Source organism: Ceratotherium simum, chromosome 27, assembly GCF_057802395.1.
Source record: "Ceratotherium simum simum isolate JZ-2026a chromosome 27, ASM5780239v1, whole genome shotgun sequence".
Classification (NCBI taxonomy): domain Eukaryota; kingdom Metazoa; phylum Chordata; class Mammalia; order Perissodactyla; family Rhinocerotidae; genus Ceratotherium; species Ceratotherium simum.
The window spans coordinates 9,825,087-9,954,037 of record NC_141926.1 but is presented as its reverse complement, the minus strand read 5'-3'; the positions used below and the strand labels follow the sequence as shown (position 1 = coordinate 9,954,037).

Below are 128,951 nucleotides of genomic sequence, written 5' to 3'. Positions count from 1 at the left end.
CCAAAGTGAGCAGAAGAAAGGAAATATAGAACAGAAATATAATCAGAAAAAATATCAATGAAACCAAAAGCTGTTTCCTTGAGAAAAATCAATAAAATTCATAAGTTTCTAGCCAGATAGATCAGAAAAAAATATATGAAAGACACAAATTACCAATATTAGGAATGAGAGATGTGGCATCACTACCAACATTAAAAGGATTAATAAGGGCATATTATGAACAACTTCATGTCAATAAAGTCAATAGCTTAGATGAAATATACAATTTTGAAAAACAAGAATGAAGCTCACTCAAGAAGAAATAGAAAACTTGAATAGCCCTATATCTTTAAAATAGAGTTCCAAACAATCTTTAGGAGAGAAAAAGAAATATTGGCTGAGCCACAGTAGAGGACCACACACAGCAGGTCCCCACCTTCCTGATCTCACCTGTTGAGTTGATGGAGAAGGTGGAGTCAAGGTGACAGACGCACAGGAAGCTTTGCAAGCTCTGCTTGGGAAAAGCCGAGTCATAATGAGATCGAAGCTCTTCATAAATCTAAAAGTCACTAATCAAATACACTCGGATCAAAAACACTCAAATTACACTAAAGAAGGTAGGTAGGGGTGTTCTAATTGCCTGTCCACACCTAAACACACCTTTGGGGATTCGTTTTCAGCTGAACTTTGTAGGTAACACAGATTTCGCTGGGAGAAAAAAATTATATATATCCTCCTTGGACAAACCTAAAATGCAGGCACTTTAGCATCCATAAGAGTTATGTAAGGATTAAATTAAAAATACTCCAAGAAGACGCTTGGCGCACAGTTAAGAGCTTCATAAACATTCCCTCCCACTTCGGGGCGCACTGGGAATTATACAGAGCGACGTACCCCGCCCACACCTGTAAACTTACTCATAGGACCTTTTTTCTCTAATTCTCTCTCTTGAGTTTCTCTTAAGCAAGAAAGGGGATCTATGTCCTCAGAAGCAGTTACAGTGTCTAAATAGTTTCATTGCTTCTTAGAAAAAAGCGAACATTTTTATTTTGCAGTGGATGATGGGCGCATGCCCAAGAAAATTACTCAGCACTTGCTTTTCTTCTTTTGGGGTTCTCCTAAAAGTTTCTTCAATCCAACTGCTATGCATCTGTAGACCCCATCAGCCCATCACCGTCCGGTTTTGCTCTGGGAGAACCACAATATCTCCAACCCGTAGACTACCGCTTGGCTCAGAGGTGGGATCAAAAGAGGGCGCAGCGCGGGGAGGGGGCGGCCCCGGGAGTGGGGCGTTACGAAATCTTTGGGAACAGACGGCTCCTCCTCGGAGGGTGGGACGGAGGCCGGGGCCTCGTTTTCTAGAAGTCGCAGCACTGGATCCGAGAACTCAGTTCTGTGTGGCTTCTTTGTGCCCGGGCACCGCAGCGCGCGCCCCCCGTGGCCACAGACCCCCCGCTCTCCGCGCAAGTGCTCCGCGCGCCCCCGACCCGCCCATGTCGTCCTGCAGCCGCGTGGCGCTGGTGACCGGGGCCAACAAGGGCATTGGCTTCGCCATCGCGCGCGACCTGTGCCGGCAGTTCTCGGGGGACGTGGTGCTCACAGCGCGGGACACGGCGCGGGGCCGGGCGGCCGTGCAGCAGCTGCAGGCTGAGGGCCTGAGCCCGCGCTTCCGCCAGCTGGACATCGACGACCTGCAGAGCATCCGCGCTCTGCGCGACTTCCTGCGCAAGGAGTACGGGGGACTCAACGTGCTGGTCAACAACGCGGGCATCGCCTTCAAGTGTAGGTGTGGGGCTGGGAGGTCCTTGGGGTGCTCCGAGGGTGCGGGGCAGCGAGCCGCAGGCGTCCCCACCCATCCACTTGAGTGATCGGGGAGGGCAGCGCCTGCCCCTCGGGATGCGCTCAGCCCTCGCCTCCCGCGGCAGGTTGTCGCTTTCCGCGGAGTCGCCCGAGCGGTTCTCTTAGCGCAAGACGGACCCGGGCGCCGGGCACAGCGCGCCCCGCCCGCCGGCCTGTGCCGGCCTGTGCGCAGCCCAGGGCCCTCCCGGAACTGTCAGCTGCTGTGGTTTGCAGGAAAACCGGCCTCCTGGGAGGGGACCACGCCCTGCTAAGCTCATCAGCTTTCTGTCTAATGCAAGAAACATTTTCTCTGCGGAGGGTCTCCAAGCTCACTTTCGGCTTTCTCTTTCCCTGAAAGGGCGCATTCATAGATGCCAGGAGGCATCTGCTCGGGACAGGAAATGAGTCGCCGAGACACGATTAGCGCGCACTTGCACGTTAGTGGACTCGAGACTTTGTTTAATGGAGAGCTTTGATAGGCTCTGGCAAAGAGGAAGCGAGCCTGGTTCCCTCCCCCAGGGAATTTATATTTGTTATCAAACATAAAAGGGTGGTTTTAAGTAGCGTCTTCCTTTGGGGAAAAAAAGTCAAGGAGATTACTTACTCTAACTATCACTCGATTGAGAAAATTATTGAGCTGCCATGTGCTGCGGATAGAAAGAAACTCCAGCTCCACTTACAACCTAGTGGGAAAGAGAAACCTAAGAGGCGGAACGGAGTAGCATGAACTATCGTGGAGCGTTGAGTCTTCATCCCTTTAGCCTTAGGCACTGACCATCGCTGTGCACCCGCACCCGCAGCTCGGCCTGCGGATGGCTGACACCCCCCTGAGCGGCCCTAAGCCATAGAGGGGTTTGTGGATAAAGACGCCGCTTCCCGGACGACAGTAGGGGAACGCTGACGTGCGCTGGGAGCCCTTGCCCCTCAAAGTGCGGGCTGTGGACCAGCAGCACCCGCACCGCTGGGCGCGTGCTGGAATCGCAGAATCTCAGGCCTGGCCCCACACCTGCTGAATCAGAATGTGCATTTTCACAGAATCCGCAGGTGCCTCCTGTGCCCGTTCAAGTTTGAGCAGCAGCGGTCCAAGGCAGTTCTCAGTGTGGCTCACAGACCAGAAGCTGTGGCGTCACCTGGGAACTCGTTAGAAATGCAAATTCTGGAGTCCCATCCCAGACCTTCTCAGTGCCAAACTCTGGGGGTGGGGCCCAGAAAGCTGTGTTTTAACAGGCCCTTCAGATGATTCAGATACACGCCTGAAGTTTGAGAACCGCCGACGTAGTGGTTGAAAAATTGTTGTAAAATTAGCTTGTTTTTCCTTTAATGGGACATAAGATCCACTCTGTCATATGAATTTCAGGGGGAAATGTATGACTTTGTGTTTCCTTCTCTTTTTGAAAGCTGATGATCTAACGCCCTTTGACGTTCAAGCTGAGGTGACACTGAAAACAAACTTTTTTGGCACGAGAAATGTCTGCACTGAATTACTACCAATAATAAAACCTCATGGTAAGTCCAGCCACGTGGATTGTCAGGTTGTCAGCAAGGAGAGAGCCACGGGGCTGTCCCTCGGGAATCACCCAGGGGTGCTATTTCTCTGTAGGGGGAAGAAATAGAAAACTGCATTATTTTCTTATAATATCTGTCTCCTCACTCGAACATTTTAGCTTTAGCTTTAAAAGATATGTATGATATGTGGCAATGCTCTTGGGTCCCATGTCATGAGCTCAACCCTAGAATAATCGAGTGTTTCAAGTCCCAAAAGGCCTCTTGTCTTTGAATAACCTCAGCGAGTCCTTCTCCAGCTCCCCCAGGTGAGGGAGCCACACCAGCTCATCTGGGGGCCTTGGGGTTAGTGTCTGTTCTAGCATTTTTATGACTTTCCCTTTTTGTACCAAACTTTCTCAATCTGATTCAGAAAATCCAAAAGAAACTTTTCTTCATTAGGAAATATCTTGCCACACTCCCAAGTATTCAATAAATAACTTTTATTACTTTTCCACAAATATTTATTGAATGCTTACCATAACCCAGTCATTACGATGGGTGCTGGGGATGCAACGGTAAGCATTGTGGACAGAGACAATTCTGCCCACAGAGCACAGAGTCTAGTGGGGGAGACCGTCATTGACAAAGAATCTTAAGTGTAAATTACAACTGTGCTGGGAGGTGGGGAAAGAAGGCTTGCTTCCCTGAGGATTTTCTTTCCCAAGAAGTCAACTGTGATTCCTGTGGTTCTTATTAGAAATGTGCTTTTCTTATTTTAACATTTTGAATAAAAATGATCTCTAGTTCAAACATGTTAATCTAAAACGATGCATTGTGGGAGTTGCACCTGTACCCCCATTCCTGGCCCCACAGGTAATTCTCTTTATTAGTTTCTTAGTGGGATGGCATCATAGAAAGCCCACAGGTAGAGTTGCAGGCACTGGTTGAAGGAAGCCTTGGGTCTAGGTGCATGGAGTTGGTGAGTGCCCAGGGCCAAGGGGATGAAGTTTTTAAATGCAAATCTAAATGCATATTTTTTTGCTCCCTTTTTTACACAAAGAGCACATTAAGTATAATGTTTTCCACCTTGCTTTCTTCACTTACTATGTCTGGGACTCTTTCTGGATCAGGACAGAAAGATTTCTTATCCTTTTTTACAGCTACATAGTATTCCATTGTAGGGGTGTCTTTTACCAAGAACCAGGAAGTAGTCTCCCTATGGATTTTAGAATCATAGAATTTGAAAGCTGCAAGGTATTGAAGAAACCTTACATTCCTACACTTTCAGTTTACAGAGAGGGAAACTGAGGCCCAGAGAAGCGAACACAGCAGGGTAGTAATACAGCTGGAAACAGTATCCATGTTTTCCTGACTCCACCCGTCAGTCAAATTAGGATACGTAATTCTAATGAAGTAAGGATTATAGCGCCAAATGATTGCAAACCAAGCCATTTTGAGAGATAAAAGAAGGCTTTGGGGAGGGTAGGGCTCAGGGATCAACCCAGAGCAAGTGAATCACTGTCTTTAATCCATTTTCTGTTAACAGTATTTCCCAAAGTGGGAATCTCTGGTTTACAACACATTAAGAATATTTGTGACTTTTCCGTAAACTTCACGTTTACCTGGAGGGAAAAACACTGAGCATCATTGCCTCTTGATTTGTAGAGAATTGCTTTCTCCCCATACAAAACTGATTGAAAAGCCACTCTTTATTTAGCTTTATGATATCACTTGAAAGAAAGTTTTCCGGCTTGCTCCTTCCGGCAAGATTCTGAGTAAATAGGTTAATCAACTATTAAGCCACTAGGGGGAGCTACTTACCTAGCCTTGCTAGAATTGGGAGGTGGCTGTTTCTGGAGGGGTGAGGCCACCTGGACCTCAGCAGAGTGGAGGGTGGGGGACGAGTGTGGGCATTGCCCTTCTCTGGGCTAGTTGGACCCATCTGGCTGTTAAGACTGTCACCACTTGGCCTCTCTCACAGAGGTGTGCCCTCAGACCAAAAAGAATGCCTATTCCTTTTAGGAGGTTTTTTATTTCTATCGAAGTCATCAAGTAGCCCCTGTCATTTGTTTTTCTCTTCGTTCTTCCTCTCCATCTTAAATTTAATTCCTGGTAGCAGCTGAGTCATTGAGAACAAAGCTGTTTAGAAAGTAATGAAGAACACAATATCCCAGTGCTCACGTTCTAGGCCAGAGTGAGGGTATCTCTGTTCCTTGCCAAAATATTGAAGTGACTCTACTCATGAGAAAATCAGGCCAATCCAAATTGGGGGAAATGCTACAAAATAATGGCCTAGAGTCTTCAAAAGGTCATCATCAACTAAAGTGTTGAGAGGAAAGGTTTATGATGTTTGTCTACATCTTAGAGAGAGAGAAAGCAAATGTGGCAAAATGTTAACAATTGGTGAACTTAGGTAAGGGGTGTGTGGGTATTGATTGAACTATTCTTGCAACTTCTCTGTAGGTTTCAAATTTTTCAAAGTTAAAAGTTGAGAAAGAAATAGTATTACCAGGGAGACGGAGAAGGAAGGAAAGAAAAGAAGAGTCTTAGGTACTTGGGGGATAAGTGAGGGGCTCGTGTTCAAGGAGAGAGGATATCTCCATATGGGGTTGGGCCCACAAGGATATCCAGTAGAATGTGCAACCCCACCCCCACCCCAAATGTGTACCTGTGGTGAATACTGCTTAGAAAATAAATAAAATCCAGTTATCCTATTGGATGCAGAGGATGTGAATTCAGAATAATATGCAAGAAGTGTCCCCCAAAATTGTTTTTTTTTTTTTTTGATGTTGGATGAAATCCACAAGTTTACTGGCTTTTGGATTGCCACGAAATTTCCAATGCTTCAAATTGTTTTCTAGTTTTTGGCCTGCGTATATGGGGTTTTTTTTTGTTTTTTCTGTGTGAGGAAGATTGGCCTTGAGCTAACATCTGTGCCAGTCTTCCTCTATTTTGTATGTGGGACACCACCATAGCAAGGCCTGATGAGTGGTGTGTAGGTCCGCACCTGGGATCTGAACCCATGAACCCCGGGCCGCCAAAGTAGAGTGCACAAACTTAACCACTACGCCACTGGGCCGGCCCCTGCATATTTATTTTTATGGACAGAACTGTCTCTTTAGTAGCCGTGAGTTATTGTTAATGTGAATATTAACTCATATGAATTATATTTAATGAATTTTAATATATCATTATTAACTATTAAAAAAATAATGAAAATCAAAACTGGTATGGAGAATCAACCCACTCCATGTGTGAAAGTACCCATCATTAAGCATAGACAAGGATCATCCCCAAGGCATTGCTTGACCCCGATTTTGGCACTCAGGGATAAAGAGGTGGCTGACCACGGCCCTAGGAAAGTGTACAAACCGATAGAGAGCTTTAATCTCAGAGTGAGGGAGCTGTCCCTAGAAAAGCAGGTACATAGGCACTTGGAGTATGTGTGGGGAGAGTGTTTTATGAAACTACCTGGGATTCTACTACAGACCTACCTCCTGCTCACCTAATGGAGAATCACTGCCCTTTAACCCCTGTTACTGATAGAAGTGTGTTCTTCCCTTTAAGAGAACAGAAGACAAAAAAATGTGAAAACCTGGTGGTGCCTTCTAGCATCACTTTTTTTTTTTTTTTTTGGCAAGGAAGACCGGCCCTGAGCTGACATCTATGCCAATCTTCCTCTACTTTGTATGTGGGATACTGCCACAGCATGGCTTGATGATCAGTGTGCAGGTCCACACCCTGGATCCAAACCCACAAACCCCAGGCTGCCGAAGCAGAGTGTGCAAACCCAACCACTACGCCACTGGGCCAGCCCCTCTAGAGTAATTTTTTATGCCTTCTGGAGTTGTTTTTTTTTTTTTCTTATCACCAATTCAACCTGCACCATGACTCAATCATATGTTAGGTATACAGTCAACCAGTGATTGTTTATTTGTGACGTGCTTCTGTATTTTTTATTATTCCGTTTCAGGCAGAGTGGTGAATATCAGTAGTTTACAGGGTTCAAAAGCTCTTGAAAACTGCAGCGAAGATCTGCAGGAGAAGTTCCGATGTGAGACTCTCACAGAGGAGGACCTGGTGGACCTCATGAAAAAGTTTGTGGAAGATACAAAAAATGAAGTGCATGAGAGGGAAGGCTGGCCCAACTCCGCTTATGGGGTGTCCAAGTTGGGGGTCACAGTCTTATCAAGAATCCTGGCCCGGCATCTGGATGAGAAGAGAAAGGCCGACATGATTCTGCTGAACGCATGCTGCCCCGGGTGGGTGAAGACGGACATAGGTGGGGCTCATGGCTCCAGGACTGTGGAAGAGGGGGCCGAGACCCCTGTCTACCTGGCCCTGCTGCCTCCAGATGCCACCGAGCCTCAGGGCCAGCTAGTCCGTGACAAAGTCGTCCAAAACTGGTGAATGTCTGCTTTGGAGCTTAAGGCTTAATAAACGTTTGTGGAATGAATGAATGGACTTTGATGTTGTAGTCTGATTCTGTTTCTGTCCTTGAGGAATTATAATCTCCCTGTGAGAAGGTGTCTGGTTCTGGAATATAGCTGAGCGATTTTGCTATGCCCCAGCTCTTTAGCCTGAGAGGAAGAACATAGTCCACTGGTTCTCAAGAGTTAGAAGGCATCAGAATCACCTGGAGGGCGTGTTAAAACATTGCCCAGAGTTGAGGCTCAAGAATGTGCATTTCTTACAAGTTCCCAGGGGCTGCTGGTGCTGGGAAGGCACTTTGAGAACCGCTGGTCTAGCAAGAGGTCTCAGGGCTACGGAGCGGGACTCAGCCATTTTCCAGCTGTCCCTTGCTATTTCTAGGTTGTTGACTCTGTAAGGATGATGATTTATCCTCTGTTTCCTTAGCGCTGCAATCCTGCTTTGTATCTCCTTCTGTTTTATTATATTTGAGTACATTTTAATTGGTTCTTATATTTTTGAAGCAGTATAGCTTGAAGGACTCGGGAGGACTGTCCTTTCTTCGTTCGGATATGACTTCTTCCATAATGGGGTTTTCATCTGGGTTTTACATCTGTGTTCTTCCAAGAATGTTTGCAAGGTTTCCCTGCCACTTCTTTCATCTTGTTCATGCACGGTGTCAACTTACAAAGCAAATTTGCCTGTTATTTTATCTCAAAATGAGTTTATTCGGGAATAGCCAAAAGAATTGCAATTTGGGATATGTATGCTATGACAAACCATAGGTAAATCTGGAAAAAAAAAGGAGGGCTGCAGCTTTTATAAAGAAAAAGGACGAGTAGGGAGGGGCTGTTCTAAACAAAAATCCATTGGGAGAAAGTAACAGTTCAGGGCGGCAGTGGCTTCTCATTGGCTGGGCTGTAGTGTTTCTCATTGGCTGAGCTGTTGCCCCGTGGGGAGAGAAATCTTCCTTCGGTAGTCAAGTAGTTTTACTTCCTGTCCAGGATGCAAGCCTCCTCTCTTCCTGTTTGGTGTAATTGAGGATGGATGATTGGGCATGACAGCTCCCCCTACAGGCCTTCCCGACTCCAATTTAGGTAAGGTTTCTTTAAGTTCCACCATGGGCAACTTTGTCCAGACCATCTCTTTGCTCGGACATATGCAGATGTCTGCTCCTTAACCTGTTCTGGCTTCCCTCTCAGCAACAGCCCAGGGTGATTCTTCAGATGTCTCCCTGAGTCTCTTTTGTATATAGTCTCTCTGACAACAGGCACCCACCTTCACTGCTTTCAAATGGGATTGGTTTTGCAACCAGCCTCCTGGGTTCCCGTTATACCCTGTAGAAGGCTGACTTGAAGACCAAAGGATCTTATGAAAGAGGAGAAATATACTTGCAAAGAAAGTTTTCAAGGGAGTCAAGACTTAGGAAGGAATGGCTAGCCAGACAACAAAAATATAACAGGCACACAACAGACAAAATACAAAGAAAAGAAAGCACAAACTTACCAAGTTTATGATGGGCTCTGCACAGAAGAAAACAGCAATGTTGTCACTTGATCATGACCATGAAGGTCCCATCTTATCTCCTGACAACAGCATTGGGGAAATAAGGGATAAGGCTGTTTTCCATGTGGGAATCAGGATAGCATGAAAATGCTCAAGGTTTCATTTATTTGGGAGACCAGGACTACACAGGTGACCCTGTTATTTCTAGTCTATCACAGGGTGCAAGGTTATTTTTCTTGACTCTACAACTTGCAATGGCAGCATGTCAGCGTAGCTCTCTCAACCCTCCCCTCACTTTTTCATCCACTTTGGGGAGAGGGAAGTCTGAAATCTACCCAGATTGCATTTCACTTCCTTTGGCCATCTCTATATTGCCTGATTAAATCCAGCATGCTCTTATATTCATCTCAGACCAAAGCTCTTAAAACATTTTAATGACTTCTTGTCTGGCTCCAAACACATTTGAATGGCTTTTGATAAGTTTCCTAAATACCTTTCATACTCTGGCTCCCTTTGCAGCCAGCCTCCAGAGTCCTGCCAATGAGGGGCAATAGCATAGGGACCATGGAGAACTTTCAGGCTGTGCGTGATGGAGTCACAGACAGGAAATGCATGAGTAAACAGGCCAATCCCTTTTATTTCTTCTTCCTTTTTTATCTCTAGGAAATCCCACCTTGACATTTTTGAATCAGCCTGTAGCCCTTAGAAGACCCTTAATTGTGAACTGCTGATCATAACAGCATTTCTCATTTTTAGGGAAAGGTCATGGGGGCCCTTACAGGACGTTCTGCCCAGCACCCTCTTCCCAAGAATTATCTCCTGGCCCCCTCTCCCCTGCTTCTTCCTTGTGTTTGCAGCTGCAGCAGCCATGAGGTGACTTTGCCCTGCTAGCCTCTGCTGACTTCTCCAGCCGTAGGCCTTTCCTCTAAAGGGCAGGACCAGCTGGACTGGATCAGAGAAAGCTCAGAGCCTTTACTCTGAGGGGCTCCACCCATCTCATGTGGTCCAAGGAACAGAGGGAGCCAGGTACAGCCAGAGGAGGAAGAGAAGCAGTTACAAAGTGGACCAAAGAGAGACAGCCCCCCTCCCCACGGTGGCACCCCTTCCCTGGTCTCAGACCATTCCTGAGATCCTGGGTTCTGAGAGATGCTCCAAGATACCCTTATATCCTTAAAATAAAATAAATTTCCCTTTTCCTTAAGCTGGCTTGAATTGGGTTGTTGTTGCTTGCAACCAAAAGGAGCCTAACTAATAGAAGTGCATGAAAATGTTTCAAGGTATGCCGTAGTGAAAAAAAAATAATTAGGCTTGGAATCAGAAAGAAAAAAATCATGAATTGAGAACCCATGGCATACTGGGCCATATGTCATGCTTAATACTTTCCCAACATTGTTTTGCATAACTCCCACAATAGTCCTTTGAGGTAGCCGTTCATGTCCTTTTCAAATAAGGAAATAAAGGCTTGGAGAGGTTAACTTGCCCAAGATCACATAGCTACGAGCCAAGAGCTGGGATCACATCCAGGACTGTCCGACCACAAAGTTCCTTGGCTTTTCTTGGCACCTAGTTCTTAGCACGTCCAGCTTCACTATATGAGTCTAGAGCTCATGGGCAACTCCCCTGACGTAAAAATTAAGGGGGCTGATACATTGAATCTACATGACATGTAAGCCATGTAGTTATTAGATTCCCAAATTAGCCTCCGTGCGAACTTTTCCATAAGGTAGATAAATGAAATATGGCTTAAACGCAGCATATTTTAAATGGATTATCCCAGATGATGTGTTTTTTAGGCACCAGATGGATCCAGTGACCCCATCCACATCAGCTTCTCTGTGATATAAATTCTCTGTTGAGGCGTGAGTGGTAAACCTGCATACAGTATCAGCTTTAGACCTGGCCCTTGGACTCCACTCTCACCTACTAAACTGCAACAAGGATTGTGACAGACCAAGAATCTGAATAGTGACGTGGGTGTGGAGATGAAACAGGTGATGATGACGATCCTGACAAAGGTTTACTTGTTACTGCAAGTCAACCACAAAGTGGGCAGAGCATCAAATACAGAACTACACAGGACTTCTGTCTACATGGGTGGAGCAGAATCTAGCTTATAGAAGAGAGAGGCTCCGAGAGTTACCAATATCTGCATACAGAAACTCAGAATGCATTTACCTGGCTGATCTCTCTAATAGGTGGGCCAGCCTGAGCCAGAGAATGTAGGCATCTCTGATTTATAATGCCTTCTTTATTATCAGAAGGGGTAAGAATATTCTCACTTAAATTAAATCTGAAATGCCCTTAGTTTGAGTATTATTGTGCAAGGAATCTGTTCTATCTACATGTCTTAAACAGATGAATATAGTGAAGTAGACTTTTAAATGTGACAACTTGACCCAAGAAAACAGATGTCTTGTAGGAATAAACTTTCAAGTCTTAATGCTGTACATTTACTGTCAAGTCTGATGATAAATGGAGTTGTTCTTTTAAGGGTTTACAGTATTTGAATTTCTCAAAATTAATTTAAATTAACCTCCCACACACCTGGAGTTCTTTAGAGATAGATGACATAAATATAAGGCACATATTTTATATAAATGTATAAGGACAAAGTTGTACGTGGTGGTTTTGATACAAATAGACTGGTTCTCACTCTTTTTCGATGATGAGCAGTTCTTTCATCTCAGTTCTATGTAGTGTGGAGTGTGGCTAGGATTTGAGGAAACTACAAAAAAAAAAAACTCACTTCTTTGTCAACTCTGTTTTTGTAAAAACAGAGTACCAATCTTCATTAGGAAATCAATTGTCATGAAATTAATTTTTTTCTTGCTAAATGCTCAATCCTTTAGTTTTCCTCTGCTTCTACTTTAAGACCATCCCTAATATTGATCATTAGAGGACTTACATCTGGGGCATTTGGTATATGCCAAAGGAAGATGGAATCAGAATCAGAAGCCTGGCTAGGCCAGAGGTCCAGCATCCCAAACTATTAAAATACTCTTGGTGACTTGGGGGAGGTGATAGATCCCCTTGGGAATCTGATACAAACTATATATCCTTTCTCCACAAACATACATATACACAAAATGTTCTGTACAATTTCAAAGTGTTCATGGACCTTCTACCCCCACCCCCCAAACTCTTTCATGACTGCCTAGCCTTCAGGAGCTCCAGACTAGATCTAAAAATTCCTAAGGGACCGTCAGGAGTTAAATGGGTAGAAGCCTCGACAGAAATTACCACCTCAGTCAACAGGTGGCACTGCTTTGGTTGGCTAGGAGCCCCCGCTGGAGGTGCAATCAGGATGTTCAGGTGAACTTCGCCCGACTCCCATCCTTCAAGGTGCGTCTCGCTCTGCAGCTGTCAGGCCAGGGTGAGTGGGTCTGAGCTGTCCAGGTGAAGGCTCGTAAGGATGACACGCAATGGTTAGTTTATCTGGAAATATTAATGCTCTTTAGAGTTGACGTGAGGTCTCCTTTCTGAGCCAAGGCCCACATAACGAAGCTCATTGCAGGAATTAACTCCCTCACCTCGTCTGATGCCAAGCGACCGTCGGAAAGGTGCGGCCTGTGGCGAGGGCACCTTAACGAGGGTCCCCGAGCCTCCTGCGGCCCGAGCGTGTACGGAAGGGTTCATTCCCCCTCCTCCCCGAGGGTCTGGATGTGGCCCCGATGGAAAGGATGGGGTGAGCCAGGTGCCATGGGTCCCATGGTTCTCCATGTCTGTAACTCCAAGGCCCTTCCTTGGGCTGATTCACGGATTGATGCCCCCTTCCGTTTGGGCGAGTCGAGCGAGCCCCAGGTGACGGGCGGAGCCACCCCGCCCACCTGTGCGAGGCCTTCCCGGGAGCAGCCCCGCGGCGAGGGCGGGAGCTCGTTGTTGCTGCTGAGAGCGACGCCCACGGCGGGGAAGCTGTGGAAGACTTGGGGTGCGAGCCCCGTGCTCTGGAGTCGGAGCCCGGGACCCGCCTCCCGCCGCCGCCCGCCGAGGTACGGCCTCCTGGCCCTGCCCTGGTCAAGGGCCCGCCTCCCAGCCCGCCCCTCGCGTCGAGGATACGCCCTCGGCCCTGCCCCACGCACCGAGGGCTCTCTCTTGGGCCCGCCTCCCGGCCCCGCCCCGCCCACCAGGGACCCTCCCTCGGCCTCCCCACCCGCCGAGGGCCCGCCCTTGTCCCCGCCCCTCGCGCCGAGGGCCCGCCTCCCAGCCCCATTCTGCCCGCCCAGGACCGCTACCTTTGCTCCCGCCCTACGCGCTCAGGGCCCTCTTGCCGGCCCCTCCCGCCTGGGTCTCGCCCTCGGCTCCTCCCCACGCGCCGAGGGCCCGCCCTTGTCCCCGCCCCTCGCTCCGAGGGCCCGCCCCCCAGCCCGCCCCGCCCCCGAGGACTTCCTCGGCCCCGCCCCACGCACTGAGGCCTCTCTTCGGCCCCGCCCCTCGTGTCAAGGGCCCGCCTCCAGCCCCGCCCCCGCCGAGGACCCTCCCTCGCCCCGCCCCACACCAGGGCCCTCCATGGGCCCCGCCCCCGCGCGCCGAGGGCCCGTCTCGCGGCCCCGCCCTGCCCCCTGGAGCTGCGGCCGCTCGGGCTCGGGCGCGGCGCTTCCTCCGCGGTCCCCTCCCGGCCGCGCCGCGGCAGCCGCCCGCTCTACGTGCAGCCTGGCCGGCTTCTCCGCGCCTCACGTGGGCGCGCCCGCGAGAAGGGCCGCCGCCGCCGCCGGTAAGTCGGGCCGCACCCTCGGCCGCCAGGCGAAGCCGGGGCGTCTCCTCCCGCGGGCCCGCAGGCGGCGAGGGCGTTCTCCCGCGGGTGCCCGGGCTCGGGCGGCGCCGTGGGGGGGCCGGGGTGCAGGTGGCCCCCCGGGAGGCAGCCGGGCCCGCGGCGCGCAGTGCTGCAGTGCGGGGGCGGCCCCAGCGAGGCCGCGCGTGGGCGCGGGCTCCGGCCAGGGACCCCCGAGGGGCAGCCCGCGGGGCTGGCGGGGCACCCCCCCCCCAGCTCCGCCGGCGCGGGAGGAAGTGCGGCCACGCCCTCGCCGGTCCGGCGGGGCCTCTTGCCGGCAGGTGGAGGTCAGGTGGGTCACGGCCCGCCCGCCGCTCACGTTGGCCGGCAGACGGCGGACAAGCTGCGCCTTTGTTCGCTTCTGCGGTCCTGGTCGGGCGGGAGGGCTGGGGACCGAGACCTTTATAAAATGAGGGCTTTCCTGTTAAGGGAAGATCCCAGGTCCCGGGCTGTCCCCGGGAGAAGGGATCCGAGCCGCAGTGTGCGCGCTCTGCCCGCCGGGCCCCTGCGTCCTGCAGGATTGCCGGCTGCTGCCGGCGTGGATGGCCCTTTAGCAACTCATAGTGCGGCTGATTACAGAGACTGTCACCTGCAGGGGTTTCCCTAGCCTGAAGACAGCTGCCCTACGCTTGGGAAAACCTTGGTAGAATTTTTTTGGTAAGGCGATGGAGGCCCTCTCCCCTCGTCCCCCCAAAGCCTGCTCCCATTAGTGACTTAAATTTTTTCCACTACGATTTCATTATCACTCTGAAAGACCAAATTTAAAACAGTGTGCCCTAGAGTTGATTAAACCTAGTGCAGAAGAGTGTTACTGTGCTGTAGACCAAGGGTCATCATCTATTGATAAGTGTTCTTGTTCATGAAAGGGTGGCTGTTTGTCATTTTTCACTCCGTCTTCGTTTTCATCTAACCCAAAAATGTTCCTTCATCTAAACATCTTTACAATTAATTTCTTTTGGATCTGGCAGTTGATTTTTCGCTTAAACTTGTTTTCTAAGAAAATGAGAATGGAAAAGGTGAGAGACTTCCTGCTGACATTTTCGATTTTAAGGCGGATACATCTGGTGGGATACACTTGTTTATAAGACTACTCCTTTGTGTAGCTAATTGTTAGTAGGCGGTAGAACTCTGTGAGTTTTACCGAGCTATTGAGTCTCACAGAAAAGGTATTCCGGATAGATTGCAAGATCATTGTCAGAAAAGCTCTTTAAGGGCTGAACTATTCATTTTACCTGTAGCATAATGTAGCAAAGGCTTCGTGGCAGTGCACTGACCTGAGCTGGAATCCTAATTCTGCCAGTTGCTTGCTGTGTGACCCGGGCAGTTTTCTGCAGGGTCTGATTCCAGTATCCTCATCTTGAGGCTAATACCCTTACCATGAGACCTTTGTGTGTCGCATGAGATAAATGCATGCATAAATGATGGGTTGACCAAGCCCATCCAGAAGACTTGCTTAGGTGACATAGTATCGAATGCCCCATATTTTGAAATGAAGGACTTTGCTTGGATGACTATTTCCAAACTCCTCACCTGTGCTAAAAACTACGCGAAGAGTACTTTCTTCATGAAGCCAACCATAACATTGAACTCCTTTAGTTACCTGCTCTGACCTGGCCGACACCCTTCTTGCCATGAGCGGTGGTGCCTCTTTGCCACCCCGCCTCCTGAACACACATGTTATTGCTGACGAAGCTCTCTTCCTGCTATCTAGCCACGCACACCTGTGGACTTCAAGGACTCCACTGCTGATAGGTGGGCTTCCTCTGCCCTTTGCTCTTGCTGGTGTCACTCTGTTACTTCAGCCCACCTTCTGTCACTGTGTATGCCACAATAAATTGAAATTATGTACTTAGGTATTTCCTCTTTCATTAGGCAATGAACTATGAGAGTGGAACCCTGTCTTTTTCATGTTTCTTCCCCAGTGCTTAGACGCTTAATATAGTGAACAGACAGTGCATGGAGTATTGCAATGGTTCAGAGATGCCTGATTTCAGACCTGTAAATTTCCTGGAAAAAAAAAAATTACAGATTATTTGGATGTACTAACTTCTTGGCAAAATAAACTATCACCTCTCATTGCCATCCTTAATATTTTCAAAAAATGTGAATGCTATTATTTCAGAAAAAAAGGACAGGCCTTCCTGAAAATGAATAGGAACTCTTATTTGGTGGGTGTGTATGCATAGTACAGTATAATTTTGAAGAGAGATCCAGCATGTGCAAAGGCTCTGTGGTAAGATGAGTCAGTCTTAGGACAAGGAGAGTGCCTTGAAGAGAAAGGTAGGGGGAGCGTTGTAGGCCACGGGGTGAGGGGGGAAGTTTGGATTTATTATAAGCTTAATGGGAAGAGTTTAAACCTGGTGGGTGTGCTTTAATTCATGTTGTAAGAGGATTCTTGGAGCACTGTGTGAAAAACACATTGGAGAGGGGCAGGAGTGAAGGAGGACTGTTTGGAAGCCTCTGCAAGCTTTCAGGAAAGGCAGCTTGCACAGTGTTGCAGTGGAGATGGAGAGCAGTTGAGTACACAGGTGTTTTGGAAGAAGAGCCAGCAGGGCTTGGGTTGCTTGTGGCAAGTGAAGAGAAGGAAGAGTCCAGGAGGATGTCAGAGATCCTGTGGATGGTGGGGCCACTTTCTGAAGAAAAGAAGACTGGATGAGGAGCATGCTGAGCAGATGGAATTGAGAGATTAGGGTTTTTTTTATTTTTATTTATTTTTTTATTTTTTTGGTGAGGAAGATCAGCCCTGAGCTAACATCCATGCCAATCCTCCTCTTTTTGCTGAGGAAGACAGGCTCTGAGCTAACATCTATCGCCAATCCTCCTCCTTTTTTTTTTTCTCCCCAAAGCCCCAGTAGATAGCTGCATGTCATAGTTGCACATCCTTCTAGTTGCTGTATGTGGGACGCGGCCTCAGTGTGGCTGGAGAAGTGGTGCATCAGTGCACGCCTGGCATCTGAACCCAGGCCGCCAGTAGCGGAATGTGCGCACTTAACTGCTAAGCCACGGGGCCAGCCCCCTTTATTATTTATTTATTTATTTTTTTGCTGAGGAAGATTTGCCCTTAGCTAACATTTATTGCCAGCGTCCTCTTTTTGTATGTGAGCCGCTGCCACAGCATGGCCACTGACAGACAAGTGGTGTAGGTCTGCACCCAGGAACCAAACCTGGGCTGCCAAAGTGGAGCACAGCGAACCTAACCACAAGGCCACCAGGACTGGCCCTAGGTGTTTTTTTTCAAACAGCTGTATCGAGGTATAGTTTACAGATCATAACATTCATTCACCTAAGTGTCTGATTCATTGATTTTTAGTAAATTTACCGAGTTGTGCAACCATTGTCACAGTCCCATTTTAACACATTTCCATTACCCTAAAAAGATCCCTTGTGCCCATTTTCAGTTACTCCCTATTCCTCCTCCCCACCCTAGGCAACCACTAATCTACTTGCCATCTCTAAGGGTTCGCCTCTTCTGGGCATTTAATATAAATGGAGTCATACAATATGTGGCCGTTTGTGACTGGCTTCTACCAAGCATATATTTTCCTGGTTCATCTGTGCTGTAGCACGTATCTGTACTATGTTCCTTCATGTTGCTGAATAGTGTTCCATTGTATGGCTAGACCACATTTTGTTGATGGACACTCGGGGGTCTAGTGTGGGATGCACTAAGTCTGAGACATTTGTGCCACATCCACGTGGAGGAGTGGAGTAGACATTTGCATGAATCTGGGCCTCAGAGGGGGAGGTTTGGGTGGGCATTATAAATCCATGGGTCCTTAGCATGAAGATGGTATTTGTAAGTTAGAGGAATGGGGAGATCACTGAGGATAAAGAGAAAGAGGGCCCGAGCTTGGTGCCGGGGAATGCCAACATCTGGCAGTCGGGTAGAGGAGGATGAGCCTGCAAAGGAGAAGGAACAGCAGAGAGGTAGGTGGAAACCAGCACAGGGCCGGTGGGCCAGAGGAATGTGTGGGCTGGGAGAAGGCTGTTGTGAGAAGAGGGGAGGGGTCTGCTGCACAGGCCTGCTGAGAGGTGATGTGAGGAAACAAGAGTCCACTGATTGGCAACGTGACAGTTGTGGCCTTGAAGAGACTGGAGCAGACCCAGAGTGATCAGAAAGTGAAGTAGAAGGTATCACGGGATTCTTAGAACTTCACCATGGCTGATGAATGAGAGATTCAACCTTAAAGAACATATCGTACCTGCAGTTCAGTTTCTTTCATCTACCATATTTGCCTTTTTATGTGATTGACTACATGCAACTTGGTTAGCAAACCACAGCCTGCTCAATGTATTTAATCATATCACTTTTCTTCGTATTTCTCCTTTCAGACTGTGCACTAGTGAAATTTTACTTAGCCTTGTATATCAGTCTGGCTTGTGTTTGGCTGTAACAGAAAACTTGATTGAATGATGGCGTAAACAATTGAGCTGTTATGTGCAGAACGCATTAAGTCCAGAGGCAGTGTGTGCGGGGTTGGTATGGTGCCTTCTGAAAGCCATCCAGGGCCTCAACTTCTCTGTCTTTCCACTTATGCACAAAAGTCACACGCTAAGGATAGTGACATCCTCTTGGTTGCAGGATGTGGCTTCACTTCTGCCATCAAACCTTTGTTCCAGGCAAAAAGAAGGGGAGGAGTGAAGGACAAAAGGCCCATGCCAGAGGAGTCTGCCTCCTTTCAGACAGCTTTCCTGGAGTCCCCACCACCCGCCTCTACTGAAGTCTCATTGTGCAGAGCTGTCACATGACCACCTAGCTGCAAGGGAGGCTGGGAACTGTAGCACTGCCCTGAGCAAAATTAGGGTCCTCTTAGTATGGATAAAGGGGTACAAGGGATTTTGGGGTAGGTGCCTGCCACACTCTAAATATATCTTTATTAGATAAAGACTAAAGAAGGGAAGCAAATGAGAACCCTTTGGCATTACTTCTGAGAAAGTGCCAAAGCATGGAACTAGGTGACAGATAAGGGAACGATTCAACATTTCCTTATCTTGTGGAGTATTTTTCAGAGTTCTAATTTGTTTGAATAGACTGATGAGTTGACCTTCAGATTTTTTTTTAATGAAGGAATAAAAACAAAATTTGACATAAGCATGCATTTGTATTGTATACGTGGTAATGTATAAATGATGGATGTTTTCACAAGGTCAAATCAGTGCAGTATTCCATGTCGTTCTTTGTTTCCTTTTGTCACATTGCGGATAAAAATAAAAGAAAAGGAGATGGTTGCTGTTGGAGTTGGCATTAGACTGTCTACGTCTCAGGCTTTTTTGCAACAGCTGCAGTGGTTCATATATAATGAATGCATCTAGCCACAGGAAAAATAAAAGAATCCGTCAGAGAATATACAAGGGCAAGAAGAATAAAGTGGTGATTGCTTGGGCCCCGGTGTAACCAGCTTACGTGCAGACTCTACAATCTGGGGCACAAAGCCGTCAGGGCAGCACGTGGTCGGGGCCTGGTGGATAATTGGAGCTTAGTAACTGAACAGGCACATGGTGGGTTCCTGACAACGCTGCTGTCAGATACTGCACTCTTACATCCTGATGTTTTTTACCTTTTTTCCCCCACCAGATTTTCTTGTAGAATATTTCCAATCCTCTATCCTAGTCTAGTTGTAATGGATTAGATTGCTAAATAACAGGTTGTTCTGGTTAAGAGCATTGACCTGCTTTTCCTTAGATTTTATGAATGTCCTACAGTGGGAGGGGCCATCTGCATTCAGAATGACCAATTGACAACAATATATAGTTAGCTGCTCTGCGAGTTTCTCTCCTAGAATTAATTTTGTCAATTAAGTGGAACCCTAGCCTTTTTGCTTCTTTCTTCTCTGTCCGTTTGTCTCTCTTAGAATCCAGGAGGGCCGGAACTGTTTATCTTTGATCTACCGTAGTGCCTGGCCCAGAAGCCTTGCCAAATATTTGAACTGGATTGCCAAGTGCGTTTGTGCACAGTAGTGTTTGTGGACACGTTTCCTCCATATCTCTGGGCTGGGGACAATGTGCGTCCTTGAATAGCTGCCTCATTTGTTTATTTTTTGATTCATTTTTAGATACTTTCTCTGCTGCAAGAATGTAAGATGGATCCAGAAGAGCAGAAACTATTAAATGATTACCGATACAGAAGTTACTCTTCAGTGATTGAAAAGGCTTTAAGAAATTTTGAGTCCTCGAGTGAATGGGCGGATCTCATATCTTCACTGGGCAAGCTCAACAAGGTATGTGGGGCATAGAGTATTTGGATTGCTCAGAGGCGGGGATGCAGGTGTCTTTTTATTATTTCAAGGAATTATCTTTTTACTATTACGCTACATGCTGATTATAACAATTAGAAAATGCAGATAAGAAAAACCGCCCGTAATTCTGTCACCCAGAGTTACCCATTGTTAACCTCTCACTGTCCATACGTCCTTCCAGCTTTTTTTTTCCTGACCATAGAATTATAGTGTGGATATAGTCGATGGAATGGCTGAACAGTCTTTTTCTCAGCAATATTTAGGTCTAAACAAGATAAACTTTAGGGCCGGCCCGGTGGCGTAGCAGTTAAGTTCACGCGCTCTGCGTCGGCGGTCCGGGGTTCGCCGGTTCGGATCGTGCGTGTGGAGCTGTGCGCTGCTCATCAAGCCATGCTGCTGAGGCCGCGTCCCACATAGAGCAACTAGAAGGATGTACAACTATGACATACAACTTTCTTTTTTGTTGTTGTTTTGTGAGGAAGATCAGCCCTGAGCTAACATCCATGCCAATCCTCCTCTTTTTGCTGAGGAAGACCGGCCCTGAGCTAACATCTATTGCCAATCCTCCTCTTTTTGCTGAGGAAGACCGGCCCTGAGCTAACATCTATTGCCAATCCTCCTCCTTTTTTTTTTTTTTTCCCTTTTTCTCCACAAAGCCCCAGTAGATAGCTGTATGTCATAGTTGCACATCCTTCTAGTTGCTGTATGTGGGACGCCACCTCAGCATGGCCGGACAAGTGGTGGGTCGGTATGCACCCGGGATCCAAACCTGGGCCACCAGTAACGGAGCGAGAGCATTTAACCGCCAAGCCACGGGGCCAGCCCCCAGACATACAACTTTCTACTGGGGCTTTGGGGAGAAAAAAGGAAAAAAGGAGGAAGATTGGCGACAGATGTTAGCTCAGGGCCAATCTTCCTCAAAAAAAAAAAAATTAAACAAGATAAACTTTAAAATTGTCCAATCAGTTATTCAAAGATGAATTTTTCTTCATGTGCTGCTTAGGATTTTTATGGCTTTTTTTTTGGTCTACTTTTTTTTTACCATTTTATTGCTGATGGGTAACTCCTGGAAGAATAAAGGACGAAATAAGTATTGAAATCTGCCCAGAAATTGTATGTTTGAATGAGGAGAAAGGGGTCAGGTCTAGGAAGACCAAGACTGGTCACATGCAGGCTTGGCCTTGTATTTTCTCATCCTGCCCAGAAGGAGGATGACACAGTAATGCCCACGTACTCAGATGACCACTATGACCCGTAGGTAGAAGATATCTGGGCTCAAAGAGGCAGTGCCCAGCTCTGCACCCAGAGCTCCTGCCTGTGATACCTGACCCTGGAGCCCGAGTGCCATGTGGGAGTTGGGAGATGCCCAGCCCTACTCTGCAGATCTCCACTCCTGAGGTCACGCACACTGGGGGACTCTGACAGACCTCACTAAAGAGAAAGAATTTCTCCATTTAGCTCTTCAAGGGACGGGGGAGGGTGAAGAGTGATAGCCTCCTGACCTCGGGTGCAATGCCTGGGCAGCAGTCCAGCACCAACCGCCAGAAAGCAGCCATCAGCACTCACAGATGGCTGTCAGGCAGTGGAGGGAGGCCGTTATTACAGGTAGTGGCCAGGAAACTGCGTGGTCTCTTGCAAGGTATATTTACAACATGGGAACGTCGTGGCTGCGTGCTGGCTGGGATGGACCAACGTACTAAAGCAGCAAGTAAGAGCTTGAGAATTCTTTGGTTGTAGAGCCCTAACTCAGAAATTCTCAAGCTGAAGATTAGGGGGAAAGGAGAAGCACTGAAGGGGGATTTAGGCAGATTCAGCTTCTTCTAAATGTTTCACTGTTTTAGTACTTGACTCTCCTGGAATCTAAAAATAGCATACTTATTTTGGGAGGGGGTGTATTCGTTATTTTTTTGTTGAGGTAAAATTCACGTAACGTAAAATTTACCATTTAACCATTTTAGTGTGTGCAGTTAAGTGGCTTTTAGTACATTCACAGTGTTGTGCAACCATCACCACTATCTAATTCCAGAACATTGTCACCACCCCAAAAGGAAACCCTCCTCATCCCTCCCCCTCCCCAGCCTCTGGCAACCACTAATCTACTTTCTCTGTCTATGCTCATTTCATGTAAATGGAATCATGCAATCTATGGCCTGTTGTGTGTGTGGCGTCTTTCACTTAGCATGTTTTCAAGGTTCATCCATGTTGTAGCATGGATCAGTACTTCATTGCTTTTTATGGCTGAATAATATCCCATTGTATGGATACACCACATTTTGTTTATCCATTCATCAGTTGATCGGTATTTGAGTTTCTCCCTTTTGGCTATTGTGAATGGTACTGCTATGAACATTTCTGTGCAATTTTTTTTTGAACATCTATCTTCACTTCTTTTAGGTATATACCTAGGAGTGGAATTACTGAATCGTGGTAATTGTATGTTTAACTTATTGAGGAACCACCAAACTGTTTTCTCAGCGGCTACACCGTTTTCATTGTACGTGCCCACCAGCAACGTATGAGGGTTCCAATTTTTTCACATCCTTGTAGCTTAATTTTAGTCTTTTTTGATAATAGCCATCCTACTGGGTGTGAAGTGTTACCTCATTGTGGTTCTGATTTGCATTTCCCAAATGACTAATAATTTTAAGTATCTTTTTATATGCTTATTGGCCATTTGGATGTCTTCTTTGCAGAAATTTCTATTCAGATGCTTTGCCTATTTTTTAACTGAGTTGTTTGTCTTTTTATTGTTGATTTGTAAACATTCTTTATATATTCTGGGTATGAAGGCCTTTATTCAATATATGATTTACAAATTTTTTTCCCATTCTTTGGGTTGTCTTCTCACTTGTTTGATAATGCCCTTTGATGTGGAAGAGTTTTTAATTTTGATAAAGTCTAATTCACCTGTTTTTTCTTTTGTTGCTTGTGCTTTTGTTTTTGTTTTTTTTTTTTCTGTGAGGAAGATCAGCCCTGAGCTAACATCCATGCTAATCCTCCTCTTTTTGCTGAGGAAGACCGGCTCTGAGCTAACATCTATTGCCAATCCGCCTCCCGTTGCTTGTGCTTTTAATGTCATATCTAAGAAACCATTGCCAAATCCAAGATCATGAAGATTTGCCCCTGTGTTTTTTCCCTAAGAGTTTAATAGATTTAGCTTTTAGTTTTAGGTCTTTGATCCATTTTGAGTTAATTTTTGTACATGGTGTGAAGTAGGGCTCCAACTTCATTCTTTTGCATGTGGAAATCCACTTGTCTCAGCACCATCTGTTGAAGAGACTATTCTTGTCAAAGGTTTTGGAACCCTGTTGAAAATCAATTGACCGGAGATAGATGGGTTTATTTCTGAACTTTCATTTCTTTTCCGTTGATCTATATGTGTATCCTTATGTCAATATGATATATGTTTTGATTATTGTAGCTTTGTACTTAAGTGAGAGTCTTCCAACTTTGTTGTTGTTTTCAGAATTGTTCTGGCTGTTCTGGATCCCTTGAAATTTCCTATGAATTTTAGGATCAACTGGTCAATTTCTGCAAAAAAACCAAGTGGGACCTTGATAGGGATTGCGTTGAATCTGTAGGGGAGTATTGCCATGTTAACAATATTAAGTCTTACAATCCATGAACACAAGATATCTTTTCATTTATTTAGGAACACATACATTTTGAGCTAGGTAAGATAATAAACTTGGTAACTGCAATTCTCAAGCAACAAGATATTTATTAAACAGGCTTTGTTTCATTATATCTGAAAAACTTCCTAAAACATTTAATCTTTTTAACCCACCCTTTGAAAGACAGATTATCAAGTACAGTTGAACTCTTCTTTAAGAAGTTTTTGAAGCACTGGCCATTATTCATTCTGTAGCGATTTGAGCATCTGCAACATGCCAGTAGTTTTCTAGGTATCAGGGTACAGCAGAGAACAAAACCGACAAGGTGCTGCCCACATTCTGGTGGGGATCAGGGGGAGCCCGAGGATAAACAAAATACAGAGGATGTTAGATAGTGATGAGTGTTGTGGGAACAGTAAAGAAGGGAGGGGAGGGCCAGCCCTGGTGGCATAGTGGTTAAGTTCAGCGCACTCCATTTTGGTGGCCTGGGTTCAGTTCCCAGGTGTGGACCTACATCACTCGTGGCCATGCTGAGGCAGCGACCCACATACAAAATAGAGGAAGATTGGCAACAGATATTAACTCAGGGCGAATCTTCCTCAGCAAAAAAAAAAAAAAAAATGGGAGGGGACAGTGAGTGCTGGGGGGAGGACATTGCAAATTAAATGGGGTTGTCAAGGAAGGCCTCTCTGAGAAGGTGCCTTTGACCAATTGCAGAGGTTCTGGTGTGTCTGAGGCCAGTGAGGTTGTCACGACGCAAGTGAGAGAGGGAGAGAGTGTAGGAGACGAGGCCACAGAGGCAAGGGATGGGGAGGGCATCCGATCTTGTAGGTCCTTTAAAACTGGAGTCTGACAGTGACCACTCAGTTGGGAGTGAGCAGAGGGAGCTGAGCAGAGGGGCATGACCTGGCTTCCCTTTTAATATGCTAGAACTATTTCCAGCTGCTCTACTGGGGGTAGGAAACAGAGGTGGGGGTCAGGCAAGGCAGAAACAGGGAGACCATTTAGGAGTTGTTGCTGTAACATAGGTGGGACAGTGGGGAAGGGTTTGGATTCTGAACATACTTCGAAGGTATAGCTGACCGGATTTGCTCGTGGATTGGAGGTGGGATATAAGAGAAAAAGAGGAATCAAGTACGACTCGCAGGTTTTCTCCAACGTTTTCGGCTTGAGAAGCCTCAAGGATGTGATGGGGAGACTGGGGTGGGTAGGGGAGCCAACTCCGTTTGTGGGCAGGGAGACCAGGGGTTCACTTTAGGATGGCGTCTGGTAGGTGTCCCAGTGTGATGTCTGTAGGCACTCAGATATGAGTTATATTGGATAAAAGTTTAAAAAGACAATTTTTCGTTACAGTTGGTACCCAAAACCACATGATCCCACTGTGTCCTCTTTGCTCGAGTTTTCTATTCTCTGTTGCTATGATTAGGCAATGAGTGAGAGCAGCCCTCTTGAAAAATTTGTGAGATGGGTGGGATGAGGGTGACATCGTCCACCCCTACCTCAGCCCTGCCAGTGACAGCTGACGTTCATAGAGAGTGTACTGTGTGCTAAGGACTTGACGTGCTTTCTTGTGTAACATGTACAGCATATCTTGAGATTGGTCTCAGACTAAACAACTTGTGCAAGGTCAGAGCCAGCAGGTAGCAAAGGGAAGGCTCAGACCCCGGCTGCGTGGCTCCAGAGCCCCTGCTCTTGAGCTTTTCTCACGTCAGTGCCTGTCTGGCTCACACAAGGGGACAGGGATATACCTGTTTGCCATCAGGATCACTGTCTTCATTATCCAGGTGAGGTAGGTGCGGTGCAATTATTAGCCCCCTTTGGCTGATGAAGGTCCACTGACTTGCCCGATGTCGTATGGCTGCTAAGTGGTTGTTACAGGTTGAATTTTGTCCTCTGAAAAAGATATGTGGGTGTCCTAACCCCAAGCACCTCAGAATGTGGGAGATTGGGTCTCATTTGGAGATTGGTTCTTTACAGAGCTAATCAGGTTAAAATGTTATTAGCGTGAGCCCTGATCCACTGTGGCTGGTGTCCTTATAAGAAAGGGAAATTGGGACGCAGAGACAGACATGCGTAGAGGGAAGAACCACGTGAAGATGAAGGCAGAAATCGGGGTGATGCAGTTATAAGCCAAGGAATGCCCAAGATTGCCAGCAAACGGCCAGGAGCAAGACAAGCAGCCCGGAGCAGATTCTCCCTCACGGCCGCAGAGGGAACCAACCCTGTTGACACTTCGATCTCAGACTTCTGGCCTCCAGAACTGTGAGACAATCCATTTCTGTTGTTTAAGCCACCTGATGTTTGGTGCTTTGTTACGGCAGCCCTAGCACACTGATTCAGGGTAGAACCAAGATGTATCGAACACCAAGGTGCTGGGGACACGGCATTGAATGCCAAGTTCCTCCCCTCTTAGAATGTAAGGCTTTGTTGGTGGAAGACAGACAATGAATAAATATGTGATGTCGGGTGCTGAATGACAAGATGGAAAATAAACCGGGGAAGTGGGGTAGTGAGGAAGGAGGATGGGGTGCTGGTTCAGACAGAGATGGCTCGCTGATAACGTGACATTTGAGATTTGAGCAGAGGCCTGGATGCAGCGAGCGAGCTGGCAGGGAGGCCATCTGGGGCGTGGGCCTGTGTCCAAGGTACGGTAGGGGTGGGTGTGGCTGGGGTGGAGAGGTGATAGAGATGAGGGAGGAGAGGTAGCCAGGGCAGATCACCGGTTTTGTTCGGCGAGGTGGGGTGAGCCATTGAGCTTCCAGCAAGGTGACTGCTGCCTTCCACATTAGGAGAATCCCTCTGGCTGCCTCGCGGGGAGTGAGCCTGAGTTGGGTGTGTCCAGGGTGGCAGTGGGCAGCTTTAGCACCAAATCAGAGTTCCTGCACGTGGAGGGTTTGGGAACGCACTGGAGGGAGCAAACCTTGCTCAGCTTAGTGATTACTTACTTCTGGGAGACACAACTTCTGCATCCAGGGATGTCTGATAGGAGCTGATATGAATAAAGAATTTTTCTTATGGCTTTAGTGATGGTCAGATTTCTTGGACTCATGCATGTATGCAGAAATTCAGTAAGAAAAAAAGTGATGAATTAGTAAAAGCTCTTTATAATGCAAATAGAAACAATGTTGTAGTATACAAAGGTTAGGTTAAGATGCTTTCTAATTAAGATAGATGACTGCGGGTTATAAAACGTGAACCATAGATTCAGAATGGGCTCATGGAGCTCAACTCTTGACAAATGAGAAATCTGAGCCTTGAGAGATCTTGGTTTGTCCAACTACAGACAAGTTCTAACTATCATTTTTTAAACTTGCTAAACTTTCAGTGTCATTTTTGGAATTTTTCTGTATTAGAGAAAAGTTTATCCTTTATAGTTTTTAGGTATATCAACATGAATAGGGTAATTTTTGCTTAATTGTTTATCTGAGACTTCAAGCCATCATCTGACACTAACTATTTTTAGATAACTTTTTTGTGTGTGTGAGGAAGATCAGCCCTGAGCTAACATCCATGCTAATCCTCCTCTTTTTGCTGAGGAAGACCGGCTCTGAGCTAACATCTATTGCCAATCCTCCTCCTTTTTTTCCCCACAGACCCAGTAGATAGTTGTATGTCATAGTTGCACATCCTTCTAGTTGCTGTATGTGGGACGTGGCCTCAGCATGGCCGGAGAAGTGGTGCGTGGGTGCGCCCCCGGGATCCGAACCCGGGCCGCCGCCAGTAACGGAGCACGCGCACTTAACCGCTAAACTACGGGGCTGGCCCGTTTTTGTGTGTGTGAGGAGATCAGCCCTGTGCTAACATCTGCCAGTCCTCCTCCTTTTTTTTTTTTTTTTTTTTTGCTGAGGAATACTGGCCCTGGGCTAACATCTGTGCCCATCTTCCTCCACTTTATATGGGACACCGCCACAGCATGGCTTGCCAAGCAGTGCGTCGGTGTGCGCCCGGGATACAAACCGGCGCACCCCAGGCCGCCACAACGGAGCGCGTGCACTTAACCACTTGCGCCACCAGGCCGGCCCCATAGATAACTTTTAATCAACAAGTGTATTTTGAGCCCTTATGAACCCGACCACTGTACCAAGCCTGGATTACAACTTTGATTATGGAAATGAAGGATAGTAGAAATGACTAAACTCTGTACATTTAAAAACTTTATCACTATTGTTTCACAAAATGACCAGAAATAGCAAGGGAAGTAGGAGGTCTTGGGTGTTGTTACATGTTTCACCTTCGAAAGTCTTACCACTTAATTACAAACACCTCCTTTTTAAAGCAGAGACTCCTTATTGTGGCATTTCGGGCTTAGTGCTGTGGTATTGTGGGGAGAATGTGGGCTAGAGCTTGGAGACCAGGTGAACTGTTCTGGCCCTTTACAGATCAGCTCTAAGATTCCTGCTGCCTGAAAACTCGATGTGTCTGAACTGGATCCTGATTTTCACCCTAGTCCTAATCAACTGCTTTTCTCTATTAAACAGTGTTAGTTCAGATAAAGCCTCTTTGGTTTGAGGTCTGTACTAGTTTGCTGGGGCTGCCTTAACAGACTGGGCGGCTTAAACACGGAAGTTAATTTTCTCATAGTTTTGAAGACTAGAAGTCCAAGATCAAGGTGCGGGCAGGTTTGGTTTCTTCTGAGGCCTCTCTCCTTTGGCTTGTGGATGGCCGCCTTCTCGCTGTGTCCTTACCTGGTCTTCCCTCTGTGCGTGTCTGTGTCCTAATCTCCTCTTCTTCTAGGGACACCAGTCATATTGGACACCACCTATATGACCTCATTTTATCTTAGTTACCTCTTCAAGGGCCATATCTCCAAATACAGTCATATTATGAGCTTCTGGGGGTTAGGGCTTCAACATACGAAAGGGGGGGGCGGTGGACACAGTTTAGCCCATAACAGGATCTGATAGTGAAGTACAGATTGTCTCTCTGCGTATCTCTCCGCAAATTTTTTTTAAAAAGCTCATTTCTGATGGAAGCCCAGATGGTTTTCCATCACGTGCCTTATGGAACAATAGAGTATTATTTTTTTTAATCGTTTTTTACTGCCCAGGAGCATCATGAAGAACTTCCCTTCTCATGTGTGTCATGATACCTTATGTGCCTGGAACTTCCAAGTCACTTAGGGCAGCCTTCCAAATTGCCTTAATCTGTTCAAGCTGCTATAACAAAATACCACAGACTGGGATGGCTTATACACAACAGAAATTTATTTCTCGCAGTTCTGGAGGCTGGGAAGTCAAGATCAAGGTGCCAGCAGATTCCCTGTCTGGCGAGAGCCCTCTTCCTGGTCCACAGATGGCGGTCTTCCATTATGTCCTCACACGGCAGAAGGAGTGAGGGAGCTCTGTGGGGTCTCTTTCAGAAGGGCACGAGTCTTGTGGCGGAGCCCTCATGACCTAATCACCTTCCAAAGGCCCCACGTCTGAGTGCCATCACATCACAGGGGGACAAACCTTCAGACCATAGCGCCGTGATTCGTGGCCCCATCTGGCCCACCTCACATGCCCTGCAGCAGCTTCTTTCTGGGGGCTGTTGTGGGGTGTCTTTTAGGGGGCTAAAAGGGTCCTTCCAGGTTGGGCTTCCCCTGGGTCTCCTTGTGAGGGCCCTTTCAGCCCTCCTTCCCAACCTCTTCCCCCTTGACTGAGACACAGTTTAAATCACTGCTCCTGATCCCCTTTGGACCAGCTGACAAGCGAGTGACCTGGATGGAGCGGCGCTGTGATCCCCTCTCAGCCTCCTTGTTGATGAATTGCAGCTCTCAGCCTCCGTGATGCCTGGGTCCATCTTGTCACCTCACTTTTAGGACACCATCTGTTAAAGTATGGTACCTCGGTTTGGGGCAATTATTTTAGTCATTTCCCAGCAACCTTTCGCTGCCATCCGGGGCGGTGACCTTAAAGGTAGAAGTTGTAGAGTGTAGACAAGGAGAGTGTTAAGGTTATATTGGAAAGATGTGGGCCTTAATGCCTTCTGAGAAGAGACCAAATTGAAAGGATGTTGTTGACGATTATTGACTCTCTTCATTTTTAAATAAAGTAGATCCCGTTGCTTTGCAGGAGAGAGTGGTGGGCACAAGGTCCACTTGTCTCTGGCACTGTTCTGATTTTCTTGGCCCCAGAACTTAGATGATACAGCGAACGGAACGTCAGGTAGAACTCCCGTTCCTAACGTGTGGCAAAGGCTGCCAGATCCTTCGCTACTATTCTGTCATCCTTCTTTTGGTAGGTGACATATTGGGCCTCAGATGGCATTATTGCCTCATATCCTACCCCAGGTTACCCAGAAGGAGCTGAGAATTGGCAAGGGCCTTGCTGATTCAGGGTTCTTAGAGCTACCTCACTATGAGCCGCTCAAACACCATAGGCCGACATGGTCCTTTTGGAAAGAGCATTTCTCTTTGCTGCAAGGAGTCTGGTATACTTAAAATAATTGATAGCTAGGATAGTCTACTTATTTTGTGTGTAAGCAAAAGATATTTTTGTCATTCTTCCTTTCAGATCCGCTGGAGGGATGGAGACAGTCTGGATTTGGACAGATGAATTATCCCTCCAGTAATCTAATGACAAAAGCTTGTCCAGCAGAATTGAGTTTATGGATAAGGGAAGGGGCTTGTGGTCTACTTAACGTGTTAGAAATTCTGCCAAGAAAGCTGTGAAACTAGAAACGTCATGTTAGGCTGGAGTAAGGAAGGTGCTGTGGACTGAATTGAGTCTCCTCCCTGAATTCCTGTGTTGAAGCCCTCACTCCCAGTGTGACTGTATCTGGAGCCTGGGTCTTTGGGAGGCAAGTAAGGTTAAATGAGGTCATAAGGGTGAGGCCCTAATCCGATAGGACTGTGGCCTTATAAGAAGAGGGAGAGAGAGAGTGCTCTCTCCTCCATGTGAGGACACAGCAAGAAGGCAGCTGTCTACCAGCCAGGAGAAGAACCAGATCAACTGCCACCTTTATCTTGAACTTCCAGCCTCCAGAACTGTAAGAAATAAATTTCTGTTGTTTAAGCCACCCAGTCTGTAGTATTTTGTTACGGCTGCCCAAACAGACTAATATAGAAGGAAATAAGTTAAACGTGGCTATTTTTTAAAAAGCACAACTGATTGAATGTGAACACCAATATTTAAGCTTGTATTTGAGCCAAATATAGTCATTCCCATTTATCTTTTTAAAATGGTCTTTTCCTTTTTTTTTTTTTTAGAGCTTTATTGACATACAATAAACTCCACACATATTTAAAGTGTATAATTTGATGAGTTTGGACATGTATATCCCGTGAAACCATCACCATGTGAAAATAATGGACGTGTATACATCACCCCCAGAAGTTTCCTTGTGCCTTTCTGGAATCCTTCTTCCCTCCATCCCCTCTCAGCCCTCATCCCCAGGCAACCTCTGATCTGCTGTCTATCACTAGAGTTTGCATTTTCTAAAATTTTATATAAACAGAATCATGCAATATGTAATCATTTCTTTTTTCTCTCATCTGGCTTCTTTCACTCAGCAAAACTATTTTGAGAGTCATCCACGTTGTGTGTATTGACAGTTCATGCCTTTTTACTGCTGAGTAGGATTCCATGGACATACACTCTTTGTTTATCCATTTCTCTGTTAATGGACATTTGCGTTGCTTCCAGTAGGTATATATTTGACTTTCTGAAGAACTGCCAAACCTTTTTCCAAAGTGGTTGCATCATTTTACCCCCTTCCAGCAGTGCACGAGAACTCCAGTTCTTCCGTATCCTCGCCAACACTTGGTGTGGACAGTCTTCTTATTTCAGCCCGTGGGAGTGTAGTAGTAGCTCCTGTGGCTCTTGAATTTCCCAGATGACTAATGATTCGAGAGTTAGGAGGTGATTACTGTAAATTTGTTTTAACCCTATGGAAATACAACACAAAGATAACTGTAAGAATCTTCACTGTTTTGTTATATGTAATAGCAAAAAAATTGGAAGTGACCACCCTCAGTAGGGAAGTGGTGGAGGAGTAAGTCATGATACAACAGTATGGTGATGTACGCAGTCACCCAAATGAAGTAGACTTGTAGTTGCTAACATGCAAAAATGGTCATGGTAAAATAAGGGGGCAAAAAAGTGCACGTTGAACAGTTCCTAGCTCTTTCAGTTGTGTGTCTGTAAGAGCCAAAGGGGGGGTGGTGTATAGAAGTGGACAAGATCTAGAAGCCCTTTATTGTTGGACTAGTTTACTTCCAGTTTTTCATAATTCTAAATGAAGCTCTAATGGACATCTTTCAGCACTTGGCTATTTTTGTCAAGGTGTGTTGCCAGAGGTGGAGTTGCTGTGTCATTGGTCATAGAGTTACACCTTTGGACACGTGAGTCTGTGTGTGGACTTTATTTTGTTCCACTGATCTGTCTGCAGTGGTGCCAGCACCACAGCCTTTAAACTGCTGTAGAATCATGTGCAGCATGACGACGTTTCTGTCAAGGACGGACTGCATAGATGACAGTGGTCCCATAAGATTAGTACCATGTAGGGCCAGCCCCCGTGGCCTAGTAGTTAAGTTCGGCACTTTCTGCTTCGGCGGCCCAGGTTCAGTTCCCGGGCATGGACCTACACCACTTGTCTGTCAGTGGCCATGCTGTGGTGGCGCTCATATATAAAAAGAGGAAGATTAGCAGCGGATGTTAGCCCAAGGCGAATCTTCTACCTCAAAAACAAGATGAGTACCACATAGCCTAGGTATGTAGTAGGCTATACCATCTAGATTTGTGTAAGTGCACTCGACCATGTTCGCACAATGGTGAAATCACTTAATGTCGCATTTCTCAGAATGTAGCTCCGTCCTTAAGGGATGCATGACTGTACTTTATAATGTCTTTATCTGGCAGGACCAGGTTCTCTACCCTAACCTAACCACCCTTCTCTTTCAGAATTTTTCTACCATTCCCAGGTTGTTTTCTTCCAGGCAAGCCTTAGAATCATTTGTAAAGTTAAAAAAAATCTTTTGGGGGTTGATTGGTATTAGGAATTATAGAATATTTTGGGAGTGGTAGTTCTCTTCATTGATTAAAAAGTATTCACTTATGTCCCTAAGAATTTAATTGTTCTTCTAACATAAGTTCTTCCTATTTCTAAAATATATTAGATATTTTATACATGTATTTATGCTATTTTTAGTGGGATTATTTTCCACTATATGTTTTAACTAATTGTTGGCGGGTAGGAAACTATCAACTTACAGAACTTGGAAACTGACCATCTTAATGAATTTCTGAGTTTTTTCAGCTGATTGTTTTGAGTTCTTCACGTAGACAGGCATACCATCAATCAATCCTGAATTTGTGTTTTTTCCTAATATTTTGCTACATTTTCTGAAACAGTGTTAAATAATGATGATACTATCGTGTATCGGTTACCGTAAAGTTAGCTGCTGTGACAAAGTCCAAAATTCCAGCGCCACCGATAAGATTGAAGTTTCTCGCTTGTGTATCAGTTCAGCGTGGTGTTCCAGATTGCAAAGCTCTTTTCTATGTGGTCCTTCCAGGGACTCTGCCGTCTTTAACACTGGCTTTCCAAGTTGCTCTGTTCGCTGCCATTCTGTTCCACAGGAACGGGGAAGAGCGTCACTCATATCTTCAAGGGAGAAGAATATCCGCTGGCCAAGCAGCCGTGGCTCAGCTGCAACCCTTACCACAAGAGAAGGGGGGCGTGCTACAGGTGGAGGGTTCCAGTCCCTGCCCCACACTGATTTTAACGGGAGCACCTCTAGTGTTTCACCATTCTCGCAACCTTGCAGGCTCCATCGTATTGCTTGTCTCATCGAGGATCAGTTTATTCCTTATTTCTGACCTTAATAACTTATCTTTATATAGCAAGAGATGTGTGTCATTCATTTCATCACACGATCAGTTTGTAAAGTGCTGAATTGCTTTTTTCTAAGCAACGTAGTTCTGCCTTACATTTTACTTGTGTGCTTTTGGTGGTTATTGTACTTAAGCCAGATTCTGCCAGTGCCTGAGACAGGCCTTGGAAGTAAACATGTTGGAAGGTACGCTGATTCGGATGTGGAGTGAAGGAACGCTGAGCTTGGCAGCGGAGCACCTGGGTTCATGTTCAGGCTCACCGCTTACTTCTGAGTTTGGGGCAGACGTGCTGGTTGCCCACCCAACAGCGGTTCACCCTCTTCTTTCCTGTCAGAAGATCCCCCTCCCGGTTATGTCTGGTGATCAGGTGGTGATGGGCTGCAGGGTGGTAGCCCCCATCTCCCAGCCCCAGTGGTAAATGTTGTTCTAGGACTTAATCCTAGTAATTCTATTTTCCTTGGCAGGGATTAATTTAGACAGGGGCACATGACCTTCTCTGACCCACGAGATGTGGCCAGCTGGCTTCTGGAAAGGATTTCCTCTCATACAGAGAGACAGGAAAGGAACGAACACTGATTTTTTGCTCCTCTCTGTAGTTGTGTAAGGCCAACTCTGAGGGCATGAAAGGAAAAGGCTAAGGATTAGTCAGCTCACTGTTGGGAGCAAATAAGCCCAGAAAAGCTTAGATCCTTTGGGGTGCCGTTGAGCCATTGCAATAACCAAACGCAGAAATATGCTCCTCTGGCCCAGGGTATCTCAGCCTCTGCGCAGTTGATATTCTGTGATGGAATGGGGGTGCTGTCCTGTGCATTGTAGGATGTTGATGAGCATCCTGGCCTCTGTCCACTAGATGCCGTCCTAAGTATGGAACCCCTCTTGTATTTCTGAGGAGGTCGTCGTCTTCTAGCACCAGCTTTATGCCAGCCACACCTTCTGCTTCTTGGTTCTCAGTGTCCCCAACCATCTTATAGTTGCTGGGTATTGGAGAGAGGAGCCAACATGGGGCTTGAATTGATCTGGAGAGAGCCAGGCTTTCATACCTTGCTTACTTTTCCTGTGTGCCTTGGCAGCCCCTTGCCTCCCAGCCACTGAGAGCTTGTTTGTAGTTAACTGTCACCTGCTTCTACGCAGATGGCTTGTCTCTGGGGACAAGGGAGCAGAAGACAAGCATAGAGGAGGACGACGGGTCGGATTCAGATCAGACTGAACAGGCGATGCAGCGCTGGGGAGGTGTGTTCTTCGTCTCCCAACCTGAGACGGCATTACGTTCTGTTGTGAATTACGTGGGTGCTGTTGCCGCATGTGCTGGTCACACACTCCCGTGCATTCCGGTGCCTGAGCCTCTTGCAGGCTGGGGGAACCTGAGCGCTCTGGGAGGACATGTCCTGAGTCCTGAACGGCCATTCTGAACCCATTCTACTCTAGTATTGAGGATGGGGAAGTGCCACTTGGGAGAGCTCTGGAGAAGGCTGCTCTGTGCGGTAGGGGTAACATTTAGCCTCAGTTGAGCGTGCCAGTTCTGTTCTCTTGGGTGCGAATTTTGAAGAATATTGAGTTCTACGAGTAGAACTTTTAGAACTGAAGGCTGTTTGGGATTTGTAATGAGATTCTATCCTCAAGATGTTCTTTCTTTTCTTCTGGCTCTGACTTGAGCAAGTTGATTTCCATATAATAGGCTTTTGGTTTGTTTGTTCAGTATATCATTTGTATGTGGATTAAAATTTGTTTAAACAAAAGCAGAAAAATAGCGTATGTCCCTACACTGCATCATTTAGTATCTTCATTGTATGATTACTTTTATTAGATCTTCTGATCTGTGATTATAAATTCTTAAGTATTTCAGTGTTCTTGGCATCGTGTGTTTCAGGGTTTAGAATATGTTCTGAAGGGCGTGTCTGCCCCACATGTTCATTTTCATGTCTATAGAAGTGGTTTAGTGTAGAACTCAGTTGCCTTGATCTCCCGCCATTTTCCATCATTTCTGACCCTACTGGCCCATGGCCCCCCAAAATAAAATGATACCTTTTAGTGAGCCCGTTACGTGCTTGTCACACGTTATTTTTCAAACCTATAACCCTCCAGAGTCAGTGCCATTCAACTCCTTTTACTGATGAAGACACTGAAGTTCAGACTTGCTTGAGGCTTCTCCACTCTGTGGACAGTATTTTAGCTCAGCCAACGCCACCTCGAAGGCCACAGGGGGTGGAGGGTGTATGGTTGTCAGGGAGCGATGAGGTGCACTGCAGTCAAAAAAGAAGAAAATGTAAGTCTGGAAACATGGAAAGCATCGCAGCTAGCCATGCAAAGTTTCTATGGGGGAAGACAGGGAAAATGGATGTTAGCGGTGAGAATGAGTGGCTTTTACAATCTAAATGTCATAATAAATTCAGAAGGGGAAAAACAAAGAGCAATATTTGAACACGTGTGCTGTCACTTGACTTCTCTGAGATAGCAATGAGTTTATTGTGTTGTGTTTTAAGAAACTTTCTCACCCAGCATGTAGATCCTGAGTCATCGTAACCAAGAGATTGGGATGGACCCTGGTACGTGTGTGCGCGTGCACGTGCATTCAACGTTAATCCTGGTACACTGGGGAAGTGGAAATGGAATGAAGACCTTGAATGTTTCAGCTCCTCTTTGAGTTTGACCCACGTGACCTGCCTTTGAGTAGGTGGCAGCACATTTCTGTGTGAGAAGACTGAGCGTCATGTGGTCGAGTGACTTGTGACAGGCTGGACGGCTGATGAAAGGTGGAGCCCCAGCTCAGACCCCGGTCCAGCTGACTCCAAGCCTGTGCTCTTCGTCCTCTCCCCCTGCCATTGCCTCTCTGGCCTCTTTCTCGTGAGTTAAACCAGCAAAGCGTTCCCTCCACAGCAGAGCCAACTCTGGTTCAACTGATACAACATGAGTTTCTGAAACCGCCAAGCTGAGACCCGGGGCTTCAGTGGGGTCAGTCTCCCCACAGATGTTTAGTTAGTACCAGACACAAGTTGGGGACCTGCCGTGCCCCCTCCAAGGCCTGGCCTGGGACACTCAGTGCGTTTACTTCCCAGCCAGTGCTTCGTAAAATCTCCTGTAGCATACACTCACCCTTTGGTTGTTCTATGCAAGCAGTGCAGTATTGGCTCAGAAGTGTCAGTTAACGTTAGCCACAGCAATAAGGCAAAGCTAATTTAAAAGAGATAAAATAGAGCCGGCCCCGTGGCTTAGCGGTTAAGTGCGTGCACTCCGCTGCTGGCGGCCCAGGTTCGGATTCCGGGCGCGCACCGACGCACTGCTTTTCCGGCCATGCTGAGGCCACGTCCCACATACAGCAAGTAGAAGGATGTGCAGCTATGACATATAACTATCTACTGGGGCTTTAGGGGGAAAATAAATAAATAAATAAAATCTAAAAGAGCTAAAATAATTTAAAGAAATTTTTAAAAGAAAAGAATGTATTCCAGTGGGTCTCTAACTGATGCGGAAGGTTGAGTTAAGCAGAGACCCTGCTAGTAGCTTTATTGCGAGCTGGGATGGTGGGATCTGGGTGTCGTAACATGGTGAGAGTTGACTCATCCGGGGCACTGCCCTGCAGGTTTGCTGTTAGGGTTCAGCAGGCCCGTCTGAGTGCAGTACAGCGATATTTCGGTCGGTGACCTTTTGAGAAGGAAGTGTCCTGTTTACAAGGGAGTTGTACCACTGTGAGTCCTCCAGTCAAAGGCTGACCTCATTGGTTACCTGTGGACTCCCCACCCCCTGCAGTGGCCCTGGGGGCCTGTTTCTCCATCTGTCTGTGGCCATCCCCCACCTTCCCAGGCCGGCACGGTGGCCAAGTCATTGCCACTTCAGGTAAAGCATGACGCTCGCCGCCATTGGTACTTGGCCTACTTTGAGGCAGGAAGTCCTGGCCAGTTTGTTATTACTCAGTGTCTGTTCTGTTTTCATTCGTCTGAAGGGCACTGTTGGTGTCCCTGGGCAAGTATTTAATGAGTGTTCAAGCCATGCCACCTGGCCTGTCTTACTCACCGTGCAACTTTGCTTTTATGGCATGAAGCGAGCATCCTTGTAAAGCTGACCGACTTCCAGAAGGAAGACATGCCGATATTTTACCATTTGCTTGATGAGACACAGGCTTTTAAATTGGTTTGCTTATGTTTCTTTATAGACGAGCATCTGGCACTCTGAATCAGCATTATCACTCTGTGCAGGAGCGGGCTTGGGCTATCTCTTTTCTAGGGACTTTCAAAGAAAACATTTAAAGTTTTATTTTACAGGCCAAAACATTTTTTTAATCAAATATAACTCTCCCTCCCCATATTGTTAAATTACCTTTCAAAAAGAAAATTTTAATTGTGATAAAATACACATAACATAAAATTTATCATCTTACCATTTTTAAGTGTATTAAATTACTTTTTGAGCCCATGGTCTACCCTTTTGGAATTTTTAATCAAGCTTCTTACATAGAACCATTCTAAATCATGCTGCGAGTCCTGAAGAACGTCAGACTGTCAGACTGTGTAATGTCGAAGTGAAACAAAGTGAAACACAGACATTGTCTTTGGTGGAGCAAAGGGAGACACTTCCTGGTCTCTATTAATGAAGCTTGGATGTGGTTCGAACCTTTTTTTTCAAACTTATGTTTTGTATTTTATTTTGTTTTAAGGTCAACCTGCTGTGCCTATGAATACAATGAGGTTAAAAATATGGTAATTGTATCTTAATTATAACTCAAGGAGTGCTTTTAAAATGGTATAGTGCCTGAGTGAAATAGACCAGGAAGTTTAATTTCCTGTTGAATCATAGCTTTTCCTTTCTGTTTAGCACTTTTCAAACTGATTTTGAAAACATGGCCATTTTTTCCTCTCAAATTCGTCTTTTTCCCTGAGATATTTGTTCTCTAGTTGAAGAAGAACATTTCTCATCTTTTTTTTTTTTTAAGTATACATTTGTATACATTTAGTATACATTGTTTTTATTCAGTGTTTAAACTATATATATTACGATTACTGGCCAGTCATTTTGGGCTTCTGGTTTCCTGAAAAACAAAACTCGAACAATGAAACTTCCCTGGAAATATTCGCTGAGCTTTTCTCGCTGGAGAAGGCTCTTGCCAAACAAAATGCCCTCATAGAGGCCAGAAAGGGAAAGGTGGAGTCAGGGTGGCAGTCCCTGATCTGTGCCAGGGTTCTAGTCCTGGCAGCTCTTGAACATCAGGGAGGGAGATAAAGAGGAAACCAGGAGTTTTCAGGTGCTGCAAGGTGAGACTTGGTGCAAGGTGGCTATTTTGCTAATTATAGGTTAAAAACTCACACTCCAGAGAGGCTGGACCGAACCCCTGGGTCCCTTCAGGATTTGTTAAAAGGAGTCCCACTGTCTGTGGTCAGGAAAGAGGTTCAGTCCAACGTGCAAACATTGCTCGAGAGTTCTCGCAGCTTAGCTGGCAAGAGCAGTTCCATGAAACACAGTATTCATTTCTTTTTTCTTTTTTGGTGGTGGTAAAATTGACACAACATAAAATTTACCATTTTAACTATTTTTAAGTGTACAGTTCAGTGGCATTCAGAGTATTCACATTGTTGTGCAACCATCACCACCATCTGTCTCTGGAACTTTTTCATCTTCTCAAACCGAAACTCTGTACCCATTAAGCAGTAACTCCCGATCCCCCTACCCCCACCCCTGGTAACCACCATTCTACTTTCTGTTTCTATGAATTTAGCTAGTCTAGGTACCTCGTATAAGTGGACTCATACAATATTTGTCCTTGTGTCTGGCTGATTTCCCTTAAAATAATGTCTTCAAGGTTCATCCGTGTTGTACATGTGTCAGAATTTCCTTCCTTTTTAAGGCAGAATAATATTCCGTTGTGTGTATGTACCACATTTTGTTTATCCATTCGTCTGTTGATGGGCACTTGGGATGTTTCCACCTCTTGGCTATTGTGAATAATGCTGCAATGAACATGGGTGTGCCAATAACTGTTTGAGTCCCTGCTTTCAATTCTTTTGGATATGTACCCGAAGTGGAGTTGCTGGATCATATGGTAATCTGGTAAACAAATCAAATGTTTACATTTTTGGGGAGCCGTCACACCGTTTGCATGGCGGCTGCACCGTTTTGCATTCCCACCAGCAGTGCACAGCACTCAGTTTTGAAACCTTCTAGACCAGGGCTGCCCTGAGTAGAACATTTTCTTTTTCAAAAGCAGCAGCAGGTGTGGGCATCAGACTGGATCCCACCTCTCAGAGAGGATGCAGCAGAACCCCTCCGATTTCCTATTGAGAAGTGTCTCTGGGAGCCTGCAAGTGGGCTGGCTGCGTTGGCCGAGCACTTTGCTTATGCCCAAGGGCCCCTGCGTTGACAGCTCACAGGGAGAGGAGCTTCTGAATCAAGCTGTCCGATTGAGGAAAGCCACCGTGGCCGAACCCCACACTGAGCTCTGAATCTTTAGCAGCTAGAGGGAGGGAATGAATCATTAGGTAACTCTCATTCTCTTTGAAGTTAGCCCAAAAAATGTGGAGATGTGCCCCTCATGGCCAGCGTTAGCCCTCAGTGAGACTAACAGAAAAGTCTCATAAAGGTAGAATTTGAGGGAGCCAGAGTGGAGACCTTCATGGTGGCCTTTACCACTGACCAGAGGCCCTGGTCCCGCCCCTGAGCTTCCACACAGAAGATAGGGGTGATGGTAAAGAGAGCACTGTGTCCTTAATGGCATCAAGAGTTGGGTTATGTTCCCCTTCCAGCACGTTTTTGAGATAACTGCTTAGTACTGCTCGCGCAGAAGGTGTTTTTAAGTAGGGTCCACAGCCCCGTGTCCTGTGTGTGTTAAGTCGCTCTGAGGGAGGAGGGGCTCTGTCCAGGGAATCCTTTGTTTCCAGGGAATCCTTTGTTTCCAAAAGTGCTTCAGATCCACTACTTGGAAAGCATTTTCACCTGGCGATTCTAATCTCCAGTCTTACAACTTGCAAAATATTTCTTGAGAAAATTTTCGTTAAATATCATTTAAGAAATAATACTTTCTCCTTTAATCTTAAGTATTAATTACTATTTATCTTTTCCTTTGTCTTCTTAAGGAAATTTCAGGTTCTCCGACTCTGCCCCTTATGAGAGCAGATTCCTCCTTGACCTCAGTGTCTCTTGGAATTCTCACCCGATTTTGGGTCTGCAGTTGATTCACCTCCAGATACACAACAGTTTGAGCTTTTCCCTTCTAATACCGTGTATTTCTCAATCTCTCTCGTTAGTACATCTAACTAGTATCCTTGTTTGCTTTTGTGACAATAAAGGGCATTATTAGTCAACTGGGTTTCGATCGATTCTTTTAAAAATGCAATGCGTTTTGTCTCCGTCTAGATCTTGTGATTAATTTTCAGTTTGTCGTTATAATAAGAGGTAACGTTTGTTGATTGCTTACTCTTTTCCGGGCACTGTGCTAAATTCTTTACATGTGGTGTCTCATTTGATGCTTGCAGCTTCGTGTGGCACCATCGTCCCCGTGAAACTGCAGTCAGAGAGGTCAAGGAATTTGCCCAACAAACACATGGCGGAACCAGAATTCCAGGCTCTGAGCCCCAAGCTCACGTGCTTAAACCAGGCATTCTCATAGCCTCAATCTTGTGTGTTTAGCCTCAGTTTTGAAGCACTTGTTAAGTGTCAGGCTCTGTGGGAAGTGTGTTAACACAATCACCATGACCTAGACACTATTTTAGCCCCATTGTCAGTGACAAAAAGGAAACAGAATGGTTCAAGGTCATCACTGCACCAAGGAGGAGGCTCACAAGTTCTGTCTGGCCAAATCCTGACTCTCGGTTTGATGAACTTGGTTCCTGATCTCTGGGTGGCTGTGCTCTGCACGTGAATCTGTGTGCTTTGATCTAACTTGCCAATGGGAGGGGTGAAAAGAATGGCGTTTCATTGTAGGTTTTTTTTTTTTTAATTTTTTTTTTTAAACTTTATTTATTTATTGTTTTTCCCCCAAAGCCCCAGTAGATAGCTGTATGTCATAGTTGCACATCCTTCTAGTTGCTGTATGTGGGACGCGGCCTCAGCATGGCCGGAGAAGCGGTGCGTTGGTGCACGGGATCCGAACCTGGGCCACCAGTAGCGGAGCGCGCGCACTTAACCGCTAAGCCACGGGGCCAGCCCTCATTGTAGTTTTGATTTGCCTTTTTCTTATCAAGAAGAGTGAGCATCTTCTCATTTTTCTAAGTACTATCTGTTTATATCCTTTGTTCTTGCTGCTTTTTCAAATCAGACAGCTTCCTTCATCACTGGGTACCTTTCCCTCAACAGGCACTGACTCCCTGTCTCAGACATGCCATGTTTGCATGGATTAACATGGGCAGCATACAACGAACAGTTCATTCCACGTGTACTGCTCACAGCCTCAGTTCTTGGTTGTTTCTTTTTCTATGTCTTTTTCAAATTAAATTAAATGGGGTAACAAATTTAAATGAGAAAGAAATAGCAACCAGCCCCATTTGTTTAAAATGAATAGTTATGGTTCATTGTAATCATGTTTAAATGAGAAGAGGTGTATCAGTCTGTATAGGGAAGGTTATGCCATGGTAACAAAAAATCCCTAGTCTCAGTGATTTTTACAACATGGTTGAGTTCCGCCTCCCTGGGCCAGCACGTGGTGTTTGCTCTCTGTAATTTCTCAGGGAGCCCGGCTGGGAGGGGCTTCAGCTCAACCCACGTTTGCATGATCTTAGAGGCAGGAGAAGAAAACCTCATGAGCTTTGAGTTGGCTTCTAAAGCCTGCGCCAGAAGTGACACATATCATTCCACTTATCTCACTGGCCAGAGTGAGTCACATTGCCACGCCTGGGTTCAGAAGGGCAGAGGAGGGATCCTGCTATGCGCCCAAGCCCAAGGGAACCAAAGGCTTGTGAGTCCCAGATGACCACCACAGGAGGCGCGTCACGTCTTTTGCTCCTCAAATAGCCGACATCCTTAGAATACACTGAGCAAACATGAGAGTTGGTAGTGACTTAAAAAGCAAAAGCTCTGTCCTGACAAAAATAGCAGGTGAAGACAGAGTTTAACTCTCCTACTCTTAAATCATGGTGACCCCACTATCGATAGGAGTTACAGACGTTGTTTGCTAAAAGCTGTGTCTTCAGGACTGGCTGGGAGTTGATGCGTGCTGAAGCTGGGTGATGGTGACGCTGCTGTTCTACCTGCTTTTCTGGGTGTTTGAAAATGTCCATGATGACATGTTCCATTTGCCTTGCGTTTCTCACATTCGCTTCCTCTCTGCCGCAGCCGTCGCAGTTTGTTCTGATCCTCCGCTCCAGCGTGTGTTCTGGGTCAGCTCCTCAATTTCTTTTTGGGTATAAGCACATTTGAAAAAATTATTTTGTTGGCTCTCCCTTTGTTTTAAGATATCAGACTCTTCATACATAATGTTTTAGAATTTTTTTTTTTTCCCCCCACAGCCCCAGTAGATAGTTGTATGTCATAGCTGCACATCCTTCTAGTTGCTGTATGTGGGACGGGGCCTCAGCATGGCCGGAGAAGCGGTGCGTCGGTGCGTCCCCGGGATCCGAACCCGGGCCGCCAGCAGCGGAGCACGTGTGCTTAACCGCTAAGCCACGGGGCCAGCCCTAGAATATTTCTTAATGACTCTGGTTATAGCTGGTTTTTTTTAAGATGTAGTTTTATTGAATTTGAGAGTTCAATTAGACCACAGGCTTCTGATAAAAAGTATTATTTTCCTTCTTTTCCCTTTACCTCCTACCTAACCTCAGTGTATGTTTGAGAAGTGGGATCATTTTCTTTGTTTATAAAAAGAAGGCTGTCATGGCCCTAAGACCAGGTGGTCCTGGGGCCAGCGGTTCTGACACGTGGGTCTATACAGTCGTCACCGCACACGTCCTGACCTTCTTCGAGGCTGCCTGCTGTGCTATGGGCACGGTGCAGAGTGGGGAGGACACCAGAGAGGGAGAAGGTAGACCCTGACCTCAAGCTGCTCACCTAGGACAGCATTGTAGGCCGGTGACAGATGCGCACATGGAACCTGTGGAGGAGTGACAGTGTGCGTGGGGGGAGAACCATTCTGCCTCATGGGGGGCGCTGAGCTAAGTCTCATGTGAGGAAGATGAGCAAGGCGGGCAGGAAGGACGTCCAGGCGGGGTCAGGAGCCGCAGATGGATCTGTGTTACAGAGATTGAAGCTGAAGGGTGGGAGAGGGGGCGGGCGAAGCAGGCAGGAGTCATGCTATGGAGGCCTTTGAGTGGCTTTTTAAGAAGTGTGGACTTTACCCTGTAGGCTTTCAGTAAATATTTGTGTGCGTTAAGGGGGTTGTTCACCATAATGACAGGCACTTTGTATTATAAGATTGATTCATTAGGACCTACTCAGCCACAGAGCTGTGCCCGTGGTCATTTGATGCCGTGGAGAACAGCGCTGATCCACTCACACTCCTGGCCATGTCTCTCAGGTGCAGCAAATACCCAGGGATGCTTTAGCACAGATACGGCCTGTGCCCTCATCGAGGAAGCCTAGCTCAGGAGAACTGTCGCTCCCTCCCAACAGGGTTGTGTGTTTCTCCTGTGGAACATGGGTCCCTCCCAGCAGGATCACCAACTGGTGAAGAAGCCAGGAGTCGTGGCCTAGAAGTGTGCCCCCCCATCTCCTCTGGGTGGCCCCCCATTCAGAGCTACCTGACTGTGAAACCACGCTGGGAGAATGATGGGATAATTCAGATCTCTTCCTCTCCCTGGGCAAAAATCCAGGGGCTTCCACGGCGCACAGACAAGAGTCTTCATAGTGACAGGAAGTTGCCTCCCCTGATACGGTCTGTGTTGTACTTGGTCTCATGTGTAAACTAGAGGCCTCCCGAGACAGAAGCACACAACCCTCACCTGTACACAGTTGTGGCAGAGAAGCTGGCCTGATGGTGACAAAGTCACTTTGAAGGGAGGCAGAATTTCCCTTGCACTTGACAGTGGAGCCTGCCTCATCTCTAGCAGTGCTGGGGACTTCTCCGGCACCCGTGTCCATGGAGCCTGGCTCGTGGTCCCCTGGGCCCTCCAGTGCAGTCCCTCTGTCCTCCTGTCCTGTTACATCTCATCTGTTACAGCCACACTGGGGCCTGCTCCTGTCTTCCTGGCCTCAGCAGATTTGCTCTCCATTGTAAATGTCACCACCTTCTTCCTCCTGTGTTTTTCCTCTTGTTCCAGGCTCTTCAGAGTAACCTGAAGTATTCCTTGTTGCCAAGACGGCTCGTTATCAGCAAGAGATTAGCCCAGTGCCTGCATCCTGCTTTGCCCAGTGGCGTGCACCTAAAAGCCCTTGAAACCTATGAGATTATCTTCAAGATTGTGGGGACCAAATGGCTGGCCAAGGATTTGTTCCTGTACAGGTACGGCAGCCTCCCCACAGTGTTACTTTTCTTTCACCCAAGCGATCCATATTTCAGTTCACAAGATTAGAAAATGACGAACAAGCAAAATATCGAGCAGTGTGCAGCCGTCCGCCATAAAGCCATCACCAGGAGATAACCAGGGCTCACCCTCTGGGTGCATCCTCCCAGACTCTTCTTCAAGTACATTTTAAGTAGGAGTGTAATGTACATACTGCCCACTTGCCTGCTCTTTGCTAATAGCATGTCGTGACCATCTTTTGACAAGCACGCATCTACACCACCAGTTTAAATGGCTGGCTGGTGGCTGTTGAAACCTCCTTCAGCTGACCGATTGTTTGGAACTTCTGATGAGGTGTGTCTTTTTCACCCGCTCCCTTTTTTGTTTCCCAAAGCTGTGGGTTGTTTCCTCTTCTGGCGAATGCAGCCATGTCGGTGAGGCCCGTGCTGCTTGGCCTGTATGAGAAGTACTTTCTCCCGCTGCAGAAGCTGCTCCTGCCCAGTCTCCAGGCCTTCATAGTGGGCCTGCTGCCCGGCCTCGAGGAGGGCTCGGAGATCTACGACAGGTGGGTGCTGACGGCTGTGCCCCATCCAGGCGGGCGGCCGAGCGGCTTGTGTTTTATTTCACTGCTTTATAAGAAACAGGGTAAGAAGTGCAGAGACACACGAAAAGGGAAAGGTGCAGAAGTGGGCTTGATGTTTTACATTTCTGTGGGGGTCTTTGCTTGACAGAATACTGTTCTCCTGGGAATTACCTCCATTCACAGGGAGAGTCAGAAGGAGAGAAAGTTCCCCAGAGTCACACAGTCAGTGGGTGGCAGAAATGGGATTCTGCCCCACGTATGTCAGATTCTGTAGTCCTTCTCTGTTCTGTTATGCTAGGCTGCTTCTAAGTAAAAAAGCGAAATGAGGTTTCATTGATGGGGCTTGAGAGGTGATGCTAAGCAGAATAGCCTGACAAATTTCAGCAGCACCTTGGAGAAATTATTAAAGCTCCCATGCGTACAAGTTCACGCAGGTTGTTTTGGTCACTGTTTAGGAACAGGAGGAGGCGTATATCCATTCAAACTGTTGAGTATACAGTGTCCTGTTTTTCTGGAGACTTATAGTGTAAGAACTCATTTCCAGTGTGTTAATCGTTCTGAACGGTGCTGCAGTGATTACCTCTGTTAATAGGACCCATTTTCAGAGCCCAAGTGCAGCCTGACTGGGAGGTTTAGAAACCTTCGTGCTTGCAAAAGTTTCCGTTTGATTACACAACACACTGTTCAGATTTTCCCCACGCTGGAGGCCCCGGCTGCACCGCCTCTGCTGTTGTGTTGGCTATGACTGGAGGGTGCAGGGTGTGGGGTGGAATCAAGGAATCAATCCAAGGTCGACTTGGAGCACTCCCCTGAACTCAAGGAAACCAAATAATCAGAATGGTTCAAGGGATTGTAGCTAGTGACCAAAGCTGCACTTCATGAACATCTATACTGGGATCTGACAAAACTAACCAAAAATCTGCACTTCAGCCATTGCAAGCTTTCACATAGACCCCATGGTGGCTTTCCATTTCCCCGGGGGAGCATCCGCCTTTGCAGTGGATTGAGCCACCAGGATCCACTTGCTTAGGAGTCAGAGTCTGTCTCGTTGCCATTTTAAGCCTGGTACCATGCCCTGTGGCTGCCACTTGGTGGCTCAGTAGGTTTGGGGGTTAATGAAAGGTTAAGGTCACATAGGGGTCATCAAGAGGACCTTTACCAGACTCCATCTCTTGACTCCTAGTCCCAGGCTCTTTCTAGAAGTTCTAGTCCATTCATGTTCTCCTAACAGGTGTGTGTGTTTGCATATACGTGTACATGTATGTATTTGTGTATAAATGTTTTTCTATCATCTGACAGATGAACACGTCAGTTCCCAAAGTACGTTGCACTTTTTTAAATCTGTAAGAGTGAATCACACTAGAAGCACGTAAATAGTTGTGGCATTTTTGTGTGTTCTCTTAGTTGATAGATGAGAGTTCATTTGAACAGTTGCTAAAGTTGCTTAACATGGGTGTTTTTTCCTAACATTGTGATTTCTTGACATTGAACCAAGAGCTGAGTAAAGCTGCATGAATCACTGAGAAGATGTAGCTGTGGCAGAAAACCAAGTCCAGTGTCTGTAGCACCCAGAGTCATTAGTTATCAGCTTTCCAAGGTAGATGCGGGTCGAAGGTTACAGTATATACTAATCTCTGAGCGCGTGTGTATGCGTACAGTAATTGAGGTGACTACACAAGATTTTTTTGTTGCTGTATCCGTGTTTGTTTGAGTGAGTTTGGCAACTATTTCTTCCCCAAAGTGCTCAGGAATTGAGTCATACACGCCCTGTAAATCCTGTGCAGAGGGGGGAAAGGGAGGGTGCGGTGGGGTCCTGTTGTCCATTTTAGTAGGAATGCTGAGGGGTGAGTTTGGTTGGGCTCATGAAGGTGGGGTGACTCACAAGTTTCGTGTAGGCGGAGGCAGTTCCTGGTTTGTGCTTTTTAGTGAACCATAAGGAATGGAAATTTTGGCGAGTGTTAGGACCTATTATTCACCCTGGTTTTCTAACCCGTTGATGCCTGCAGATTACTGCTGGCCAGAATTCCTTTTTCAAAGTGCCCATGAAATGGATACATAGCTGTGTTGTACTCAGAAAACGAGATTAGAGGGAAGAAGATAACTAACTTCTCTTCTAAGGAGATGGAGGAAACAAGAATGCTTTCACTGGTTTGTAAGCCGGCAAAAAGCGGCTCACCAGAGATAGTGCTTTAAATCAGTGGTTCTCAACTTTGGGTGGTTTTTGTCCCCCAGGGGACATTTGGCAGTATCTGGAGACATTTTTGGATGTCACGACTGGGGTTGGGAGGGTGCTGCTGGCATCCAGTGGGTGGAGGCCTGGGGTGCTCTCAACATCCCCCAGCGCACACGATCCCCCAAGCAAAGCCTGATCCAGCCCCGAGTGTCAGGAGCGTCACAGCTGAGAAACTCTGATTTAAATAGTAGTGGAAAAATATTTATGAACATTTCTTGTTGGTTGATTCCAGGCACGATGATGAGCTCTGCTGGTTCTAGAATGTTTTATCCCTTCTGGGGCATATATCTGACCTCTGATGGTGCAGGGCGCTGTTGTCACTGCTCTGCTTGTTCAAACGACCACACCCCAAGCTGTTCGGTCTTGTGACAGCTTGGCTTTCCATGACTGTCCATTCGGCAAAGTTGTGAAATGCTTGGGGATTATGGCAAATGGCCCCATGTCACTCGCTTGCTCCCAGTTAAGTAGAGTGACCGTGTCGTTTGAATGAGCTTGTGTTTGCAGGAGGCACAAGAGAGCAGCAGCTGGGGTGAACAAGGAAGGATGGAAAGAGTAGGGATTTGAGTTTTGGGGTTTTTTTTCTTGGTTGTTGGGTGGTTTTGAATAGAAAAGATTAACGTTTTGGGCTCTAAACTACAGACTAATTTTGGAATTTCACAACTGAGATGATATGAGTAATTCTTATTTACATCGCTTTTTTTTTTTTTAAGTATGTCTCCATTTATTTATTTATTTATTTATTTATTTATTTATTTATTTATTTTTCCCCAAAGCCCCAGTAGATAGTTGTATGTTATAGCTGCACATCCTTCTAGTTGCTGTACGTGGAACCTGGCCTCAGCATGGCCAGAGAAGTGGTGCATCGGTGCGCGCCCGGGATCCGAACCCGGGCCGCCAGCAGCGGAGCGCACGCACTTAACCGCTAAGCCACGGGGCCGGCCCTACATCGCTTTTAACCTCAGTTATCTTGCTCTTTACTTTGCTCCCCATAGCAAAGTCCTGTCATAATTGCTGTTTTCTGAACTGCAGCATAATTTAAAATTTTAATATCTGTTTATTTTTTTAAGAATAAAATAAGACTGAAAGCTGCATTTCTTTAATAAAGGAAACTAGCCAGTGTACTCTGAATATTGAAGAAGGGACAGTGTATGTGGCATTTCCCCAGCTTTGACAGTGGAACGGGAAGAGCTCAAGTGGCCAGTGTTCCGTGGAACACACTTTGGGAATATGCCATTCTAGGGGGATGTGAGATCAGTGCGTGCATTGTTTGCGATGGGTTTTATCTAAGTGTTGGTCTTCTTGTGAGAGGGATCCTGGAGAGAGAGAGGAGTGTTCTGGGGCTTCCTAAATTAATCTGTTGCTGTAGGAATCTCTTCCTAGCCCAGGACCATCCTGTCTGCCAGGGAACACAGTGACCCACCTGCCCGACTTGCTGTAACTGCAGCCACTGAGTGGTACTTCTGCCCCACGTTAGGGCCTTCGCTGCGTTGTTTTCAGAGCTGGGCAAAGATAAGCTCTCTTTGTTTGCTCAGCGTTGATAGAAGACAGACTGATACCTTTAGCCACTGAACCATTCTGTATACTTTTCCTAAACATTTGGCAGTTACTGATGCCTCTTCATTTTTGTTTTTTCTGAAAAGATGATACTGTGCATCCTTTGCTACAAATATTTCATGAAACAAAAAGATTCATACTCGTTTTAAGGAGAACAAAATTCATTTTTAAATGTAAAAAGATAGATATTTTTTGTATGAAATGTTTTTGTATATGCTGAATTGATTATTTCATTACTATAGTAAAAGGGAAAGGGCGGCATTCATCTGACAGTTTTTTCGAGTGCCAGCTGTGTGTCAGGCACTCATCGGGGGCTGGGGACACATCAGGAAACAGAGCAGACCTAGTAGTAATGGTGCGCGTTGTGGCCTGAGCCCTGGCTTTGTTCTCTATTCCAGTGCTGAGTTTTGACACGAGACTCTCAGGTCATTCTCACAGCACCTCCGTCTCTTTTCCCTGTCTCATAGCTGAGAGCTGACATGCACAGGGGTTAAACTTGTCCTGGAGACCACAGCTGGGAAGCAGACAAAGGATTTAGACACCAGAGGGCTGCCTCCAGAAACCTGGGTAGACCACTGCACTGCACTGGGCTAGTCCTTCTGTCATTTTTTTCTGTCTTCTTAGCAAATAGGAAGTACGAGAGGAATGGAATTCTTTCAAATTTTAGGTTAGATCACTCATTAAGTGAAATTCCTTCGTGGGCATTTGCCTCTGCTGTTTTCCAGCCCGCAAGCTTCATTTTCACCTTTGACAGGGAGGGTGCCCTGGTCAGCTGCAGGTACGCCACCGAGCAGAGAAGGGCCTGGCCCGGGTCAGTGTCAGTGCAAAAACAAGCCTGGACCCGCTGATCATGCTGCTCCTCTTACAGGACACATGTGAAGTTGCTGACATTGTGACACAGGAGGCCTAGATAAAGATGAGAGAGAAATAAATGTTGGACATCAGCAGGAGAACTTCCCAGAATGGGAGTCAGCACGTGGGGGTGCTATGGGCAGTGACAGAAAACACCGTTCCAAGCTGTATGGAATGGAAAGGCCCAGGCGAATTTTGTCCCCAGTGTTTCTGAAGTCGAATGTTACGGGGCACATTTTTGGCTGTGCTCAGGTTGGGGGTATCTTTATCATTACTTAAGCGTCCAGTCAGTCACACGAACCTTTGTTTTTTTTGACACATTATTGACTCTTTATGCTGTGGTATAAGATCAGTCATCTGACTGGTCTGCTCATCCCCATTTTGGTGGCGGAACTGCCTCCTGTAAGGACTGCGGCACCCGGGGTGAGACCAGAGGCGAGATGGATCTCTGTGCCGCAGTGACATGACCAGTCAGATGCTTCTTATTGGCCAAGAAGCTGTGCCTGTCAGTGACTTGTTTGTTTTAGCAAATTCAGTTTCAGTGACAGCTGACAGGTGGACAAACACAGCAGGGCAAGAGATGGCAGCAGCTCAAAGTGATGAGGAAGGTGGTGTTTCCACGGCCAGGGGAGAATGAGCTGTGGCCTTTCGTGAAGCATTGACCCAGCAGTGTACAGTGAGACGCGGACACGTGGGGACGAGCCCTTAAAGTCTGTAATCTCTCGTCCACAGAACAGACGCTCTGCTCCTGAGGCTGTCCCTGGTGGTCGGCAAAGAGGTGTTCTACTCTGCCCTTTGGGGGAGCGTCCTGGTGAGCCCGTCCATCCGCCTTCCCGCCTCGCTCTTTGTGGTGGGCCACATCAGCAGGGACTCGCCCGGCAGGGAGCAGAAGTACATGCTGGGCACGGACCACCAGCTCACGGTGGGTGCTTTGCTCCTCAGGAGGGCACGCAGGTGCGGCTTCCTCAAGCACAGGTTGTCACTGGGGCTGCAAAGGGGCCTCAGGGAGCAGCAGGGAAAGGGAGGCGTTCCAGAATCAGAGTGTTTGTACTCTGCTGCTGAGCGCGAGGAGGAGGTGTCACTACACACGATGAAACCAGGGTGGTGGTGTTTGTTTTTAACATAGGCGTTACGATTTATATATTCAAGTAAGTGTTGTTCACACCCGAGAAGGGCCTTCTGGAGGCTCTGTAAAGCTTCAGCACTACGGTTAGCTGTAAAGGGCACTCCGGAGAGCCTCGCACAGTCTGCTGCTTTGGCTGAAATTTGTTTTCTTCCCCGGCCCTGTGTCCCGCTGACCACTGCCCACACAGGAGGCACCCTCCTCCTCCGGCTGCTGTCTTGGTCCAGCTCCTCTGCTGGCGTCATCCTCTCCTCTGGCTGCTTTCAAACCTAGATTGTCAGGGTTCCTTGGGTGTCCGTCCTCAGACCCTTCAAGGGCAGCTCTCTTCCCTGGCAATGACTCCTTTCTCATGACCTTGAAAAATGGGAACTCCCCAGATCGGTGTCTCTTCTCCCTAAACTTAACTCTTAACTGTGTTTAATGGCCTGCTGTCTGTCGCCACCTAGTGGTGTACCCACACTTTCAACTTAAAATGTTCAAAATTGAATTCCTCAGTAAGCAAGTCAGCCGCTTGGTGTGAATTACTTACCCCTCTGAGTTCATTTCTCTTTGCAAAGTGAGGATAATAGATCGTCCTCACAGGGCTCTCTGAGGATTAGGTGAAAAGACTGATGAAAAGCACCTCGCACTGGGGCCAGCCCGGTGGCACAAGCGGTTAAGTGCACGCGCTCCGCTGTGGCGGCCCAGGGTTCGCCGATTCGGATCCCGGGCGCACACCGACGCACCGCTTGTCAGGCCATGCTGTGGCAGCATCCCATATAAAGTGGAAGAAGATGGGCATGGATGTTAGCCCAGGGCCAGTCTTCCTCAGCAAAAAGAGGAGGATTGGCATGGATGTTAGCCCAGGGCTGATCTTCCTCACAAAAAAAAAAAAAAAAAGCACCTCGCACAATGCTGAGGACGTAGGAGACCCTCGTAACTATGTCCCTTCTTTCCTGCCCCACCAATACCGCTTTTGTCCCCTTCTCTCCATTTTTGCTGCCTGGCTTCAGCTTCTTATGTCTTGCTCCTGGACCATAACATAATTTTCTAACTGGTTTCTCCCCATCCCATCCTCTACCCATCCAGTCCTCTTCGATTACTAAGGGGTTTGCATTTCCAAAGCATAGCTTGGCTCATATCTATACGGTGCTTGAAAAATATCTGGTTTCCTGTTGCCTACAGATAAAGTCCAAACCCGAGTATTCTGACAGTCTGCTCCCCACCCACCAAATACCTGACTCTCCCCCTCAGGCCCATAACACCCCCGGAACTGACTGCCCAGCCTGGCCGTGTACGTCTGTGGTGCTGTGTCTTTGCTCCAGCTGGTCCCTCCTCTTGCACTTACTGCCCGTCCCTTCTCCACGGGTCTCAGCGTAGCTCCTTCCTGTCCTTTAAGCTCAGCTTTCTCACAAAGCTTCCTTGTTTTCCCCCAGTTGAAAGATCTCTCCCTCTCTTCTTCTGAATTCTCAAAGCTTTTTATTAGCACTTGTCGTATGGCTCTTATCTATTATGCATCTGTATTATACCTTCTGTACTCAGAAAAGACACTCGAAATATATATTGAATTGGTTTGGAATCCATTTGACTTAATGTCTTTGGAGTTTTAGGTTAGCTGAAAGTCCTTATTGGAACCTAAAGACATTCCTTTCTGGGATCATAGAATTGGAGGTCTTAGAACCCGACCATGTGGTCCAAACTCCTCCAGCTGTCAGATGGAACAGGTGGGGGCTGCAACTGACCGTCTTCCCAATCACACAAGAACTAGAACCCAAGTTTCCCACACTTATACCGTATTGTTCTGTTCCACGTTGTCTGGCCGCACGCCCAGTTGCGGGAGCAGTGCGGGATAGGTTGTGGAGAGACCAAAGAAAAGACCCGGAGATGGCAAACGAGACATAGAGGTTTACTGGGAGTTACTTACAGGGAGGTCCGGCGGCGGCTGGCTGGACGGCAATGTGCACCTGCAACCATTAGCAGGGTGGGGGTTCCTTATATAGGCAGGGGACACAAACGCTATATGCTTGCCAAGAGGGGCTGTCCCTGGTACCACCAGCATTCCCAGGAACGGTAGCTCACATGGAGGGGCCCTTTAAGAAGTGATGTTCTTTGAGTGAGATAAGGTAGGATCCTGGCCAGCCAGGCCCTGGATTGTTACAGATCCCAGCAGCTGGGCGTCCTGCCCAGAAGGGAGCCAGAAGGACACGTGGTTGCAATGGGCTTGTGGGCTCTTGCTGAGTAAGCAAGGCCCAGGCCCTACACACATGATTGAACATGGTGGTTTCAAGATTCCCAGGAAAAGTTACTTTCATTTTTATGACTATAAAAAGTAGCTTGCAAATGATGTTAATTGTCTTGGGAATGAAACATTCATGCTGTTTTATCGTTTACAGGTAAAGTCTTTGTGCACATCGCTGTTGGACTCAAATGTTCTGGTGCAGAGAAATAACCTGGAAATTGTTCTCTTCTTCTTCCCATTTTACACCTGTCTGGTGAGTCATTCGTGTTCCTCTGGGGGAAGTCACTGGTATTTCCCGTGGATGTGGGGTGGGCGGGGTAGATGTCAGATAGTTTCATCTTGAAAGGAGACCAGCCACTCGGTGATCACCGTTTGCTTTCAGCCGATTAAAGGTCCTTGTTCATTTTTGTGTGGATGGTGTGTATGTGGCAGGAACTGAACAGCTTCTTTCCATGGGCAGCATGTGAAAAACCAACCCCTTTGAGAACGGCCTTTTTAAGATAAAGCTCGGTAGACTGATAAGGAAAGTCCACGTGTCAGAAAGCCAATAATTTACTTAATCATCTCTTGCAGTAAAGTTTTCTCTGTCCCCCTAATAGGACTCCTGTGAGAGAGCCATCCCCCTGCTCAGATCTGACATCGTGCACATCCTGTCAGCGGCCACCCAGACTCTGCTGAGGAGAGACATGTCTCTGAACAGAAGGCTTTATGCGTGGTTACTAGGTAGAGTAGTATGCAATCATGGAAAGTCAAAGTTAACATGAAACCTTTGGGTGCTGATTTTTGGAATAAGTTTCGATCTTGGTGATAACATTTCTGAATCATGAAGTGTGGAAAGATAACACTTACTGAATATGGCACTGGTCATTGAGTTCTACTGCCTACACCGCAGCTGTAGTTATTTTGCAGCTATTACATTAAAAAAACAAGGAAATAATAAATGAGATTTAAAAAACGCTAACTGAAATTCCATTTTAAGAAGCTTGAAATACCACAAAAAATTGTAGCTAAACCTTGTTCAAGTAGAAGGCTATTGCTATGGAGAAGTTTCATGGGATGAGGACATGAGAGGAAAAACCCACAAATATGGAATATGGGTAAAAAGGTTTTCTATGGATGGGACTGTTTGTGGCATTGACACGTTTTGGGAGATATTTAGATAACTTCGGGAGAGCACGAGAATCCCAGGCTTTTGTTTCTAGGAGCGTGTGTTTTTGTGGACAGCCTGTAAACTTGTAGGAAAAGAGCCCTTGACTGTTGGTTGGAGGCGTCACGTGTTCAGAGTCCAGGGAATCACAGGGGTTAAAGGGTAGCACTTGCTGAATTTTATAAATTCCAATATTCGTGTACCTAATAAAAGGTGGTATACAAAGCAATTGTGAAAGGACTCCACAGCATTTTTTTTAAGACTTTCTTTTTTTAGAGCAGTTTTAGGTTCACAGCAAAATTAAGAGGAAGGTGCAGAGAGTTCCCATCTACCCCCTCTTCTCCCACGTCACAGCCTCGCCCATCATCTGCATCCCACACTGGAGTGGCACATGGGTTACAGTCGGTGAACCCACACTGACATGTCATCACCACCCACAGTCCGGTTTATATTACGGTTCACTCTTGGTGGTGTACATTCTATGGGTTTGGACAAATGTATAATGACACGTATCCGCCATTATAGTGCTATATAGAATATTTTCACTGCCCTAAAAATCCTCTGCACAGCTTTTCTTAACCCTCACGTATAGATCTTCTCACACCAAAGCCAGAAGGTCCTCTTAACCCTTTCTTTCCCCTCTTTCCCCTTGTTATAAAACTTTCAGAAGTCATTGCATGGGAGCTTATGAAGGATTTCAAGAAGAATGTTTACAGGCTCCTGAAGCATTTTTATCAAAAGAATGATTTTGTTAAATGCATAGCTCCCTCCTATGGGGCTTGACTTGCTGTGTATGAAGAGGACCAAGTTCAGTGCCCGCTCTGACTCACTTAGCCACAACCCCAGGAGTCCACACTCTCTACTTATACCATGAAGATGCTATTTCTTGCCCTGAGGGCCTCAGATTTACCCAAGGCTCAAAATGAGGGCATATAGATGAGAATACCTTGATTTCACGTAGTGCAGTGCAAATACACACTGGTTTTTAAAAATGATCCTCATTCCCTTAGATCCTTGTAATCATACTTGGCAATTAGGGTGAATTCTTGGGACAAACTAAATTGATGCCCGTTGAGATGGAATTCTGCCTGTCTGATTCGTAGCCCACCGCTGTCAGAAGAGAAAATGTGACTTGGTCTTGCCGGATCTGATTTTGGTTTTCTGTTGGAGGAATTCTATTTTTAAAAATATTGGAGCATGAGACCGTTGCACAATATGATGTACTTTAAAAGTATAGATCTCTTTACAGCTCCTGGTGCTTGTTCTTTTATAGGTTCAGATATTAAAGGAAATACCATTGTGCCGGAATCTGAAATGTCAAATTCTTACGAAGACCAGTCCTCCTATTTTTTTGAAAAATATTCCAAGGATCTTTTAGTTGAGGTAAAGGAGCATTTCTGGAAAGAAGACCCCAATCAGCACAATCCTGATCGGGATTCTTAGTGGATTTCTTTGCGGGACCTCAGAGTAGACCTTGGGCGTGTCCCTGGTACAGGGTTGGGAGAATTCCAGCATACTGGTTTCGTGCTGTGTGACTGGTTTTCTCTCTGTCCCAGAGTATTTAACCATTAGAACAACCAATAATGTCATACTTTACTATATACAATATCCTAATATGTGGCTTTAAAAAAAAAAATAGGGTCTGGCTGAGATACTGCACCAGAAGTTCTCAGATGCTGACGTAGAGGAACGCCATCATGCGTACCTGAAGCCTTTCCGCATCCTCGTCAGTCTCCTTGACAAGCCAGAAATAGGTAATGTTGGAGATGCTGATACACGTCGTATGCCAGATGCGGTTTGTCTGTTTTGAGGGGATTAAAACATGGTGAGATACAGTCAACACATCATTTTGAATATAATTTAATCTTTGGAATTTCAGGATCTTGAATACTTTAGTTGACATATTATGTGGTTTGGTTATCATATCTAGGCACCACTTAAAACTTTGGCATGATAATTTTAATGTTTTTGTTAGGAAAATATCTTTGAGCTTCTGTTGTGCCCATATGTGCCCACAGAGCGCATACAGGACTGACTTGGTAAGAACGTTTCTTTAATCAAATGTCACACTTCAAAGGAGCTTTGATTTTATTTTCAAGTAAATAGAGGGCCGTCCTGCATCTTTTTGCCTTGTGACCCCAGGCAAGTCACTTCTGCCATTTGAGCCTGTCTTTTCCTCTGTCAAATGAAAGGGGTTGAAGTAGACTCTAATCCCTAGAGGATATGCCTTACACACTCTTGTCCTATGAGCATCGTTTGAGAAAAGTGACCTCCTCTCCCTTGCTTTAAAAAAAAAATTTGGGGGCCGGCCCGGTGGCGCAAGTGGTTGGGTGCACGCGCTCCGCTGCGGCAGCCCGGGGTTCGCTGGTTCGGACCCCGGGCGCGCACCGACGCACTGTTTTGGCAAGCCATGCTGTGGCGGCATCCCATATAAAGTGGAGGAGGATGGGCACGGATGTTAGCCCAGGGCCGTCTTCCTCGGCAAAAAAAGAGGAGGATTGGCGGATGTTAGCACAGGGCTGATCTCCTCACAAAAAAAAAAAAAAAATTTGCTCCAATATCCGTTCACTGTACAATCTTAACATCTAATCACTTGAACACCATAATGGGGAAGAAAATCCCCATCTTCTCCATGGGATTTCAACTTTGATGGTGTCATCCGAGTGCCCAGATGTGCCCACCACCTGATTGCTGTTTGCAGAGAGCAAGAGCCGAGGGCATTAGTGAAGTTCCTTCTGCCGCTGGCCTCAGCGTGGAGACCCTTCGTCTATTCATTCAGAGAGAGGCGTGGAGCATCTGTGCGGCAGGGATGGTGCTATGCTCTAGGGGTACAAAGGAAAAAGAAAGCCTTCTTGGGCCGGCCCTGTGGCTTAGCGGTTAAGTGCGCACGCTCCGCTGCTGGCGGCTCGGTTTCAGATCCCAGGCGCGCACCGACACACCACTTGTCCGGCCATGCTGAGGGCGCGTCCCACGTACAGCAACTAGAAGGATGTGCAGCTATGACATACAACTATCTACTGGGGCTTTGGGGGAAAAAAATAAAATAAATAAAATTATGAAAAAAAAAAAAAGAAAGCCTTCTGGTCAAGTTAGATGGAAGGGAGACTCTGAGGTCCTGTTGCGTTTTCATTGCTGTTAATAATAAGCGTGACATTTTTTGAGCCATTATTTTGTGCAAAATTATTTGCATACATCATTTAATATGCATTTCCATACAGACCTCCGTGCCTCCAACAACCCTAAAATTTCTTAGTATACCCATTTTACAGATGGAGAGACTGAGGTTGAGCACGGTTAAGTCACTTGCCCGAGGTCACCCAGGAGCTGGGATTAAAACTCAGTCTTTCTGACCCCAGAACCTAAGCTCTCTTTGTCAGGACACTGCTGCTTATCTGGTTGCCATCAGACATACTGAGATGCTCACTCATGTGACACAGGTAAACTTGTACTCCATGGCATGTGCCGCTCTAGCTGCTCTTAGCCAAAGTCAGAGCATGAAGCGTTTGTCCCTCCAAGTTTGCCCTTCAAGTGCTACCTAAGGTACTTGTGCACTATGTGGACTTCCCCTCTCTCCACTCCCTTCCCCTCTGTCTCAGTCAACCAGCGATGGCTGCAATACGTTTCTCTCTTAGTGTGGAAAAGTATGAAAAGTCGTGATTCAGTCTGGAAAATGAAATGAGTTGTATAGACGTATTGAGAGCTTGCTGTGTAACTTGGGAAGTGTTCACAGAAGAAGTGTAACCCAGCGTTTTGGAGACGGGTGTTTTACGTCAAGGCCATGCACTTGGTGAGCCAAGTAGAATGTTGCTGCTAGCGTGGGTTCCGGGTCATAGTTTCTGGAAGGGGATGAATGGCAGGCTTCTGCCCACTCGCGCAGTCGTTTCATTTGCTCTATCTGGTAATTTAGTTGTCCGAGGGAGTGGATTATACTGAAGTAGAAGACAGAGGACGGTCATTCAGTCTTGTCTCTTCTTTGGCCACCAGGCTTCAGCGACTGCCTCATTTTCTCCTCAAATTGCAGCCACAAACTTGCCTTCATCTGTAAAAAGCATTCGGCATTCTTATGCTGTAGATAAGATCTGAATGGGGCTTATCATGAAAAAAGTTCTCTCGGAGGCACATCTTTTGTTTTTGTGAAAAGGAAGCGTAAAAGACGAGGTTAATCTGCTGATTGCTTTTTACACAGATGTGTTGACAGAGCTCTCATTTTCTCTGAATTGATCCTGTTTGCATCCCTCTGGATATGTAGCTGACAGGCACTCCCTTCGCTGCCTGGTGGTTGCTCTTTGTGGAGCAGAAATGTCCAGCTGCCTTCCACCTGCCTGATTGGCGAGGATGCTTCTCTACCGTGCAGCTGGTCCAGTTCCCCTGTGCCTTCTTAACAAACTCTTTGGGATTGGTGTTATTTCTTTTGTGGTGTTCTAGCTTATGAGTAAAAGAATTCAGAATAGGAAAGTTGCCCTCCTCAGTCCGTATTTGTGTTGAGGAATGTCTCTCTGGCCAAGCAGTTTATGCACACTTAAAACATTGAGCATCTGCCCTGCCTCCACCCCACAGAATCTGGCTTGGGCAAGTTAACCTCTGCCTCAGTCACCTTACCTGTAGTCAGCACAGCAGTATGGTACCTGGTCATGTGGCTGTGGTCAGGATTAGTAAGTTAATAGATATAAAATGCCTAGAAGAGTGTCCAGCACGTAGTAAGCTCTACAGAAATGTTGGCTATTTTCATGGGTACTGTTCCCCCAGCTAAAGTTGTATTGTCACAACTAAAGTTAAGTTTCTGTACATTTTAGGCTATATAAATTGTGTATACAGAGTTACTCTCTCTGTTTTATGTCTGTGTCATTTACTGATTTAAAAATGGATTGCTGATCTTTCTCTGGCCATTTTCCTTTTAATTTCAGGGCCTCAAGTGGTTGGGAATTTGTTTCTCGAAGTCATCCGGGCCTTTTACTCTTACTGCAGAGATGCTCTCGGCTCCGACCTTAAACTCAGCTACACGCAGAGTGGAAATTCGCTGATAAGGTATGGTTTGGCCTCCAGCTTCACACTTCTTCCTCCCTGCTCCCCGACGCCATGATTTTTTTTCTCTCTTGTTTCCCATGAATTCTGAAGTGCTGGAGAAAGTGGAGGTGCAGCAGATCAGACCACCCATTAAGGTAACTGGGCTCCTGAGTCAATCAGGATGAGTTGACTCTTTCCTGTTGAATAATGGGAAGAGTTTAAGAAGTGTTTGATCTAGTCTCTGCCCCAGCCTGGGATGTACAAACCGTATTTATTGATCAAATGTGAAAGTTGTCAACAAGGCAACTGGATGTAATTGTAGATACCCAAGAGGTGAGTTCCAGGGAGGAGGGCAGGCAGAGGGGTTAAGGTCAGGAAGTGGAGGCAGGGGCTGTGAGTCCAGGAGGCGAGGGCATCCGAGCACACATGCCCCAGGACCCTGAAGACAGAGCCAGTGGGGTTCAGGAGACAGCAGACACATTGACTTAAAGTGTGGCATTACCGTGCTTTTTTTGTTCCTGCTCTTATCAGATAGTACAACTCTTGCTTTTTACTTTACTCTTGAAGTAATTTCCTTCTGTCTGAGTTGGCATTGGGTATATTGAAAATTTAAATCGATTCCCAAATTTTTCTGGTTTATTAATTGTAAGTGTACCGAAAGTTCTTAGTGTTTGCTTTTTTCTCCCAGAAGGAGAGTAGTTCATTTTTTTTCTGAATACAAAAGCAGTAAGTGTTCATTGTAGAATATGCCAATATTTGAAGAAGATATCACCCAGAATCCCTCTACTTTTCCAAGAAAAGCATAAAACATTTTGATCTTTCCAGACTTTCAATGCATGTATAAATATGTAGATGCCTATCTTTTATTTTAAAGATGAAATTATACTTTTTAGTTGCCTGATTTTTAAAATGCAAATTGTGAGTAGCTCTACTTGGTTCTCCTGTGGAATATCGTGGTTGCCTTAGGTTCCTTGGTAGGGATTTATCACTTACTTAGTAAATCCTGACTGATTTACCAATCTCTTAGTGATTGACTTTTAGGTGGTTTCCACTTTTTCAATATTTTTAAATGACTTTGCAATGGTATTCTTATGCATACATCTTTGTATGCCTGTGCAGGGATTTCTGTAGGATATCCCTAGCATAAATTTCCAGAGTCACAGAAGATGCACATGTAAATTTTAGCCAAATTTCCCTCTTGAATGGTTGTACCATGTTATTCCACCAATAGAATTTCTATCTACAGTTGGACTAAAATAGGATTTCTGTGTCACATGCCTTTTCAGTAGCTCTTAAGCTTATTTCTAAGAGAATGTATCAATATAAGTACTTTAGGATGGCATTATGCATACTTTCCTATATAAGAACAGTAATATTTTTACCTTTATCCAAGTTTGTCAGTTTCTCTAGAAATAAATTTTAAAGTGAATTACAATTTTTCAGACATGGTGTTTTCATAATACAATGTTTTTCATAACATATATTTATAAATATCTACCTTCTTTTTCAGTACAATAAAAGAAAACAGAAGTGCTTCTGAGATTGTTAAAACAGTGAATTTGCTGATCACTTCCCTAAGCACAGACTTTCTCTGGGATTATATGATGAGGTGTTTTGAGGATTGCTTTAGGTAAGTATCCGGTTCAGAGTTATGGAATATTTAGGAAGGATTACAGGGTTTCATGATTCATAGCTGCTTGTTGTGGTCAGATTATACATAACCAGCTGAAGATGGGTGGTCTCTGCTGTGTACACAGCTAGAAGGAATTCACTTAAAATTTTAGTAGATTAAAAAATATTGCCATTAAGAAGGCTCTTATCATCTTTGCCACATAACTGTGAAGCTTCTTTATTAATTCTAACTTGAGAAAATTCTCTGTGCATTTTCTAGTTAGATTGATCAAATCTGCTTTCTTTGAACAGTTCTTTTGGGGGCCTGATCTATTTAAAGAAGCTTAGTTTTGTGGCTGTGTGACTGGATAGAGCGCTTTTGAAATTGTCAATCTTCTTAAATTCTTATATTGAAATTAGTATGTAACTGGTCAGATGAAAGCATTAATAGGTTAAGCTACCGTAATGAGCTTTACCATCACGCTAATCTGGTGAACAGCACCACCTCGCAATTGTGGGTGGGGACACACTCTACGAATAGCCTGCTTTCCTGCAGAGCACTTTCCCGAGTCATTTTCCCCGTAAAGGAGGAATAACATAATCTCTCAAACCCCGTTTTGTCCTGCAAGTCACGCTGTAAAACTTCCTTCTCGTCGCTCGCCTTTGGAATGCTCTGTGCTCTTGCACTGTCTTCATGTACCCAGCAGCTGTAGTAGAAGCTTTACTTATTAATGTTTGCTGTGGGCTGTCCTCTGGCCTGAAAGCCTTACAGGTATACTCCTTAACTCTTCAGGACACCCCCAAGAGAAGTAGGCACTTCTCTCATACAAGCAACTGGAGCCCAGAGACATGAAGTACCTTGTGTGGCATTGCACAGCAAATTAGCAGCAGCCGAGGACGGAACCCAGGAATGCCTGACTTCCCAGCTGTTCTTGCTGTGCTGTTCTGCCTCCTCTAGGGCCAGGCCCCAGTAGGCGTTCAAACCTGTGATGAATAAATTAATTGTAAGTGGATCCACAGGCAACAGCAAGGCCATGTTATGCTGAGGCTAGAATATATTTTGGTCAGCTTAGTTCCATTTTAGAGTTACGGGATGTGCTCTCTTTAAAAAACAAATTAACTGCAAAACATTTCAAATGCAAGAAAGAAGAGGAAATAATGTCAGACACACGTGCACCCATTGCTGAAATTACAGACAACACTTGGCCATCATTTTTCACATCTTTTTTTTTTTGAAGGAGTAGAATGTTGCCAGCCAGATAAACCTAACTTCCCACCTTCCCAGCACTTTTTCCTCCTTTCATCCCAGCGTTAACACTATCCTGAAATTAGTGTCTGTCCTGCCCGTGATGTTGTCTGTGCTTTTACAACAAGTGTGCATCCGGAAATGACATCGTCTGTTTTGTCTGTTCAGGTTTTACATCAGCAGTATCAAGTTGTACATAACTTTTTGCAGTGTGCTGTTTTCAGGGTTCAACAGTCCTTTGGAGATTTGTCTGTATTGTAATCTATACATCTAGTTAATTCGTCCTAAGTGTAATAGTCCATTGTCTGAATAAACCAGTTTCAATGTTTTCATCGTTGGGAATAGCACTGTGGTGGCCATCTTCGTCCTGTCCTTTATACACATGTGCACGGATTTCTTTAGAGTCGTCACCTAGAATCACTAGGATGTTGTCTAAGCAGTTCTTCAAAGTCATTCTCTTGCTAAGATAAACTCCAAGGTAACTAAGTGATAATTTATAGTGAAGAAAATTAAGTCGGGTTGAGTTATACTGTGATAGCTAGAGGAATCCAAAGTTACTCTGTTTTGAGAACCAATATATACTTTTTACCTTACCTATTTAACTAGTTGCCTACTTATTTAAAAAGAAGTGCTGGGTTTCAGTATAAGATAAGCAGGTACCAATAGAGTTGACCAGTGGAGTTACACTTCTTTGTGGACACTGAAGAATTCTAAGCAAGTCGTGTGGATGAGCTCATGGGATGACATGGGAGGAGCTGTCTCAAGTTGCTCCTACAGCAAGTTGAACAGCTGTTTGGCCTGCATCTTCTCTAGCCCAGCTCCTTCGCTTGGAACATGCCCTTTGTTTAGAGTTGGGGGCCTGGAATTGCTGCTGTTGACAGCACACCAGATCTGCTGGATATGGAATCCCACATGGGCTTGGGACCACCACCCTCTGAACTGAATGAGGTTCAAGTCAGAGTGAACCTGTTTTGCAGACAAGCAGATTCAAGACACTTATTGAGACATCTCTATGTTAGGTACTTTTAGGTGCCAAAGCTTAATGATCATAACTACAGAAGCTGTCTTTCATTATGTTTGAAATAGAGTAAGTAATTTAATTGGAAATCATAAGAAATGCTTGAGGGCCCGCCCCGTGGCTTAGCGGTTAAGTGCGTGCCCTCCGATACTGGCGGCCTGGGTTCAGATCCTGGGTGCGCACCGACACACCGCTTGTCCAGCCATGCTGAGGCGGCATCCCACATACAGCAACTAGAAGGATGTGCAGCTATGACATACAACTGTCTACTGGGGCTTTGGGGGGAAAAGGGGAGAAAAAAGGAGGAGGATTGGCAATAGGTGTTAGCTCAGGGCCGGTCTTCCTCAGCAAAAAGAGGAGGATTGGCATGGATGTTAGCTCAGGGCGGATCTTCCTCACAAAAAAAAAGAAATGCTTGAAATTATTATAGGACAAAGAATGTTTTTCTTTGTTTCCTGTGGCTTATGTAGACCAGCGAAGAAGAGTTACACTGTCGGGAAAAGCATCAGCCCTCCCCCAACCGTCTCGGAGCTCTGCACCCTCCTTGTGTTCCTTCTGGATGTAATTCCCTTGGTAAGGTCCTTTGCTGTGAAGAGACAGCTCCATGCTTGCTATTAATTATGTTCTTATTAGTGTTGTTGGGCCTGTTTTATAAATTTAAACTTACTGGAAAGTAGTTTTATGTCAGTAGGTAGCTCTGTTTTAATGTTTGTTTCAGTATGGAAGACATAGCTGGATGTAATCTCTTACATCTTTTATGTCTTATTTAAAAGGGGTTATAACTTTTGAGCCAGTTGTAAGTTGTAAACCACTGAGCTCAAGTTATGTAAACCAGATGATGAAGTGGGCGTCATCCCTGTACTACATTATTTAGGAGTGATGTATTTCCTACATCACTACATACATGTAAATGCATTTCCTAGTTAAAATTGTGCAGTTGGCTAATTTTCTCAAAGGAAACTAATTTCCTTAATATAGAAATAAATGTGGCGATTGTTTTCTATTCGAAAGAGTAAAGCCACTTGAAAGGAGAGGAAGATTGTCCGTTGATTTGTCTAGATCAAAAAGAAATGCTATTTTGTTTTCTGATTTGGGAATTAACGTGAAAATTGCACTCTAAAAAACCGAATTTTCTAAAAATACCATTTTGAGGTGCATTTTCTTCTGATTGTAAACTGAAAACACATCATTTAAACCTATGTCTTTATTTCACAGGAACTTTACTCTGAGGTGCAAACCCAGTATCTCCCACAGGTGCTTGGCTGCCTGGTACAGCCTCTGGCTGAGGAAATGGAGGCTTTAAGCTTACCTGAACTCACGCATGCCCTGAAGACGTGTTTCAAAGTGCTCAGCAAAGTCCAGATGCCGCCCTCCTACCTCGACACAGAGTCCACAAGTGGAAGCTCGGTGCGTGCTGGGAGGAGCCGAAATGGTTCTCAGGCTAAAAGAACCTTATGCCTTCCTGGGAGTAGAAAGTAATTAGGGTGGACCAGCATAGGAATAAAGGCTAGAAGATATAGATAATATCTAAACTATGCTGCTAAAATCCTCAAAGACTTTATAAAAGTGTTTAGTGTAGAAGCTGACCCCCTTCATTTCACTCCCTCCCCTGCTCCTTCCCTGCTGGAGCCCATAACTACAGCTCGTGGTTAGATACAGCTCACCGTCCAGACCTTTTTACATCTGTGTTTGTAGATGTGTGATTTTGTTTTTGTTTTTAAGTATAAGTGAGATACTAGTTTACTTGGGCTGCTCTAACAAAGTACCATACTGGGTGACTTAAATAACAGCAAGTTATTGTCTCACAGTTCTGGAGGCCAAAAGTTCCTTCTGAGAGCTGTGAGGGAAGAGGCTGCTCTAGGCCCCTCTCCCAGCTTTGTCATTCCTTGGCTTGTAGACGCATCACCCTTATCTCAGCCTTCAGCTTTACGTGGCTTCCTCCCTGTGTGCATATCTGTGTGTCCAAATTTCCCCTTTTTGTAAGGACACTAGTCATATTGGATCAGAGCTCATCCTAATGACCTCATCTTAACCTGATCATCTGCTAGGAACCTATTTCCAAATAAGGTCACGTTCACAGGTACCGGAGGTTAGGACTTCATTATCTTTTTTAGGAAACACAATTCAACCCATAACATACACTATTCTCTGATTTGCTTTGTTTTCATCCAAAGAGTATTTTGGGGACATCTTTCCATATTGATATACATGGAGGTATCTTACTCTTTTTTAGCGTCTGCATGATAGTCTATGGTATGGCTTTACAGTTTCTTCACCGATTCCCCTATTGAGTTTATTTAGGTTATTTCTAGTTTTTCACTGTTACAAACAGTGCTGCAGTCAGCATCCTTGCACAGCATGTTCATGGTTGCAGATATTTCTAAAGGATCAATTCCTAGAAATGGGTTGCAATCATTCCATTTCTTTTTGAACTGGGAGAGATGCTGCCAAATTGTCCTCCAAAAAGACTGTAACAATTATAGTTTCACAAGCAGTTTAAGGCCCATGGTCTTTGATTTTTTTTTTCTTTTTTTTTTTTTTGCTGGGAAAGATTCGCTCTGAGCTGACATCTGTTGCCAATCTTCCTCTTTTTTTTTCCCTCCCCAAAGCTCTAGTACATAGTTGTATATTCTAGTGGTAAGTCCTTCTAGTTCTTCTATGTGAGCTGCCGCCACAGCATGGCTACTGACAGACGAGTGATGTGGTTCTGCGCCCGGCAACTGAACCTGGGCTGCCGAAGCAGAATGTGCTGAACTTTAACCACTAGGCCATCAGGGCTGGCTCTTGAGTTATTTTTTTTTACTTTGTTTAGAGATTTGAAAATTCTGCCCTTGAAATCCATTCAGTGCAATGGCAGACAGGTGTGTGAACAGACTAAAAAGCGAGGCCTCCCTGGAAAAGCTGTGTGTATTGGTTAGTGCTGGGAGGCGGATGAGCTGCCTGGGGGTACTGGAATCTCACAGATTACCCCAATTTCAAAGTTAGTCTTTTTTTTTTCCTAGTTGATACAGCTATTGGAAAAAAATATCCTAAAAACGATTTAATATATAAAGTTTAAGCATGTGTAGTCTACAACTATAAATAACAATATGGGGCCGGCCCCCTGGCTTAGCAGTTAAGTGCGTGCGCTCTGCTGCTGGCGGCCCGGGTTCGGATCCCGGGCACGCACCGACGCACTGCTTCTCCAGCCATGCTGAGGCCACGTCCCACATACAGCAACTAGAAGGATGTGCAGCTATGACATACAACTATCTACTGGGGCTTTGGGGGGAAAAAAAAAAAATAACAATATGTTTCAAAAATTGCCTAATATTGTCTCGTTCTTTCTTAGCGAGCACAGTAGATTAAATGCTGAAGTTTTGAATTTAATGTTATGTTAGCTAAGTAACAGTGTAAGAAAAGAGATTGATGCATTAAAGGATGAAGTGTCATCCCTTTGGAAAAGCCACAGAATATACATGCATAAATATGTGTGTATTTTATTTATATATATATATGTATATGTAAACACTTTGTTCTAGCTTTCTTGTCTTATTTTATTTCTTCATGCCTTTGTTCTACCCTCAGCCCACTTTCCTCATTTGTATTTTTAAACGTCAGAAGCTGTTTTTAAATAACCTTTTGGAATGCTGAAGGGTCTAAATAGATGACACAAAGTGGGCGCAAAGGCAGCCTACCAGAAGAGCGTGGTGGTGTGTCAGCCTCCTCTTTGGGCCCGCCACCTCCCTCCTGCCCCCAGTGTGCCTTCTTCGTGTTATTGTGCACTTGTACACAGAGAATTATGATTTTGAAAAAGAAGAAGTACGCATTCAGAGTCAGCCTGATGCAGTTGATTTTTGAACCCTTTGGTCTTATGAGATACACAATACAAACTTCCATCTTTTGCAGAGTCCAGTAAAAGGTGAAAACAGTGACATAATTGTAGACACAAAGGCCGTGATTCCAGGTGATGAAGACGCTACATTTCCTCCACTTAGATCTGAAGACAGCGGGATCGGGCTCAGTGCCTCGTCGCCAGAGCTCTCTGAGCATTTGAGGGTGCCCAGAGTTTCTCCTGATAAAGACAATGTTTGGAAGAAGGATGGGAGCATGCAGAGGGCGTTTCTTTGCATCCAAGGGCTAATCGCCAACTTTGCCCACAAGAACATTTTTGGAGTACAGCTAACAGCATCCGGAGAAGGGAGCAAGTCTGAAGAGCCTGCAGGCCAGAGGGACGAGGGCAGGATGCAGCGCTGGGCGGTCGGCGACTCCGGCAGGAAGAACTCGTGGGAGGTTAAGCCCATCAGCGTGCCCCAGTTTAAGCAGATGCTCTCAGACTTGTTCACGGTTCGAGGGTCTCCATTTAAGACAAAGAGCGTGGAGTCGCCGTCACCTTTGCACGGTAGCCCTGGCCGGAAAAAGGAGGGAGAATGGGCTGTGGACCAGGTGGTCATTGACTTGGGGAGCTCGAGGGAGGGCTGCAGGGAGGCCTTCGCTGCCGCCTGCCACCTGCTGCTGGACTGCGCCACCTTCCCCGTCTACCTGTCGGAGGAGGAGACGGAGCGGCTCTGTGAAACTCTCTTCCAGCCTCCGGGTGAGCGGGAAGCCCCGCTAGAGTCCGTCTTAAGGAATCACATTCCTTAGGCGGTTCATGTTTAGAGATTCGCTAAAATCGTGTCAGCCAAGAAGGAGCTTTTGCCACATTTGTTTCCTTCCGTATTTTGTCATTAGTTGTGTACACTTTTGACTTGTGTCTCGCCAGATGCCAAATTAGTGAGGCTGGGTCTGTATTTTTAAATTTTGGGTTTTCAGCACAGCCCATTAAGAGGTCTGGAACATAAGAGGTGCTTGACAATAGTCAGTAAATAGGCTGTTTCATGAGACTTGTGGTTAAAGATTTGTGTGTTAGTTTGCTAGGGCTGCCATAACAAAGAGCTACAAACTAAGTGGCTTAAACAACAGAAATTTACTGTCTCACAGTTCTGGAGGCCAAAGGCCTGAGATTAGCATTTTGGCAGGGCCATGCTCCCTCTGAAAATGCAAGGGAAGAATGTGTTCCAGGTCTTTCTCCTAGTGTCTGGTAGTTCCTTGGCTTATTGCATTATAACTCCAGTCTTTACATAGCATCTCCCTGTGTATATGTCTGTGTTCAAATTTCCCTTTTATAAGGACACCAGTTACCTTGGATTGGGGCCCACTCTACTTTACTACGACCTCATTTTAATTAATCATATCTGCATCCACCCTGGTTCCAGATAACATCACATTCTGAGGTCCTAGGGGTCAAGACTTCAACATAAGAATTTTAGGGGGACACAGTTCAACGCATAACAGGCAGTGTCTTAGTCAGCACCGGCTGCCCTAACAAAATACTGTAGACCAGGTGGCTTAAACAACAGGTAGTAATTTCGTCACAATTCTGGAGGCTGGAAGTTCAAGATCAGGGTGCCAGCATAGTCAGTTTCTAGTAAGAGCTCTCCCCTTGGTTACAGCCAGCCACCTTCTTGCTGTGTGCTCACATTCCTAGGGGCATGTGGAGGGGGATCTCTCTGATGTCTCTTCTTAGAAGGCACTAAACCCATCCAGAAGGCCCCACCCTCGTGACCTTATCTAACCCTAATTAACTCCCAAAGGCCCTACCTCCAATTGCCATCACATTAGGGGTTGGGACTTCAACAGGAATTTTGAGCAGACACAGTTCAGTCCATGGCAGGCAGTGAACATTTTAAAGGAAAAAAGGGATAGAGGGGAAGATAGAAAACAAGGAAGAGTGACTGAGTTAGTGGGAAGGCAGGGCAAGGATTTCCCCCCGTGCAGTCATTACGTTAAATTGCCGGTGCAATTTGTCTCTTGGCTCATTAGCTGCAAATGACAGTATACTTGGAAGAACTGCATTTAGAATTGACAGCCTCATATAGTTTTGGCCTCTTTTACAGCTAATGTCATGTGCCCTACCACCAAGAGAGCTTTGAAAAAACATTTTGAACTTTATGCCAAAAAATGTAAATTTTTCCAAATGTAAATTTTAAAAATAACAAACATACATTTTGAATCATCTCAAATCTTTGAGATTGACATTTGCAAAATTCAAATAATTGATAAATTTATGAAGCCAGTCTCGATCTCATTTGTCCTCTGGCCCTGAATGCTGACAGCATATCCTGTTACCACCAGAATGTTATCACACTGCTGTTGTCCCCCTGACTTCTCGAGTCTGAGGGTGTCTTAGAATCTGCACATTGGGGAGCCATTCTCATATGGTTTTGTGTGTTTCCATCCTCTCTGGTCGGCTTCCTTTCAGGAGCCAGCGATTCCAGTTTTCCATCTTGGCTGAAATCCCTCATGACCATTTGCTGCTGTGTGACTGACTGCTACCTCCAGAACGTGGCCATCTCCACTCTGCTGGAAGTGATCAACCACTCCCAGTCCCTTGCGCTTGTCATCGAAGACAAGATGAAACGCTATAAAAGCTCTGGACACAACCCGTTTTTGGGCAAGCTGCAGATGGTGACGGTTCCTCCCATCGCTCCAGGAATATTGAAAGTTGTTGCAGAGAAAACAGACTTCTATCAGGTATTTCCCACCAGGACGAGGATGGGTGGAACCCTCTTCCCAGACCATATATTTGAGGTTATCCCTAAGGTTGTAGTCGCTGTGATAAGGAATATGGCGGCTCTGATGACAACTGGAGAGGGTTGCACGAGACCTGTGGCTGCCTTGTCCATCTCTACCCCAGGCTCCTGGCACAGTTTTTGGCCCTACAGCAAGAAGTACTTAGTAAATACTTGTGTTCACTTTTAGGCTGGGTGGACTTCATATGTAAGGATTGTTAAATTATCTAAATATACAGGAAAAAGAGACTACTCTAATTTGTGAGGTTTAAGACTTGAGGCTATTTAGCCTCAAGAGAAACTTAGTACTTGTCAAATTTAAGAAATACTGTTGCTGAAGGCGGTAAGCAGGTGTTATCCATCTTTCTTGGGGACAAAGTAAGAAAATAGTTTAAAGTGATGTATTACAGGGCTCATTTAACGGCACGAAGCTGAAAGCTGTTCCAGCTAGCTCATGAAAAACATGAATTTTGTTATAAAGATAGAGATGGTGGAAGTCAAAGGGCAGGAGTGGAATGCAGCTGGGCCTCATGGGGTCTCGCCCTGGAAGCTGTTAGATCCCGAGGCTGCTTGCTCTGCACATCTGCTGTCTGCCGTCCAGGAGTCACCTAACTAACTTGGTTGCCACTTGGCGTTCAGTTGGCCTCGTGACCCTTAAGCTTGGTGCTCATAGCCAATGATGCTTGTGTCTCTTTCTTATAATTCTGAAACACTGGTCAAGGTTATTAAACAGTCTGTCAATGAGGCATCCTTGGGTCAGGTGCCTTCTGCTTGTCCAGTCCACCACAGCAGTGATGCGGGCCAAGGGGTTAGAGGTCCTGTGGGACAGATAGGGCCATGCCCACTCACCTGGGGCCTGTCGATAGAACAAATTTCCCCGCAGGTGGTAAGGGCAGCAGACACCCTGAAAAGTCTGAGACGCTAAGGAAGAGACATGTAGACGTTTTAGGTGTGGATGAGATCCTGGAACTAAACTGTCCTTTTAGGTCTTGGCAGCCTGTTCTCTGAAAGGCTTTCGTACTGGGCTGGCTTTTTACCTATTTGGGATGAGCTCTTCTCAAGCAAGTCGTGTAACTGAGGCCACCTCTCAGCTTTGTTAATTTTGTTTAATAACGGCGTTATTTAGATATAATTCACCCATTTAAGGTGTGTAATTCAATGGGTTTTACTATATTCACAGAAATGTGCCGTTCTACTTACTATTTTCTGTATGTCCTATCTTTGTTTCGTCTCTTCCTCCTTTACTGCTTCCTCCTTCATTAAGTGAATATTTTCCAGTGTAATATTTTAATTTTTTAGAATATTTTTTCGGTACTTTTTGGAGTTATTTTCTTAATGGTCACTCTAGGGTTTTCCATGTGCATCTTAATTTATCAGAGTGGACCTCACTTTCATACTAAATTCCGGGGAGATATGGAAGCCGCCTCCTGTAGAGCACGGTTCCTCCTCCCCTTCTTATGCTATTATTCTCATGCATTTTATATCTGTTACGTCACAGACCCAACAATACAACATAGCAATGATTAATTTATGTAATTTTACATCATTTAAAGAACCTTGGAGAAGAAAGGAAAACCAGTATATATATTTATGGAGTTTGTTATATTAGCCTTATATACCACTTGTGGCTCTTCACTTGTGGATTCAAGTCGTTTCCTTCCTGCAGTACGTCTTTGCTTCCACCCCTCTCGTTTGTGCTGTTATTGTCAAATATATTTCCACATGTTACAGGCCCAACAATTGTGTACCTGTTGTTTTATACAGCTGTTTTTTAAATCAGTTGAAAGAAGACAGGAGAAGAAATATGCATTTATATGGTCTGTTTATAATTACATAGTTACCTTTACTGGTGCTCTTTGCTTTTTGTATGGATTCAAATAAACGGGGTCAATTGCTTTCATCCTGAAGAACTTCATTTAGTGTTTCTTATAAGGCAGGTCTGCTAGCAACAAATTCTCCTAGTTTTTCCTTATCTGGGAATGTCTTTATTTCTCCTTCTTTTATAAAGGATAAGATAGTTTTACTGGATATAAGATTCTTGGTTGAGTTTTTTTTCTTTCAACACTTTGATTATAAGAATAAATATCAGGGCCAGCCCAGTGGCGTAGTGGTTGGGTTTGCATGCTCCGCGTTGGCAGCCCAGGTTTCATGGGTTCAGATCCCAGGCGCGGACCTACGAACCACTCATCAAGCCATGCTGTGGCAGCATCCCATATGCAGAATGGAGGAGGATGGGCACAGACGTTAGCTCAGGGCTAATCTTCCTCGGCGAAAGAAGTAGGATTGGCAGCAGATGTTAGCTTAGGGCCAATCTTCCCCACCAAAAAGAAAAGAAAAGAAAAAATATACTTGAATCAGCTCCATATATGCTTGACTATAAAATATTTAAGTACAGCAGCACTTGTTTAATGATTCATAACAAATGCTCGTTTAAATGTTTGGATAAACTTACATTTGAATTAGCCATTTGAATATGTCATCCTGCTGTCTTCTGGCCTCACTTGTTTCTGATGAAAAGTCAGCTGGTAATCTTGTTGGGGTTTCCTTGTAAATGATGAGTTGTTTTTCCCTTGCTGCTTTCAAGATTTTGTCTTTGTCTTTTAGCATTTCCCTATGATGTGTGTGGGTGTGGATCTCTTTGTACTTATCCTACTTGGCATTCATTGAGCTTCTTGGATATGTAGATTAATGTTTTTCATAAAATTTGGAAAGTTTTCAACCATTATTTCTTCAAATATTTTTCCTGCTCTTTTCTCTTTCTCCTCGCTTGGCACTCCAATTATGTGTATGCGGGTGCACTTAATGGTGTCCCACATTTCTCTAAGGCTCTGTTCATTTTCCTTCATTATTTTTTCTCTCTGTTCTTCAGATTTCATAATTTCTATCAATCAGTCTTCTTTGCTGATTCTTTCTTCTGCCAGTTCAGATGAACTGTTGAGCTCCCTCTAGTGAATTTTTCATTTCCGTTATTGTACTTGCAACTCCAGAATTTCCATTTGGTTCTTTTCTTTTTTTTTTTTTTTTTTTTTTTTTTTTTAACAATTTCCATCTTCCTATTGAATTTGTCTATTTGATGAGACATTGTCATCATACTTTCCTCTGCTTCTTTAACCGTGGTTTCCTTTAGTTATTTGAACATATTTTATAGTGGATACTTTGAAGTCTTTGTTAAATAAATGGATACCTGGTTGCTCTCACAGACAGCTTATGTTGTCTGCTTTTTCTCCCTGTGTATGGGTCATGGTTTTTTGTTTGTTGGCATGTTTTATAATTTTTATTGAAGACTGGACAATTTAGGTAATATATTGTAGCAACTTTGTATTCTGACACCCGTCTCACCCCCCTCCCCAGGCTTGTTGTTGTCTTTGTTTGTTTATTGTTTAGTGACTTGGCTAGACTGTTTTAGTAACGTCTGTTTCTCTGCAGTGGGAGGCCTTTGGTGTTGCTCCCTGGAGGGTGCAGTCAGCCTGAGGTGATAGTGGTCTTAGCAGGGTTCTTGTGGACTGTCTCTTTCCCTGATCTCTCTGTTAAGCTGTCTCTGTTGGTATCACACCCAGCTGTTAAGCTCCACTAATTGCTGGCTGATTGCTCTCTTGTTTGCAACAATGCCCTGAGGTAGTTGATGCAATAAAATTTACACCCCTCTGCAGGGGGATATTTTGAGGCCAGTCTTTGAGATTCGTTTTGACTCAGGAGGGTTCTTGCTAGCTGTCTCTTTCTGTGGTTATTTCTGGTAGATGAGCTGGCCTGTAATTTAGCTTGTGGCTTTCACAGAGCTACCAGCCTTCTCTTAATTACTTACCACCAAAATCTCTATTGTTTTTCAGAGCATTCTTAGGCTTGAGCTTCCCCACACTCTGTTCCAAATAAACTCAGTTCCCTTGTGGAGAGCTGTGGAGCTCTCTGTTTTATGGCCTGCCTCTCCTCCTAGACAAAATCTCTGAATCCCATGGCTCAGGAAGAGCTGGGACCAAGACAGTTGTCTGCTTCTCTTGGAGAAGCAGGGTGCTGGGTAAGGGCCGTAGGGTGCTGGGTAAGGGCCGTAGCCTCTGGTCTTCTGAGCTTGCCTCTCCCAGCGTGTAACTTCCCCCTAGAAGCAAACTGGGGCGAGAATGATCAGGACCCCAGTGCTCTTGGCCTGCTGTGTCTCAGGGTAGAGCCTCCACCCAAGAGTCGGGACAGAGGGGTGAAATGCTGGTGGCCTGCCCCTCCCAGGGAGATGAAGAAACCTTTGAGTGGGAGCTGGGAGGAGGGGATACCCATCTTCTTGGTCACACCTACCGGGAGTGGATAGTCATGTTCCTGTCAAGCCAAGCTGGGTTGGGGGTTGGTAGGGTTACATAGTTCGAGTGCTACAGACTGTTGCTGCTTTTACTGGAATTTAGTAGATTTTCTTGAATAAATGTTTCTTCATTTCCTGAATGCCCTTAGGATAATTTCCAGAGACTCTAAATGGTTGATTGTTTTATTTTTTTTAATAATTTTCACCTGTTATGGTTGTTTGCCTGGAGAAGATCTGCAGAGCTCCTCACACTGCCATTCCAGTTTGTGCACTCAACCCCATCTACAGTGTCAGGTCCTGATGGAGCCTGTATTTAATTGCTGTTCAGCTTTTGCCCCTCATCTCTCCCTCTCTTTCCTACCGAAGTTGAGTCACTGTAGATCATAAATCTATAGAACTTGAAACCAGGAACAGTGCCACTGTCATTGCTCATGTCTTTCCTTGGTCCTGCATACATCAGAGAAGTTTGGCGTAATTGCATTATAGGCACAGGGAAGAAAAGAGAAGGAAGATTTTAGTCCGTGAATCTTTGGAAAGCTAGTAATAATAAAAATGACAGCATTAGGTACTTTTCTTGTTTTGATGTGATGTATGCTTGGTGATGTTTTTGAAAAGTACGCTTTTCCAGGTTCTTTCTGAAGCCTTGATTTTAATTTTGACTCAGATTTAGTACATATCTGAGTAGCTACTACTGGCCAGGCAGTAGAGTGTACATTATATATTATACAGCTCTCAAGAGCTGGGGGCAGCAGTGGCTGGCTGCTGCCATGTTGAGGTGCTGGAACTAGAGACAGTAAAGCAACCTGTACTAACAGCCAGGATGTGCCCCAGGTTCTTGGACTCCAAGTGTAGGGCTGGTTCCAGAGCTTCTAGCCTTTTTCTCGTTCTCGTGGAACAGCTTACATAGCAGTGTTCCTGCTGCTCCCGATGCAAATGAGAGTGAGGCCAGATACCCCACGAGTACTCTGACCTTTCTAATCAGGTGGTAACGGCAGACTTCAGATCACTAAGAAAATACCCAGAACATAAAGATCAAGAAGACTAAGACATGAAGGAGCAGGTGTGTTTTTTGTGATCAGCATCAATGCTCAAAACCCTTCCCCCCAAAATTTTAAACCTTCCAGAAGGAGTCTCTTACACATAAATTTGCCAAAGGGACTGCAAGAAAGGGGACTACTTTACTTAGTCAAAAGTTTCATATCAGAAGTTAAACTGTAACTTGGTAATTGGAAATCGCGTTCCCTCAGATAAAAAAAATAGTAATGGCTAGGGACTGAGCCAGTCAGCAGTTAATTTGGTCTGTGCAGAGAAAATATTTTTGGGGGTCGGCCCAGTGGCGCAAGCAGTTAAGTGCGCGCGCTCCGCTGCAGCGGCCCAGGGTTCGCCGGTTCGGATCCCGGGTGTGCACCGACGTACCGCTTGGCAAGCCATGCTGTGGCGGCGTCCCGTATAAAGTGGAGGAAGATGGGCACAGATGTTAGCCCAGGGCCAGTCTTCCTCAACAAAAAGAAGAGGATTGGCAGATGTTAGCTCAGGGCTGATCTTCCTCACCCCCCCCCAAAAAAATATATTTTTGTCAAATAGAAATAAATGGACCAAAAAAAGAAGTTATTTGATCTAAGACATACCTAAAATGTTATAATCTGTGAGGCATAGTCTTTTTCCATGACCCTGAAGAATGCCTTCGGAAAGTCTCCTCCTGGAAGTGGGACCAGCCGTCCCTTTGAGTCTCACCCTCTTGGGTCAGACACCCCCACTGGCACTCTCTGGGACTTAGGGAAGGGCTGCAGCCAGTTGCAAGCTCCATATGTTTAAAGAGCTAAGATCAGGGCTGGGGAGATGGAGGACTTGATTCGGGATATAATTTGTATCCTGAAAGTGAGCCAGGCATCTGCCACGGCACTGTGAACAGAAATGGGAATGAACAGTTCTGTGGAATTAAAGCTGAAAGCTGTCACTCTCCATCAGTACCGCGTGGTAACCAATTTGAGCCGACCCTCGGTGGCCAGGTGCCACAGGCGTCTACCTCAAGACTGGTGACTCTTGCAAATCCACCACACTTCCTACAGCCTGTATCTCTGGAACCCCCAGTGCCAGCGCGTAGAAAGACTTGGTGTGTGTGCTTGTTGAAGGGATGCCTCAACCAGTAGGTTCTTGCTTCTAGTTGATTCCCTCTCTGAAAGTCATGTTAGGATCTGGGCAAGAGCTACAGTGTTCTTAGCCAGTCAGAAACCTCCAAACTTAGCCTATAATGTTGCCTCTTGCCTGGATGACTCCTGGCGGGTTCTTGGTTTGGTTGGTGTTTGCTTTGCTTTGTTTTGTTTGTTGGTGGTGGTTCTTTGTGTCTTAAGGATTCTCACATAGCAAATGTGGGTAGAAGCCAGTTCCTTGGGGCTGGGACTGGACTGTCACAAGAAAGAAATAGCGGTGCCGCCTGTGTTCACACGGTCTCCCCTCCGTCCCAGAGGGTGGCTCGTGTGCTTTGGAATCAGCTGAACAAGGAGACCCGGGAACATCACGTCACCTCTGTGGAGTTGTTCTACCGGCTACACTGCCTGGCCCCGACAGCCAACATCTGTGAAGACATCATCTGCCATGCCCTCCTGGACCCTGACAAGGTGAGTCTTCACGGCCTGTAACCTTCATCCTGTAATGGTCCCAACTGCTGGGCTGCCATCATTTTACATGCACAGGACAGACTTAGGTATATCCAGTTGAAGTCCTTCTGGGGCTCAGTGGACATCCTGATTAACAAGCAGAAGTGTTACAGAATCTCAGGGCTGGAAGACCTCTGGAAGCACAAGCTGTCTCCTTTAGAGTCCTAACAGTGTGGTGTGTGTCCACATTAAGGCTCCCCAGGGAAATCTGCCCAAACTCCTATGATGTTGGCAGGACCTGTAAGTCCTGCAAGGGCTTCTGGGACTACTGGTGAAGCAGGCAGCCATAGAGGATGCATGATCCCTTTCAGCCTGGCTGTCATTTGCAGTCACACTATGTCCTTGTTCTCTGAGCCATTCAGCCTGGCACTTGCAAGGAGCATGAGAACCCCGTGCTCTCTTCTGTTTTCCTTCAACCGCAGGCCTGGGTGTGACCCTGGGCACGGGCTAACCCCAAGTCGTGAATATGCACTTCACTAAAAGTGCATCCGCATTACAGTGAGCAAGGAAAGGGAGGATGCGCGTCTTCCTCTCCCCGTGGCCGAATCAGACACCCAACAACTGAAAACGGTGTTCTGTGAGCCAGGCATCTGCCAGGCTCCTCACTCCCTTCTATTTCCTGATCAAGGGAACGAGACTGGAAGCTCTGTTTAGATTCTCCGTCATCTGGCACCTGACGAGAGAGATCCAGGGCAGTCGAGTGACATCTCACAACCGCTCCTTTGACCGGTGAGGCCGTCTCATGATAACTTACCCTTAACGCAAAGGAATCTGCAGAGGTTCCTGGTCAGCGTGCTGGGCTAGAGAGGGGAGGTGTGTGGAATTGAAACCATGACCCCATTTTCTTGATGCACAGCAAATGGTTCCTGTGATCGCCTAAGTGAATTTAGGCCAGACACATATGAATACGTGGCAGGAGTTTTCTTAATTTGGTCGTGGAGGGAGAAGCCCAGCGTGCACCGGAGTCACCTGAGGAGCTTTTAGAACATGCCCCACGAGGGGACTTTGTAGGGAAATGGAGATGGTGGGGATTTTGATCGGGGCAGTAGCCACACTGAGTGTATATACTTGTGATGTCATCGACCATGTGCTTAAGATGTGAATTTCATTGCAGATACATTATATTCCACGTTTTTTAAAAATGAATCCCTTACCTTGTTTCTGAAACTTTAGGTGTGGGGCCAGACACGCAGCCTTAGAGGCAGCTGGTTCTAATGTCTGAGACCCACTCCCACAGTCCGATTTAACTGATTTGGGGCGAGGCCTAGGCGCTGGGATTGTGAAAGCTCCCCCAGTGATTCTAGTGTGAAACCAAGGTTGAAATCCTGTTGTCCTCGTCTGTTCAGGTCTGCGAGCCCAGCGTGGGTGAAGCCCCCTAAGGGTGTCCTGGCACACGGGGGCACTGGACGCTCTCTTGATGGTGCTCTTTCCACCCGCAGGTCGTTGTTTGTGGTGCTGGACAGCCTGACCTGCACGGACGGCGCCATCGGCGCTGCAGCCCAGGGCTGGTTGGTGCGGGCGCTCTCCCTCGGAGACGTGGCACGCATCCTAGAACCCGTGCTCCTGCTCCTGCTCCAACCCAAAACCCAGAGGACCTCCATCCACTGTTTCAAGCAGGAGAACTCAGCAGGTGAGCACCCCAGGCTCCCTGGACCCCACTGCCCATTGCAATAGTCAGGGCGCTTAGACCCACTCTGTGGTTTTGCTAGATTCAAACAGTGTGAAGTTACTTTGTAAATTTGTGGGGACTTTTAAAATTTAAAGATCAGATGAACCAGCATTTAGAAATGCTAGGTAGTGGGTTTGTTGTTTTTCACTGAAAAATCAGATTTTTTTTTTTATAAAAAAGGAAAATGATAGTAACCCATGTTTCAAAAAAAATAGCTGATTCTTGATTCTTTTGCTAGAGAAAACAATTCAGGTGCATCTAAGGTGGGAGGAGAGAATAACAGACCATGTATCCAAATGTCGCCAAAGCAACGCCTTCACTTAGAAAAGGAGAGTTGCACTTTGATGTGTGATGTGCAGTGAAGTTTGGGTTGGCCAGGCTAGGGGGCGGGAGAGTTTTGGTTGCCTCCAGCCATGAATGATCGAGAATGTCGAAATATGCCTGTAATGTGGTCAGTTGTACTTTCTCTATGAAAACAGCTTTTATTTGTGAACCTTCAACAACAAGGGACCTGGTTTCTTTTCTGTCTGCTCGCTAAGCTTCTTCCTACCTGTAAAATTCTGTTAACATATAATCAGAAATGCGGAAGAAATATACCTTTAGCTTCTAAAAACTTCCAGAGGCATCTTTAACACAAATTTAGAAGAATATAGGTAGGAAGAAGAAAAGAAAACAAAGACTGAAATAAACCTGATGAGTTCATTAAACTAGGATCAGTGCCTAGCACTGTTTACAAACTAACACTACTTCCCACAATAGCTGTGTTTTATGACTTCCTACAATTTTCTAAGTGATAGTTTTACAAGCTTTGAGTTAGTTTGTTTAGCACAAACTGGATTGTAAATATTCTGTTTGTCTCAGTCTTCTCTTACAGAGAAAAGCAGCCTAACACCTAAATGAGCGCAGATTTCTGAGATGGCTTCCTCTCTTTACAAGGTTCCTTGCCTAAAACTGTAACTTCTCGTTTTCCTTTAGTAAAGAGAGCTGGCTGCCTTCTCAAAGAGGAGGCATTTTATTATTCTACATTATAAGAAAGTCAAGTTCGGAGAAGTATAAACTAAGCACCTTCTTAAAAAATTTGGCTATCATTTATGGTGGCTAAATTTTTTAGTATTCCTTTGTCTATTTTAAGAAGGGAGTTTTAACTCCACGGCTTATTGGGTTTTAAAAGGCTCACAGCACTTCCTGCTCTTCCTCTAATTAATGTTTTCTGCTACCTTCTTCATAAGAGAAGATGTCTTTTCTCTGCCATTTTCTTTCCCTGGATGCAACTGGAGTGTACTGCTTACCCACCACCCTACCTCTGTAATCTTGTAGAAGTCTATTTTAAAAATATTAATGTGCACATCAGGCAGGTCGTCTATTTCTAATATCTTATTCTTCCTTCTTTCCTAATCTTGCTTAATGTTCATAGAATAGATTTGTTGAAAGCTGCAGATTAAAAATGTTTGGCAGTATCAGAGACTTCTGGCTCTCACTCCCTTTTAAAGAGACCTGAATATTTTTAAATGTTGTGGATTTTTTGATTACAGAAGTACTAACATGCTTATTTTTAAAGTTGCAATAATAAGGAAGTAAAGACACCAGTGAAAGTCCCTTGTAATGCCAGCTGGTAGAGCTGGTTACTATTAATGGTGTGACGGATATTATTCTGGACTTTTTCATAGCTGCATATCGTAGCTCCTCTCCCCTACGTGGGCTTGTTCTGTACATACCATTCTGCAGCTTGATCATTTTCTTTTATTTCACGTGTCCTGCACATTGCTCCATATGAGTATATATAGATGTATCTTTTAAAAGCCTGAACAGTAGTCCATTGCATGCATGGTCATGATTTTTTCAATCAGTTTCTCACTGTGGATATTTTATTTGCTTCCCAGTTTGTCTTTATATGTGATGTTTCAGTGAATGTCCTTATAGCCTTGAAAACCTTCTGCTGACATTTCTGTAGGATACGTTTCTTTTTTTTTTTTTTTTTTTCTGAGGACTATCAGCCCTGAGCTAACACCTGATGCCAATCCTCCACTTTTTTGCTGAGGAAGATTGGCCCTGGGCTAAATCCGTGCCCATCTTCCTCCACTTTATATGGGATGCCGCCACAGCATGGCTTGACAAGCGGTGCATCAGTGCGCGCCCGGGATCCGAACCTGCAAACCCCGGGCCACTGAAGCGGAGCGCACGCACTTAACCGCTGCGCCACCTGGCTGGCCCCTGTAGGATACATTTCTTGAAAAGAAACTCCTGTGACAAAATAGTATGCATTTTTTTAGATCACCCTCCCCCCAAAGGTTATAGTATTTGTATTTTCTGAGACAGTGTAACTAAATCTGATTCCTTCAACATTTTACAAGACCTGTTCACTTTACTTGTCCACCTTCTGTCCCTAATGTAGTCTAGACTCTGATGCTGTAGTTTCATGGGGGAATTTTATTAATACTGATCCCTTCTGCCTGGCTTTAAGACAAAGATCACTCTAGAACTAACTTATCATAACTAACCTTCTGTTCTGAAGTCGTTTGTCATTTTGTAATTTTCAGAAGACTTGCATCGTTGGTTTAACAGGAAGAAAACCTCTTTCAAAGAGGCAAATGGAGTGCCCGAGGTCCAGGGAGGCAGCTCTGAAGAAAGCATGCCCCTGAGCCAGTTCACCACCATGGACCGTGAGGCCATTTGGGCCGAGGTGGAGAAGGAACCAGAGAAGTGCCCGCTGGGAAGCGAGCTGAGTGAGGACGACCTTCCCTACTACGTGGACCTCCCCGACAAAACGGCCTGTGGTGCTCCGGACAGCAGCGAGCACACCGAGTCTGCAGACACGAGCTCTGCCCACACAGACAGCGAGAACACGTCCTCCTTTTCCTCCCCTTCCCACGACCCGCAGGAGCTGAGCAATGAAGAGAACTGCTGTGCACCCATCCCCATGGGTGGCAGAGTTTACCCCAAGCGCTCGACCTTCCTGGCGGCCCTCCAGGCAGAAAGCTTCAAGTCTAATGCCAAATTAAGCCTGACACGCGTGGACTCGGACAAGACTCAGGCTTCAGAGTCCTTCTCCAGCGACGAGGAGGCCGACCTGGAGCTCCAGGCCCTCCCCACGGCCAGGCCTCTGAAGCAGCAGCGGGAAAGGCAGGAGACCGTCGAGGCCCTGTTCAAGCACATTCTGCTCTACCTGCAGCCCTACGACTCCCGGCGGGTCCTTTATGCCTTCTCAGTGTTAGAGGCCGTGCTCAAAACCAACCCCAAGGAGTTTATCGAGGCTGTGTCCAGGACCAGCATGGACACCAGCTCCACTGCACACCTCAACCTCATCTCCAACCTTCTTGCGCGCCACCAGGAGGCCCTCGTTGGCCAGAGTTTCTACGGAAAACTCCAGACCCAGTCTCCCAACGTGTGCCCCCACTCCCTGCTGATCGAGCTCCTCACGTACCTGTGCCTGAGTTTCCTGCGCAGCTATTACCCATGTTACTTAAAGGTCTCCCACCGGGACATCCTCGGCAACCGGGACGTACAGGTCAAAAGTGTGGAGGTTTTGATTAGAATGATGACGCAGCTGGTCTCGGTGGCCAAGTCTGCCGAAGGGAAGAATGTGGAGTTCATCCACAGCTTGCTGCAGAGGTGCAGAGTTCAGGAATTTGTCTTGCTTTCGCTGTCAGCGTCCATGTACACGAGCCAGAAGCGCTACGGACTGGCCACCTCGGAGCGAGGCCGGGCCCTGCGGGAGGACAGCCTCTTGGAGGAGAGTCTCATCCACTTGGGCCAGGATCAGATCTGGAGTGATCACCCCCTGCAGATCGAGTTGCTGAAGCTCCTGCAGGTGCTGATTGTCCTGGAACACCACCTGGGCCAGGTCCAAGAGGAGGCTGAAAATCAGCCAGACCTGTCCCTGGAGTGGCGGAGGGTCCTTAACTTCCAGCAGGCCATCAGCGCCATGCAGTACGTGCAGCCCCACCCCCTCACCTCCCAGGGCCTGCTAGTGTCGGCGGTGGTGAGAGGCCTGCAGCCAGCTTACGGCTACGGCATGCACCCGGCCTGGGTGAGCTTGGTCACACATTCCCTGCCGTACTTCGGAAAGTCCCTGGGCTGGACAGTGACACCCTTCATCGTCCAGATTTGCAAAAATTTGGACGAGCTGGTCAAGCAGTACGAAAGCGAATCTGTGAAGCTCTCTAGCAGGTACGGTGAACCCTTTGAGGCGTTATTATTGCTGTAATGACGGCTTTTGTAATGCAGGGCTGATGGGCCGTAGAAGCCAGCTGGAGGATAATTTCAGCCTAATCAGAACACTGTTTATTGTCAAGAGAGGTAATGAGGAACTAAATGTTCAGATCCTTTATTTGTAATTACACACAGCTTACCCAGGCTAGCTCAGTGTTGCAGGACAAGTCAGTCACTCCATTATTTCTGCAAAACAAAAATAAAAACGTGAATCATCTTCACATAAATTCTAAAACATCTGAAAACATTTTTCCAAAGTGGCTATATGGGCCGGCCCTGTGGCTTGGTGGTTAAGTGCGCGCGCTGCGATGCTGGCGGCCCGGGTTCGGATCCCGGGTGCGCATCGAGGCACCACTTCTCTGTCCATCCTGAGGCCGAGTCCCACATACAGCAACTAGAAGGGTGTGCAGCTATGACATACAACTATCTACTGGGGCTTTGGGGGCAAAAAATAAAATAAATAAAATCTTCAAAGTGGCTATATGAATGTAAAATAGCACAAAAGATGCCTATGAATATTACAGTGTTTCATTATGAGAGCCCTAATATTATAACAATAATTCATTATGAGAGCCCCAGTTTTTTAAGATAGTGGTATCTCTCTGGTTTCTATGTTTATATGTAGGATTAAAAACCTTTATGTCCTCATTCTGAAAAATTCTCAAAACCAGTTTCTCGTTTCTTCCCCAAAGCATAACCTCCAAGAGGGAAAACATTTCTCCGGATTATCCACTCACTCTTCTGGAAGGTCTGACAACCATTAGTCATTTTTGCCTTTTGGAACAACCCAGCCAAAACAAGAAGGTAAATTATTTTTTTCTTGAGTTCGAGGCAATTTTCGTGTATTGTTTTGTCTTCATTGGGTTATGTCTGTTTCAAATAAGAAATGTACATGTGTAAGTAATACAAATATGTATGCAAATGTATGCATGCAAATAATGCAAATGTATATGCAAGTATGTGTGCAAATGTATGTATGTAAGTAATGCAAATATGGTTTTGTTCTATCTGGGACTAAATTTTAGAAGGCAGCTGATGCTTTGGTTGAGTGATTGAAAGAGTTTGTCATGTGGAGCCTCAGGCTCACAGACGTCCCTCTTTGAAAGAAAGCCATAGCTTTATTTTTTATTTTATTTTTTTTAATTTGATTTATTTATTTCTCCCCAAAGCCCCAGCAGATAGTTGTAGGTCATAGCTGCACATCCTTCTAGTTGCTGTATGTGGGACGCGGCCTCAGCATGGCCGGAGAAGCGGTGCGTTGGTGCAAGCCCGGGATCGCACCCGGGCCGCCAGCAGCGGAGCACGCGCACTTAACTGCTAAGCCACAGGGCCGGCCCGAAAGCCGTAGCTTTAAATGCACAGGGAAGTGATTTGCTTCCAGACCACCGCAGGTGGGACTTGCTCGGAAGCATACTACAGCCAGGGCTTCAGCCCCTCAGCCCCACTGTCTTCACGGGAAGGGGACGGTGCCACAGATGCAGCCCAGTCTCACCCACTCACTTTCATGTTTAGACCGCTGCCGTACATGATCCTGCCAATTTGAAAAATGCCAAGAATGCCATCCTGGAAGAGCTGCCTCGAATTGTCAACACGATGGCCCTCCTCTGGAATGTTCTCGGAAAGGAGGAGACTCAGAAGAGACCCGTTGATCTCCTTGGAGCCACAAAGGGATCCTCTTCCGTTTACTTTAAAACCACCAAAGTAAGAGAACTTCCTCTGTGGTTTTATTATTTCCTTTGTCTTGTATTGTCCTACCAAAAATAAACATATGCAGGAATATATAAGTAGATAATTGAACACAGTGTGCTCAATGAAACTCAGGTTAGAAGTAAATCGGAAGTAGAAATTTCCAGTGTATTAGAATAAGTCTCCTATTCATGGAAAGAAAGGCTTTGTGAGTGGTTTTCAGCCTACGTTTTTTCCTTTGCTCCTCCCCTTTTTTTAACTAAAAATAAAGTGCCTGGGGGTTCAGGGCATGGTACCTGAAGTCCTCACCTGTTTCTCAAGCTCCTCTACTAAGACAGCTTATCTCTTATGTTCTACTTTTAGTGGTGCCTTGAACACATGGGCACATCAAGGCAGAATGTTGGGGTGTCTTTCAGTTTTTTATTAAACCGGAAACACACAACCCAGAACGTTTCTGTTTCACTCTCCCTCGGCTATAACAGTCTCTGCCTCGGAAGCATCCAGGCACGTGACTCAGTCTCTGATTGCCACGTATGGTGGCTCAGATTTACCTGGCCATGTCTCACATCAGTTGAGCACCCCCGGTGCCAGGTGCGGCCTCAGGGCTTACCTGGGCATCTGGCACCCCAGGCTGAGCAGGATGGTTCAGAGCAGGGGAGCCAGACTGCCTGGGTTCCTCTCCCTGCTCAGCCATGCTGTGGGACCTTGGACAGGTTGTTGTAGGAGGTGCGGTAGATTCGATCAGAGACATAAAAAGGAACTTTCCAACCCAAACGAATGGACTGAGTACACACTTTATTATATAGGGAAGGGTAAAGGCAAAAGTTAGCAAATAGATATGGAGAATACAGGAAGTAGCTATATACAAAGAAACATCAGACTGGGTACTTATAACATCCAAATAAGTCAATAAAAAGAGGAAACAGCATCAGATCGATCGAAAAAGAGAAACATCAGATCGGGTACTTACAACATCCACGCCCTTACACTGAGGAGAGTCCCTTTAATTGACACAGCTAGGCGGGAGTGCCCATCGAAAGAGGTCTTGGGCAAGGCGTTCCCCCCACAAGCAAGACTCTCAACAGGCGTCAGTTTCCAGCAGCTTATATAGTATGAGTAATCTCCAGAGTAAGCATTTGGTGTTCTCATGTACAAATGGTTATCAATTGTGTACGTGCATTGAGTTCCTTGGTTATCGTCCTAGCCCAGCACAGATGGCCAGTCTGTCCCAGGCTATGAAGCCCAAAGGGTCTTGTAATCTTACAAATTGCAACTGTCTCTGTGGGAGAAGGGCCAGTTCCCACCACACAGAAAGCCACTTTATATTTCTTTGTGTGCTGGTGGCTGTAGGTTCATGAAACGGCCAAACATGGCTATACTCATGTCAAGACACAGGTTCATTAACCCCTCGGTGCTGTAGTTTCCTAAGTTGGAAGCATGATGCCAGGCACCATCCAGAGCACTCTACGTTTTTTAGCATATTTAGTCCTCACCTGCAAGGTAGGTCCTATTGTTACTCCCAGGTTACAGATGAGGACATTGGGGCATAGGGAGAGTGAGTTAGCCCTTGACTGCACATCTGATAAACGGCGACGCTGGGATTAGACCCAGACAATCTGATGCCCAGGTGGGCGCGCTTTTAGGTTCTGTGATGCACAGGTGGCCTCCAGAATGTTCTGTCAGTTCCAGGGGTACCCTCCAGGGGAAATCTGCTGTATTTCAAGCTGCCACAGGAACCTACTTTAATTAAGCCCAGATCTGCTCTATAAAAGGTTCAGAAAACCCTTAGACATGCAACCTCTCTGAGCCTCAGTTTCCTTGTCTGAAATGAGTCTGATTATTAAGTGAGTTATTAGTACCTACCTCAGGGGCTGATGGAAAGATTCATTTTGATGATGGCTGACGTTTACGGAGCAGTTAACTCTAAGTCCTCCCTGAGGGACCCAAGGCCTTGAGCTGGGTCCCCTGGTCCTCTCTCTAGAGCAGAAACCATGGTGGAATGGAAGGACCATCCCACGCTCAGTTGTGTCTAACGTGATGCTAAACGTAGGCAGTGGGGACATAGCGCTCAGTAAATTCATGCATTCAACAGACATTTGCGTGCCTGCTGCTGTGTACCAGGCCCTGATTATACACTGGTGGACAGCATAGAGGAAGTCTCTGCCTTCATGGCAGACACAGACATAAACTGGCAATTTAAGAATAATGATGGTAACGCTACAGAGACATGTAGGGTGCCCTGACAGCTTGGGACAGAGGAACCCAACCTGATCTGGGGGCCAGGGAGGCCTTCCTGAGGCAGAATGGCTGAGCTGAGACCCCCGGTTGAGAGGATTTGACGAGGGGAGGTGTGTTAGAAGCTGGGAGACCCACAGGATTTACAGAGGAAGGAACGTGGCAGGTTCCAGGAACAGAGAAAAATCCACGCGTAGCAAAAGGGAGGGTGGTGACTGATGTCCAGGGCCATGTTGTAGGTTTATTTTAAATTGATTACATAATAAAATTAGTTGAATGTTACTTATTTCTGGAAATTGAAAAACATCTTTCCTGGGGCCGGCCCTGTGGCTTAGCAGTTAAGTGCGCGCGCTCCGCTGCTGGCGGCCCAGGTTCGGATCCCGGGCGCGCACCGATGCACCGCTTCTCCAACCATACTGAGGCGGCGTCCCACATACAACAACTAGAAGGATGTGCACCTATGACAGACAACTATCCACTGGGGCTTTGGGGGGAAATAAATAAATAAATAAAATCTTTAAAAAGAAAGAAAAACATCTTTCCTAATGAATATAAGCCCTCCCTGGGTTGACGGAGACAAGCTTAGGCTGGGGGGTTTCGGGATGGGAATAGTGCCGGCTCCGTTGCTTGGTCTCCCTGTTATCACTCTTCTCTGCAAAGCATTAGGGGGCTTCCTTCGAGCCCCTTCCCTGCTTGAGGGGGATATTTATCGTCTCCCAGGAGTCCCTTCCTGCTCGGCTCAGCTAGCCATCTTCTGTCCACCCGCATTGCCCACTGTACGTCACACACCCTCACTCATCCAACTCCTCTCCCCACGACCCACAGCACAGTGTTGGGAATGCTGAGACGGCACAGTCGCACTCCCGGCGTTTACAGGTGTGGCGGTGGAGTAGATGGTACCCTATAGCCCTGGTGCTACTCTTCTGTCACTCTTCTCTTTTCCATTTTCTAGACCATACGACAAAAAATTTTAGACTTCTTGAATCCCTTGACAGCCCATCTCGGAGTTCCGTTAATGGCTGCTGTGGCCGCTGTGTGGAGCAGAAAGAAGGTGAAATGTCACAGTAAAACGAAGGTAACTTTTGAAAAAGGAAGTAGTAGTTAGACTTACTCTGCCCGAAATACCAGAGTCATGTGTAACCAGAGGTCACATTGGAGGAAACCGTTGAAGTAGTTTCAGCATTTCAAATGCATGAGATAATTTACCTGTGACTCATTACAACTAGCACTGTGTGCTGGGTGGGTGGGGAGGGGAGCCCAGCCCTGACTTCTGTTTTCTGATCCCTCTATAGTGAGTGTATAGTACTACTATTTAACCTTTTTAATCCAATATCTAGTAGTGTACATATGGGAATGTATGTAACATGTACATTTCAAAGACTAAATAAACCACCATGAACCTACCACCCAGCTCAAGGAATGGTTCGTGATCCCACCTGTGAGCACCCCGACAGGCCCTTCCCTGGTTGTAGTACCATCTTATAGCTTTTCTTTTTAACCATTTTTTAAAAGACTTGAATTTTTTTAGAGCAGTCTTAGGTTCACAGCAAAATGAGAGGAAGGTACAGAGATTTCCCATACACCCCCTGCCGCCACACATGCACCGCCACCTCCGTTATCAACGTCCTCCCCAGAGTGGTGCATTTGTTACAGTCAGTGAACCTCACTGCACGTCATTATCACCCAGGGTCCATAGGCTTTTTTAATTTATAAAAATACTACTTATAAAAGTTTATTAAAAATTTAAATCATCACATTTCTATCCATAAAAATAACTTCAATTTGCATTTCAACCATTCTTGATCCACTCACTGCTCCAGGGGCTTGGTTTACCTATTTCTGCAACACATGCCTCTTCCTCTGTTCCCTCCCTTGACCATCCAGGTTCCCACCTCGTATCTCCCTCAGAGGGTCTGTCCCACCCCCTGGACACTAACTCAGTGCCCAACGTGAGCTTCTGTTCCCTGAGGAGGCGTGAGTGGTTGGTGGCCTGGGCCACCCTGCTTACCACCTGTGGGGTCCTCCCTGGAGATAAACCTGATACTTCTAAGTGCATATGGCCATGTTATGCAGATTTCTGTCATCAAAATGTACCTCCCACATGGGCTTTCCTGCCAGGGCCAGCTAGCATGAACCTGACTTATCTGTTTATCTTCCTATTCTCATACTTTTGGCGCTATCTCTTGATGACAGGCTGTTTCCTTCAAATTAAGTTTATCTCTTTCCAAAATGCTTTCTAAGCTTGAAGATACCAGTGTTATTGCCCCATCATCAACTGCGCTTTTTATTTCTAATTTCTGTCAGATGCTGATTACGTTATTGTGATGAAATGCGTAACTCACTCTTTATTCCTACCAATGGAGTCCCTTACCCGGTTTTCATTTAAGTATTTGTTTAAAAGATTAAAACAGGGGCCAGCCCGGTGGCACAGTGGTTAAGTGCGCACCCTCCGCTTTGGTGGCCGGGGGTTTGCAAGTTCGGATCCCGGGTGCGCACCGACGCACCGTTTGTCAAGCCATGCTGTGGCAGCGTCCCACATAAAGTAGAGGAAGATGGGCACGGATGTTAGCCCAGGGCCGATCTTCCTCAGCAAAAAGAGGAGGATGGGTATCGGATGTTAGCTCAGGGCCGATCTTCCTCACAAAAATAAATAAATAAATAAAAACTTTAAAAAAAAAAAAGATTAAAACAAATCTCTTTCTCCAGGGACAACTATTATAGAACACTTTCTGGGCGTCATTCTTTTGTTTTCTCTCTGTCAACTTTAATGGAATTATTTTCTTCTTGGCAGATCCTCCCGGCGGCGAGTGCATCCCAGCTAACCCTCGTCGACCTGATTTGTGCGCTGAGCACCCTGCAGAAAGACACGGTGCTACACCTTGTGAAGGAGGTGGTGAAGAGGCCACCGCAAATTCGAGGGGACGAGGTCAGGAGCCTGGGGACCCTCCCGATGAGGGTGTGGCTTTCCCATAACCTCACGTCTTATAAATTTTGTTTGGGCAGGAGATAGAGGTCTCAAGAGCAGCGAGGAATTTTGGTGGTTGTAAAACAGAGGTGTTCTTAGTGGGCTTGGGGGAGAGCACGTGAAATGTGCCTCGTAGGCTTCTGTGCTCCTGTGTTAAAGTGGGAACTGCTTGAGGTCAGAGCCCGTCTTTCATCCTTACATCCCTGCTGCAGAGCCGCTGCCCGGTACACGGGTGCTTATCAAGTACCTACTGTGCGCCAAAGTGAGTGAAACCTTTAGAGAGAGGACATGGGACTTGCCTCAAGGAACTTGCAGCCCAGAAAGCATCAAAGATAAGCCAAGCGGGACACTAGTTAAAGGTGGTGAAGACCAATTGTATTCAGTGACTACTGCAGTAGTGGAGAGAGCTGAGCTCAATTCCGATTTGTGCAGAGGTAACCGGGTATTTTAACTGGAGAATGAGGGAGTAGAGAGAGGGGAAGAGCAGGGGCTCCGGCAAAGTCCGGGAAGTGGAAAGTTACACAAAAGTGGGAAAGGGGGTTGTCAGTGTGGTTAGGCTGTCTGGGTTTGCTGACTGGTGCTTATGGAAGGTAGGCTCCTACACTCCCACGGAGTCTGGGAGACAGGGGCCCTGTCTTTTTTTCTTTTTTCTTTTCTTTCTTTTTTTTTTTTGGTGAGGAAGATTGGTCCTGAGTTAACATCTGTGCCCATCTTCCTCTATTTTGTATGTGGGATGCCACCACAGCATGGCTAGATGAGTGGTGTGTAGGTCCAGGCCCGGAATCCAAACCTAGAAACCCCGGGCCGCCGAAGTGGAGTGTGTGAACTTAACCACTATGCCACCAGGCTGGCCCCCTTGTCTTTTTTTGATGTTGGTATTTCAAAGGGATGGCTCCTAGGTCCTCGAGAAGGGCATTCCTGGGTTGTAGGAGATGCGTATACATCTCAAAGGGACAGAGGAAGGATTTATAACTGCACACTTTTCTTAATAAATGCTCTGAGAGAAAGGGAGGTCGGGAGTCTCTCAGGTGTTGGTTGAACACATGGCAAAGTGTTTTGGCAGCCTTGGGCTTCCTCAGGCAGGTGTTGTGAGGGGGCTGGGGTCATCATCCTGGGGACACGGGCTTGAGCTGCTAGAAACCATGCTAGTGTCTGCTCAGGTCTCTCAGTGTGGGAGGGGGATGAAATGGTGCTGAAAGTCTCAGCCCTTACAAGACATGGTTGAGGCCTATTTGAGAAGAGAGCTCAGAGGAGCCTGACTAGAGTTTGGTCAAGGAGAGCTTCTTAGTCAAAGGGCAAGTTAAAAATTTGCATCGTTTTTATCAAAGTAGGAAATGCATGTCAGAGGGCATAACTCATTCTAGACATTCTGAGAAAGAAGAGATTTCATGGGGCTGCAGTGAAAGCAGTGGCATTTGAAGGGTGATGTGACAACCGTGAACATCTTACAGTGTTTCTGCTCAGTTTCTGCTTGGCAGTCGAGGGTACTGTGGGGCGTAGAGACCTTCTTCGGTTATGCACAATGGTTTTGAAACAGAACAGACTTTGTGGTTTAACATTTTTATGCCCTTACAGGTTTTGTTTTTATCGAAGTGGACCTCCTCATTGAAAGTGTAGGAGCTGTTTTGTTCTTAATTAATTAATTTGATAGAAGCCAGTGATTTATTTCAACGTTGAAATAATTGCCTTCTATCAAGTGATTTAAAATCGTACAGATAGGAAAAATTTAAGAATAATTGCCTGAATGAAAATTAGTAGAATGGAAAAAGTGATTATTAATAAATATATATAGTTTTACTTAAACCTATATTCGTACGCCAGTGTTCATAATAACATTATTCACAATAGCCAAAATGTAGAAACAACCCAAGTATCCATCAACGGATGATTGGATAAACAAAATGAGGTATGTACACGCAATGGAATAGTGCTCAACCTTATAAAGGAATGAAATTCTGACACATGCCACAACATGGATGCACCGTGAAAACATTATGCTGAGTGAAATAAGCCAGACACAAAAGGACGAATATTGTATGATTCCACTTATATGAGGTATCTAAAGTAGTCAAATTCATAGAGACAGTTTAGGTTTAGTTTAGACATTTTAGTTTAGAATGGTAGTTATCAGGGTCTGGGGGAAGGGGGAATGGGAGTTAGTGTTTAGTGGAGACAGAGTTTCAGTTTGGGATGACAAAAAAAGTTCTGGAGATGGGTGATGGTGATGGTTGCACAACATTGTGAATGTACTCCATATGTTTATTGAAAATCAACTGTGTACAGCAGTGTGGGGAATCCTAAATAGTGAAACTGTACCTGCCCTCCGTCAGCCTATATTCTAGTTGGGAAAAGAAGATAAGACTGCCTAAAAATTAGCACTGTGTAGCCAGATTATGGAACCGGCGAAGTGCTTAAGGAATCGGAAGTAAAATGGACACAGGCGACTTCCACAGTGTTTGTCAGACGTCTGCCCCCGGGTCTCCCTCGAATGCCTGATAGTCCTGTTGTCTTTCACTCTTGTACATAAATACTAAAGTAATTTAATGCTGGAAGAGAGCAGTGGGGATGGAAGGGCACCAGATCCTGAGTGGATTTGCATTTACAACTCTGAGCAAGTCTCAGTCGTCAGGAAATTGACCTTCCACGCTGGCGGTCCGCCCTGCGAATGGCGCGTTAAGATGCGGAACTGCAGGTGAGCTGTCCTCCGAAGAAGGCTCTGTGACAGCTTTGATATGCAGAACAGGCACTTTTGTTCCTTCCCATCATTTGAATTTCTACAAATATCTGCGACTTCTAGTCTCCTCTCTGGCTTAAAAAAAACTAGATCTTGTCTGGCTGGCTGGTTTTTGGCTGCTCAAGTAACTAAGTTACATTTTGTGGTTAGTTTGTTAATTAGCTCAACTTCTATAACTTCTACAATAGCTTCTACAAGGAGGGAAAAGAAATGTGTGTTTTGAAAACCAGTTTCTAAGTAGTTCCAGCCACTTGGAATTTAGGAAAATTTTCTGGGCTGAGTTTGAGGGAATTCCTGGAGCTAAGAATTAAAATTTTTTATTGTCTCTTGTCTGTCGCTAGCTGCATGCATCCATGAGGGTCAACACTGGCCACCAACTTTTTGTTTGGGGAGGTTCAGTTATAAGGCCAAATTTTCCCTGAATGCTTGTTAAGAACTGGGAATGGAAAGTTGGTAAACATAAAGGGAATCACTCTGGAAATCTAAGGGGGCACTAATGATTTGGGACCTCCTAGGAAACATTCGTTTTTGTTATACTTGGGGGAACTTGCATGTTTATTATTTTATTTATTTGTTTGTTTGTTTGTTTGGAAGATCGGCCCTGAGCTAACATCTGCCAATCCTCCTCTTTTTGCTGAGGAAGACTGGCCCTGGGCTAACATCCATGCCCATCTTCCTCCACTTGATATGGGACGCCGCCACAGCATGGCCCAACAAGCGGTGCGTCAGTGCGCGCCCGGGATCGGAACCGGCAAACCCTGGGCTGCCGCAGCAGAGCGTGCGCACTTAACCGCTTGCGCCACTGGGCCAGCCCCGCATGTTTTTTATTATATTTGCAAGACTCGTTGGTTAAAAACCTTTGGTTTGTTAGGATATAGATTCTGTTTGATTTTTCCTATTTGAATTTTTCAGCCCACTTCCTATTGGAGTAGGAGTAATGGAGTAATGAGTTTCCCTTTAATTTTCAGAAATCGCCCCTCGTGGATATCCCAGTGCTGCAGTTCTGCTATGCTTTTATCCAGAGGTAACGCAGCCCTCTCAAAACATCTCCCAATTGTAGATGCTACTGCAATGATTATAAATAATAACTCGGATTGTGTTTCTTGACTATGGGAGAGCCTTTGTTCAGAAATAGCTTACTAGTGGCCTGATTTCTTCCTGAGGTGTAGGGGTGCCCTGATAGTCTTACTTTTCCTTGTCTCGAGATCTAATCTGGCATTTTAAAATCCATGCACTGTATGTTGAACATTCTGTGTCAGCAAAGCTTTATGTGAGGCTTGGTAAACTTTAAAGGAAACAGTTTGCATTAAGTTAATACCAAAAAAAGAAAAAAGGAAAGTGTTCAAGACCTCTTTTAGAAAAAAGAGAAGTGGTTATTTTTGATTCTGTCCTCAGTGCTGTCCCATGTTTTCTGCTGGGCGGCTTCTGCTTGGGTTTATGAGCTTAATATCCATCCGTATTCAGCAGTCTCAGCTACAGGAGGTATTGAAGCGGATTCCCCAGGCATTTCTCCACAGTTGAAAGGGAACTTGACTGGGCCCCGTTCAGATCTTTCAATGGCACGTCCCAGGAGCAGCTCCCAGACCCCTCTACCGTGTGGGGCGTTCTCTGTTGCAGTAATGAGGGCAAAGAGGGTACAGACCCCTTCTCAAGGAAGCCTGATATCTTCACGTATCTATCAGGAGTTTCACAATAAGTAAATCTGACAACCAGGTACAGGCTCTTGGTTCACACAGTTCACGTTTGTGGTTATTCTGACTCCCCACGTTCTGAAGGTTCAGGAAGGTAAATCGAGGGTCGTGACCCCGGGAGTCCCTGGGTCTGGAGTCAAGGTCAGACCACTGTTTACCCTTCACCCAGAAGTATCACTAGTTGTTTCCTCCAGGAGTTGAAGACGAGCTGGTCATGTCCCTCCTCATAGCTAATAGGTATTGTGACACTGGCAAGTGTCTGTTACATTGCTCCAAGGGATACCTGAGCTTTCAAAGCAGCTGTGGGTTAGATTCTTATCATCCTCCTCTTGCAGAGGAGGCATTGCTGAGGTCACTCAGGAGGCAGTAAGTCGGGGACCAGGACTCAAACCTGAGGCCCTCTGGCTGTTGCTGAGCTGCAGCAGATTGTGCTGTGTGGCCTCGCTTTGCAGCAGCAATCTGAATCCTCCTCATTCCCTGTGGGGCTTGACCTGAGAGCTTCTGAAGATCAGCTTCCCGGTGGGTGTGACCCCTGGCCCAACGCTTTGCAACCTTTGGATGGCCGACTCTTCGTTACCCACAGCATCAGGGAAGCTGAATGTTAGAGTCAGGCTGGGGAAATCAAAGACGATCCTCTAGTTCAAGACATGTATTTTATTTACAAGGAAACCAGGAGCATCTGACCTGTCAGCGGCAGGATTTCAGGTCTCCAGACTCCAAGTTCTTGCCAGAATACCAAAAAAAAGCTTGTATATATGTTAATTTAGAAAAGAACAAACAGATCAGTCAGATATACCATCTTCCCTCTGCTTTCCAACCACCTGGATCTAAAACATGCTAATAAATATTTTGTTTTCACTTGTTCATGGGTGGTTATTTTTTCCTATGTTTTTTTAAAATAGGCTCCCAGTAACAGACTTGCAGGAGAACTTTCCTTCGTTGTTGGGTGTGTTAAAGGAGTCTGTGCAGTTGAATCTCGCTCCCCCGGGATATTTTCTGCTTCTCAGGTATCTGTCGTGTCACGGTATTCACATTACCGTATTTTTCTACTGGAACCTATTTTATTTCTGTAGGATTCTTAGTCTGAAATTGATTGTCTTTCAACAGCATGCTGAATGATTTTGTAACAAGAACCCCCAGCCTGGAAAGCAAGAAGGATCAGAAAGACCTGCAGGTCTGTATGTGACAGAGTTCAGCAGATCATTACTGTTCCAGGGCTCTCCAACTTTAGAGGATGTCGTTATAGATAATAATCCCTGGGCGGAATTGGATCTTAGATTTGCATTTGTTCTCAGGTCTAACTTCCACCATCACTGTCTGTAAAGTCTCATTAATAATTTTTACATGTTGATAATATTTTGGATATATTGGGTTAACATTATTAACTGATTTCTTTTTTACTTTTTAATGTGGCTCCTAGAAAACTTAATATGACCTGTATGGCTTACGGTTGTGGCTTGCATTATATTTCTATGGATGGTGCTGTTTTAGGCACTTAAGATTGTTTTCCTTAACTAACTTCCTTTCTTCTTTCTTCCAATGACTCTCAAGGAAGTCACTCAGAAAATCCTGGAAGCTGTGGGGAACATTGCTGGCTCTTCCTTGGAGCAAACCAGCTGGCTAAGCAGAAACCTGGAAGTGAAGGCCCAGCCTCAGATCTCTCTAGAGGAATCCGATGCCGAGGATGATTTGTATGGTAGGTGTAGAAGGGTCAGAAAATAATGCTTGCTGACAGCTAGTGGGTCTAGTTTTTTTTTAAAGTAAACTCTCTGTTTTTACTTCTCACAACATAAGTTGCAGTATAATAAACAATAGGATTCACTGATAGTCTCCCAAGTGACATGTGCTACTGTGTTAAGCCCTCACCGAGCCTGGGGGCCCAACAAAGTAACTTCCCAACATAATTTGCATGGACTCAGTGATAGAAATCTGTGTAGGAAAAAGAATATGAGAATGCATGTTTTTCTTTTTGTGGAACCACGGAGAGAGAACTCAGTTAACCAACAAACTTGTCAGGTGGTTGTGTGATTCATTTCTGACTAGCACACCCTTGCCTTTCAGTGATCCTTGTGTTTAGTTGTTGGCCAAGGTGTGAAGATTCTGTAATGGGGGTCACATAGACTAGGCAGACCCCAGCATTATATTATAGCTTCCTAGGGAAATGGTTGGGAGACTCGCAAAGGAGACTCATCCATTTACTCGGACGACCAGTGATCAGTCAGGTACTCTTGAGGAGTCTGGATTAAATTCGATAGTGTAGATTGTCAATTGCCAGTATCCCAAAGACCACAAGACAGATCTGGCAATCAAGCAAATCTTGGGTTATTAGACCTACTGCAGTGAAGGAGACACTTAGCAGAGTCATAGGAGTGTCTCACAGGAAGCGTTGGGGGAGGATGTTTACAGGGTTGTAGAGTCTTGGCTGAGTTGTTTGTGGCAGATCTTTCAAGGTGGAAAATTGGCAGGGATTGGGCAAAGTGAATGATAAAATACCTCTAGATTGATGGGCACAGCACGAGGCGAGGGTCCAGAAGTGAATCTTGGTGAGCACGCCACTCCTTTTGATAAGTAAGCTGTTGTAAGTTGGTTTACAGTTTTTCTGTCAGGATTAAGTATATCTTGGAGCAAGTAATTATTTTTGTGGTTCTCATTATTATTCAGCACAGGGGCAGGAAAGTATGCCCAGTCCCAGGTTGCTTAACACCAGATGAGAGACTAGGTTTGGTCTCAGTTTTATTAACACGGAGGCAAAAAATTACGTCTCAGTTCTCAGTATGCGTAGCGGAGTACCCACCACAGAGTAAATGTTCAAACCCGTTAGCTTTTCTGACTTCTGTCATAATCATTCGCAATAGTTATAGCAACAGAACCGAAGCTAAATTTGTGCTTTTTAATATACAAAGGAAGAAGTGTCAAGAAGTTAGGGCTCTTTTCTCTTGCAAGTAACAGAAATCCATTTTAGACTAATAGATATAAAACAGCAAAACAGGGCCGGCCCCGTGGCTTAGCGGTTAAGTGCGTGCGCTCCGCTGTTGGCGGCCCGGGTTCGGGTCCCGGGCGAGCACCGACACACCGCTTCTCCGGCCGTGCTGAGGCCGCGTCCCACATACAGCAACTAGAATGGATGTGCAACTACGACATACAGCTATCTACTGGGGCTTTGGGGGAAAAATAAATAAATAAAATCTTTAAAACAGCAAAACAGAAAACTTTGGCTCATGTAAGTGAAAAGCCCAGGTGTCAGTATCTGGTTTTAGGCATAGCTGGTGCTCAGATGAGGTGAGTCAAGTCTCGTGCAGAGATTCTTGTTGGCTCCTCTTGGGCCATGTAGCTGACCCAGCAGTCGGGAGGAAGGGCTGGTGCACTGGAGCCATGAGAAATGGGCTTCCATCCAAAAGGGGGTTCTCTTCCCAGAAGGAGGAAGGACGGTGAGCTGGACGGACAAACTGCGGTACCATCATCCATTACTTCTACCATGTTTGTTTAATAGCTAGTTTTGTGGTTTGCATAAGAAAAATAATTATACTGTAATTACTCTGTAATGAAGATACTATAACTGGTATACTGTCATTTGCTAATATAAACCAACAATTATGCTTTCTCAGGCTGTGGTTATGGTCATAGTTGTGGTTCTGGGGAAAGAGAGCTCTTGCGTCTCCTTGGCTAACTTGCTGTCAGTTATTTCTGTCGTACGTGCTGATGTACAGATTAAACTGCTTCTCCCCCATCAGTGCAGCTGTGCTGACTGTGTTCAGTCGAGTGTTATTGGGCCTGGCTTTTGACCAGTAATTAAATTTAACCTCAAGACAGTACTGTAGTAAAATAATTACTTGATTTATTTTAAAAAAAGGAGTTATATGGGCCGGCCCTGTGGCTTAGCGGTTAAGTGCGCGCGCTCCGCTGCTGGCGGCCTGGGTTCGGATCCCGGGTGCTCACCGACGCACCGCTTCTCCGGCCATGCTGAGGCCGAGTCCCACATACAGCAACTAAAAGGATGTGCAGCTATGACATACAACTGTCTACTGGGGCTTTGGGGGGAAAAAATAAATAAATAAAATCTTTAAAAAAAAAAGAAGTTATAGAATTCTAAAGCTGGAGGTGATTTTTGACCTTCTCTATAAGACTCGATTAGCAAATTATAGAGTATCAAAAAACCCAAGTGTGGACCATAACTATTTTGTTTCAGTCTTGGACAAGCTAAGTATACATATTGGCCACGTAAAGCATGATACAGAATGAAGCTTCAAAGTGATGTGTATTTCTCCACTTAAAGTTTTATGCTTGCAGTGGATGTGCAGGGTCTTATGTGTAAATTTGTGTCAGTATGTGCCACACGCTGTGTTCTGCGTACTGGTGCTACAGCAGCAAACAAAATGAGCAGGGCCTCTGGGCGTGGAAGATGATAATCAAAAAGTAAATTAGCAAAGGTGTCTTTTCAACCCTTCTGAAAATCTAAAATTATTTCATAATAAAAGTTTTTTTAAGGGCCGAAAAACCAAATCAATTACCAAGAGAATTTCAGGTGGTTCTTAGTACTGTGAGGAAGTGACTGGGAGTGGGGCAGGGGCCACTTTAGATGTTACAGAACATGTGCCCCAGCAAGTGACAGTTGTACTGAGAAATGAAAGATAAGGGGGTAGTTGTGCAAAGACCTGGGCAGGCACTGCCCAGAAGGGATGGCAAGTCCTTGAGGTGGGAGTGGGCTTAGACCAAGAAACCTGAAGACCAGTGTGGCAGGAGCTTAAAGAGTAGTGAGCAGCGGTCAGGAAGGAAATGGGGACTGAAGGTTGTTGGACTTGATATAGAGCATGGTTAGGAGCTTGAATTTCATCCCACTTGCTGTGGGAAGCCATTAAAGTGTTTAGACAGTGACAGGATCTTATTCAGTCTTTAGAAAACATCGATTGCTGTGAGCAATATGGGCTGTATCAAATGAGAGTAGAAACTGGAAGTCCAGTTAAAAGGATTTCGCAGTGGTTTGGGCAAGAGATGATGTGGGCTTGGAGGCAAGGGTGATGGAGAAAGGCGGACTGATTTAAATGCAGAGTCAATAGAACTTGCTGATGGATTGGATACAGTGGTTTAAAAAAAGGCAATCAAGGGTGACTTAGGTTTTTGGCTTAAGCAATTTATTGAGGTGGAGAAGACTGAAGCGGGAACATTTTAGACAGGGCAATTGAGTTTGGTTTTGCAAGTATTAAATTTGAGATGTCTGGAAAAGAGAAGGAGCCAGAAAAGACAATTAAGTGGTCCCTAGGGTAGGAGAAAAACCAAGAGAGCATAGAGTCATGGAAACGACGAGAAGAGAGTGTTTGAAGGAGGGAGGAGGAACCCAATGGAAGGCTGCTGAGAAGTAGAGTGAGATAAGGCAGAGACCCACTGGATTTGAGAATATGGAAGTCATTGGGGGTGGGAAGACTTGATTGGAGTAGGTAGAGAAGAGTATGGGGGATGAGGAAGAGGAGATAGTGTAGATAACTCTTTGAAGCTTAGTTGTCAATAGGGCAGTAACCAACTAGTACTAAGGACCAAAGAATATCTTTTAGTTGGTCTGTTTTTAAATTGAAGTATATCAAAGCTTATTTGTATGGTGATGGAGCAGTGTGGCAGGGAGGAGGAAATTAATACCTAAGAGAGAAAGGATAGTTAGAAAGCGAAGTCCTTGACAGCCATGGGGCCAGGATTAATATCATAAATGGAATTATTGTTCTTCGATAGGAGCCAGGAACATGTCCATCAAAACAGGAGACAAGGCAGAGAACATGGATATAAATGTTCTAGATTAATAACTCAGTGTGGCCAGACTGAGGGAGTTCCCTTTTGTTTACATTAATTTTCTCAATGAAATATCAGGTGAGGGGCCGGCCCCGTGGCTTAGCGGTTAAGTGTGCGTGCTCCGCTGCTGGCGGCCCGGATTCGGATCCCGGCGTGCACCGACGCACCGCTTCTCCGGCCATGCTGAGGCCGCATCCCACATACAGCAACTAGAAGGATGTACAGCTGTGACATACAACTATCTACTGGGGCTTTGTGGGGGGGGGGAATAAATAAATAAAATCTTAAAAAAAAAAAAAAAAAGAAATATCAGGTGAGGTTATCAGCTGAAAAGGGAAGGGTATTGATGGTTATTGAGGGAGGATGTGCAAGAATTACGTTGGAGACTGGGAAAGCCAGCATACCACCAAGGTACCTGTGGTAGGATTCTCTGGTAGCGTCAGGTCCCTTTTGAGATTCGTGGTCATGAAATAAAGTGAGATCACTTTCATAGTAGTTTCCTTTTCTCCAGAGCATTTAGCTACACAGAACTGCATAGGCGGATCATTGGGTTTAGCCAGCTTTGCATTTTTCTAGGTGAGTGCTTCAGGGGGAGAGAGAAGCAAAAGAGTTAAAGATGTTTGCAAGGTAGATGATAGACCATGGGTGTAGATGGGGAGGTAGACAACGGAAGACCTGGAGGAGTTGCTGGGTAGTTAAGGTGGTAGATTCAAGGGATTGGAGGCCTGTACAAGGATTCAGGAAATCGTCAGAGCAGAGTTCCAGGAGTAAGTGAGCAGGAAATATAAGATGGGGTCAGAGTAGGATGTCGGAAATGGAGATTTTGGAAATTGGTGAGGTCAAGGATATGGTGGTGACAGTGGGTGGCTGAGCTGAAGCAGAGTAAAAGATTGTTGGAAGAGAAAAGGTCAAGAGGCCGGGATGTTAGAGGGATCATCCAAGGGGATGTTGAAGTTCCAAGAATGATCATGAGAATACAAATGGGGGGAAGACAGTGAGTTGGTGCTAATTTATTTGATCAAAATACCCAGATTCTTAGTTGCTGAAATTGAACATGTAAACAAAGAAGACTACCTAATGTATACTTATATACATAATCAGTATGAAAAGTGGGGACTGATCACTCACGTTCATGTGATGCTCTGGGGGCATAAATGATGACCCATCTGCCATGATTAAAACACAAATGCCTCTTTCTGTCAGCAGATACTGCTGCCACCGCCTCAGCGATGGTGTCCGCGTCTGCCCCTTCGGTGTACAGTGTGCAAGCCCTCTCTCTCCTGGCAGAGGTAAATACACAACTGACTAGTCCTCCCTTACATAGGTGACTGCCGTTCTGAATCTCTGCGAAGACGGTCCACTCTCAGGTGCCAGTGAGCTTGTCAGTCAGTCTTGTCCTCAAGCTACATCGTGGAGTTCTCTTGTTAGGTTCCACCTTGAGAGCTAAATTTCGTATTGTCGCTTGCTTCAGAAGATTTCTGTTTTCCTGCAATCCCCTTCTTTTAGGTTCTGGCATCTCTCCTGGACATGGTTTATCGAAGTGATGAGAAAGAGAAAGCAGTGCCGTTGGTCTCGCGCCTGCTCTATTACGTTTTTCCTTACTTACGCAATCACAGGTAATGTTGTCTCCTCTACGTGTCCCACCCAAATGTAGAAAAATAGGCTATGGGAATGCATCAAGTGGTCTTCCCTGGGCATGCTCTGACCTTGACCTCTCCCGCTTCCCTCCCCCATTTAGCGCCTACAACGCTCCCAGCTTCCGGGCGGGCGCCCAGCTGCTGAGCTCTCTGAGTGGCTATGCCTACACAAAACGAGCCTGGAAGAAAGAAGTCCTGGAATTATTCTTGGACCCTGCTTTCTTTCAGATGGACACTTCTTGTATGCAGTAAGAAATGCTACCCTGATAAAAATGTGCTCTGAATCTTCACGTGGAAAAGTGTTGCAGTTGACATAGTTAATTCTCATACCTGAAATGGGAGCAGAGTTAGCATCAACCCAAGTCCTAGGGCAGCACTGTCACAAGCTCGCATGTTAACTCTGTATTCATGGGAAAGGAATTAAGCCTTTTGAAAATACAAAGGTGCCTTTTTTATCAAAAGAAGAATTTCAATTAAGAGAGCATATTATTCCTAAAGAACATAATAGGGGGTTCCAGTGGTACTTGGTCTAGTACTTCTTTATCTTGACCAATGTTAAGATGAAAGAGCCTGCTGGTGACACTGCAGCGTCCTTATCCCACTTCTCAGCCTACACTCCACGAGTTCTTACTGAGACCCTGCAGCCAGCCAGGCCCTGCCCTGGCAGCAGAGAACCATTGCGATACAACTGGGAGATGAACTTCCTGTGCCTTTTTCTTGGAGGTCAACAAACCACTCAGTGACTCTCCCCCTGGCTTGGCTGAACGTGTCTTCAGTAATGGCAGGGATAGAGGGTGGAGATCCATCAGCTTTTTTGTATGGCCTGAAAGTTTGCCTGCCACCACCAGAGCCCTGTGGCTTTCACCCTGTAATTCTGTTGCTCTCCAGGGCAGCCCATTTGAAAACTAGTGGTCTTTGTCTTCACTACCCCCCACTTCTTTCTATCAACCCAAGTGTATGAACATAATCCTGTGTGCACCTATTTAAGGGCAACCCTTGGAAAAGCCAAAGAACCTTGACAATTTATATTTTCTTTTATGGTAAGCTGAGAATTGTTCATTATTTCCTGTATTATTCATTCCAGTATTCCTTCCTTATGTTAAGGTTGTAAATGAAAAGCTTTTTTTGCTTAGCTTTTTCCTATATAAAAACTATCTATTTCACTAACTTTTCAAAAGACAGTCTTTAATAGATCCTAAAGGGGCATGTTCTTTTTTTTGAGGTTGTTAAGTAGACTGTCATCCTTTGCATATTTAATTAATTTTGCTTTTTTTAATATCCAGTTGGAAGTGCATTATTGACCATCTTCTGACTCATGAGAAAACAATGTTTAAAGATTTAATGAGTAAGTTCTATGTTACTTGTACATAAGTCACACTTTAAAGGACCAGTGCCATCGTAGTCAGCTCTTACCACGTGTTTCAGAACTCTGCTCAGGCCTTTTATGGTGCCGTCTAAGCTGTAAACTGTAATGTGATGTGCATAATGTCAGGACTAAATGAATGAGCCCTTCCGGTTTTAGTCTGTTGACAAGAATGCCTTAACAACCTTTTCTACAGCTTTAGAGTGGGGAACTACTTTTGAAAGTAGTGTTAAGTTCACCATAATTTATTAGGAGTACTTTTCTACACCTCATATCCTCTTCTAATGCCCTACCGTTAAGTATTATTAAGTAAGTATTTTTACAAATCAATATGTGAATAACCACATGCCCTTACTTAATCAAGACGATGAATTTTCACCAGGAAAGACAGGAATTATGCTAGTATGAATTTTCTATCACTTATCTCTAATTGTAGCTTTCTCACTAAGTGAAACTTATTTGCTGTATTTATTCTAGACATGCAGAGCAGTTCTTTAAAACTATTCTCGAGTTTTGAGCAGAAAGCCATGCTGCTAAAGCGCCAGGCTTTTGCTGTCTTCAGTGGAGAGCTTGATCAATACCACCTTTACCTGCCTCTGATACAAGGTAAGAAGGCCATCCCACCCCTGCACCCCTACCGCACCCAAAAGTAGGTAGATAGACCCAGAAGTGCCTGAGCTGGGCTGCCTACTAGAAGGGCCCACAGCACATTTTAGTAGAATGGTCGAGTGTTAAAATGAGTACCCAGCAGGTTTGATCATAGCAGAACTTGGGACTATATCGGTAAATCTGAAACTTTATTTTAAAAATCAATTATTATAAGGCTATTAATTTTTATTAGGTAGTTTTAAAAAGCCTGACGGTACTTCTCAGCACTGTCTTCTGCTAGATTCCTCCTGCAGTCAAGACACTTCGAATTTACAATACTAACTGAGGCCAAGGAAGGAGCAAGATTTTGGAGAAGTACCAAGTTTTTCCTTAACAGTTTTTCTTTTCTTCATACTTGCTATATTGTCTGCTTCAAAAATGAATTATTGTAGATATTGTACATGATTTTGAAGGGTTTTATTCCTCCTTATAAAATGTTGAGGCTGCAAAGTGGACATTCTGTTTTTAATTTACCCTCCTCCAAGACAGGAAAGAATCTTCAAATAGGAATGTATTTTCCTTAATACTCATAGCCTCAATGGAATAAAATAAAATTAATACAATTCTCGAAGGATTTTTTGTTTAGTATTATGAAGGCTAGAGTAACGATTCCACAAATACTAGAATTATGGTGTAAATTTTAGGGGGGAGGTCAGGTTTATTAAGGTATAATTTATATACCGTAAAAGTCACCCTTGTGGTTATACAGCTCAATGGATTTTAATAAACACATATAGTCGTGTAGCCACCACCACAGTCAAGATACAGAACATTTCCATCACCCTAGAAAGTTTCCTCATGCCCGTTACAAGTCATCCCCTCTACTTGCCCCCAGACCCTGGCAACCACCAATGTACTTTCTGTTCATATAGTTTTGACTTTTTCAGAATTTCATGTCAATGTGATTAGATAGGATATAACCTTTGAGTCTGACTTCTTTGACTTGGCATAATGTAGTTGAGAGTCATCCATTTTATTGTATTTATCAGTGGTTTATTTCTTTTTATTTGCTCAATAGTATTCCATTCTGTGGTTTATTTACCCATTCACCAATGAAAGGGCATTTGGGTTGTTTCCAGGTAGAATTATGATATAAATGTCTTACTCTACGCTTTAAAAAAAATTTTTTTATAAACATCTGTCAGCTCACAAAGCATGTGCTCTTCCTAAAGTCATCTTTAAGATGACTGTTAATATTAGTACTATTTGTCACCCCACTTTCCTACTTGGTTAACTGTTTGAAAGGTCTTATTGTTTTAGTTCCAAACAGTAACAGCTTTCACAATTATTAATTGTGACAATATCTTATATTTGCAATAATAAAAAACCTTTATAGCTGACAGAATTTTAACATGTAAAGCACATAGGGAGATTTTCACATCATAATATCTTGAATACTTAAGATATATGAAGGCAAATATTCAGATATTACGAATCCAAGTAGCATACCTTTCTTGAGTTACTGATAAGAGGTTGATTCAATCAGATCATGACCAGGAATGCCAGGAAGGTTGATGGTAGGCTCCAAAGACTTCGGCTGAATGTAGGCAAGCTGAACTCTCTTGCATCCCTAGACAATAGTGAGGGGAGAAAGAACAGCCAGAGGAATCACTTTTCCTCACGTGCAGCATCCGTGACTGTGCTTGATGCACCTGGCCACTGGACGGTGGTCTGAAAGTGTAGCGTTAAGCCCACTTCCTCAGTAGAGGCAAGAGGAGGAAAACAGAAAGGAGAGCATGTTGGGCAGTGTACCTAGCTATCCTTTCAGTGCCTTTTCACTCTGAGAGCAAATACTTGTTCCTTCTCCTCTGTCTCCCATCACTCACTCCCAAAATTTGGGCTGAAGCCCAGAAAGCTAAAGAGACATTATTAGGGGTATAGAACAAGAAAAGAAGAGATGACAGCCTTTCTCAAACAGTGGTGTCAAGAATTTGACATGGCAGGATTTAAACATCCAACAATTCTGAGAAATCATGCCTCTGAGAGGGAGAGAGAAGTAGGGGCAATATAATACTATATATGTTATTTATATTCTATTTATATATATAATATATATTTATATATAAAATAAAGTCAGCATAATGCTGACTTAAATAGGAGATGGTTTTTGTGTTCTTAGGGAAGAAGAAATTTCTCTAAATAAGTACCCTCCATTTGGATAGCTCAAGTGCTGTATTTCCAAAAATACTACATGTTAAAAAAAATAAACCTTTTACCCCCTTTAATTCTTTATTGATTGGCAGTTTATGAAGCATTTTCCTTTATATTGTCATCGTCCCCGGGACTGTTGATAGCCTAGCCTCCGTGAGGTCCTGGGCTAATAGAATTCAGAGCGTTCTCTGACAGTCTTGGGACACTTGACTGGCCCCTGTGGAGCAATGATGCCCAAGTCAAGGGAGGAGACTCATCCAGAAGCTTCTAATGAAGCTTGCACACCATGCTTCATTAGAAGCACACCATGGTAAATAGTTGAGGCCTAATCAGAAGAGGCAGAAATAGGGAATTTCTAGTGTTTCTCTTCTGGGATACCCTCTGGGTCCTTTTTCCCTGATTTATAGCACCATCGAGTAGCACCGAAAGAAGTCAATGTGCACAGTGTGGGAAACTGAGCAGCCCCATACATCTTGGCTCAGAGTGACGTAAATTTTACATTGATCATGTCAACCTAAAAAGCAAACTTGCCAGTTATTTTACCCTCAAATCAAGTTTATTGAATAGCCAAAAGAATTGTAATTTGGTATGTGCATGCTATGGTGAACCATAGGCAAATCCGGAGAGACAAGGGAAGGGGCTTGCTTTTATAGAGCAAAACAGGGTGCAGGGAGGGGCTGTTATAAAGGAAAGTCCATTGGGGGAAAGTAACGGTTCTAGGTGGCGACAGCTTCTCATTGGCTGAGCTGTGGTGTTTCTCATTGGTTAGGCTGTTGCTGGGTGGGGAGAGAAATCTTCCTTCAGTAGTAAAGTGCTTGCACTTCTTGTAGGAGATGAAAGCTAATGTCTCTTCCTGTTTGGGTAATTGACAACATATAGTAGGGAATGAGAGCTCCCCATACAGGCCTTCCTGACTCCAGTTTAGTTGAGGTTTCCCTTATTCATTTCACAATCATGGAAGAAGCTGTAAATAAGCCCAAAGCAATTATTTAATTTAAAATAAAAGGACAAAATGCTGTTTGTCTAAAATGAGAGGGGGGCGTGCATCACTCCCTAACAGAAGCCCCTGAGTATGGGATCAGAAAGATTTAGAAGCAATGCTCTGTTCCCTTTAAGCTGGATGAGTGTGGCTCATCTGAGGTCCGTTGGAGTCCTTTCCGTCTTTTAAGTCTTCCTCATTTCCTATACATATTAGCTCTGTTTTTACATCAGGATATTGATGCTCAGAGAGATTGGGTCCTGCCTAAAGTTGTGTTGCCACTAACTAGCAAGACCTGGACTGAAATCTGAGCCTCTTGGCTCCCAATAATAGGCTGTGGTCTTGAGTAGGTGTCCTTTGAGGTTGGTGGAGTAGGAGTACTACTCTCGTTTCACAGATGGGGAACAAGGACTCAGGAGATTAAGTGGCCAGCCTAAACGAGGTTCTGCAGCCTGTGACGGTGGTGCAAGGATTCTGGCTCAGGCTTTCTCCAGCTATCTGCTCACAAGGACTCCTTAAGCTTGTAACGTTTATCGCTCAGCTAAGAAAGGAACATTAGAGGGACTGGCCCAATGGCACAAGTGGTTAAGTGTGCACGCTCTGCTGCAGCGGCCCGGGGTTCACAGGTTTGGATCCCAGGTGCACACTGACGCACCACTTGTCAAGCCACGCTGTGGCGGCGTCCCATAGAAAGTAGAGAAAGATGGGCATGGATGTTAGCTCAGTGCCAATCTTCCTCAGCAAAAAAAAAAAAAGGGAGGATTGGCATTGGCTGTTAGCTCAGGGCCGATCTTCCTCACAAAAAAAAACAAAGAAATATTAGAGACTGAAGAAAATTCGAGATTCTAAAATAGATCATCTTGGCTGAAGAATAATCTCATGAATTTAGCTTTTATTTGGAGCACCAATATGAAACATGCCCGGTGTGTACAAACCACTTTTTTTTTTAGTATTTTCTATTTTGAAATAGATTGACTCACCAGAAGTTGCACAAATAGTGCCGAGTGTTCCTGTGTACTCTTGGTCCAACTTCCCCTGTTATAACACCGCCCATAAGCATAGTCCATTATCAAAACCAGGAAATCAACATTGGAATATTACCATAACTCAACTAGAGACTTTTCAGATTTCACCAGTTTTTACATGCACTCTTTTTGTGTATGTTTGTGTGTGTGTATAGTTGTATGAAAGTATCACATACACAAATTCTTGTGGCCAGCACCACAACCAGGATACAGAACTTTTCCAACACCACTAAGCAACTCCCTCATGTCACTACCTTTATAGTCAAACCCTCCACCCAGTCCTAACCCCTGGAAACCACTGATCTGTTCTCTATCACTTTTATCTCAAATTTTGTCTCTTTGAGAATGTTATATAAATGGAATCATACAGCTTTTGAGATTAGCTTTTTTCATTTAGTGTAATGCCTTTGCAATCCATCTAAAGGCAAGTGGGGTACATCCATGGGTGTATCAAGAGTTTGATCTTTTTTATTGAGTAATAATGCTCCATTTTATGGATGTATCACAGTTCATTTATCCATTCACCTAATGGACATTTGGATTGTTTCCAGTTTTTGGTTATTACAAATAAAGCCTCAGTGATAAACAATCATGTACAGGTTTTTGTGTGGATGTAAGTTGTCATTTCTCTAGGATGAATACACAAGGATATGATTACTGGATCCTACAGTAAATGTATGTTAACTGTATAAGAAACTGCCAAATCCTTTTCCAGAATGGGTATACCGTTTTGCATTCCCATTTAAACAGTAATTCAAATGTCATTATCCTTCTGATATCTATATGGTCTGTAGAGATAGCCCCTCTTTCATTCCTGATATTAATTTGTGCCTTCTCTATTTTTTCTTTGTCAATCTTGCTGGAGGTTTATCAGTTTTGTTTTTTTCAAGTAACCAGCTTTTAGTTTGATTGATTTTTCTGTATTATTTTTTGTTTTCAATTTTATTTATTTCCACTCTTTATTATTTTATATTTGCTTTGGGTTTATTTTGTTCTTTTTCTAGTCTCTTGAGGTGGAGGCTTAGATTATAGATTTGAGCCCTTTCTTCTTTTATAGTGTAAGCATTTAGTGTGATAAATTTCCCTCTCGGCAATACTTTAACTGTATCCCACAAAATCATGTTGTATTTTTACTTTCATTCATTTCTTTGTATTTGTTTTTATTTCCTTTAAGACTTGCTCTTCAGCCCATATCTTATTTAAGAGTGTGTTAATTTCCAGGTATTAGGGATTTCCCTGATATCTTTCTGTTATTAATTTCTAGTTTGATTCCATTATGGTCAGAGAACATTCTTTATAGGATTTAAATCTATTGAAGTTTGTTTTATGATCCACAATATAATGTATCTTGGTGAATGTTCCATGAGCACTTAATGAATGTGTGTCCTGCTGCTGTTGTTGAGTGGAGTGTTCTATAAGTGTCGATTAGAACCTGTTAGTTGATGATATTTCTCAGTTCTTCTATATCCTTACTGACTTTTTTCCTAGAAGTTCTGTGAGTTATGGGATAGGGATGTTGAAGTTCCCAGCTATAATTGTCAGTGCCTGTTCGCCTTTGAGTTCTGGAAGTTCTTTCTTCATATATTTTTATTTTATTTTATTTATTTTTTCCCCCAAAGCCCCAGTAGATAGCTGTATGTCATAGCTGCACATCCTTCTAGTTGCTGTATGTGGGACGCGGCCTCAGCATGGCCGGAGAAGCGGTGCATCGGTGCGCGCCCGGATCCGAACCCGGGCTGCCAGCAGTGGAGCACGCGCACTTAACCGCTAAGCCACGGGGCTGGCCCACCTCATATATTTTATACGTCTGTTGTTTGGTGCATACACATTTAAGATTGTTATATCTTCTTGTCGAATTGCCCTTTTTACCACTAGATAATGTCCCTCTTTGCCCCTGGTATTTTTCTTTCTCTGAAGTCTGTTTTGTTTAATAGTAATAATAGTAATAAAATAATAATAATAGTAATAGTAATAAAAGTAATAGTAATAAAAGTAATAGCTTCCTTTTGAGTAATGTTTACGTAGTGTATCTTCTTCCATCCTTTTACCTTTAACCTACCTATATCATATTGGAAGTGAGTTTTGTGTAAGATAGCATATAATTGGGTCATTTTCTTTTAATCCATTCTACCAATCTCTCTTTCTTAATTGACGTGTTTAGACAATTTACATCTCATGTAATTGTTGGCGTGTTAGGATTTATTATGCCATTTAATTTCTGTTTATTCCTTGTTTTTCATTCCTCTGTTTCCCTTTCCTATTTTCCTGAGGTTACTTGAACATTTTTTTAGTATTCCATTTTGATTTAACACATTTAAAGTATTTTTTTAGTATATCTCTTGATATAGCTTTTTGTAGTGGTTGCTCTAGGGATTACAGTATACATAATATAAACATACTTCCATGGTCTACTAGTATCAACACTTTACCACCATTTAGGATGCTTTTCTCTTCTCCCATGTGGTGTAGTTGTTTGAAATATTACCTTTACTTACACTGGGAACCACAAGACACAGTGGTACACTTTTTGCTTTCCACTGTCCAACATAATTTAAAAACTCAAGAGAAAAGAGTATTAGTTTTTCTTATGTATTTACTCTTTGAATTGCTCTTTTGTCATCCTTGATGTTCCGTGTTTCCTACCATTACCATTTTTCTGTCTGAAGAACATCATTTAGCCATTCTTTTAGTGCATATCTGCTGACAACAAGTTTTCTTAGTTTTCCTCCTTTGAGACTCTCTTTTATTTCACCTTCGTTCTTTTCAGTTTGTTTCAGTTTGTTCAGTTTTGGGTTTTTTCTTTCATCTTCATTCTGGAAGGATGTTTTCATTGGAAATAGAATTCTGGGTCAAAATTCTTTTCTTTCAGCCCTTGAAACATGTGCCACTCCTTTCTGACTCAGTGGTTTCTGATCAGAAATCTGCTGTCATTTGAATCATTGTTCCCTTTTAGGTAATGTATCATTTACCTCTGACTTCTATCAAGATTTTTTTCCTTTGTCTCTCGTTTTCAGAAGTTTGATTGTATGACTGAATGTGGATTTCTTTGGTTTTATCTTTTTTTAGAGTTCACTTACCGTCTTGTATCTGTAGATTTATGTCTTTCACCAAATTTGGAAAGTTTTCAGTCATTTTTTCTTCAAATATTTTTCCAACCTGTACTCTTCTTCCTCTCCTTCTGGGACTCCAGTGACACAAATGTTAGATCTTTTGTTGTCCGAGTGGTTTCAGAGACTCTGTTCATTTTTTTTCCAATCTTTTTTTTCTCCTGTATTCCGTTTCAGTAATTTCTATTGATTCTGTCTTCACCTTCCCTCTTTCCTTTGTCGCCTCCATTCTGCTATTGAGCTCATCAGTGAGCTTTTCTATTTCAATGATTGTATTTTTTAGTTCTAAAATTCCATTTGGCTCTTTTTTGTATCTTCTATTTCTTTGCTGAGACTTTCTATTTTTTATTTGTTTCAAGTGTCCATAATTAATTATTATAGTATTTTTAGGCAGCAGCTTTAAAATACTTTTCTAATAATTCCAACCTCTGTACATCTCTGCATTGGTGTCTTTTTGTTATCTTTTTTCATTCAAGTTGAGACTTTTGGCATTCCAGGTTACAGACTTCTCAGATGCCCAGGTCAGAATGAAATAAAAAATTTAAAAAACTTGGGGCCAGCCTGGTGGTTAAGTGCACGCGCTCTGCTTTGGTGGCCTGGGGTTCACAGATTCAGATCCTGGGTGCGGACCTATGCACCACTCATCAAGCCATGCTATGGCGGCATCCCATATACAAAAAATAGAGGAAGATGAGCACAGATGTTAGCTCAGGGCCAATCTTCCTCACCAAAAAAAAAGGAAATGAAAAATAAAATTAAAAAATACTCTAGGGGGGCCGGCCCGGTGGCGCAAGTGGTTAAGTGCGCATGCTCCGCTGTGGCAGCCCGGGGTTCACCGGTTCAGATCCCGGGCGCGCACCGACGCACCGCTTGTCAGGCCATGCTGTGGCAGCATCCTATATAAAGTAGAGGAAGATGGGCATGGATGTTAGCCCAGGGCCAGTCTTCCTCAGCACAAAAAAGAGGAGGATTGGCAGGTGTTAGCTCAGAGCCGATCTTCCTCACAAAAAAAAACAAAAAAACTCTAGGGAACTTACTGCCAGGTCTTTCCTTAAGTTCCAGGGTTTCTAGCCACTACAGCCTTGTTTTCTTCATCTTTCAGTTTTCTGATAGTTGGTTTATGTGTTTTGTTCAATGTTTTTTTTTTATTGCAATTAGAGAGATAAATAGGATGTAGTATACTTAACTCCATCTGTCCAGAACCAGAAGCACAAACCACTTTTTAAAAATGCCAGGTTGGGGCCGGCCCCGTGGCTTAGCGGTTAAGTGCGCGCGCTCCGCTACTGGCAGCCCAGGTTCGGATCCCGGGCGCGCATCAACGCACCGCTTCTCCGGCCATGCTGAGGCCACGTCCCGCATACAACAACTAGAAGGATGTGCAGCTATGACATGCAACTATCTACTGGGGCTTTGGGGGAAAAAATAAAAAATAATAAAAAAATAAAAAATGCCAGGTTGTTTGTCAAGTGTCTGAGCTATACCCGATCCTTCATTTGGTCAGAGTACTTTTAAAGACAAGAAGTAAAAACCCACTCAAGCTAGCGCAAATAGAAGTTTATTACTAATGTCCTGCAGCGAACCTTAACCAGCATGACTGTAGTTCAGCTGTTTGCTGTAGCAATTTGTCATGTTCCTAAGAAGCCTTAAATTATGGAAAAAATCACATTCTACAAACAATTATGTCAGTGGAGAAGTAGAAAAGACTGTTAGGGTCTGGAGAGTTTAACTCACAACATTTTTTCTCGCAAGACTTAAAGTTTTTGTCATAGCCATCAAATCTAAACTTTACTGAATAAATCTATTTTATTCACTCGCTCCACTTCCCACTCCGTACCCCAAAATATGATGTCATTTGCCAGCCAGTGTATATGGTCCTTTAGTTCCATCACTCACCAAGGACTGTCTTTGGTTTCTGTGTCTCATAACTCATATTCTTAGGAGAAAATGTAAGTGGTCATTGATCCTGCAGTGGATTTCTGGCTTGAGTCAGAAGTTCATGCCTCTCTGCTCAGCTGTGGCAGCAGAATAAGAGCCACTCGATTCACTCCGCTTAGCAAAGACCATGAACTGCTGCACTTCACAAAGAGGAGGCTTGAGCGTAAACAAGGGACACAGAAATGTTCTCCTAACACCCATTTCTTATACCGGGTTGTTGTCAAATGTCAGAGCAATTACAATTTTACTTTTCTTCGTTGTCTAATGAGAAAATCCAAACTGCATATTTGTGTGACGTCTTTAAAATCTTCTTTCCTTAGAACGCCTGACAGACAATCTCAGAGTTGGACAGACATCCATAGTTGCTGCTCAGATGTTTCTTTTTTTCAGAGTTTTGCTGCTAAGAATATCTGCCCAACATTTGACTTCACTGTGGCCAATAATGGTCTCTGAATTAGTAAGTACAAATATTTTACTCTTGAAAGCAAAGTTGGAGCTTTTTAAAATGCTTTTTCAGGAATAATATACTATTTTATATGTATCTAATTTTTTCTATTGAAATATAGTTGGCATATATATCTAATTTTATCAGCAAAATCTTCAATCAAGTTGGTAGCTCTTGGTTAAAAAGAGAATATTTTTTCTTATCCTATAATCATGTTTGATCTCTCAACTGTCAGTTCCAAGTAATTTGTACTGTTTCATATTATTGGCTATTTTTTAAACTGTTTTTTTTTCCAGTTTTATTGAGATATAATTGACATACAGCAGTGTATAAGTTTGAGGTGTACAACATAATGATTTGACTTACGTATATTGTGAAATGATTACCACAATAAGTTTAGTTAACATTCATCATCTCATATAGACATGAAAAGAAAAAGAAAAACAGGTTTTTTTCCTCATGGTGAGAACTCTTAGGATTTACTCTCTTAACTTTCATATACCATACAGCAGTGTTAACTATAGTCATCATGTTGAACATTACATCCCTAGTACTTATTTATCTTATAACTGGAAGTTTGTACCTTTTGACCATCTTCATCCAATTTCCCCTCCCCCTACCTCCTGCCTCTGGTAACCACAAATCTGGTCTCTTTTTCTATGAGTTTGGTTTTGTTTTTCTGTTTTTGTTTTTGTTTTTTTAGATTTCACATATAAGTGAGATCATACCGTATTTGTCTTTCTCTGACTTATTTCACTTAGCATAACACCCTCAGGGTCCATCCATGTTGTCACAAATGGCAGGACTTCCTTCTTTTTTATGTCTGAATAATATTCTATTGTATACATATACAACATTTTCTTTATCCACTCATCTGTTGATGGACACTTAGGTTGTTTCCACATCTTTGCTATTGTAAATAATGCTGCTGTGAACATGAGGGTGCAGCTCTCTCTTTCACATAGTGTTTTCATTTCCTTTGGATATGTTCCCAGAAGTGGGATTGCTGGATTATATGGTAGTTCTATTTTTAATTTTTTGAGGAACGTTCATACTGTTTTCCATACTGGCTATACCAGTTTACAATCCCACCAGCAGTGCACAAGCGTTCCATTTTCTCCACCTCCTCACCAGCACTTGTCTCTTGTCGTTTTGATGATAGCCATTCTAACAGGTGAGAAGTGATATCTCATTCTGGTTTTGATTTGCATTTCCCTGATGATTAGTGATGTTGAGCATCTTTTCATGTACTTGTTGTCCATTCATATATATTGTTTGGAAAAATGTTTATTCAGATCCTTTGCCCATTTTTTAATAGGATTATTTGCTTTTTTGATATTGTGTTGTATGAGTTCTTTATATATTTTGAATATTATCCCCTTATCAAATATTTGGTTTGCAGATATTTTTTCCCCTTCTGTAGGTTGTCTTTTCATTTTGTTGATTGTTTCTTTTGCTTTATTTGCTATTTTTTCTGGACATATAAACATTAAGCTAGGTTCTCTCAAATAGTAACTTGAATTCACATTTTCTTTTTAAGATTCAGACATTCATACAGCTTGAAGAAGATCTGAAAGAGGATGATGAATCATCGAGGTAAGTAGTGCAAGGGTCTTTGCACATACGTGAGGGTAATGGGCATCACTTTATGACATAGGGTTATCTCACACTAAGTATTCTTGAAGTACTTGTGAAGGGACCAGCTATTTGGACCATTTCTTAAAAGGAGAAAAACCTTCTTATGGACATTGCATAGACAACTGGACTACAGCAGATGTGAGTGAATTTATAACAAGATTTTCTTTGCAAATTTATAGAAACAGCAACAAAATGAACAGAGTGAAAGTCTCAGTCGCTGATGGGAATGGGCCCTCAGTGGGGGAGATACCCCAGAATGAACTCATCTTGTATTTGTCAGCTTGCAAATTCTTGGACACAGCACTCTCTTTTCCACCTGATAAGATGCCGTTATTTCAAATGTAAGTCAAATAAGACCACGTGTCCTCTCTGGAGTAGGCGACTTCTCTTTCCTTGTAAGCACTCTCAACTTGTTCTTTCCTCTGCAGTATGTGGGTTCCTAGTGGCCAATGAGCCTGCTCAGAATACCAAGTTGCAGATTACTTGCAACATCTGTGGTTTCGTGAATTTGGCTCACGGTAGTGTTTATGGATGGGTTTCGGGGGGGGGAGGGTGTATTTAGGTGGTTTCTTGACGCTGAATGTTTATAAAACAAGAGGCAGCCCCTGGTGGCCCTCAGTGCATTTGTGTAGATATGTTTGTCCATTTGTTTTTAGTTAAATCAATGGATCACGCTGCCTCCAGTTCACTTTGCCTGGTTGGCTTACATAACACAGCTGCTTGTGCGTTTCATCTCATGCCCCAGATGCCACTGCTCTCTGTCCCATCCCCCTGAAGAGAGTAATCCTGTAGAAATGTTTGTGGTGAAAAAGTGGGTTCTCTTTAACTGCATGTTACTGAGGGAAAGAAGCCAATCTGAAATGGGTACCTACTTTATGATTCCAACTATATGACATTCCGGAAAAGGCAAAACGACGGAGACAGGAAAAAGACCAGTGGTTGCCAGGGGTTAGGAGAGAGGGAGGCAGAACATAGACGATTTTTAGGGCAGTGAAACTACTCCGTATGATACTATAATGGTGGATACATGTCATTATATGTTTGTCCAAACCCATAGAATGCACAGCACCAAGAGTGAACCCTAAGGTAAACTATGGACTCTGGGTGATAATGATGAGTCAGTGTCAGTTCATCAGTTGTAACAAATATACCACTCTGGTGGGGGATGTTGAAAGTCGGGGAGGCTGTGCCTGGCAGAGGCGGGCAGGGAATATATGGGAAACCTCTGTACTTTCTGCTTGATTTTGCTGTGAACCTAAAACTGCTCAAAAAAAAAAAAAACGTATTTTTTTAAGTGAGGGTTCTGATGTACGTGAACATGCATAGCAACGTTATTTATAATAGGCAAAAAGTGGAGAAAACCTAAATGTCCATCAATCGACAAATGGATAAATAACATATGGTATATCCATACAAAGAAATATTCAGCAATAAAAAGAAATGGGAGCCAGCCCCGCGGCTTCGCAGTTAAGTGCATGCACTCTGCTACTGGCGGCCCGGGTTCGGATCCCGAGTGCACACCGACGCACCGCTTCTCCGGCCATGCTGAGGCTGCGTCCCACGTACAGCAACTAGAAGGATGTGCAACTATGACATACAACTATCTACTGGGGCTTTGAGGGGAAAAAAAAGGAGGAGGATTGGCAATAGATGTTAGCTCAGAGCCGGTCTTCCTCAGCAAAAAAAAGAGGAGGATTAGCGTGGATGTTAGGTCAGGGCTGATCTTCCTCACAAAAAAAAAAAAAAAAAGAAATGAAATAGTGACACATTCTACAGTGTGGATGAACCTTGACAACATTAAGTGAAAGAAGCCAGTCTTAAAGGACCACATATTCTGTTTATATGAAATGTCCAGAATAGGAAAATTTGTAGAGACAGAAAATAGATTATTGGTTGCCTAGATCAGGGGGTCTAGGGGATAAGGGGTGATGGCTAAAGGGGGCAGGAATTCTTTCTGGGGTAATGAAAATATCCTAAAATTGATTATAGTGGAGGTACAATTCTGTGAATATACTAAAAGCCACTGAATTGTACACTTTAAATGGGTGAATTGTATGGTATGTGAATTATATCTCAATAAAACTGTTCAAAAATCTGTTTTAAGTGGGCTCTGAGCCAGCTTGCCTGACCTCGGATTTTTTTCCTCTAGTTACAGATGGGCATTTGTTCCAGAAGTGGACACAGAGGGCCCTGCCTTCCCATCAGATCTAGAGGAGAATCACCAAGAATGCAAACCCCACACTGTTAGGATTCTAGAACTTCTGAAATTAAAATATGGGGTAAATGTTTTCATTTTTGAAAGTAATATTCATGGCAGAGGGGAGAAGGGCTAAGCAATGAGTGAGCTACTGATATGCCACTTGATTTGAATGACTTTGCATAATTTTCAAAATCTCTGAGAGAGAAAACTTGGAGATGGTTATAAAGTCCATCTTTACTTTGTCATTTATATGTCAGTCTCTCATCCCAGTTGCTAAGAGGTAAAGCTTCCTGGATAACACAGTCGTGGAGAAGGAGTCCTATTTACTGAGTCCCTTTGTTACTTAGAGGAAGGGCCTGCTAGGAGGAATGGTGGGGGCCTCCGGTGAGGGTGGGCTCAGGATGAAATGCTGGTGGAAGATGTCAATTGAAGACCTGGAATTTGAGTTTATGCAGCTGTCTTCAGTGCAGATAATGAATTTTCATAAAGAACCCTGTCTTAGGTTTAGCTGCCTACACATGCTGAGCTCGCCTCTCTAACCCTTAGCAAAGCCACATCATTTTCATGGGTTTTTCTTGCAGGAAATTAGCAGCTCTGATGAGATCACCATGAAGAGTGAATTCCCTCTCCTGCGCCAACATTCTGTTTCCAGCATGAGGCAATTGATGCCATTCTTCAAGACTCTAAATTGTGCTTTTAAAACCCAAAGTAAACTGCCCGCTGACACTCAGGGAGCTCCATCCTTAGAGTTTCCTGTCACAGATAGCCCAAGGGTCTTCAAACAGCTGGAAGAATGTGTTGAATATGATTTTTTGGAACATCTGGAATGTTAACCTTGGAAGACAGAATTTGTTTAATCCATTTACTGATACTTCAGTGAAAACCAGGATATATTCTAAACAAGAAAGGAGCCAGGGTAGTGCTTTTAAACAATTCTGAACGTAGATTTCAGATAATTTTCTGTTGGACAACAAAACACATTTCCCTAAATGCCTTGTAATATATTTGGATCTGATTGTATGTTTCTTCCTCAATTTATGTAAAGAAAATAAAATTAATATATCATCTAACGGTAGCACAAAATTCGTAATATGAAGTAAAGTTCTAGGAGAATGAAGAGTTGATTTCTTTGCTGATGCAGATATATGGGTCTGTCTCAGTGTATTTCTCTAAAAATTTAAACTTGTTGAATATTTTTAACGTTTTACACGTGTGTCCTTTAACGCATTTATTTTGGTACTGCATTTTAAAACTAAAATATATTATTTTCTGAAAATAATAGTTGCCCTTTACCATTGACTCTTCAGCAGAGGTGAGCACTGGAAGATATGTCAGTGAATTTAAGTCTTGCGCATTAAAATCGGGTGTTTGCACTGTGCAGTTGCGTAAGAAGTACATAGTTTTCAAAACCCTGGCAGCTGTCACCTTAGTTATGCACCACCGCATACCTTACCAGCACTTTCCATTTAATGCAAATCAGTCAGTGTAGTCGTGGAGCCTTTAATGCCTGAAACTACTGTCATGGAAACTCACTGTTTGGACTCTTCCCTTTTACTCTGTCCTATCTGGGATCTCTCTACCACTTTGCAGACATCACTGTTCATTAAAATAATCCCTTCCTAGACCCGGGCTTCTCTAGCCTGGCAGCATGTCATCCCACCCTTTCCGAGCCTCCCTGTCCTATGCCAGCTACCCTATTTAGAATCCTGGCTTGGCGCCCTCCTCCGCTATGGGTGCTTTCACTCTCTGCCAGTGAGCGTGGTTTGCCTTCCTGACCTGCCTCTCTCATGTCTCCTTTTCAGCCACCGGAGCATTATGTGAAATCACTTGCCAGGTCAGATGATACATCCTGTCCTGATGAGTGTGCTCAGATCCTTCTTTTCTGTAGACAAGCGTGTTTTGGAATTTGACTAACATTATCAGTTAATTTTCTCCTAACATCCTGCTCATTACTCATTTGTGTGCAGTGCAGAAGCAATTTGTGTCATTAGCCGCAATATAGGATTTGGGAAACACAGAGCCACTTGGTTCCCTAAATAAGGGCTAAAAAGAAGAATCAAAAAGCATCTCTAGATATATGGGTATTCATACAAATGTATGTTAAAAATTACATAGAAATTTTTGTATAGGGGGAAATATGTTTAAAAACATTTGCAGGACCAGCCTGGTGGCGTAGTGGTTGAGTGCACGCACTCCGCTTCAGTGGCCTGGGGTTCGCAGGTTCGGATCCCGGACGCACACTGTCACACTGCTTGTCAAGCCATGCAGTGATGGTGTCCCATATAAAGTAGAGGGAGATGGGCACAGATGTTAGCCCAGGGCCAATCTTCCTCAGCAAAAAGAGGAAGGCTGGCATCGGATGTTAGCTCGGCGCTAATCTTCCTCACCAAAAAAAAAAAAAAATTGTAAAAACATTTGCAAGTTTGCTTACTAAAATTTTAAATATTGAAGTATAGAATTGTAAATTCTTTGTAACTTATACTATGAGTTACCTATAATCCAGGTTATGAAGAAGTAACCACATGCTGATTGTTAACATCAAGTTGGGTGCATATCAAAATTGACAACGAAACTAATAGCTTATTTATATCATCAGTAGCTGTTATGCTATGAAAGGTAGTTCTTGTATCTTTACTTAGATTTACCAATTTTTTTTAATGTTTTTTTCCTTTTTTGGGGGGGGGGGGAGATTGGCCCTGAGCTAACATCTGTTGCCAATCTTTCTCCTTTTTTCCTTTTTCCTTTTTTCTCCCCAAAGCCCCAGTAGAAAATTGTATGTCATAGTTGTCCTTCTAGTTGCTCTATGTGGGACACCACCTCAGCATGGCTTGATGAGCAGTGCGTAGGTCCATACCCAGGATCCGAAATGGCGAACCCCGGGCCGCCAAAGCAGAGCGTGCAAACTTAGCCACTATGCCACCAGGCCAGCCTCTAGATTTACCAATTTCATTTTTCATTTTTTTTCTCTCCAATGTCTAAAACAACCTAATGGTCTTTGATAATACCATATGTAATTTAATTCTTATTTATTAAGTAGAAATCTTAAAAGACAGGGTTTCAACAACACATCCCTATGTCTATCATAGAACACTAGATAAGTCTTATAAATGTGATGTCCATGTCGATCTTTTCTTTCGTCAGTGTATAGCACAGTAGTTGAGGGTGGAGGCTCTCACGTCAACTTGCCTGGGTTTGGCACTCAGCCTCCCCACTGCTAGCCTGGGCAAATACTTTGTGCTCAGTTTTCTCATCTATAAAATGGGACTGTCCATGGCAACTCCCTCTTAGGGTTCTAGCAGCTGATCATGTCTGTGCCCCCTCTGTGATCTATGTGAACATTCTGGCCATGTACCCATCAGTAGGAACGAAACATGTGCCCACCCCCACTATCTGTAAGCCTACATGTTACATTCATTTACCTGAGTACCAACATATATTGTGTATTTTATAAAAGAGAAAATGGAGATCCCTAAAGTATGAGGGAAAACAAAATCAGTAGTTCTGGTGTTTTCTTCTTCCCAACGGAGGCCCTTCTGCACCCCACCTTGGTGATGACTGCTCTGACTCAGTGCCTCCCAGAGAGAGTTAGTGCTGTGTGTCCCACCCAGGGATCAAAGGGCCACTATGACGACAAGCACTGTGTTGGGAGAGGTGGGGCTTGCCAAGGGTGGCCATACGAAACCCCCAGGACAGACCCGTGTTCTAACAGAGCAGGGTTTTGAACACACGGAGCTGTGGGGGGTCTTGGGGGGCGCGCACCCCATTTGTGTGGGCGTGAAATCCCCACCACTGGAGTGCTTCCCAGGGACCAGGCATGGTGCAAAGTGCTAAATGTGCACATTTTTACTTACAACCCCTTAGGAGGTAGGCACCATTAGCCCAGGCTACAAAGCCAGCAGAGCCAGGAACCGAAACCTAGATCTTTCTCGCTCTAGAGCCCCACGTTCTCAACCCCAGTGCTGAGAAAGTTAAACAGGAAACCCCCGAGGTGGCCGCTGCTGTTTGGTAATGCACGGAAGGCAGTTTCTGAGACTACCCCACCCACTCACGACTTCCTGCAAAACCGGCTTATCCCAGGGCCACGGCACAGAAGAGGTGGCTCCTGGCTCAAGGTGTGGTGAGGTGTGTTTTAAAGGAGAACAAGCCTTATTTTCTGGTATTTGTATGTTATGACCTGTTAATTTAGGAGTAGAAGTAGCTAGACTTGTGGAAATACTTGGTGAAGCCTGTACATAAAAGTTTTAAACAACTGCCTGGGAGATAGGACAGAATTCTGTGCCATTGGAATTAAATGCTCTGATATAAGACAATGCCTTTTACCAGGTATTACTTGTAATTCAGTGGGGCACACAAACCAATGAATATACAAAACCAACACTTTGAAGGAAGAGAATATGATTAGGAGCAGGACCTGGGCCAGCTAAGGAGCCCACCCATTTTACACCAAGGGGCAACAGGATCTTGTGGAAATCACATTAGTGTCTTCTGTGTATGATGGTGCTTACATAAGTTGTATAGTAATCATTCCATACCATGAATTCAATCAGACCTTGTGCTGTCTCTGAAATTCAAAGTGAAGAGAACCCCTTCAAGCATTTTTCAGGATGGTTATGAGGACCCTGCAGTTAGAAATCTGTCAGTTATAGTTAGAATCCAGCAAAGCAACTATGTTTAGCAAGGGTCCTTGCACTTGCATGTGCACAAGAATCATCTGGAGAGCTTGCTCCCTTGCAGAATGCCTAGCCTCCTCTCCAAAGAGTCTGAATCAGTAGATGGAGTGACATTCAGGAATCTGCATGTGTAACTAGTTATTTTTGATGCCGGTGCTTCCTGGACCAGTCGGAGAAACACTAGTTTTCAGAGCAGTGTATTCACAAAGATGATGTCTCTTATGGAAACAAGGAGAAAGCCAGGCAAGGCTACAGCTTGTTTGGTTATTTCTCATCCTATACAGGTAGCTCGTTCCAAGTGGTTCTCCATCTAAATTGAATAAGCCCACCTTTATGCCAAGAGGGAAAGGAAACGGACTTTAAAATACTGTGGGTCTAGGAAAAGAGTATGGCAGTGCCTCAAAAAGTTAAAAATAGAATTGCCATATGATCCAGCAATTCCACTAAAAAGAACCAAAAGCAGAGTCTTAAAGAGATATCTGTGCACCCGTGTTCATGGCAGCATTATCCACAATAGCCAAGAGGTGGAAATAACCCAAATGTCCATCACAGGTGAGTGGATCAACAAAATGTGGTATAGACATACAGTGCAATTTTACTCAGCCCTAAAAAGGAATGAAATTCTGACACATGCCACAACATGGATGAAACCTGAGGACATTATGCTAAGTGAAATAAACCAGACACAAAAGGACAAATATTGTATAATTCCACTTATATGAAGTACCTGAAATAGTCAAATTCATAGAAACAGAAAATAGAATGGTGATTGCCAGGGACTGGGAGGAGGGAGGAATGGGAGTATGTGTTTAATGGCTACAGAGTTTCAGTTTTGCAAGATGAAGAGTTCTGTGGATGGGTGGTGGGGATGGTTGCACCACAATGTGAATGTAATTAACGTCACTGAATTGTACACTCAAAAAGGGTTAAAATGGTAAATTTTATGTTCTGTATATATTACCACAATAAATTTTAAAAACAAAATACTGTGAGTTTAAATTGAGAGTAGGGGCTGGCCTGGTGACGTGGTGGTTAAGTTCACGTGCTCCACTTTCACAGCCCCAGGTTTGCAGGTTCGGATCCCGGGCATGGACCTACGCACGGTTCATCAAGCCATGCTGTGGTGGCATCCCGTATACAAAAATTAGAGGCAGATTGGCACAGATGTTAGCTCAGGAACAATTTTCTTTTTCTTTTTTTATTATTTTTGTGTGTGTGTGAGGAAGATCAGCCGTGAGCTAAAATCCGATGCCAATCCTCCTCTTTTTGCTGAGGAAGATTGGCCCTGGGCTAACATCCGTGCCCATCTTCCTCTACTTTGTATGGGACGCCGGCACAGCACAGCTTGACAAGCGGTGCATCAGTGTGCGCCCGGGATCCGAACCCACAAACCCTGTGCCGCTGAAGCAGAGCACACGCACTTAACTGCTACGCGCCACCTGATCGGCCCCAGGAACAATTTTCATCAAGCAAAAAGAGGAAGATTCGCAACAGATGTTAGCTCAGGGCCAATCTTCCTCACCAAAAATAAATGAATAAATAAAGTGAGGGTAGGGGACATACACTGCTGGTGGGAATGTAATCTGGTGCAGCCACTATGGAAAACAGTATGGAGATTCCTCAAAAAATTAAGAATAGAACTACCACATGATCCAGCTATTCTACTTCTGGGTGTTTATCCAAACAACAGAAAAACACGAACGCATAAAGATATTTGCACCCACTATGTTCCTTGCAGCATTATTCAAAATAGCCAAGACTTGGAAACAACCTAAGTGCCCGTCAACAGATGAACGAGTAAAGAAGATCTGGTATATATACACAATGGAATACTACTCATTCATTAAAAAAAGATGAAATCTTGCCATTTGCGACAACATGGATGGAACTTGAGGGTATTATGCTAAGTGAAATAAGTCAGATGGAGAAAGTCAAATACCATATGATCTCACTCATAAGTAGAAGATAAAAACAACAACAAACAAACACATAGACGCAGAGATTATATTGGTGGTTACCAGAGGGGAAGCGGGGAGGGAGAAGGGCAAAAGGGGTGATAGGACACATGTGTGTGGTGATGATTAGTTTTCAGGTGGTGAACATGATGTAGTCTATGCAGAAATTGAAATATAATATGTATGCCTTAAATTTATGTAATGTTATAAACCAATGTGACCTCAATAAAAAATAAATTAATAAAGTGAGGGAAGGGGAGACAGTCGGGCTCCCCTCATCCGATGAACAAGCACATGTCCCAACCTGGGTTTGCCCCCCAACATCAATCAGAAGCAGATGAGAGGTAGGAAATTAAGGAGAAAGTTGCCCCTCAATGTTCTGGCTCTAGAAAAAGAAATCACTTAAAATTTTGCCCTAAATTGAAACTGTAATAATGACTTTTGGAACCTGATGGGGGTTTCTAGCCTCCTTCCTGAGGCCCCTCATCCATCTCTTCTGTCTCCTCCAACCACTCAGCATTTATTTCTTGCATTTCTTACATATGTTGTTCCATCTGCTTGATACTATTTTCTCTTCCTCTTTCATCTGGCAGTGTCCAACTCAAGTCATTTGTTGGTTTATTGAACAAATATATGAGAACCAGTCTTTGAGATCCAAACTTCTGTCTTGCTTCTTTCTACACTTTCTCAGGCACAGCAAGGCACTTTGTCACAAGGTGGCCCTATTAAGCACCTAGTAATGTCATAACCCATCACTGGCTACAGGCAAGCACCCCTTTGTGGAAGAGACAGAGCCTGTATCTTCAGTTCCATCAGTGTCTGGCATATCTTGGCAGCCAGTAAATAACTAAATGAAGAACATAAAGGTTGATTTATTGGCCCAAGGTGGTACTGGAAGGAAGAAGAAAGGGTAGTAAACCAAATTTAGAATGAATTAATTTGTAGGACTACATAGCTGGGGGCTCAGGGAGCAGTGGGTTTTCTGCCCCAAACTTGGACTCTCCATCACTCTGATAATCACCTCCCTGGGCTCATGCTGTTTCACTGACCCCCCACTTTGGCACATGAGGATGTTCTGCTTGGCTCACTTTCCTCACTCTTCTCTGCTGGTTGCAGAGCTGCCCGATTACATAGAGTGAGCCCAACCCACTGAAGCATTCATGAGGCTTCCCATTCTCTCTGCTCTGGGCTTGTCCTAAATTCCTACTGGACCCTTAGACAAGCAAAACCTTCTGTACTCTATGGAGAGTGAGCGCTTGACTCCGTGCACTGCTGTGCTGTGTGGAGAGCAAACACTTGACTCCGTGCACTACTGTGCTGTGTGGAGAGCGAAGACTAGACTCCGTGCACTACTGTGCTGTGTGGAGAGCGAAGACTAGACTCCGTGCACTACTGTGCTGTGTGGAGAGCGAAGACTAGACTCCGTGCACTACTGTGCTGTGTGGAGAGCGAACACTTGACTCTGTGCACTACTGTGCTGCTTAAGAGCTCTTTCTGTTAAGTTAAAGATACTATGTTAACTAAGAAGTACTTGATTGTATATTGTTTCACATGTTTCCCTTCTAATTATTTTGTTTGTTTTGATTCTAAGCCAGGATAACAATCTAAATTCTTTCAGGAAACAGACAAGGTGTTTAATATGATTGGGAGGATTGGAGCTGTGGCCAACTGAAGAGTATAACTGGCCTAAAGGCAATGAAATACAATAAAAAGTTACATGTACACATTAATGCAGTTTTTTGACATCAGTATATTTTTATATATATAAGCTAAAATTAGAGATAAATGAAATCCCACTTACAATAACAACAATAATAAAATATCTAGGAAAAACAGTTTATAAGTGCTCCTTGAAGAAAACACTAACAAGGAGTGAAACCGTGGAGCCAAAGGAAATGTTTCCCAGGTCTTGAAGAGGAAGATTCAACGTCGTAAAGTTGTAAATTCTAAGTTAATCTGTAAATTTAATGCAATCCCCAAAAAACACACTTAGATTTTTTTTAAGCAGAGAAACTCATTCTAAAATTTACATGGAAAAATAGGGAAAAGTAGCCAGAAATTTTCTGAAAAAGAAGAATAATGAAGAGAACTAACCTGAGCAGATCTTGAAACATATTATGAAGCTAAAATAATTGGTACCAGTTCAGGAATGGACAGGGGATGAATAGAATGAAACAGAAAGTCTATCAATGGACACAAACACATGGAAAAATTTAGTATATAATAAAGATGGCACTTCAAACACATAGAGGGAAAGAACGGTGGCTTATCCAATAAATGGTGCTGGGATAACTGGGCAGCCAACACAGAAAAAAATAAGTTGGACGCATACCTGACATCTTTCGCCAAAATAAATTACAAACAGATCAGAGATTGAAACCATGAAAATAGGAATCAAGAGAAGACGCTTATATAAGCCAAGAATCGAGATGATCTTTCTTAGATGAACATAAATTCTAGAAGCCATAGGGAAAGTTCTATAATTTTGACTATATACATTTTCTTTTAAAAATTCTGCATAACAAACATCATCATAAGCAAAGTAAAAGACAAATGGCAAACTGAGAAAAATATTTGAGACATATTACAAGGGGCTAATTTCTTCAATACTTCAAGAACTCCTATCAAAAGAAAAAGAATAGAAAAATGGGCAAAAGATATGAAGCGGAGTTCACATACACATTAAAAAAAAAAAACAAAAAGTGGGCAGGCCCCATTGCATAGCAGTTAAGTGCGTGCACTCCGCTGCTGGCCGCCTGGGTTCGGATCCCGGATGCACACCGACGTACTGCTTGTCAGGCCATGCTGTGGCGGCGTCCTACATAAAGTGGAGGAAGATGGGCACGGATGTTAGCTCAGGGCCAGTCTTCCTCAGCAAAAAGAGGAGGATTGGCATGGATGTTAGCTCAGGGCTGATCTTCCTCACAAAAAAAAAATAAATAAAATAAAATAAAAAAGTTGGCTCTTACACATGTGAAAAGATGCCCAACCTTACAAGACAAGAAAAAAATTAAAATTGCTCTGAGATATTATTGGCTGACCATTTCAGCAGATTCAGTAGCCTGGGGAAAACAGGATCCCTCTCACATTTCTATAAGGAATATAAATTGGTATAAGCTTTGTGGAGGAAATTACCAAATGATACCAAATGAATGGTATCTTTTGACCCAACAATTCTACTTTCAGGAATTTATCTGATATACAAACCTATATGCAAAATGACTTATGTACAAGTTATTCATTGTAGTTTTATTGATAATAGCAAAAGTTTGGAGGTAACCTCAGTGTCTACCACTAGGAGACTGGCTAAATAAATTACAATACATCAATAAAATGGAATGCTATGAAGCTGCAAAATAATGTGAGGGAGTTCTTTACGTACAGCTATGGAAGGATCTCCAAGATATATTATTCAATGTAAAAGTCAAGATGTATAGCTGGATACGTTTTTGAAAGCAATCAGATTTCACATTGTGTTTTAGATCAAGTGGAGATTTTATTTTATCTGATCAATATTCTAACCCTTGTATGGACTTTAAAATTTTCTCTCTTAGTCTTAGTCTATTTGGGCTGCTATAACAAAAATACCATAGACTAGGTGGCTTAAACAGCAAACATTTATTTCTCTCAGTTCTGGAGGCTGGGAAGTCCAAGATCAAGGCACCTTCTTGCTTCTTCTTGCTGTGTCCTCACATGGCAGAAGGGTTGAGGGACCTCTGTAGGGTCTCTTTTATAAGGGCACTAATCCCATTCATGAGGGCTCTATCCTCGTGACCTAATCACCTCCCAAAGGCCCCAGCTCCTAACACCATCACATTGGGGGTTAGGATTTCAACCCATGAATTTTGGAGGGAGACAAACATTGTCTACAGCAGTTCCCAAAGAAGATAGTTTTTATCATAAAAAAATCACATCAAACTCAGCTTTGACATCTATTAAAATAAATATTTCCAAGTAAGCCTGAGTTTTCGTGATACAAGCACCAGAAGGGTGTGGTGGAATATTTCCTTCCCTGGAAAAGCCCCTTTTATACCAACCTAGCGTAAGTTTAGCCTGTACATGTCTGCCTCATATTTCTTCTCTGTGAGTCAGCCTTGAATATGTAGAATTCCACAGTATGCTCAGTTGGGTTAAAAAAGTGTGTGTGGGGGGCAAGAATTTGAATAGACTTGTCTATTCCTGTTGCTGCTTTAACAAATCACCAAAAACAGTGGCTTAAAACTACAGAGATTTATTCTCTTTCAGTTCTGAAGGCCAGACGTCTGAAACGAGTTTCACTGGGCTGAAACCAAAGTGTCTGCAGGGTCTCACTCCCTCTGTAAGCTCTAGGGGCTCTAGAATGGAGTTTCCTTGCTTTCTCCAGCTTCTAGAGCTGCATTCCTTGGCTCCTGGCCCCTTCCCCATTTTCAAAGCCAGATGCAGAGCATCTTCAAGTCTCTTCAGTGGTCAAATAGCCTTCTGTGACCAAATCTCCCTCTGCCTCAGTCTCATAAAGACACTTGTATTGCATCTAGGGCCCACCTGGATAATCCAGGCTAATTTCATCTCCAAATCAAAGTAACCTGCTGAACATCACACAGCTAAGAAGTGAAGAAGTTGGATTTAGGCCCAGATAGACACTGTACTATACTAAGTTAAAATTCTGTTCTATTTTGTTTTTTACAAAATGCTGGTTGAGACTCACCAAACTGATTTGACAACTCACTAATGGGCCACAACCTATTTAATAAACACAGCCTTGGGCGGAATTTCTCTGTGTTGCTCACCACTGCACCCTTAGTGCCCTCACTTTGCCAGTCACGTAATAGGCTCTCAATAAATAGTTGATGATAGAGCCTCGAAAGTAACAATACAATCTTAAAGCTGAAGGAAACCCGAGACATTACCCAGTCCAGAGGATTAATAATATTAACTAGAACTCTTACTTAGATGACTCACATCGTCATTTACCCAATGGTTAGTGGTAACAACAGTGGTGACAACAGAACTTAGGTATTTTTTTTAACATTTCCTCATTCATTTATTTATTTATTAATCAAAAATGTTTCAGCACTTACAAGCCTCAAGTTGAAATAATTAGACAAAACGAAAACGCAAGTTACAGAAGAGT

The 128,951-nt window shown here is 44.5% G+C and overlaps 2 protein-coding genes and 1 long non-coding RNA gene across 7 annotated transcripts in view; 2 read left to right on the top strand and 1 right to left on the bottom strand.

Moving 5' to 3' along the window:
- The window catches only part of LOC147913403 (uncharacterized), a 4,592-nt gene extending 3,207 nt beyond the window's left edge, over positions 1–1,385 (bottom strand). The window contains exons 1-2 of the long non-coding RNA XR_015548712.1: positions 897–1,385; positions 430–548 (exon numbers count right to left, since the gene is read on the bottom strand). This is a non-coding gene — a long non-coding RNA (uncharacterized LOC147913403). The remainder of the gene's footprint in view (positions 1–429; positions 549–896) is intronic.
- On the top strand, positions 1,341–7,842 carry CBR3 (carbonyl reductase 3). Its single transcript, XM_004429588.3, has 3 exons — positions 1,341–1,761; positions 3,217–3,324; positions 7,277–7,842. Exons 1-3 carry the CDS (start codon positions 1,473–1,475, stop codon positions 7,711–7,713), a joined length of 834 nt encoding a protein of 277 aa, XP_004429645.1. The 5' UTR covers positions 1,341–1,472; the 3' UTR covers positions 7,714–7,842.
- Positions 7,843–13,800: 5,958 nt separating this feature from the next.
- Positions 13,801–118,335, top strand: DOP1B (DOP1 leucine zipper like protein B). Of its 5 annotated transcripts, none has more exons than XM_087418112.1 (37): positions 13,801–13,930; positions 20,041–20,205; positions 44,824–45,005; positions 45,401–45,571; positions 50,961–51,150; positions 53,724–53,822; positions 54,169–54,292; positions 55,990–56,099; positions 56,356–56,470; positions 59,621–59,741; positions 61,231–61,350; positions 64,066–64,168; positions 64,811–65,002; positions 67,484–68,168; positions 69,876–70,147; positions 76,933–77,085; positions 77,753–77,853; positions 78,564–78,754; positions 81,331–82,960; positions 83,695–83,806; positions 84,515–84,703; positions 87,876–87,998; positions 89,715–89,849; positions 93,591–93,646; positions 95,216–95,320; positions 95,421–95,487; positions 95,865–96,009; positions 101,292–101,377; positions 101,595–101,704; positions 101,827–101,973; positions 103,009–103,070; positions 103,566–103,694; positions 113,254–113,390; positions 114,919–114,974; positions 115,196–115,357; positions 117,166–117,295; positions 117,798–118,335. In XM_087418112.1, the coding sequence occupies exons 2-37, from the start codon at positions 20,068–20,070 to the stop codon at positions 118,047–118,049; spliced, it is 6,900 nt and encodes a 2,299-aa protein (XP_087274238.1). In that variant the 5' UTR covers positions 13,801–13,930; positions 20,041–20,067; the 3' UTR covers positions 118,050–118,335. The 5 variants fall into 5 exon arrangements, 4 of the variants coding, with proteins under 4 accessions (XP_087274238.1, XP_087274236.1, XP_087274237.1 ...); XM_087418110.1 differs by lacking the exon at positions 13,801–13,930 and adding an exon at positions 19,098–19,358; XM_087418111.1 differs by lacking the exon at positions 13,801–13,930 and adding an exon at positions 19,098–19,486.
- Positions 118,336–128,951: the final 10,616 nt, after the last annotated feature.

Excerpts from the sequence above, each read along its gene's own strand:
- DOP1B (XM_087418110.1), top strand. The coding sequence starts at position 19,287 with ATGAATGCATCTAGCCACAGGAAAAATAAAAGAATCCGTCAGAGAATA. Across the intron at positions 51,151-53,723 it reads GCACGGACCACCAGCTCACG|GTAAAGTCTTTGTGCACATC; the intron begins GTGGGTGCTTTG and ends TATCGTTTACAG. Across the intron at positions 101,705-101,826 it reads CCTTACTTACGCAATCACAG|CGCCTACAACGCTCCCAGCT; the intron begins GTAATGTTGTCT and ends TCCCCCATTTAG.
- CBR3 (XM_004429588.3), top strand. The coding sequence starts at position 1,473 with ATGTCGTCCTGCAGCCGCGTGGCGCTGGTGACCGGGGCCAACAAGGGC. Across the intron at positions 1,762-3,216 it reads CGCGGGCATCGCCTTCAAGT|CTGATGATCTAACGCCCTTT; the intron begins GTAGGTGTGGGG and ends TCTTTTTGAAAG. Across the intron at positions 3,325-7,276 it reads ACCAATAATAAAACCTCATG|GCAGAGTGGTGAATATCAGT; the intron begins GTAAGTCCAGCC and ends ATTCCGTTTCAG.